General features: G+C 39.8%; 2 protein-coding genes across 10 annotated transcripts; one reads left to right on the forward strand and one right to left on the reverse strand.

Moving 5' to 3' along the window:
• Positions 1-3711: 3711 nt before the first annotated feature.
• On the forward strand, positions 3712-12462 carry tppp3 (tubulin polymerization-promoting protein family member 3). 3 transcript variants are annotated; one of them, XM_088938669.1, is made up of 4 exons: positions 3712-3975; positions 8107-8306; positions 8678-8831; positions 11805-12462. In XM_088938669.1, exons 2-4 carry the CDS (start codon positions 8119-8121, stop codon positions 11994-11996), a joined length of 534 nt encoding a protein of 177 aa, XP_088794795.1. In that variant the 5' UTR covers positions 3712-3975; positions 8107-8118; the 3' UTR covers positions 11997-12462. The 3 variants fall into 3 exon arrangements, with proteins under 3 accessions (XP_088794795.1, XP_088794796.1, XP_088794797.1); XM_088938670.1 differs by having other exon boundaries at positions 3921-4125; XM_088938671.1 differs by lacking the exon at positions 3712-3975 and adding an exon at positions 7187-7924.
• A 27049-nt stretch (positions 12463-39511) lies between these two features.
• plekhg4 (pleckstrin homology and RhoGEF domain containing G4) lies at positions 39512-108724 on the reverse strand. Of its 7 annotated transcripts, none has more exons than XM_088938994.1 (24): positions 108468-108724; positions 83961-84158; positions 78614-80978; positions 75193-75411; positions 74478-74601; positions 74229-74322; positions 70739-70825; positions 69129-69245; positions 68676-68774; positions 66749-66894; positions 62042-62180; positions 61479-61601; positions 60964-61155; positions 50241-51214; positions 46349-46598; positions 44897-44986; positions 44169-44393; positions 43724-43894; positions 43410-43590; positions 43005-43121; positions 42425-42673; positions 41348-41547; positions 40651-40712; positions 39512-40510 (listed from the first exon to the last, which is right to left on the reverse strand). In XM_088938994.1, the coding sequence occupies exons 3-23, from the start codon at positions 80739-80741 to the stop codon at positions 40674-40676; spliced, it is 5964 nt and encodes a 1987-aa protein (XP_088795120.1). In that variant the 5' UTR covers positions 80742-80978; positions 83961-84158; positions 108468-108724; the 3' UTR covers positions 39512-40510; positions 40651-40673. The 7 variants fall into 7 exon arrangements, with proteins under 7 accessions (XP_088795120.1, XP_088795119.1, XP_088795121.1 ...); XM_088938993.1 differs by having other exon boundaries at positions 66749-66897; XM_088938995.1 differs by lacking the exon at positions 108468-108724 and adding an exon at positions 92713-92814 and having other exon boundaries at positions 66749-66897; positions 80036-80978.
• Positions 108725-110152: the final 1428 nt, after the last annotated feature.

The raw sequence follows: 110152 nt of genomic DNA on the forward strand, positions 1-110152 counted from the left end.
GTTTTGTTTCTTTGTTTTCCTGTCAGGAAACCAAACATTTTTTTTTTACACTGAGAGAATTCAGGGACTGCTCATTCACAAGCAGTCACTTGCTGCCTCAGATGTGCGGCACTTGCCCTCTGAGGTGGACAAAGCTTAGGGCTGAGCTCCCCAAACACTGTCCTCAGGGTCCCTACCTTTGAAACTGTGAGCCCATACCAAGAAAGTGCCGAATGCCTCCTGTGGTTTGCAGAATGTTCTGATGGCTCTTGGCTGGCCAGAGCTCTGTCTGACTGTGGGGCTGGTTTTGAATCTGAGCTGGGGTGTACAGTGGGCTGGGTATGCGGGGGTTCTCAGAGGGACAAGCTCCTATCTCCCCAACACATCTCTGTAATCGCTCCTTAAACCAGCTGGTCTGAAATGCCCATTTGCGTATTCCTAGTAGTCAGTCCAGGTTTTAAGAACAGTTCGTAAAAGCTAAGAAGACAGTATCAAATGGCAGTTTCAATATTATTGCTGTAAAACACACGTTGAATGTGTCAATTTTAAGTGCTCTTTGCCTTTCAAGTGTCTATGTGTTTTGCTTGCTGGAGATCCCAGACTGGTTTGTCACCTATGTGCTCTCACTAGTAATACGATATGAAGAGATGTTTTGCCTTGCAGTGTTCGCTCTTCAGAAACGGCCATCCAGGGTTGACATGTTGATATGGCAAAAGGGCTCATGTTTCGAGCCTAGTGAGTATTTTAAGTGGCAACAGGATGTTCACAGTTAAGAATAAACATAACTTTTGCAGGGACAGAAAGCTCATGCCTGCACTGCAGTGCAGACCATTGCCTGTGTCTCCAAACCTATGAAACCTATGAAACACTATGGTGGGTTTATTTTCCAGGTGCTTTGAATAATGTGCAGTTGTATCATTACACAGCCTCACCTTCTCTGAAAGCATGCTCAGGCATGGCAGTGGGTAAGAGAGGCCACTCAGTCTCTTCGGATGTTATCAGTTTCTGTTCACAGAGCAGTTGTAACTCCATGGTGATCACAGTGGCCTTGCCTTAAAGAATTCAAGGTTTTATCACCCAGCCTGTCAAACACCTCAGGGGTAAAATCAACAGCTCTGAACTGCCTCTGTGCTAGGTTATTTTGACCTATTTTGTTTTACTCCAAGCAAACTGGCTGCCAAGGGCAGTGTGGACGAACCCTGGGACAACACACTGCGCGGGACACAAGAGAGGAGGGGATCCTTTATAAGATCAGATTTATAAAATGAGATGTTCCTTCTGAACGTCAGCAACCAATCAGCTGCACCTACCACTGACTCACACTGATGGTGTTTTTTCTCACACTGCTTGTCTGACTTTTTTTTGAAGTTGTATGTTATTTTACTTGTGGTTGTTGCTGCTGCTGTTCTGTGTTTGATTTTGGTGATTCCTTTAATGTCTTTGTATTGGAGCGCACATGCAAATAAGTATTTCATTGTACTTGTGCATATGACAATAAACTGAACTGAACTTTCTACAGTTGTACATGCCATGGCTCTTCCAGGTGAGCTCTCTGCACTATGGCAGCATATGAAGATTGATAATCAACTTTTCTAGTAAACGTCAAAAGAAATGCCCTTATTATTTTTGTATTGGCTGCCTGGCAGTTTTCAGAGACAGAATTAAAATTTAATTTCCTCCCCTCTTCTCCCTAAATAACATCACCAACAAAAGAGAAAAGCCTCTGAAACATAAAACTGAGCGCGGCTGGCAGCGATGTGAGCTCTGTTTGTTTTTGCTGTTGCCAGAGTTGTGCCGTCTTGAAAATCCTGAGCACAGATTGGGCATCTGACAGAGAAAAAGGTCGCTGCTGGGCTGCTCTGGTCATCAAAGAAAAATCTGCTCTAAATCCAAACTCACTTCAGAGGTGAGAAAATTCAATTACATATTTCCTACAGCATATTACTTTACAGCTGCTGTCTAGATGTGGCAGTATAAGGCACTGTATTTATGTATGACTTTATGGGCTGTTAAGTTGGAGAGAGATTTCCATCCTTTTCTAATTGGATCCAGGGCTAATTAAAATATATATCTATATTACATCAGACATAGTAGGTCAGAGTTGGCTGGTGATTGCTGCTTGTGTGTGCCATACATACAGGGAGAATAGGCCATAGTGAAGATACCCCTAGACCCGGGGGAGAGAAGAGAACCCAGGCTGGCCAGCTGCCCAGGCTGATCAGAGCACTGAGGTCCTGGGCACATCGCAGTGCTGTCTGGAGGCTGAGGAAGAAACCCCTAGAGATGGGACAGCTCAGGCAGCCCAGAAACATCAATAAGTGATCTCTGCATCTCCAACAGCCAGTCGCAGAGGGAGGAGGGGGTACAGTCCAGCTCCTCATAGTTTCCCTCAGCACTTAGGGATATAGTTTACAATGAAGGAAACACGAGACTGAAGAGATTATTGGATGGCAATAGGAGGTGTTGTCACACTGTCTTTTGTCTGTTGTCTTGCACCATCCTGATGTAAAAGCTGAACTGCTGATTTATACAGGCCAGACAGGTGGGTGGAGAGCTGCTCATATGGAATTAGGATCTCTTGTCTCTTTCAACATTATTTCAGACAGGAAATCCCTAACAATCCTTTTATGTTTTTTTTCAGACCGGCATCTCAAGTCCTGTTGTTCCTGTTTGTCTTCAGCTGTTTCCCTGTTGACAGATATGATTCTCTGTATATTGATGGAGCTTTAATGATGAAGTATTAGCCTGTTGTGTGTTGCAGCAAGGAAATACTAAGGGCCAAAATTTTACACCTTCACTGTACAGAGCTTACATAAAGCCCATGTACAGACAATTTGAAGACAGTAGTATAATTGCCTTTTCATTAATATTGACTCAATGTTGTTTATACCTTGATTGATTATACTATAGACATTTATTTTTATTCTATTCTCCCACAATAAAACATGATTGCTGTTTTGTTAATGGTCATTCCATACAAAATGCCAACTGTAGTCAATGTTATTTGGTCCCCACCACCTGAGACAGTGAGCTGGGTTGAACTTGGAATTGCAGAGACTCTTAGCAATTTGGAAAAAAAAATGATCTTGCATTATAATTATATTTCTATATAATAAGTTAAGAGGCATTAGAAAATACAAGACACGAGTACTGAAACCAAAAGCATTTATTGCAGATAACGCCTCTCATCATATAACCTATCCCATTGCAGCAGGTGTTTTTTTATGGATTAGATCTGAGATTCACTTCGGCCCCAGTGTGCTAGTGTCCCATGGTGAAATTTCTGTATTTTTGCAGCTCTGCAATTGTTTTGCCAGGATCACACAATGTTCTTATTTTGCTTTGCGTGGTTTGTTATGGCCTTTTTCTTGGTTTACCTCTTAAGGTTTTACCATCCCTGTACTTTGGTTTACTACACTCCACAGTGCTTTTTTTGTGGGATACAACAGCAGACGTCTACATGACACCTGCCCTGTGCAATTGACATGCACTTAAAGGGCTGTTGACCTGAGTGCCAGCTAGCAACATGAGACAGAGCTGGTTGTTCTCCAGCTGCTGCAGAAATGTTCTCGGCACATGTGTGCTGGGTTACGCTGTTCTGTTAAGATTCCCAGTTGAGGCTACAGGCATGCTGACTCAGGCAGGGTTTTAATGTGACAATTAGGGTGCAGGAGTTCCCCCTTGTCCTTCCTTCACATAGGCAGTGCCTCCAATGTCTTTGTTAGCACCCTTTAATCATGCATAATGCACTGAGTTACTTCGGTAAAGAGGCTGCCACTGCTGCTCTGATAAATGACCTTGGTCACTCAGTTGTAGTGAAAGATTTTCTCTTTTTTTATTGCACTCCCTTGATGTTAAACAGGATGTCTCTATGGATACAGGAATAAACAGAAGATAACAAGCCTTCAGCCTTTAAAGCACATTTCAGTATAGAGGACGCAGGCAGGCGCAGAGCAGAGAGAGTTTGTGCAGCCCAGCTGTAGGAGCTTTGCAGAGGTAAGAGAAGCTGCCTGCTTGGCTGCAGCAGTCCCTTTTTCTCTAGTTTGGCTTTGACCGGACACTTTGACATGCATGTGCTCAATGCGGCTCACTGCATGATCGTTCTGCAAAGTGCAATTCTTTTTTCTTCTTTTTTAATCAAAAAAGGTGAGCAATTTGTGTTCCGGATTTGCAGGATAACTTGATGAGCTGTGCATCTATAAATATGAAACATGGGAACTATCGTTTCTTTTCACAGATTGTAAGGCAGCAGCTTTAAATACTGTTGTTTACAGTCTCATGGTTTTGCCAAAAGAAGTGTGATTGAGAAGACAAAATCGGGCAATTATTGTTTGTTACTTTTTGGGAGTCTGGGGTATAGATTTTAAAGGCAATAAATTACTCTTGTGTCTTTATTTTTTTGGTATGATTTTGGGAATTGTCAGAATTTGTTGAAATTTTTTAAATAATATTTAAAAATATTATTCATTTTTATTTGAAAAATATTAAAAACAGGACTTACTGGTTTTTAGGTATTACTCTATGATTTTTGTATAAATGCTAGGAATGTTTATGCAACTAAACTTAATTTCATAAAATGTTCTAGATCTGATAAAATTTCTTTAATTTCTTTAATTTCATTAATCCTAATTTCCCAGTCCTGATATATTTCTGAGCCAAGAAAATTGCTATATGAAGATTTTGATAAGCTCAAACAATATCAGCAGCAACAGAACTGTGTGTTTTGGTAAACTATATGAAAATAATAATTCATCATAGTTTAAATTACAGTCCCTTTTGATCTTCAAATGTTTTTCATGTCTTTGTTTTGCTTACATGATGTGTTATCATTGATGATTACCAACTGGACTCAAACAACAACAAAAGATTTTTTGCTTAATGTTCTAAATCTTTCTCGTGGTTCAACTGGGAGGCTCCCTCTGCTCCACAGAGATGATTAAACAGATATTGGCTATTACATATTGAAGATATACCGAAGCTCTGCATTATAAAAAAGACTGAATTTTAAATAGTTTGACTAGCCATAAAAAGTGTACTGTATGTGTTACAATGATTATTTTTATTTTTTTATGTTTTCGACTCCAATTCACAAAGTGGTGAGGGTAAACATCTGTATGGACGTTTTTCATCTGAAAGTTTGTGCTCAATTTTGGAATTTTGCAGTTAAATTAGAATTGTGTTTTGTATAAGAAGGCTGGCAGGGTGAACTATGAGAAGACACATGCTGCAGAATATATGTGCAGTGCAGGTGCTGGTGGCAACTACCACTCCACTACTACTCCACTTGAGATCATCCAACATTACTACTCCACTACCACTCCACTTCTACTCCACTACTAGCCCACTGCCACTCCACTACCAGTCTATTACTACTCCACTGACACTCCACAACTACTCCACTACCAGCCCACTAGTAGTCCACTACTACTCCACTACCACTCCACTGACACTCTGCTGCCACCGCACTGCCACTCCACCACTACTCCACTGCCACTCCACTACTACTCCACTGCCACTCCGCTAAATGTCTACTACTACTCCACTGACACTCCACAACTACTCCACTACTACTCCACTGACACTCCCCTGCCACTCCACTGACACTCCATAACCAATCCACTACTACTCCACTACCACTGCACTACTACTCCACTACCAGTCTACTACTACTCCATTACCAGTCCTCCTAACCCTGTAACTTGCAGTGGGAATGTCAGTTTCTCACTGATACATTCTGGGCAGAATGGAGCTAATTCATAAAAAATGACATTCACAAAAGAACATTATGAGAAGAAGATAGATAGATAAGACTTTATTGATCCCGAAGGGAAATTGATGTACTGTACAAGGATTCTTACTCCTCACAACAATCTGCTGTATTCCTGGAGGAAATCTAAATTTAATCTTCCACGTAGATCGCCATGATGCCATGAAAAATTAAATGAATGAGAATTGTGTAATGGGCCACACTGTGAACTTGAACCTGCAGACAGAACTTTGCACCACGTTACACATTACAGAACTTGAAAGAAGCCCAGACCCCCCCCTTTCCAACACAAATTTACTGAAGAGAATGATGAATGCACAAATCCCATTAAAGATCCATAATAAAGTATTCAACTATAATTTGAATACTGAATAGAAGATTTTACACAGGCCCCAGAATGTGTACATGAGGGTTCCTGGAAAGTCCATAACAAACATTAAATTGATGTGCAAGCTAATACAGTGCCTTACAAAAAAATTCCCCTTCCAATGATGTTCCATTTTGTTCCATGCATACACAGTTTTTTAAAGTGAATATTTTAGTTAAAACTTGAATGCTCATACAGAACTCTTTAATGGGTGAAAGCAAAAAAAAACTACAAAAATAAATAAAAAACTAAAATATGTTACTTGCATAAGTATTCACCCTCTTTGCTGTGGCAACCCTACATTAGTTCAGGTGTGTAGAATCATTGTGACCAGTCACACAACTAGCTGGAATGACGTCTGTCTGTGTCCAATAATAATATACCGTACAACTGTTCCAAATAATTTAATTCTGTATAAATGTAATAAGACTGATGAGCAGGTTCTTCATTCTGCACCAAAATATTTAAAATGTTTACATGTTCTTTCCTTACTAATTTGTATGTTTTCCTTGAAAGGACAATTTCTATAGTAATGCTGTTCAAAATAATTTTCTATTGAGCTTGTTCAGCATGTCTGTTTGAATAGCAAGCAATTTGCGGCTTCACAGCAGAGTGCTGAAACAAACCACATTATTGCTCTATTTCTACTTTTTTGGATAGAAGTGAAAAAGTCCCTAATGTTCTAAGGCAAAATTACATCGATAATGGTGATCTTCCCTTTTCTTTCTTTTATGTGCTTTAAGTTAAAAAAAAACGGAGTTCCCTGGTGACCTGGGATAGGTGTGGAACCTATTTGGAGTAGATTTCCTCATGGTTAAGCAGAAAAGACCATCAGCGCTGCCTTCATATAACACTACATGCAAATAAGTTGCCTTTTCCTATGCAGAATTTACTTCTAACATTTTACCTGTTGTAAGCTTTCCTTTGGTTCACTGATGCATGTTTGAAATAAAGAGTAGGATTAAATATAATTCATATGTCGGCCCACCAGGAAGATACATCTGTTCTGATCAAACTATCCCAAACTATCCTATTCTCCTCCCCACATGTCCGGATGGTGCCCGGACTAGGTACCATCTGAGTTGGATGCTGCATCACTGCCATGGATCCAAGAGGGACATTGAGGATATACAGTAGCTATCGTTTATGAGGAATTTACTGGTCTACAGAGATCTGCACACAGAAGACATGATGGCTGGATGGATTAATATCCTCATCGTTTCCTTTTCTGAATTATATAATGTTAGCATGCCCAAAGGGGTTGGGCAACCAGTTGACCTTGGACCCCTAGAGGTTTTTTCTCTCCTTACTAAGGACTTTTTGGTTCCTCCGTTATATTCTGGTCTTCTGTTCTGTATTGACAAAATGTATCGTCAATTGTATTGTTAAGCGCCTTGGGGCAACCTTGTTGTGAAAGGCGCTATATAGAAATTAATTAAATTGAATTGAATTGAATTACATTTAGAAGATGGAAATAGTAATTCTTCTCAGAGATAATTTGCTGTTGATAATCAGTCTTCTCTGACATCTCAAGGTGTAAGTCCTTATGAAAACGTCTTAGCAACGTCCTCATTGTCTAGAGGGATTCTTTGGATTCTACTGGAGCTCTCAACATGAGAGATTAAAAGAGATTCCAGAGAAAAGGCAAACCCTTAACCTTATCTGATTATACACAAATACAGGTATCCTGCTCCCCGGTCCCAAGATTCCTCACTGCACATCCCTCAATCCACCCCAACATCACTTTTTGCAGCTTCTCCTTGGATCCATTGGCCTTATCCTCATGGCCAAAATGATGTTCCCTCATCCATGTGAGCCAACACCATTTCCATGATTGCCTCTCACTATGTCACTGTATGTTGCATACAGTTTCTCTCAAGATGCTGGGTCTTTTCTTCATTTTTCCTTTTTGTGATGTGGAACAGAGACCCTTGTCATGTGCAGTATTCCAGATGTGGTAGTAATTATTCTAAATGTCTGCCTTGTGTTTCAGAGTCAACTCAGGATGGCTGAAAGCACGGACATGGCCCTGCTGCAGGAGGCCTTCAGGAAATTCGCCATTCATGGGGATACCAAGGCCACAGGCAAGGAGATGAATGGCAAGAACTGGGCCAAGCTGTGCAAGGACTGCAAAATCATCGATGGCAAACACGTCACCAGCACAGATGTCGATATCGTCTTCACCAAAGTGAAGTAAGTCTGGTGCTGGGATACGGACAGCAGTGAGCATCAGGATCAAGCAGTTTTCACAATGTTTCAAAGAAGCCCGGTATACATTACTTCCAAAGGGATAATCACGCTGTGACACTTACAGTAGGTATAGATTATAACCTCAAAATAAAACCATCCATACGATTATATCGTGAAGAAGTCTCTTTTGTAATAATTTACTGAAATTGTTTGAATTGTTGCAGATTAATATAAGAGTTGTACCTTACACCTTGGTCTTATTTCCACCGTGTGCTTTAATCCATTATTGTTGAAGGAATTTTTTTCACTTTTTGCTGCTGTGTTAAGTGGGATCAAGGCATGAGGAGTTGTTGCGTCCTCTTTTGAACTGGTAGGGCAAAGACAGCCCGGGTCATCACCTATGACGAGTTCCACAAAGCCCTGGAAGAGTTGGCCCCCAAGAAGTTCAAAGGTCAGAGCAACGAGGAGGCACTGAAGTCCATCTATAAACTGATCGAGGGCAAGGAGCCAGCCAATGTGGGGGTGACGGTGAGTTGGCAGGTTTCTCAGGGAAGGGTGGAGATCATTGCATTAGTAGCAAGTGTTATCCACTTGTGTTTCTTGGTGCCCTCTCTCTTCTGCTGTAATCATTGATATTTGTTCCCCAATGTCTCCTCACTATACCAGTTGAGAACTTGTTGTACTTGACATACCGTGAGTGAGCTGCCTGACTGCTCTCTCTACACCCACTGAGAGTTCTTGGCTTGGAACTGCCACATGCTTAATCGAAACAACAGCTTGGCACAGGTTTCAATGCATTTTACTCCTAAAATGAGTTTCTGTTGTAGGAAAGAGATAATTACAGTATATCTAAAAAAAGCAACACTGAAATATAATTATTGTAATAATGTGACTTGTTTTCTGTATTTAATGAATCAATGAATCACAATCAAGATTATTTGAACTGTGTGTTAGTGTGGTACAAGCTCTTCCATTAATATTGAAGTGTTCTGGAGTGATTATTCTGCAAACACAGTACGATCAGTTTCTAATGAAATGTGCACATGGAAGAATCAGTTTCAGTTCCTCAGGGCCCCTCTTTCATACTTCCTTACTTGCCTTGAATATGAAAACAGACTTCACTGGGTAGGTGCTAAAATCCAGACTTTTAGACAGTTATTTTTCTTAGTGCTCTACTGACTAAATGAGATCATTATTTGGAAATAAGTGGTGCTTAGGTCTCTGCAAACTGAAAACAGTGTGGAAATGAACAAGTACAAACTTACATTAACCTAATTGTGGTCGTGAAATTAGGTGCTACACACAGCAGTAATCTTCACCAGCAAAGCCATCTGTACCTCAGCAGGAGGGTCAGTTTATTAGATTGCTGAAGGAGCCAGAGGATCTGTGCTCCCACCACAGGCAGTGCTGGCTCTTCCCGGCTAACTGTTGGCACAGTGTGTGACACCAATACTAACGAAGGGCTTCTTCACTACGACCATGTGAATTGTTGCACCTCTTTCAAAGTTTCACTATTTAAACATGCTCTACAAACTTTCCTAATAGTTGTTTCACATTTTATTGTGTAACAGCTAACTAGGAGAGTACAGCTGAGGATTGGGATGAGCTCAGAACTGCACTCTTAGTGTTTAGAATATTTTGGTATTCTGACAGGTGTAAGGAACACCTTAAGCAAAACCTTTTCTTTATTTCATCTAAATCCAGTGCTTCAGTTTTTAAGTGGAACAAGTGTTCAGTAACAAAGACTTTCATGTCATTTGAAAGGTCATAAAAGGCGCTATGCTCTTAATCCAGTCACAATGCAATGAAATACTGTAGACAATGTGACATTAAAGATGAGTGGAAATGAAATATAGACTGACAAGTGCGACTGATGTTAACAGGAGGGTGGCACTCCTGATACTCTTGAGTGGGACATTTCAGTTTGTACACATCAGTATATATTCTCAATACAGAACATTGTCAAGAATAAACTATAGAATTGTAAGTCCATTTCCAATCACATTTCAACACAACATACTTTATGTGACAAGATGACGGTGCATTTACTTCTGCTGAATGAGTCCTTGAATTTGTTTGCCTCTGCAGTTTGTTTTCTCTCCGGATGCAGTGGAACATGCCAAGACGCTTGTTGATTTAACTTCATACCGCTTTCTGCCTGCCATTGTAAAATGATGATTATTAAAACAAAGCATGATTAAATAATGTACATTTGCCATTATAAAGAAGGAACAGGAGACAAAGGCTTAAACAAAAGTTTTTTTTAAAGAGGTTTCAAGGACATGTGTTTATTGCTGGGGGTTAAGCTCTTCAGTATTTTGCAGCTGTTGTTAAGTATTTTCTGAAATGAGATTCCAGCAGATCAGAAACAGCTGTTGTAATAAACACCTCTCATATACAGAGCTTCATTGAGTCTTCTGTAGGGCTTGGATATACCAGCAAACACAGAATCTGCGAAGGCCCGGAAACACAGGCTCTCACTCTAAAGTACAGGACCAGACAGAGCTCTATGTCCTGAAGTGTTTGGTATGAAGCTTTCTGCCTCTGTTTTTCCTTTCAGTTCATTGGTATAAAATAAACCAAAAAATTGACAAAACTAATCATTTAAAGAAGGAACATTTGGCACAGGCTGGGATTTGCTTCGAGCTCAGCATAAGTTCCGTAATTGCAGGGAGGAAATTCTGGATGGTTTTATGTCAAGCAGTTAGAGGTGTCTGCCTTCTGTCTTCCTCTTTGTGCCTGTCTCTCTGTCAGTATGGTTTAGGATTGTTAGCTGATGCTCTTCCTTGCTGTAGCCATATGGTGATGTCGCTCCTCTAGGGTTCTCGCTGTGTAGGGTGGGCTCAACCCCACCACCTCCATCAGAGCCTTGGAGTTTCACCTCAGATTAGAACAATGTCAGCAGCACAGCTGTGCAAGGTGGTTTCCTTGTTTCCCAGTGTGTTAAGGCTTGGCAGCAGACCTCCATTGTTTTTCCTAACTCCCCTTGGACATGTTTCTCATGATGGCTCTCACACCCTGGTTTGGTGTGTCTTCAATTCAAGAGGAGGTTTTTCTATAGCTCTTTGAATATACTACAAACATTGCAGTTTGTGCTATTGTTTGCAAGTTTGCAAATAATTGCTGCAGATCTACAATATGGCAGGAGGTAAGTGAAACTTAGCTAAATAAGTAAGGGTAGTAAATGTTTTTTTTTAGCCATTTTTTATAAGCACACCTCTTTCAAGTCTATTGCACCCTCATAACCCACAGGTCAGTTATTGTTTGGGTGTACTGTTCAATGAACTAATTAGCTAATCTCTGTACCTGTGAATGTAGGTGAGCAAGCAGGCGATCACACTTCTGTCCCCAGGACAGGTGCCTGGTGTGGCGGCTGGTTCTCTTGTAATAAGAGCCAGGAGAACAGAGAGCAGGCAGCCCTCTGGGAAAGCCTGAGATAAAAGGTGCTCTTTTAAAATAAACAGAGAGTCACGACAGCCCTCCTCTCCGATGTTCCTCCAGAAAACGACAAAGACAGGCGCCGTGGACAGGCTGACAGACACTTCGAAGTACACGGGCTCCCACAAGGAGCGCTTCGACGAGAGTGGGAAGGGAAAGGGCAAGAGCGGCCGTGAGGACCTGGTGGAGAACACGGGCTACGTGGGTGCGTACAAGAACGCAGGCACCTTCGACGAGAAGACCAAGGCCAAGTAGACCGAGCAGAGCCCAGTAACACCTCCTTGCAGGGGCAAAGCATTACTCTTTGTGTTGTCATGACAGCTCTCTTATGGACGTTTACTGTGGTGAATCTGGCATGTCTCAGTTTTCCCCGTGGTGCATTTGCTGTGCTCCATCGTGATTTCTCCCCGCAAGGTCACTCTTCACCATCCCTGCTGCAATTCACTCGACTCCCGCTTCTCTGAGCTGCATCTCAGTAAACTCTGATAAGAGGGCAGAGTATTGTCTGGATATGTCTTAAGAGATTTTTATTGTACTGGGATGCACATTGTTTTTTAACAAAATATTCTTAATGCCTTCATAAAGCTTTCTTACATTGGTGTATTCTAACGCCTTTTTTCTTTCAAGCTTTACATTATATTTTTGTAACATGGGTGGTAAAAGAGTACTGGAACTGGAACAAATAAAATATCAATAAAATGAACCTGTTATTAAAGATAAAGACTTTTGTAGAAATAGCAATAATTTCATCTGATTTACCGTTTATATGTACAGTAGAAGTCTTTAAATTAAATTTGTGGAGGCAGTCAAAGAATTAGATGATACAGAAATTAAAATGCTGAATCAAACACAATCCCAGAACCTGGGATAGAGAAGGCTGAAACTACATTGCTGAAGAGCTCTAGTCAGAGGACCAGATGTTACTTAAAAAAAATACATGCAATCTGAAGCAGTAAAAACAAGAAATGAGTGCAATTAGGCAGCAGATCAAGCCCACTAATGACAAGATAATTAGTTAATCATGCAGGTCTGACTTTGTCCACAAGCTTTTTTCTGTTTTAATTTAAAGAAGGAACTTTCCACAGACACCAAGAGTCACGGCTCTTGTCTGAACGTTTTTTGACATTTGAATTGCAATAAAACAGCCTCCGTATTGTAGTTGTACAGACCTGGCAGCTACCCAGTAGGATTGCTGTGTGTCTCCCAGCCTCAGCACACTCACACACTGAGGGAGGAGAAGCTGAATGGGTTAGTGCAGCTCTAAGGCTTAGGAAACACCACAATCTGCTTCACCTACAAAAAGATTATCTCTTATATAAACTTGGTTTGTAGCTTCAGTTTTTCTCCATCGTTGCAGAATTTGTTATTTTGTTTTTTTATCATTTTGTATATTTTTTGCATGTACATTTGTGCAGCTTTTTGTTATTGGGCATCTCTAATTGACTGTAGAAACGAGGACAGATCTGCTGACATCCTTGAGCAGAAGGAATACAAAGGTCCGTCTTCCTCACAGGCCTATCAGAAGCGCTGTAAATGGAGTGCCTGCAATGGGTGTTGCGACTAGCAGCCCCATCACCTCACACACTCTGGCAAGAAACAGGAAGGCAGTGTGGGTCTCTGTTGCCATGGCACCAAACGATTCACAAAAACACTCCAGCACCTGGCTCCAGCAGGCTCTCTGTTTGTAACCAAACACACAACCTCATGGCAACGCTTGTTTGGCCCATCTCCCTGGAAGCCCTAATCAAAAACAGATCTATGCTAAGGCAGCTCTTTCAAGTTCTTTCTTCCAGCATTTTCTGAAGTGCTGTCACAACTTGATGAATGATATTATAGAAGATCTACTGTGCTCTTGTGGATTCTATTCCTAGTTTTTCACCAGCCCTTCAGATTTGTCTACTAGGTGGTAGTGGTGGTAAATTGTTTGATAAATTACATGTTAGATGTACGGGGCCAGACAGGCTTCCCTAAGTGCACAGAAATAACCAGCTCCACATGTCCACCACAAGACACAGAGAACAGACATCAGAATGTAACACTAGCCATTTAGGTCACTTAGACTAGGCTGCCAGTGACCTTCTCTGTTTGCAGTGGAATAATTAAATCTAGTCACTTTTGGAAAACACAGAGGCACTGGATTGGCAAACCAGGAAGATGTTTGGTGGTGGAGAATGTGTTTGAGTGAGTGTGCATCAACTTCGTAAGGTTTTGAGTGAGTGTTTCAATTATTTTTTCTTTGTATTTCCACCTTGCACCACTTTTGAATTACTGATTCCTAATCAATCGGAATCACCAAACCCTTGACCAGCAGCAGTAAAGGGCAGCTTGCTCTTGTTGTTTGCAACATGTCTCAGAACTCAGGGTTTTCTTCTTCATCAGACTGTGTCCAGACGGCACTAGCAGAAGAGCTGGAGTGTTGGTGTGCGTGTGGATACTGCTGTGATCAACATCGCAGGCTTGGCAACTCTGCTGCAAGGTAGAGTGAAAGCAGTGTGGCTGACGAACCCAAAGTTATACACATGCTGCCTGGGAATCTGGTGGGGGGCAGTGGCAAATCTTGATTGTCTGGCTCAAGCTGCACTTCAGACAGACTACCAGACGTTAAACTGCACCACAGCAGGACTCGGCACAAATCCCTATAGTGGCAGCAGTGTTGATGCAGTGCACAACCACCTACCTCCCACATACCACTGTCTCAAAGTTGATTTACATTTACATTTATTATGGTATGGAATGTCATGCTGTAATGACTGCAAAACCTCTGTGCATAACAACTTTCTTCTTGTGCAAATTTCGTCTGAGTCTTCTATCGGTGGTTTTCCTGCTGCCTGGGCATGATTTCTTTCCTTCTGGAATAAATGCTGCTAGCTCAGTAGATAGTAACTACCAAATACAAGACATTCTCATCTGTGTCCTTTCTTCAACTATAAAAGAGAATTCAAACACACAGAAAAACACAGAGTACGATAAATGGTTTTCTACATCTTAAATTATTGTTCTAGGTTGAATTTAAATAATATGAATATTATCACACATTAAAATAGTCTGATCCTCACATTGTGATTTTTTCCCTCTCTATTTAGAGAAGAAAGTTTAACATTAATTACAGTTAAAAATAAACTTAAGGTAAAAATAAGAAACAGTATTTTCCTAGTTTTATATCATAATTAAGATAAAGCAACATCTTATTGCTTTCTAACTAGTTAATGGAACAGTCCAAGAATGTGTCAAATGACTTAATTGGTTTTTACAGCCTTTTCTCATTTATTCTGGATAAATTTATGATTAGAACATCAAACTGCAGTGATTTAAATTGTGCCTCATAATCGATCGTCTCAGAATGAAATCAGCTCATGGCCCAGAGCCTAATGGGCTATAACATTATAAGGATTTTTTTAAAAGAAAGGATTTTTTAAAAAGTTTTTAATGTGTAATTTGTTTACATTATCCATATTTAATTTTTACTTAAACAAATCTTTGGCAACTAAGGAGTTACAGTACCTTAGGTGTTTTCCCCCACTAACCTGCTGAAAGTGTTTTGGGGGCACAGCTACATTTCTGTAGTGCAAGAGTTGAAAATGAATGGTTCACAAGACCATTTGAAATTTACTTTTTATGTCATATCTGACAACTCCTGCAAAAATCAAAAGTTGTTAACGAGAAATAATTTGGTATGTCTGATATCACACCAAGAGGCCAAGTAAGTTAAGAAGAAAGGTTCCCTTTCCATGCTTAGTGCAGAAAGTGGAAGATAGTTTAGTTTAGTGCTTGACGCTTCATGTCTGTTAGCCCTGCAAGAGCAGAACCCCTCACCCGCTGTGGTGATGAGCCAGACCGTTGAGTGCTTCTCTTTCAGAAACTGTAGAGCAGTGGAGTTACTGAAAGCCCACACTAGCTCACACATGCTGTGGCTCTTCACTGCAGGGCTAGTCAGAAGGAAAAAAACATTAATAAACAGCAAATAAAGTCATTTGGAAGGCTTAATGAAATGAGTCTTTGTAAGGTGGTCTGCGATTCAAATTCATCTCTGTTTTCTTAGAATTTGAGTTCGAAGGATGATAATCCTGCCAAATTTATCCTAAAGGGTGGAGGCTGCATGAAATCTATGAAAGAATTAATTTTACTGGCAACACAGCCTGCATCTGAGATTAATAATAAATATTCCCAGGATAACTACTCAGAGCCACATCTGTAGCCACATCGGTCTGGAAGGGTGGGAGATAATATTTCCTTCAAAAGACCACCCATGCACACACTACATAGACCATAGTATTGAGGTATCTATGATTTCAAAACCAATATGAAGAAATTCTTGTTTGCTGTGAGTTTGGCTCTATAGCACTGTGGTAGCACATTAATACACCAGGAGCTGTCCTGCAGCCGTTGTTACTGTGTACACAAACTATGGCAAAAGCAGATTAACAAAGAGTAACATGGTTCATCCCAAATCTCCCGAAAGCTCCTTCCTGACTCCCGAAAGTGATCCATAAACTCCCGGAAATCGCCCCCAGTTCCCAAATTTTTCTCAAATCTGCTAAACAAGCCGTATCTCTGTACAATGAAAGCAAAGTGAGATTATTCAACTGGACTGGTGAGTTATAGTATCTATAGTGTATTGCATATGTATTATAGTGTCTATCAGCGAATTATTTAATTATATAGCTGTGACTTTTTTACAAGGGGAACCCCTCCGGTCCGCAAGTTTTCTTTCACGGGAGGGACGACCCCCCCAAAATCAATTTTTCAAAGTTGGGATGTCTAAAATACTGGCCCCAAATTGAAATTTACAAACATACTTGAAAATACCTTTTACACTTTCTCAATCCACCAGAGCGAGGTCACACGCCTTGTTTAGAATCCCAGGTACCGCATCCCACATCCCACATCCCAAGGTTGGTGTGGGTTTCCCAATTTTCCTACTTATTTACTTTCTCTGGTGTAGGGCCTTCACAAATTTTTAAGACAGGATAGCGACAGGGACATGATAATGAGATTATCGTCATTGTAGGATGACGGTAAACACATTCATCCCATGTTAAGTGGGAAAGAAAGGCTATGAAGTTTGAGTTTAGGAACTTTTATTCCGTTGCTCTTGTTTCCAGCGTTGCTAGGGTACTGTTTATAGTGAAACACCGGGCTTGTTTGAAATGATGGCGGCTGAGCTCCTGTGTATCAGTGAGGAGTGGGTGATTGATAAAGCGCATCTTCCCGAGGGAACAAGTTTAAGTACAGTAACACTGCTTTCTTGCGCTACATATGCAATCATACTCATATTAATTTTATAAAGCGCTATACAATAAAAAACACGGATACAACGTAAAATAATTTCATTAATCTTGTAATACTCTCGGGTTCACGTGGGTATGCGCCCTCACCGCTGGGGACTCGAACGCGGGACGCCGGCATCATTTAACAGGGACCCAGCCACTTGAGCCAAAGGGAAATCTCCCCTTAGCGCGGCGGCTGCAGTCCCTGCTATTCACAGGGAAGGGCGGTGACTTCACCGCGCTGGTAAGCCGGCTCGAACAACCTGCAGTGTCCGCCGTATGCGTTACAATATATAGTATAAACAATTTAATTTTAAATATTTTAGAGAACGCCATTTGGAATTTAAAAGCTTCATATTAATTGGGCCTTATTAATTATTTATATTAATCATAGTACAATAACATATATTGCTAGCAGCCATATCACTCTGCAACTCACAACTGGTAACCTACTGAAGCCTAGCAGGTGTGAGCCTGGTCAGTACCTGGATGGGAGACCTCCTGGGAAAAACTAAGGTTGCTGCTGGAAGAGGTGTTAGTGGAGCCAGCAGGGGGCGCTCACCCTGTAGTCCATGTGGGTCCTAATGCTCCAGTATAGTGACGGGGAAACTGTACTGTAAACAGGTGCCGTCCTTCGCGTGAGACGTAAAACCCAGGTCCTGACTCTCTGTGGTCATTAAAAATCCCAGGGTGTTTCTCGAAAAGAGTAGGGGTGTAACCCTGGTGTCCTGGCCAAAATTCCCAATGTCCCTTACTGATCATGACCTCCTAATAATCCCAATCTATTAATTTGGCTTCATTACTCTGCTCTCCTCCCCACTGAGAGCTGGTGTGTGGTGAGTGTTCTGGTGCACTATGGCTTCCGTTACATCATCCAGGTGGGGCTGCACATTGGTGGTGGTGGAGGGGATCCCCATTACCTGTAAAGTGCTTTGATTGGATATATATAAATATATATATAAATGTAAGCAATTATTATTATTATATTTGTTTACATCCACCGTTGTACTAAAGCTCTGAATCACACTGTGTACATTTTTTATATTTCTTGCAAAAAATGAAACTGTATAATAATGAATACACAGTGGCAATGGATGTCTGGACAAATTTCAAAAGTCGTATCTCATGCATTAGTTTTGAGGTTCTGCACCAGCAGAGCTGTTTTGTCGTGTGTGAAGTGCTGATTCCTCTTGCAGGTGCAGTGCAGTCTCTGTCTTTGCAGAGTTCCTGTCGTGAGAAGATTCTGGAGATTAGAGAGGCTTTCATCAATTGCAGGAACCTTCGCTGGCTGGACCTGTCCCGCAATTCCATAGTAAGCCTGGAGGTAAATTAGCAGGAAATGTCCTTCCAGACTGCAGGCTCCAGGTGCAGACAATAGTCACATCTGTTCTCCTTCACTGCTGAGAGCCAGCTCTAAGCAGGACAGTTTTTCTTGAGCTGCATTGGATCTGTCTGTTTACTCTTAATTTATAGCTGTGCAAGTAGCTGCAGTAGAACTGCAGTAGGAAAAAAAACTGGCACACAAGATTTACTGTATTACTGTTGCTGTTGGAAATCCTTGACCATGACTGTCAGTTTCCTCTGGCAGGGTGTGGAGCACTTGATTTCCCTAGAGAAGCTGAACCTGTACTTCAACAATGTGACCACTCTGGAGGAGGTGTCTCGCCTGCAGCAGCTGAGGGGTTTGAGAGAGCTGGATCTCCGACTGAATCCCCTGACCAGGCCAGGAGAAGAGTACCAGTGCAGGGTGCTGGCAGTGGTGCAGCAGGTGAAGAAGCTTGTTATGGCTCTAGATAAAGCTGAACAGTCTTTATTCTTTATGAGTCTTGTTTCTCAGTCAGCCACCAGTGTTTTGTATAGTGTGTCTTCACACTGATCTACAGGTGTGTCACTGAATTAGGCCTCAGTAAACATGGGTAAGGTACACAAACAGCCTAATGAAAGTTTGTAACAACAGTTTTTGGTCAAAGTGGTATAAAAAGTAATAAAGCAGGAACAGACAATTGTAAAGCTTTGAAAGGCATTTTCATTACACTAACAATTGCAGTGATGCACTAACCCTTGGAAACTATGGCAAAACAGTGTAAGTGTATAACATACGCATTGTTAAAACAATGGGAAAACCGCAGACATACACTTTAGGTATTGTAAGGGTGTCACAAGGGTAAAGTATAAAAAGAACCCAAGGCCCAAATAATTTAACTCAGTATACAGTATAAATGCCATTAGCCTGTTAGGCTATATACAGTAAATAGCCATTAGCTGTTCTTTCTGTAGCCATCAGCTAGCAGGAGATCCACTGGCATGATTGAAGCAAACCTTCCTATTGTGCTCCTGATATGCCTTAGTGGCCTCAGTGAAGTGAATGGGAGTTAGTTAAAGCACTTTAAAATGTGTAACATCACAAGTCACAAGCATGATTATTACCTATAGGTGATGTAAATGAAATCTTTTAATTTCTTTATTTAAAAAAAACCTAATCCCCTTTGTAAATGTTTTATTTTCACCCATATTTGACTTGTATACTCTAAAGTGAGCACCAGGATTGGTCCAGATTTACTGATCTCTAGTTTACCTGCCTTTGTACTTGGCTGGCTAAAGCTGTATCCCGTAGCTACAAGGAATGTTATCAGAACTGAAGGGAAACTCAACTGAGCTTTTACTTCTTGGGGTGGATTTGGAAAGACTGATTCTTTCCAAATTCTTCTGATTCTTGCAGTCTTAAGCTGCTATCTCACATAGTTCTCATTCATTTCTTTGTTTGTAGACACATGCTGTGTTGTTTTTCAGATGCAAGGCCAGTGAGGAGCGCTGAGAGAAAGGCAGTAATGTCACTCAGGCAGAATGAGGAAAACATTCAGTCCATTGTGAAGGAGACGGGGAGGTAAGAGAAGTTGCAGGAAGATGGAAAACTGGAGGGTGGATATCTATTATTTACTGTGACAAGTTTATCTTAGTTTTTAGGATTGTAGAAAAAATATTTAGATTATACAGCTGCTGATCCTACAGTGATGTGTTACATGCAAAGATAGACCTTATCCTTTTTGCAAAACAATTAAAATGACAAAAAAGTGAAAATATTAGTGCTGCTTAAACATGTATGTCAGAGTGAGTAATTTAAAGATTTTAAAGACAAAATGTTTAAAATGATTTGAGCAAGATTTTACAATAAAGCAGTTTTAAATTAATCTTTGTGTGCTGGTTTTAAAGTCCCATAGAAAACTCATTGGATGTGACACTGCTGTCTGTTTCCAGCACCCAGACAGACACCAACTATCCAGCTGAAGCAGCAAGCTGGAGTCCTGAGTTAAAGAACAGAGTCAGATGGAGTTCTGGGCTGACGTTTCATTGTGGTGAGGAATGAGTGTGCAAGTGTGTTCATTTGGATGACAGTAGTAATTAATAACTTCAAATGAGTTTACCTTTAATGGACAGTTTTATTTAAGTTATGTCCAGATTTACACACAATGGCTCTCTACACACAAGAGAAAATGTGCATGTGGCTGCAAAGTTCTCTCTTAATTAGGAGATATCAATTAGAAGATAAACATTCTTAACCCATTTTTGTTAGTGGAAGTTTTATATCATTCTAGTTATCATAAGATACAAAAAAGATGTCCTTCACACAATGTGCAAAACAAAAGTGGGGGGAATGCTTCTGGACTATGGTTATATAAGAATGCACCAGTTACAGTGTACTGTATACTGCTTCATTCATATTTTTTTATTTTTTTAAAATCTCACAAAGTACTAAAAAATACCCTTCTTCTGTATACTCTGTCTTCAGTAGTGATGCCAACTTGCTGCATGTCATTTCTTTTGATCAGTGTTCAAGGAGAAACCCAGCAGCTCTGGTCAGCCAGATGGGACCCTGACCTCCTCACCACATTCCCTTGCACAGAGCACTGTAGAGCACAGCCTGAGAGATGTGACACATCACAGGGTACAGTTCTCCCATATTGTCTTCAAGATGGAAAATAAGACTTATCCGTCATTAAATGTAAAAAAATCTGTCTTAATTAAAATGTAATGTTTCTGTTTAATTTCCATAGGTACAGGACTTGCAATTTTCTACTGAATTTAAGTGCAGTGATTTTGAAGAGGGTGAGTTTTTAACATTGAATTTAATTCAGTTTATTTTTATATATTTTTATATTGGTGGTGGTGGAGGGGATCCCCACTACCTGTAAAGCGCTTTGAGTGGAGCGTCCAGAAAAGCGCTATATAAGTGTAAGCAATTATTATTAAGATAGATAGATACTTTATTGATCCTGTGAGGGAATTTGCAGTGCAACAGCAGTTTAACACAGACAACACAGCCACAGTGTAACGAATGATACAATAATAATAATAATAATAATAATAATAATAATAATACAATACATACAATACAATCAGTACAGTGAGTAGTACACTAAAAGAGTTACTCATAGTCCAGAACACACAAAAACAAACTAGAACAGAACAGTACCCAGAAAAATCGTATTGCACATATGAATATAAATATAGATGTAAATATAAATATAAATGTATTGCACGGGTCCCTGGCATATATTGCACAAAAAACGGTTGTAAACGGGAAAAGAAAAAAGAACAGATGTGTCAGTTTACTGTTCAGTACAGAAACAGGTCACTGTCAATGTTGCCTCTGCCCAGACGCAAGGTGGATGCGTTGTAAAGTCTTATGGCAGAAGGCAAGAATGACCTCCTGTAGCGCTCCCTGTCGCACCGTGGATGAATCATTCTATTGCTGAACTTGCTCTTCATTTCTACAAGTCTGTCATAGAGGGGATGGGAGACATTGTCCATGATTGCCTCTAGTTTGGACACCATTCTCCTCTCAGCCACTACCTCCAAGCGGTCCAGGTCAGACCCAATGACAGAGCTTGCTCTCCTGATGAGTTTGTTCAGCCTTTTAGAATCCACTGCTCTAATCCCAGGGCCCCAGCATACCACTGCGTAGAAAATGGCGCTCACTACCACCGACTGATAGAACATATGTAGCATCTTACTACACACATTGAAGGACCTGAGCCTCAATGTCATGTCATAATTATTATAATTATAATTATAATTATATAGCGCTCTTTACAACAAGGTTACAGTATGCCAGTACTGTGTGCCAGTACTCATCAACATAGGTAATCTTTTTTTGGATTATTGTCATGTTTTGGATAATTGGCATGAACTGTGGTGTAAAGAATGTGAAGGTGGAGTGAAGAAAACCCTAAAAATGTACTCAACTGGATCTCGAATTACATGCCGTCATATGATTCATTGCTGACGAGGCAAAGCTTGTGGATAAAGAAGGATGGACAATTAGCAACAATCAAAACAGACACACATTTTGCACATTCCCATCTGATTTAAATATTGCAATTGTCATGTTTTCTTGCCTGTATTATTCTGATCAGGAGTGAGTGGGAGTCTTTTGTGCCGTTGGTGTTACAGACCTCTTGCTTCAGGTTAAAATCTAAACAAATTAAGTGGGAAGAGCATTGTGTGTAAATGCACACTGTGTCAAAGAATTAGTTAGGAGAGAACGGTGAAGTAATTAAAGTGCTTGTCAGTCTGCTGCATTATCGGGTTTTCACTGTAGTTGAACAACACAGTTGTTACAACAGAGGAGCCACTGTGTTTCCAGTCACCAAAGTGCCTGCAGCGGGATGGGTTGGGGTCTCCCCTGTTTGGGCGGGTATGGTGTCCCAGAGCCTTGTGGCTGGCTGGTAACTGACATATTAATGCTGTGTTGCAGAGTACCGGCCTCTGCCCTCACCCACCCGCTCCTCTCTGCGGTCTCCAGGTAAGTCGTCCTGCAGACCAAAGGAGGGCATGCGGGTGACCTTTGCTGACAGCCACATAGAGAAGGAGGTGGCTTCTTCCAGGTGTTCCCCCCAGACCAACAGGAGGACAGCGGGCCTCCGGTCACCCACTGCAAATGGACAGGAGATCACGGGGGCTGAGGGCACTCAGACAGGAAGAGCTGCCCCTGCTGGCAGAGGATCCAGGGCTTCTGACAGCTGTGCTGGACCGCACTCTGCCTGCAACTCCCTGACGCACCACACTGTTACTGTGGTAGAGCCAGGTGCCAGTGGAGTGAACAAACCACTCTCAGGTTAGCAAGATATCCCTGAATGTGTTCAGCTAAAATCACAGTGTAATAGAAAGATCATACTGTGTGAAAATTGCTTGATTATATTTAGAAAAAGATCTACAGTATCTTCAGGAATAATCATGTTAAAAGAAGGCCCAAAGTCAGAGTGCACTGAATGCTCAAGTATAAAACGTAGTTGTCATATTTACTTTTGGCCACAAGAGGGAGCGATATTCCAGATTCTTCTACAAAAACAGTTCGATTTTTTTTTTCGGATTGTATTTTTTAGGATTAGTATGTTATGCATTCAATATAGAAAATATACATTGATACATTGATATCACACTGTTTTTCCTTTTAATTGGTGACAAACAATTAAATCCCAGATTCATATCTGAGATTATTTGAAAATATATGGGAATGGTGGGGGGGGGCATTGGTGTCCTTTCAGAACTAATTGAAAATATTTACATTTACAGCACCTGGTCACTAAAAACATAAACAACTCATACTCAATAGAGGTAGCTCAGAATTTGCTAACCAAACCCAAGGCTCACTGACTACAGTTCTTTTCAGCTTTCAAGCCTTCTCAGCTCTTATCCAGATCACCTTCACACAGGTCGTAGCTAGTCAGATTTTAATTATATTATGGAAGAAGGTAGCTCTTTTGAAGAATAAACTTCCTCATACAATGTAGAAGACTAATGAGATAAGCTCTTGATAGTTCATCTCTCATCTCTGCTGTCTTGAGCTCAGCTCCTGCTCCACAGAGCAACTCTACCCAGCTACAGAATCTCGTGTCAAAATGGCAAGAAGGAGCCCTTCACATTCATTTCCTCTCTGGATTTTGAGCCAGAATATTGATGATGATGTATTCAGATTGAAAAAAGGGGGATCTTTACTTTATTTCTCTTTTTACAGACCTGTATGTTTCCATGCACCTGGAGGATGAGGCTTCTTCCAGGTGTTTTTCTGAAGGGTTGTCCCCGAGACGAGGCTCCTCTGTGGACAGATTGAATGAATTGTCACCCCTCAGGCCTCTTGGTGCCCCTCAGTGCAGCTCTCGTCTTGGCACACTGCATGGCCGATCAGCACTCTACACCAGTATGCCATGCTCTGTCACCCTCCCAGCAGAAATCAGACTGTCCAATAGTCTCAGTAGTCGGCAGTCTGAATTTAACAATAAAGAGGTAATAAACTCTTTATTATCTTCTTTGCGATTGCCTTTTAAAGTATGTTTTCTACTTCTTTTAGACAATACCCTTTGCAGGCTGCACAGTTTTTAAGTAGTCAACAGCGCATGTACCAACCACTTTCTTACCAGAATGTTTCTGTTCTTTGCAGAGACAAACAAACATGGGTGGTCAATGGTATTAATAAGCGGTTTTTGTTGTAGGATTCTGTGGTGGCAGGGTGTAATTCCCTGGCCCTACGGAGCGCCCAGACTGCCCCTGACCGTTCCTACATCCTCTGGCAGCTGCTGGACCTGGTGGACCGCCACTGGAACGGAACCCGGTCGCTGCACCTAAATTCAAAAACAATTTCTTCCCCCAAGCAGTCCACATCTTAAACAGCTCAAAATAGCACCTGCACTTTGAGGTGCTGCACTGTTTGCACTATGTCCTGTCTTGGTTGTATTATAATGTCTGTTGTCTATATTTTTTGTCCATGTCTGTTTGTCATTTGTGCCTATTTTTTTCTCTAATGTTACTGGGTATAGCTGAATGAGTAAGCATTCCAATACACTTGTATTGGAAGTACAAATATAGCAAAGAAATCTTTAATCTTGCCCTTCAGGATCAAAACCTACCTGAATACTTTAACCTAAACTTTAAAATATTAAGTTAGTCCAATTAAATTGTTATTTTCTTCCATTGGGTGGTTCACATCTCCTATAGATTGGACACCCTGAGGAAGCTGCAGCTTCAATGGTGTGTCCTGTCACTGTGCCTGTGAGAACATTCTGCTGTGTCTTGCAGCCTCTGCTCATGACCTGCTGCGCAGTCTTTTTTCACCACTGTGTGCAGAGTGCCAGCGAGGCAGGAGCCGGACCAAGAAAGCTGTGTGGGGAGAGGAGCAGGACAGGACAGCTGGACCAGCGGTCTGGACCACACTGAGCTACAGCAGCTCAGATACAAGTTGACCATCACTCAGCAGCAGCTGGTCAGTGATTCTCCAACTGCTGCATTTTTAACAGCAGACTGCACACATTTACAGAAATACATCAGTGGGATGAGCAGTATGGTAGTTATTGCTACTGGAACACCAAGAGAACAATCTCTTGGGAGGTTTTTAGTATTTCTGAATTTCCAATGTGAGATCTTAAAGGTATTAAAAATAAAGCATGATAAATCAAAATATGAATTTATAGTAGATGCAAAAATTTTCAACAATGAAGTCTGTTTTTTAGGAGTTGCTGAAGAAGAGGCTGTCCAGTGTGCTGAAAGAGAATAACAGCTTGCGAACTCAGATCAGCATGCCCCAAGTTTCTGCCTTGTCTTCAACTGGAGAGAGTAGGTTATTTTTTTAGTTTTATTCCTGATATTATTAGTATACTGCTTTAGAATGCCTTTTCTTTATAAAACCTCAATATTGTTATATAAAGATTTCCTTATTGTTATCGCTTTCTGCCACCTGTGTGTTTGTAGACAAGCTTCAGGAAGCATACAGAGGGCTTAGAGAGCGTGTGGGAACCGTGAGCGAAAAGATAACTCAATCCCACAAGCTGGGGGAGGCACTGCGCCTGCTGCAAGACAGCCACAGGTGGGCACTGCTCCATTAGAGGGTGCTGGAGCTGAAGCCATACTCATCTACCTCTGCTGCCCTTCTGTTGCAGATCTCTGGTGTCCACAAATGACTACCTGTTAAAGCAGCTGGAAAGAGGGAGCTCCGGGCAGGATTTAGACCATGTTCGGTCCTGTTTGACCTCTGACCTCAGCAGAGCATATAATGGACTGCACTCCTCCTCTGCACAGCACACATTACCCTCACCGTGTCAATGAAGCTGGCTTCGTGCCCCTCTCCGACAACCCTCTGCAGCAGCTCTTCCCATAATCCCCCTGCAGTGGCTCTTCCCAGAACCCCCTCTGTTGTGCTTGTGCTCTGGAGGTGCAATGAAAACATTTCAAAACGGCAGTCTTTGCAGTTCAGTCTAGAAGTTTAAGAAATGGAACATTCATTTTGGAAGATTTTTATTTATGGAATTTATTTGATAATGCTTAATCTATGTAAATGGAATTCAACAGTTGTGAGCTATTAACTATTTTTGTACCACTATAGTCCTGAGAAATGGAAAGGACTTATTTGGATTTTGTCAGTAAATGCCCAAGAAATATGATTGGAGTGGGAACAGTGGGACTGATTAATTCATATTCATTGTTTAGTATATTAAACATACAATGAAGTAATGCAATTAGTTTGTATTTTTCAGGAAAGTTTATATTTTATTTATAACAGATGTAATTTCACGTTTAACATAATAAAATTACATTTTATATTAGTTTTGTGTCTAATACTTAATGCACGGTAGACCCTGCTCCTCTTGCTCCCAGGTTGATACATCACCAAAGCAAACACGATTCACATCAAATGGGCATCTGGAGAAACAACTGAGCTAGATGTAAGTGCCACCACCTACAGAATAGTTTAAGAAGTTTTTTGTTTGTGCATCCGCAGGGTTATAGCCCTGGAGACTGTAGCACTGAAGTAAAGAAAGTAGTGATTATTTCACTCTTCAAATAGCAATCAAGATTATGTTTCTAGTGAGGTATTTTTAGTTTTCTTGCAATTAAATATATAAGGAATCACAGTCACTTGTAAAACTGAAGTTCTGTGAAATGTCAATCACACATCGGTGGGCATTCAATATGGAGTGGTTTATATCATCTGGGAATTGTTGTTTTTGCTAGAAATTATTGTGAATCCAGAAACATTTTTCTGAGAGGCAAAGCAAGCATTACAGCAATTTCTACAGCAGGACTTCCAGATCCTGCAGTGGTAACACTATGTTCTGCATGGATTTGATTTAGCTGGGCTGCTATTTAAATACCCCTGTATAACACTAGTAGTACTGTATGTGTAATGAGAACTGTTTTATTGGGTGTATGAGTGATTTTAATGTTCCTGCAGAAGTCATTTTTAAAAGGGATTGCCTAAAACATGGATTTATTTAATTCTAATTTTAAAATTATATCTTAAAAGGTGCTGTATAAGGAGGTTCAAAACATCGTAGTTAAAGGGGTTCATGCTTCACAAGTCCTGTGACATTAATTCATCTTGGTATAGGTACTGCTTGACTAATTAATTCAGCCAAAGAAAGGAAGAGTCCCCATAACATCACATCATAATGTAGCGTTTTCGAGTTCACGCGGGACAAAGGACAAGTAGAGACGAGATAGCAAAACAAGCAACTGCTTTATTCTCCCATCAAAACCAACACAGGATTTACACACAGACACATAATGGGACCGACGGAACGCATACACAGCGTTAGGGTGGTAACTAGTTAACAGACTTACAAAGCTACACAGGACACTTAAACTAATATAACACTATTTACATAAACAGGGTCAGCTGCTGGTCATCGTGCTGACCCTCAGACTCCCCCCGGCTACAACTCCCAGCCTGCTTCGCAGGTACCCTAAGTGCCTAGGCGCGCTTCCTCCTCACCACCGGGTGAGGGCGCTACAATAACATCAATTTATGAGCCCTATACAATTTATTGCATTAGGAATTCGTCTTTTCGCATGCTAGATGCTAGATGTCAAGAGTTTGCTCATGCATCCCAAAACAAGACGCCATCGGCTTAATCTGTCGCGCGCGGAGCGGAGGGTCTGGCTGACCGCGCGGGTAGCCACTCTTCTGCCCGCGCGTTCCAAGGCCAAACAGCCGGAAATAATAACGGAATCAGTTCTACATCCATAAGTTATACATCGCCTTTTAATCTCTCTAAAGCTTTTTCATTTCTCTTTCAAGTGTGATCCTGAACTGTTGTGGCTTTCACTTTAAAACGATATTTGAAAGCAGTGGGAGGCCGTGCTTTGGAGGCTCTGCCCGGCGGCGGCTGTGCGCCCCCAGAATGGCAGGAGAGCGCAGGCCGGAGCGGTGCTCGCTCGTCAATGTCGGCGGCTGTTTCTTCTCCATCCCCGTGAGCAGGCTGGCCTTATTTCAGGAGTCGCCGCTCTGGAGAACGACCCTGGTCCTTAATGAGGACTGCAGGGTGTTCGTGGACAGAGATGGCTGCACTTTCAGACACGTCCACTATTATATTCATACTGCTAAACTGGCATCGTCGTGCATCTCGGACATAAATCTGTTGTCTGAACAAGCAGCATTTCTACAGCTGACGCCCTTGCAACAGGTAAAACACTTCGTAAATAACGAACTTGATTCGTTATTGAAATCTCATAATTGTCGGCGTATGATTTTCCAATAACCAGTGAGAAAGCGACCACCACAAAGAACCATTAAAAACGTTCACTTCGGAATGAGAGTTGAACAGTTTTCTATTCTCATAATTTACATACCGTTGAAATAGTAATCTCGATCAAATGATAATAATAATTGCTTACACTTATATAGTGCTTTTTCTGGACACTCCACTCAAAGCGCTTTACAGGTAATGGGGACTCCCCTCCACCACCACCAATGTGCAGCATCCACCTGGATGATGCGACGGCAGCCATAGTGCACCAGAACGCTCACCCCACATCAGCTCTCAGTGGGGAGGAGAGCAGAGTAATGAAGCCAATTCATAGTTGGGGGTTATTAGGAGGCCATGACTGGTAAGGGCAATGGGAAATTTGGCCAGGATGCCAGGGTTACACCCCTACTCTTTTCAAGAAACACCCTGGGATTTTTAATGACTACAGAGAGTCAGGACCTCAGTTTTACGTCTCATCCAAAGGACAGCGCCTGTTTACAGTATAGTGTCCCGGTCACTATACTGGGGCATTAGGACCCACATGGACCGCAGGGTGAGCACCCCCTGCTGGCCCCACTAACACCTCTTCCAGCAGCAACCTTAGTTTTTCCCAGGAGGTCTCCCATCCAGGTACTGACCAGGCTCACACCTGCTTAGCTTCAGTGGATTGCCAGTTGTGAGTTGCAGGGTGATATGGCTGCTGGCTATTTTGCTGAATAACAGTTTTACAGCAAAAGATCGGTAGATGAATTTCACTGTTACATAAAATAATATCTCTTTAAAAAGGCTTTAGATAACCCGCAGTCTGGAAAGCACTTATTGCCTGCCCGTCCGGTGGAGATCCAGATCACAGAGAGAGCAGCTCCGAATTACTGGAAAACCCGCATCTGCAACACCAGGCAAGTGGAGCCCATGCGGAGCCCAGCCTCCACAAGTGAGCCTGCAGGTTTGGGTCGCCGCTATGCGGCGCTGTAGGTACTCCACACCCTGGTTTCCAGGGGGGCCAGTGCGAGAGCAAGAGATCTGTGCTGAGCCGTGCCTGTGTATCTAACCTTTTCAAAATTTCCTTTACATTTCTCTTAAGAACGTTTTTCAATATCAGAACATGATATGAATATTTAAGAGGAGAGAAGGAGGCCTTTCGCCATAACTTTGCTACTTTGGTTACTGGCTTTTTATTGATGTAATGATCTCATCCTGCACCCTGGCGTATTGGCTTATTGCAGCAATATCTCTGGACAGCTTTTGTTAGACAAAGTACAGAGTACAAAGGTGCGTTGAGTATCAAAGCAGTGCAGTTATCTGTTAAGGATGCACACTGCTGTAGAGTAGAAGTTTAGTTTAGTGGTCCATGCCTTAACAGTGCGGTACCGCTTGCCAGAGCACAGAAGGGAGAACAATTTGTGGCTGGGATGGTGGGGATTGGGCTTTATTGCGACAGCAGATGCTATGGATCTTACTGATTGATGATAAATCACATCCTATAATCCTCTGTGCCATTGCCACAACCCTTTGTAGTGCATCTCTGTCATGCATGGTAGCACTGCTGTACCATACAAGTGATACCATTAGTGAGGACAATTTCTATGGTGCTGTGGTAAAAGTTCATGAGTGGCTGCTTCCCCATACTGCATTTCTTTAGGCACTGCAGAAAGTGGAGGTGCTGTTGTGCATTTTTCAGACTGGCTATAGTGTTGTGAGACAAAACCTAGTCAGTGGGGATCTGCAGACTGAGGAATCTGAAGCAGCTGACAGTTTCCACTGTTGAGCCCTTGATGTTGATTGGGATCCGACTTCCTGTGGATCTCCTGAAGTCCACAATGAGTTCTTTAGTCTTGTTCACATTCAGGGTCAGGTTGTTGTCAAGGCACCACAATCACTCCTATATATGGACTCATCTTTGTTATTGATCAGCCCGATAACTGTGGTGTCATCAGCAAATTTGATGATGTACAGTAGTTGCTGCTGTAAGTGGCTGTACAGTCATAGGTGAACAAAGAGTACAGCCTAGGGCAGCCTTGGGGAGCTCCAATTGGTGGCGAGTTAGTTTGGGGTAGTTTGGGGTAATGTATGTCTTGTAAGAGCACTCAAGAGTGAAACATTCTTGTTTGTTTTATTCCTTTGGATAGTAAATGATGCTGTTCCCCTGGGGCTGGTGGGCACTCCGCTGCTGGACAGCGACGAGGAGGTCCACTTCTGTTTCCTGCTCCTGGACCTGGTGAGACAGCACCCAGGCCTGGTGACCCAGGGCAGCCTGCTGTGGCTGAGCAAGGACATTGCCCTCATCGAGTGTGGCAGCCAGCAATTCAGATTCATAGGTTAGTCCTGTCTGCGGCCTGCTCCCCAGAGACCGCTAGACAAGCAGGGATGCAGAATGGCTTCCTTCTGTTTGCTCACTGTGCTGTGGTTTCAGGGTTCAAAGTTAAGATGCCATACAATGAAGATTTAATTTGAAAGGTTCTATACCCGTTATAAGGTATAAGGTATTTCATGTCTATACAATCTGTCTAGAGTTTGTGATTAAGGTATCTCAGCCACATTATTCTGAAAATAAGCATTTTTTATTAAACTGTGGAATTCTGGAATTCTGGAAGCAAGATTTTCTATTGATACTTATTTATATACTATTAAAACTGGGATTTCAGTGAGATACTCAATATATAGCTGCTAATGTTCCTGCCAAATAAGATCATCGCAATGTGAAAAAAAACAAATGTTGTAATGACAATACCAGTGAATTTGAGACTTGCTTTTTTGCCAGCAGTCGAATAGGAAAATTCAACTGCTAGTTGAATAGTAGGTTTCGAACAATTTTAATATACAATAATCATTCCAAAAAATGAGACTTTCTTTTTAGTCTGTGTGAAAATGCAATTTGGTTCTCTAACACTCTAGTTTAAAGGTTGCACAGATATCTTATACATGCATTATAAACAAAACAATAACATTAACCATTATAAAGAATTTATACAAAAGAACAATTAACTTTTTTGTAATAAGATACCAGGAGTAAAAGTTCAGTAAACCTAGAGGAATACACCAAGAGAAATTGAATTTTTTATAAAACACGCACACTGTATTAATACGCTGAACAGCCTTGTGAATGTCCCTTGAGTTTGACTCTCCTGAGTTGTCTGTTAACTAGAGCTATGCTTGTGTTTAACAGACAACTTTCTGCACACTGGGAAGATTTTAATGCCTGAAACATTCAACGATCATGAGGCCTTAAATAAAGAAGCGGACCTTATGGGTATTCCAGAGTTTAAAAACTCATCCGTGAGTGGCCACTGCTAGCTTAAAGACAGAAATAAATGAATTTTCAAGAAATGTATGTGCAGTATATCTGAAAATAAGGGAATCAGTTTTGTTGCATCAATGCAACAAACCTGATTCCCTTATTTTCAGATTTTACATCTCTCAGTATATAGACCATAAAATAAACAATGGTATTGTTTTCCTTACCTGCAAGCTGAATGTACTGTATATGTTATTAGGTGTTAAAGAAGCTTACTGTATGTAGCAAAGTGGTCCAATACCTAATGAGCAGATTCAGTGCCTCACAATTATGATGCACTGCAAGAAGCTTGGACAATGGTGGGTGCTGTGTGAGCTGTGAGGGGAGCCCTATTTCCCAGCCAGACCTGGCTGCCCAGCCTCTATATGCCTTGACTTTTGACCTGCTAGTGAAGTACCCAGACTCAGCCCTAGGGCAGATCCATGTAGACAGCAATCTGGAAGGGAGTAAGCTGTACATCACTGGCACAGGAGTTGTATTTCAACATGTTCAGTAAGTCTGCATGGCAGTTGAGAACAGAGAAGATCTCTTTTTGATCTTTGCCTCTGAAGGCATGTGAACACCAGAGCAATAAATAATTAAACATACCTGTTGAAAGAGTGCATACATAATTTCTCTAAATCTAAATGTTTTTTTTTTAAATTAAGCAGGCATAAATGACAGTAAGATAAAACATAAATGTTACTGTATATTAAAACCTAATTCCCTTCTAAGTGCAGGGGGTTTACATTTACTGAATCAGTGTAACTGATTGAAATATACAGTATCTTACCAGAGTCGTGCGCTGTTGCTAATATTACAAAAATATTTTTTACTGAATTACTGTTATAAAGAATAACATGCTCTTCAGTCACAGTTTAGTCATGTTCAAAAGTTAAGTATAACTAGAAAGCATAAAATGTCACCTGCAAACTGCATGTTTTTGAAAGAGCTGTTGGAGTGCGCCTCAGTCGTGCGCTCTTGTGAATGTTTAGGAACTGGCTAGGAACGTGCCGTCTCCCATTGATGGAAAACGTATCCCAGCTGTATGGGCTATGCCAGTACCTGGACAGGCAGGGGGTTGTGTACCAGGCCCTGAGGGAGGCAGTGTGGGAGTAACTGACCCGCAGGTCCAGGGGTGCTGTAGCGCAGAAGCGTGAGTCCCTGCGAACACACCTTGCGTACACACTACATAGGACACTGAGCACCATCCCCTGACAGTCACAAAGCCTTTGTAATCTGAAGCATTTTTTCTGTCATACATACCAAAGCCATCCCTTGAGTTAGGCTCACATTTTTGTAGATAAAAAGAAAGCAACTAATGCTTACCATTCTGTGTCATGAAGTTAACATGTATACAGTGGAAACAGTTTTAAAAAGGAAATACCTGAGCAAATGCTCACTTCACTTACAATTGGCTGTATTTCAAAGTAATTCAACCTTATTTTATTTTAGTTATTCACTTATTCCCTGATATTAAAAAAAAGTTAGTTTATACAAATTATTTTCTTCTCTTTCTGTTTTATAGAATATTTGCCTACAGAAGGAGACTTGTCTACTTGCGTTTCCCATTTTACAGTTTATACAGTTATTAAAGTTTATGCTGGTACTCACTGGTATGCAACCTGCCTGAAAACACTTTTGAAGGTACACAGCGCAGAACTCTCTAAAATATATCTTTGTCAGACATCATTACTGTTCACATATTCATTGACGTAGGTGTGAGCATTTGCTTGCAAAAACAAAGGGATTTCAGTTTCATCTTTCTTCTGATAAGAATGGGCTGACAAAGTCCAGTGTCATGGTAAACATACTGTAGCATGGATTTACTGATTAAGCAGTGTATAGATATGGGTGGTTTTCTTTATGTGTTAAGTATATAAGGAGAACTAAATATTATTTTTTTCTCCTAAAGTATCCAGAGCTGTTGTCAAACTCAAGAAAAGCGTTCTGGATTGTGTATGGCCAGAGCCTGTACATTAAGGCGGATGGACAGATATTCAGACACATTCTCAACTTCCTCAGGACAAGCCAATTGCTGCTGCCAGCTGAGTTCATGTACAGTACAGTGTTCAAGAGATAATGTTAAGCTTCTTCATTACCAAGAGAAGGCACCAATATCCTTTAGATCAATGTAATGTGAAGTTTATCTATAGACATCTGAGAGAAGGTATCAAAGATTAAGTTGCATCAACCATAAAATATAACTGAGTATTAATTTAAGTGAGTACTAGAGTAATTCAAGCTTTGAACAGGCATTGGAAGTTCATTAAGAAATGGATTTAAGGTAGCAATCTGCAGAAATATCTATAATATATCTATATATAATATTATAGAAATATCTATAATAAATAATATAATTAATATTATTATTTAAATAGAAAATAAACTTTAGATTTCAGTATGCAGAGTCATCTCCTATGTGTCTGATCTTGCTCTGAAGGGATTGGCCTTTGCTTTGCAATGAAGTAGAAGAGTTCAAGATCCCTGCCCTCTCAGAAGTTCTGGATCGGTGCTTTGCCTACAGGTAAGAACAGAATCTCTCACTGCATCACACTCAATAAGCTGGGGAAGTTTGCTGGGAAGTCTGATTCAGGCTTATCACAGGCCCATAGGCAACTTGGAAAAAAATGTTTCTGTGTAGTACAGTATTTAAATGCCGATGCTTCCTCAATTCAGGGTGTAACTGTTGAGCATTGCATTCTTCCAGAGCCTGGAGTAAAGGAAGGGAGTCAGGGAGTGAACAGCTTTTCTCCTCTGCTGAATCACTTGTGTTTGATGAAGAAGAGCATAAGACGCCAGTGTTTACTTGTGAGGTACTTGGTAAAGAGGCTCTGTTTTCTATGGCATAGCCTGATTCTGTTTGTGTGAACCTCTTTAGTAGTTCTTGCTACATTAACTTCAAAGTTTTATTTTCTCTATGGATATATTTTTTATTTATGCTGCAATTATCATATAGCCGAAAGTCTGCAAAGAGTCGTTGATGGAGGTCTGATCTTTTTCTCCTTTGTGGGACTTTGTTCTGTGGGCCATAAGAATAATGAAATACAAGATGGTTCTGAGTGACTATCTGCCCTCATGCTATTTCATGATTCTTTTCAGGGAGATTTAAATGACTACAGCAAAACAGAGGAGTGTAATACTTGTGATACTCATGTTATAGTAGATAAAGATGGAAGAGCCAATCCTTCTATCTGTACAGGCAGCCTGGTCACTGAAAAGCAGCTGTGGATTGGAGAGCCAAGTGTGGAGCCTGTGGACAATAAGCAGCACAGTCCCAAAGATAATACTTCATGTAAGAGGGGAGGAGAGTGCCTGCAGGAGAAGAATCATGATGATCTCCCAGCCCCTCCCAGTAAACTTAAAAAAATAGTTGAAAAAAGGGATCTTAGCCAATGTGCTCCCCCAATGTTTTCTATAATCAGAAGTACCCTGGGTGGACCCTCATACAGAACATTAAACAAACCTGACAGGTGTTTCCCACCTGATCTGGGAGGCACTGCAATGCTTGGGAATTCAATTCTAATTCCAAAACAGACATTAGAGCAGTGTCCAGGCCAGGGTATTGAAAGCGCTGAAGGCACTTATCTTCCAGTGCAAGCAGAGCAGTTCAGAAGGAATCAGAGCTCTGTGGTTGATCTAAAGATATTGCTGGAACCGCATGAATTTATGCCGAGAGTCTGCAAAGAATAAAATAATGCATCCACAATTAAAGGTGAGCTTGAAGGTGGTTAAAACTACCCTCATAACTGAAAGATGTTGATAATAGTCTTTAATAGGAAACACTGACAGTTATACTAGTGGAACTACTGTTATTACAGAGTGAGCAAAAATCCAGTTCTTAAGTGCCCTCTACTGGTATTGTAGCGTCTTCATCTGTGCAGAAACGTCTGAAAGACATTTAAGATATTTCACAAACCAGTTTGCCAGAACTGTATCTTAACTGTGTGCACACTTGGTTGTTTTCAGCCTCTATTTGTTTCTTTTCTCAGGAGATGTTGACAGGCCAGCTATGAAGGTGCCTGTGACAAAAGGCTCTGTCCTGCAAGTGGAACACCTGCCTGTCCTGTGCTGGGGGGCGGCTCGGGGCTGCTTCACTGAGAGTGTGATCTACACTGACACACCCACATGCTCAGGTATCTCCACACAGTTCTTCAAACTCCTCCACCGAGGTGAAGGTGACAGGACATTACTCATTACTGTAAGACACTGATGTGCATGTTTTTTAATGAATACATTTTTATAATTGAATTCACCACCGATGTGTTAGTAGCCTCTTTAGCTAATCCAGATTATTGCTTTCTTACATTGTTACATTCCAACAAAATGGCAGAGCTGTGAAGAAAGACACTGAAGGTAAGTAATGTCTTTTGGTTGGATGTAATTTGAGCAGTTTTTCTGAAGAGGTTTGTGTAGGTAATTTCGTGGGTCTTTCTGTGCTGTCACGCTTGTTCACTCCATTGTACTTCTCAATTAACCAAACTTTAATCATTAACATATAAGACTTATCACAAATAATGATGAAACCGAGTAAAAGAAATAGGTTAAGGACATGGTGTTAAGGTGCCAGGACAACAACCTCTCCCTCAACGTTAGCAAAACTAAGGAGCTGGCTGTTGACTTCAGGAAGCAGGGAGGAGGACACACCTCTCAGGTGAAAGAGCATGTCTATTGTCTATATATCATTGGGGCTGCTGTGGAGATGGACAGCAGATTCAATCAGCATCAATCTGACTAATTCCATAAGAGACTCAGGAGATTTGGTATGTTTTCAGACTCAAAAATCTCACAGTTTGGCATGGCCATTGCTCAGCTCATGAATGTAAAAAAACTACAGAAGGTAGTGAAGACAAATGAGGTCATTACTGGTACAGAACACGCTTCCATCCAGACCATCTTCAACACACACTGCCTCAGAATGGCAAACAATTTAAGCAAGGCTCAAAACCTCACTGGGTATGCACTTTTCTCTCTTCTTCCTTCTGGTAGAAGTATAAAAGCCAGGACCTATAGGTTCAAAGAAACTTCCTTCCTACAACCATAAGACTAAAACCCATCTCTTAAGTCCTCCCACCTCCACTTACACCCCCACTGCCTTTTGCACATAACTCAAAATGCTGCCACTAATTGAATTTGCTATCTGAATTCAGTTTAAACTTCTAGCTGCTACCATGTTCCTTTATCCTTTATTTGAGTTAAAGGACAGTTGCTGGTTTGTATCCCACGTCTGGCAGAGGAATCCTACTCTGCTGGACCACTGAGTAAGGCCCTTAACCCCAGCTGCTCCAGGGACACCGTATAAATGGCTGACCCTGCACTCGGATTCCAAGCTTCTCTCCTTCTGTCTGTGTGTCTCATGGAGAGCAGGTTGGATACGCAAAAAGACAAATTCCTAATACAAGAAATTGTATATGGCCAAATAAAGTCTTATCTAACACTTTGTGATGTCACCTATCATGTGAAGAAAAAAACCCAAGTAAGCGTTTCATTGTACTCAGGTACAGTAAATACAGTACAGCAGTAAACTTCAATGTAGAGCTCAGTGGGGATACTGAAGATGTCATTTTGTGTTAGAGGAGGTCTAATGGCATTTTGTGCATAATTAATGAATAATTGTTGAGCATTTTTCTGTTGTTGTAATGACTCTTCTGCAGTTTATCTGCATCTTTATCTCAATGAACCCATCATTGAAAAGTCAATATTGTCAATAATGAAAATGGTGGTTAACCCACAAGCATGTGAACCTGTATCCGATGGCTTTAAAGAAACGCAGCAGAGGTCACATGACCTCTAGTATAAATTGCAACAGGTTTCACAACTTCTGGAACACGGTGGAGGGGGGGTCACATGATCTTCATTGCTCAACACAGCAGAGGTCACATAACCTTTAAAAATTTTAGGATATAAAAATATCAAATTAGAAATTTAATGTATCTACTAAATACAGTTTATACTCTAATAATTAAGCATTTATGTAGAGGTCATTTGAACACATCTATTTTGTGCAGAAAGTATAAGCAGCTCTGTGCAGTTAACACATATGCCTTTAGGGGGCACTGTTAACCCATTTTCTCTCTTATTTTCACCCCTTTATGATAAATTGGGAGCCCCAGCTCTCTTAGATGTCATAAAATCTCTACTGCAGCCACAGAGGCCATGAGATCTATACAGTGTCCCAGACTGCTACGATGGGTAGTAGATGTTGCATGACCTCAACTGAGGTCACATCTTTAGTTTGTGCTTATCTTACCTTACAGATATTGCCTTCATGTGTTTTAATTTGACTTATGAAGAAATGCTGTGTGCCTGGAAATGGCATGCCTTTCTGACTGGAATCATCTTGGATTCAAAAAGGCTGAAGGACTCCAAGCATTCCACTATAAAAATGTTTAATCTTGTACATTTCTTACGGGTAAGATCAAATATCAAGAGATCTCCAAAACGCTTTAATAAAATTAATTATAAAATTATATAAATAAATTTAATAATTAGATCTAAATTCTATGAAATGTGAATAAAATTAAGGCTTTTTTTTCATTTCACCAGACATGTCAGATTGACCCAGAGGAGTTTGTAGCTCGGCTGATGAAAATGTCGTTTTAAGCAGCAGAGACACAACAGAGGCAGAGTGTTAAAGTGGGTGAAGGTGATATGCTCCTGTGTTCTCCTTTAGTCAGATAACTGTACAGAGGCTCAGTACAAAGTCCTGAGACTTCAGTTTTACACAATTCAGTTTGAACAATTGCTCCAGCTGCTTAAAATGATATAAAACAGAGATGAGACTAGAATTTTATGAGTTTTTCACACATCTCGAATGCTAATCACCCTGCAGTAGTAGTGCCAGGGTGATCAGCAACACCCTTGACATACTCCATGTGCACTTACAGTATACCTGTGCACAGGTTTGTTCATTGGAGCAGTAACTGCAAAACAAATCTTACTGTGGAGTTTTCTGTTTTGCATAGATGTTACCAGAAACAGAAGTCAACTGCTGTCTCTCGTGTGTTTCTGCGTTGTCCCTTGCATGCTTTCAGTACACAATTCCGTTTGTGATGAAGTACAATGCTTGCATGGAGCTGGTGTGGAAGGATCACTGTCGTCCAGTAATGCTGTTTCCTGAGGAGGATCCCTCACATACACACGCTACAAGATTGTGGATAGCACCCACCTGCACTTAATGAAGCATCCTGACTGCACAAGATATTCCTCCAAACCAGGGGTGTAAAACCCAGGTTCTCAAAGCTCTTATGTCTAATGGTTTTTTTTCAGTCTGAGAAGTCAATTAAGTGCTTAACCTCTTTTTTTTTAAATCGGAGATATACTGTATATTGGATTTTTCATAAGGTCTTTTTATAGTTGCTTACACAAGACATTATCTTTTATAAAGACAGTTACATATAATTCACCTCAGAACTTGGATAGAAATATAAAAAGTATGCTGAAGTACAAGTAGGTAGCTGCGTCAGCATGCGTAGGTTGCAAAGGAACAGATAAAGGTTTATTCCATGCTGAAAGGAAAAGGAAAGAGACGTTCAGATGTATAAACCTTTACCTGTCCCTTAAAAATCTGCAGCTTATTAAACAATGAGGCCAACTATGTAACAGAGAATGTGTGTGGAACAGAAATCATAAAACACCAGGCACACTTGAGCTTGACCCCCTGCTGCAACCCAACTTTGGGCACAATGAAAATATCCTATTTTTGAACTTTGGTACAAAGCAGTTCCTCTTTATTTAACGTCTGAACATTTCATGAGATTAACAAAACTGGCACTTGCGTAAATATTCACGCTCAACTATAAATGGAAATTACATTTATTTTATGATAAAAAATAGCACTTCAGTGATTCCCTGCTTTGCTGGTTAATTACATGTAAAAACTGCAGCCCTTTTCTCCCACTCACTAACCCACGAAGCACCACTGGTGCAAATTATCTTATTTCTATTTACAAATAATACATTTCTGAATTTTTTAATGTTGCATTTTTCTGAAAATCAACAATAAATGATAATTAAAGATTAGCCCTTTGTCATTTCACACAACAGTTTTCTCACTAGAACAGTGCGTCACTCTGCTGGAGCTGGTGCTGCAGTTGGACAGCTGTGCTCTGCCTTCCTGCCTAACTGGACCTACAGGAGCAGTGTTTCCAGTCTGAGCTGTAAGGGTTAAATATTTGAAAGGTGACAAACTGTTTCTACTGTGTCACCACAGTATGAACATATTTACAGTAAAACAAAAGTTTGACCATAGGTCATAAGAAAGCAATCATCATATTAAAAGACCTAAAAAACAGTAATGAAAAGGCTTCTTATTAGACAAACTGCCATACCTTCCATAGTCATTGAAGCACTTAAACCCATTTTAATTGGAGTGCATTTCCACCTTTTAAAACGGCAGCCTGCAGCACAAGTGGTCAACATCAGGCAAGCAGTTCATAACTGCATTGTAAACAGTTACTATTATTTACAGATTTCAAAACTGTAAAGAATGCTCATTTGAACCAGTTACAGTAAGATAAATTAAAGAATATTTTAAATCAGTTTCTGAACCATACAATAGCTATGAAGCAACTCAAAAGTGGCTTTTTAACAGTGCTATTTTCCAGCTATTTCTGTGTCCATCTGAGATGAGATGTGCAGCCACGATGGAGAAAGAACATTTTTTTTCTCCATAAGGCAGGTCTTCAAATTGAAAGCAGCTGGCGATTAAACCTAAAAAATAGAAAAATTAAATTGATATTTGAAATCCAGCACAAAAATAATTACAAAAACATTGGTATGAAGAATGTTTCAATTAATACATCTTGTGATGATATAGCCTCATAATAGACAAAAGGTATGTCCTCACTTACATAATAAAATAGGACAACAGCTCTCACACTATTGTGGATGGGCTTATGATTTGGCCTGTTTTCTGCAGATGGAAGGAGAGAAGCATTAGTTATTAATATGTTATTTGAAGGTTAAATGTATTTAGGATGATTTGTAGCAAACTTGGTCTGTACTGGATTTACGCATGAATATCAGTAAAGATCATTATCAGAAACATAACCTTACTTTCCTTAAGGTTAATCCTTGTAAGTATATTACGAGCCCAGTCATTTAATGTTGATTCAACCCTGACAGTTATTCCTCAGATGTATAATTAAGTGTTATAGTTGTCTATAATCAAAAATAATTTATTTGGCAGGAAGTGCCTTTGGTTAGAAGATACTGTAAGTGAAGAACAGAATTGAACAGAGACCAGCAGCATTAATTGTTCAGAGCCTTGGGTTTTCAGTGATATGAAATGGTAGACAATACAGCCTCTCTAAAATGTCCTGCTTACATCCTAAGTGCAAAAATTACCATTATTCTCCCTTCATGCACTGTGAACAAATGTCATTTACTCTATATACGCAAAACCAACCACATCACGTATTCCACGTTTCAGTTAGCTAACAATATAATGTTGTTACAGTATTAACAGTTATACAGATAACCCAACAGTCAAAAATGCTAGAGTGACATGTGCCTAAGGTATCAGGACGTCCCTGGTAGTGGACTCACAGCTGAAATATACTGGCTGTTGGTGAAGTGGGGTTTGTCATCCGCAGGGGACGCCACACTAGAGTAGCAGGAGGGGTCACAGGGAGAGCCTGGCTCCTCGGACAGGGTCTCAGGAAGGATGTTGGACACGCAGCCACTGTCTGAGCCACTGGAGCCGCTGCCCGACATGCAGTGGGAGGACGACCCAGAGCTCTCTGTGGCTGGAAAAAGATGGAACAGTCACTGAACCACAGCACCACAGTCACAGAACCATCACAAACAGAACAGGTCCTATGTCCAAACACACTACTTGGCCTTCCTCAATTACTCCCAGCTTTGGAAACAGCAGGTAATACTAGCCATTTTCAAAACAGAGACATTAGACTAGAACTCAGTTGTTTGTTATGCTGCTCAAGACAATGCATTTATAATTGTACATGTTCCTGAATGTGAAATAGATACATTTCTGTTATGTCAAGATAAAGCATTTGTACTTGTGTTCATTTGTACCAGTTTGTTTCCACATTACAGTGATACGTTTTCCATATAGAGTCAATGAAGGCCCACGGACTCTTCTAACTACTATACCATTAGGTAGTTGATGAAAATCTGACTTTGGACACCCCTTAAAGAAGAATATTTTTTCAATGCATCCATTAATATTTAACCTAGCTCTTCTTGAAATTTCAAATTTTGCAAAAAGCATTCCTTCTACCCCGTCATCATCTTTGAAGAAAATTACTAATCATGAATAAAAATTTTATATCTGATTTTGTTTTGTTTGGCTAGTGCACAGCATGCATCAGCTCCATTTAGATCTTCAGATGTCTCCCCGGGCAACTGCGCAAGAGTTTCTCCCTTCTCCTCTTGAGACAACAGTGCGCGTACTCCTGCCCCGACTCCCGAGACGGCGGTGTGCGTACTCCTGCCCCCACTCCCGAGACAGTGGTGTGCGTACTCCTGTCCCCACTCCCGAGATGACGGTGTGCGCACTCCTGCCCCCACTCCTGAGACGGCGGTGTGTGTACTCCTCCCCCTACTCTCGAGACGGCGGTGTGCGTACTCCTGCCCCCACTCCCGAGACGGCGGTGTGCATACTCATGGAGGGCTGGCTGCTGGTCTCGTGCTCCAGCTCATCCTCCTCAATGCATGTGCCGATGAAGGGTCGGTCCCCGGGCAGCAGGGTCTGACTGCTGTACATATGCAGGTTAAGGGGCCCAAGGAGGGAGGAAGACGAGGACCCACAGACGGATGGGGGGCTGCTTACAGAGGAGGGCAGAGGAGTCCTCTTGAAAGGGTTGGAGTGATCAAACAAAGATACTGCTATTGATGCCCGTGTTCTGGCTCCTAAAAAACAACACATGCAATATAGAGACATTGGTATGATCACTATAACACAGATGTTGGTGTTCAACTGCTGTGTGCAACACCCTTAAATTCAACAAGAACTGAAGAAGAAAATGAAGAGGAAATGTAGTTCAGTGTTTTGTGTTTTTGAAATTAAATGCAGACGGCAATGCAATATTAAAGTTTAAATGTTAAAATTCAATATTTACATGTAATATTTTACAGAGTACATTTTCTAAGTAAATGCAAAAAAAAGCTGATGAGAAAATGAAGCAAAGTGGATCGTTGTGAGCTCGTTTATCAGTCAGGCAACTGCTTATTCTGCACCAACCTCTTCCTTTCATAATGTAATCAATGGCTCTGTCACTAATGGCAGCTTCACTGGGTTTAATATCCAGATAAGGCTTGTTTCCCACTCCCATGGACACCATCTCCTGCATTCTGATTTCTAAAACACATGACAGGAACAGCCTTAGACTCCATAAACTACAGACACTAATACAGCAGAAATTTATAAAAACTAAAGTACAGTAATATTATTGATTTCAATTCTCATCATTTACTAATCATTATAGTCAAAAGCTAAACTGCAGAATTTAGCCAACATGAATACTGATTGTTCAGATCACTCATTAACAAAGCTTCTCAAATTCAACTGGATTGAAGTTTGAAGCTCATATGAACGGTTAGTAGAATGACAACATAAATATAGTATAAATTGATTATTGTTCATTACCCTTATTTCTGGTGGCTTGCTGCCAGAGGATTTTGGCAATATCAGAGGTCCATACATGTTTGATCTGTGCTGTAGCAGCCTGTAAGATGTAGGCTTGATTTTTAGAAGTTCTTCTTCTGAACCATATTTCAAACCGCAAGCCGCTGTCTCCAGAGTTCTCCGTCAAACCCACATCTGCAGTCTGCCAGGGATGACATCACAGTCTCACTCAGTAAAATTACAGTTTTGGCACAATTAAAAACGACAAAAAGGTGTATATGGGGAAAAAAACTGTGTGAAGTGCTTTAAGGTCCTGGAAGCGTTAGATTTCTTACTTTAAAAGAATGTTTGTAGATGAAGACATCCAGGCCACCCTCAATTCTTTTGGGCTTGCTGAAGAGAATCAGGTCTTCAAACAAGAACACATGTCTCTGACACTTCTTCCGCCCGTACCAGATAGTAAACTCATCCTGCCGCACAAGCTGGCCTTGCTCCTTCAGATTTACCTGAGAACATATCGTCAAGAGGAACTTTGACGATTCCACCCGATCCTTCCCATTTTAAACAATATATTTTGAGCATGCTTTGCATGCTTTTCTTACAGACAGCTTCATTTAGTAACTGCAGCTCCTTCCTTTGAGCACATTGAATTGTGAAGAAGCTCAGTTTAAGAAGAAGACAGCACTGTCAGTCATGAAGAGGAAGTCAGTATAACCTTGAAAGACCTGCAGACCTCTGGCCCTGTGGCTTCTCCCTCACTGCTCAAGGGGGGTTACTCACATCGCAGTCTCGGATGGCATCCATGGCCAGCAGATCATTGCCATGGCGCAGCTGGAACTTGACCATCTCGGCGGCAGCCCTCAGGTACACCAGCTCCTGGTCCTGTGCCTCGCTGCACTCCTTGATCAGGTCTTTCAGCAGCAGCGCGTATTTACTCATGCGCTGGATGGGCTTTAGCAGGTACGACGCCAGGTCCATCTTGTCCTCTAGCTGCAGCTGCTTATTCTGCACAAAACACATTCGGTGAGTCTAAGCATCAGAAAGCGCATCCTAGTGAGGCTGCAAAACACACCCTTCCATACAGAACATTTCCACTCATTTCTACTGTGAATGCTTATTACAGAAAACAGCAGTTACTTTCAGCTATCACTCATAACTTGGTACAACTTAATAATGCCACACCTGAAGAAGGCTCCACAGCTGAAACATTGTGTTTTCTTTCTTCTCTTTTCAGCATGGAATAAACCTGTTACTTGTTCCTTTGCAGCCTACACATGCTGACACAGCTACCCATCTGACTAATAATATAATAATAATTATATAATAATAATAATAATAATAATAATAATAATGCATACTCTTTTGTCATAGTAACTCAAATAAAGAAATAAAAAACAACAAAAAATATTATATTACTGATGTGCAGAAAATCAACCTGAAAGTTGTCGCAGTGTTTTGCATGTTCTCATCAGCGCGCCGGCTGATGACCAGGTGCTCTCTGCACTCACCCTGAAGAACGTGTTGCCGTGACTAGCCAGCAAAGCGTCCGATTTTGGTTTGTTCTTGCTGTACAAGGCATACATCCCAAACTGGTCTTGCTGGAATCAGCAGAAGATGACAAAATATTTTAATGATGTATACAATATCTGTTGGATGCTTTTTATGAAATAAAAATAATCAAGACAACAATATGAAATTTGTTTATATATTCTCATTATTCACTAATCTACATTACAACTACCCTGCAATTTGAGTCATAATGAACTAAAACACTCTAAGCAATTTCACAGAACAGCACACCACTCCCATATTTCTGAAAAATAGGCCCTGCAGCGAAGTTTGTGGATTATTTCTGTAGTGTTGCACATTAAAATGTTTTAAAATTGTATCCGTGGTTTGAAAGCACCACAAAATAATGAAACACAAGACATCAAACAGAAGCAAAGCAACTCTAATTTACTTTAACTGCAAACTTTCATGTGGTTCCTTGAATTATATGTCGTTATATGACCCATTAACTCAACTTCTGGCCTAAACAGACAACATAAAGATGGAAATTTTACATGAATCAGAGGATTTGTAGTTTGCCTGGGGCTATACCACCTAGAAGGTCTGGTCTGGACGTAGACGGCACAGTGCTTTGCAAGGAAACACCAGAAATGTGTCACAAGAGGGATTTTACAATTTGGCAAAGTGAAGCAGGAGTATGGAATGTTAAGATTACCTGTTTAAACTTTCAATTAAAATTTACCAGTATGCAAATATCATGTCTTAAAGGACAAAAGCAATATTTTCTTCATAAATGGTGCTTTTTACAATTGTTTCTTAGAAAACAAAAGCCAGCAAGGCTGGCTGGGCTATCGTCTGATGCAGTGAGGCAGTGATTAACCCCTTCCTCAATGCAGATGGGAAGAGACACTCCAGACTTACTGCACTCTCTCCATTCTGGTTTGCTATGCTAGTTCTGCTAACAGAGCTGGAGCTGACAGAGTGAGGTAGAGATCAGTCCTAGGAAAATGTGCAAGAGGCCCCTTGCAACCTCATGCTTCTTAGTGCTATCTCTCCCCATGTCAGGTTTTCTCTGCCATAATTACTCTGTGCTCAAATAGCAATTTTGGTGAACACAATTCAAAAGTACACAGGCCCAATCTGCCACAGGCTTGTCCTTATACTTGTAATTGGATCCTGACTGGAATAATAGGAACAAAATTGGTTTGGTTTAGAATTTCACACAAGACTGAAGGATCATTTAATGGCTTAAAGGTTGTTTTTTTTTCCTTGCATCAAAAATTACTATCACCTCTTTCAGGTGATTTTCAACTAATGCCATTTTGAATGGTTTCAGGGAAGATTATTTAATTTCCCATGTACAAACAAAGCCTGTTCTTTTCATCTCTAGAAGTACTGCCTTAGGAACTTTCTATGTGCCTATGGGTTTCCATGCAAGTGCAGGGCCTTACGTGTCTGAGGAAGCAGTGGCTGACGCGGAGAGGGTGGTTGCAGCAGCTCTCCAGCTCCTTCAGGAAGTACTGGCTGTGGAAGTCCACCAGCTTCTCCAGGTTCCCAAAGATCACGCTCCGCTTCCCACGCAGGTCCTGGGGCAGGTCCTGGCGCTCCATCTCTGGGAAGTAGTGATCGATGACGTAGCGCAGCGAGCGCACGTACTCACGCTCGGTGGTGACCATCTCATCCACAATGTGCCTCAGCTTGCTGGAAGACATGAGCAGTGCAGGGAGAAAACTGAGCCTCTGTGTTCAAATGATGCAGAGCTCTGCAGGAAACTCCAGGGCAGCAGCTCCACAGACAGCACAAAGGCCTGCATCAATCATTGCCTTAAATACTTGGGTTTATTGAACAGTGAGTGCTTTTTCCCCCGTAAAATGCTAAAAAAATCTTCCAGTTGCCATATTCTTAGCAGTGAAACACAAACCAGAGCACAAAAAAGAAACCTATGGGAAAGTTAATTTACTTACAAAAAAAGGGATCTCATTTTGAGGAGTGTAGAACAAGCTAAGCAGCAATGTTATTAATACTCTGGCCTCTTTCAAACAGATCCTTGCATCACTTAGGCTGAATGGTCTCCTCTTATTTTTAACTCCTCCTATTCTTTCACTGTCCATACACAGCTCATAACCTTCAGTTTACAGTAAAACATATTTATTGACATACTACACAGGATGAGGGAATCAAGCATTGATCAAACCCCGAGTTGTATTAATCACATTAATTTGTTGCTCACAACCCCTGCTCACCAGCTGTGATCACTGACAGGAGTAAAAAACCAACTGTATTTAACATCACTTATACCTCCATGGTGAAAAAGGCCAATCAGGGGTACTGACTGCATGTACAATGAAACAGATAAATAAATTAGTAGGTAACATCTGCATTCAGGCTTCTTTCAGAATTAAGAGTTGTAATGCCAGCACAGCATTATTCTGGTGCATTGCATAAGTATGTGTTTATATGATATCTAAAGCATTTAATAAAGCTGTATAAGTAACTAACAATATTTGTGAATTAACAGCTATAAATGTAAGAATATAAAGTCTTTCCTTCAAAAAAATGTTTACTGTCAACTGTCAACTGTCAAAGCAGATATACACAATTCACTTTTTAACTGAAACAAAAACCAATAATAAAACAATCCTCTCCATCAAGCCAAGGGGGATTAATAGTGTGTTGCCCAGCTGCATCAATTAATCCAGACAAGACTGTAACTGACATTAATCCTGCCCTGTTCTGCTGGATGGCCAGGTACCCTCCACAAGAAAACACCAGTCACTAAAGACAAACCCACACACCCTGGCCAGTATCCACAGGCTGAGTAAGAGGAAGTAGTGGGAATGTTTGTGTTTCACATCTTAGCAAAAATACTGTAGTTTAAGAATCATCTCCAGTCTCCAGATTTATTCCGTGTGATCCCTTTGTCACTCTTCTAGTAGATCAGATCATCAGTCTGTCAGTCAGGGGAACCAAAAGCCCTGCTGTCTGCTTGGCCTGCTCTCAGTCGACTAGAGCGCCTCTCAGTACACACAACCGTCCTATTGTGTCCTTCTGCTGCACTCTGGCCAGAGCAGGGTCCTTTCACACTTTCCACTTCACTGCCACTGTCTTGGTCTGCTCAGGGGGCTTAGGGCAAGATCTTCACATTTCTACCCTGTTAGTGAAAAGCTTCCTTCTGTAGAATTGTAACAGATAATACACAAACACAAACAATCCCATATACAGTTTACACATTACTCTGCAAAGTTCACAGGCACATCCAGGACTTACAATATATGTATGTTCTGAAGATTAACAATTTACTGAACAGCTTCATTTAATATAACAACTTGGTTATTAATACAGCTTAACTTGGGCTGTAAACAATCTTTAGAATGTTTATTATTGACATAATTTATTCCTCTCTTCATTCATAAAGCTAACAGACTTTTGTCATCAAAATACTACCAAACAACAAAATCTGTAAATTTCAGGAGAAAATCAACACAGAAAGGTGTTTCTGTTTAAGGAAAGAAAAACTGAGTGAAAAGTGCAGAACTATGCAAAGTGTCTTATAAACCAGTAGGTCTTTAATAATACAGATATCACTATTACTTCAGAAATCAATCACCAGCTGTGACATGAAATCACAGATAAGATAATCCTTACTTTGCAGCATTGAAGACTAATTTCTCAGTCTGATCACTTAAAATATTTCTTGTGCATATCGTGTTCACACACATGATCCAAGACCTTTCAATGGAAATGCTGAATAGCAGATACTTTAAAGGAAAGAAAAACCATGAAACTGTGTGTGGCTTTTTAAACTAGAAACAAGCTGTGAAAACAAAGCCAGTCCAGTCCAATAAGTGTCGAGATGTCTGCAGCTACAAGATTTAGACACTGAAGTGTTACCATTCCCAAAAGACCTTGAAAATATCATTTCCGAGTCACAGACTGATAAGCACTGATAACAAGGGGGCTGTCCTGTCAAATCAGCACGAAGTTCTGTTAGTCTCCTATACATGTGTGTATACAGTGACTTCAGAGAAAAATAAATGAGGAATCCCTATCAAATAACTGGTAAATGCCCTGGTTGCCCATTCCAGACTCTGGAGGATGTGTTCTAAGACAGTGGGGCCTCCAGATCCTCCAAACTGGTTACATTAAGAGTATGTTGAGACAAGTTGTTAGTATCTCCTCTCGTCCTTCAGCATGAAGAATACCAACTGATGTCTTCAAACATTTTATAATCACTCAATGCAGATGTAACAAAAGGAGGAATTTATTTCTCCTACACTCAATCAAAATATTTAGTCAAGAAATTGGTTCACAGTAAAGGAGTATTGGTTTATGGCATCTGTGCAGTTATAGGGGCTTATTGTGATTGTGGGACAGTAAACTTACAGGTTCTTGTAAACTGTGTGGAGTCCTGAAGTAGTGGTGTGTAATGACTTTGTATGGGTTGATGTCTTTTATGTAATGAAGTTCAAGTGGGTAGCTGCATCAGCATGTGTAGGCTGCAAAGGAACAAGTAAAGGTTTATTCCATGCTGAAAAGAAGAAAAGAAACACGTTTCAGCTGTGGAGCCTTCTTCAGGTGCTTCAGTGTACTGTATATTGAGCCAAAACTGTTTCTTTTTTCTCTTTTCAGCATGTAATAAATCTTTACTTGGTCTTTTATGCAATGTTATATTTGTTGAGACTGTTTTGTTAAACATTTGTTAATTGTTGATATGTACCATTTGTATGTTGTTTTAAGTCTCTGTGCGTGTAAAACATAGCTGTTTAGACACAAAACAAATTTCTGAGAAATCTGACAATAATGTATTATTGTATCGTATTCCTGCTACCTGAAAACTGCTCTACAGTGAAGTCAGATTCTAAACTCACGCTTGGTCACGGCTGTCAGAGACGCACATGCCAGGGACCCGTAACAAACTCATTGTAACGGTGCAAAGAAGGGTGGTGAAAAGAGTTAACACAATTCACGTTTTTCAGAATATTCCTTTCATCTTCTGCAGATTCTGCACTCTAAAGCACGTGGAGTTGTTTTTCATGGCATAATGCTTCAATTAAAATAGCTGGAGTGGAAAGACTGTGTTTTCTGGCAACACCATTAACTCTGAGCACAGTGGTTCCACTGGGAGCTTCATCCCCCACATATCTTAGCAATGACACTTCATTGGAACCTGCCTTTATAGACAAGGTTCTGTAACCACATTAAATGGAGAAGGAAAATTCCTAGTAGGACACATATTTAATTATTTTTTTATCTAAAATTCCTACCACTTTACACAACCAGAAGTAATCTTTTGTGGTGTAAACATCTCAGTCCTGCCTCCCCACGTTCTTCCCTGGGACTCACCTGCCCTTGGCCCGCACTTCAGGGAGGGGGGTGCTGCTCCTCTGGCCCTGCCCCTGCCCCTGGGGGGCTGCGGTCCAGCTGTGGCCCGGAGAGCGCGGCCCGCAGGAGCGGTCCGTGATCTCCGTGCTGCTCACCTCCAGCCCCTTGATGAAGACGCCGGTGTTGCCGCGCCGCGCGGGCTCACTCAGCGTCCTCTGGCAGGTGCCGTAGCGGGTCCCCTCGCTGCAGGGGATGTCAAAGCTCTGGGTTTTCCTGAGCACGCGCCTGCCCTTTTCCAGCAGGGGCTGCCCGGGGCTGGTGGAGCAGGAGGCGGCCCGGGGATGCAGCTCCGGCTGCAGCTCCTGAGAGGACTCCTCGGAAGAAGCGCTGCGGTTCAACCTGTTGGTGTGTGAAGGGGTGCTGGAAACCCAGCTGGCACCCCTCAGCTCAGAGCCAAACAGGTTCAGGGCGGGGGTCTTGGTGACACCATAGTCTGCCGGTCCGGCCTCCGGAGCAGCCCTCGCTGGTCCACAGGGACTCCCTGTAGAGGGGATGGCGGGTCTGTCTCTTGGCCAGCCGCCAGAGAAGACCCTCCTGCTGCAGAAGGAGATGCTGTTGCTGCGCTCATGCTGCAGCTTCTGATCAGAGCTCTCTGAGTACCGCCTGCTTCCGGTCTCGCCACAACTCTTCACGTTGCCCTGCTCAGAGGGCAGAGACCGCCGGGTCCTCAAGGCTGCTTCCAACTTCTTCTCAAACATCTGTGTAGTTTCCTGGCACTTTGACCAAGCAAATTTCCACTGTTTCAGCCCTTTGTCATTCTTTAATTCTCCAGCCAGGTCCTTCATCTCCTGAAATTTGGCCTCAGGAATCTCAGGGTGATGCAGGGTATAGCTCTCTAGACACTTGATGACCGTGCTGCACTTCTCCGGCATGCTGCAGTCTTCCATGGTGATGCACGCGAGGTGGCGCATGCCCTCCAGTGCCCACTCGTACGCCTGCCACGGAGAGGGAAGAAAATCAGATCAAGTCATCTCTAGCAGAAAAGAAAGGAAACATTCAAACTCACTGCCTTAAAGCCCATGAAAACAACACTGTATGACACAACTGCTTGCAGCCAAGAAAGCGCTTCTGTGTTACAAAAGGACTCTTTAACGCAAATAAGAGGACAAACAAGGGGCTCTTTATTGGTTCAGAATCATACAGACTAAAAGCCGATTCTTTTTTATTGTGTGGGTAAGAACTGGCAGTTTGGTCCCTTGGTCTTTGGGAGAAGGGCTGCTCTTATCTAAAAATGATGTGTGCTTTGTTTAAGGGTAATCAGCAGAGATGTACAAGGGTCCTCTACTAATGGTGTCCTGAAACAGTTTTAATACAAATAAATAAGGAATGTGTGAAGGTGCTATTCTCAGCATTGAGTGCTTTACATAAAAATCAAGAGGAGGAATACTTAATTTTACCCTGCTATTTTTCAGTGACTCAGAAAGACCTAACAGAAAGACACTTTTTTTGTTCCTAGTGGAGTTTAATGTCTTTTAAGGCTAGCTTCATTGGGACATTAGTGGGTATGCAAAGAGTAATTCAAATAATTTAATTAAATTAAAATTTAAAACAAATAAAAAAAATGGTTTTTCCAAAGCATGTTCAGCCAATATTTCATATCACCAAAGATTCTTTTATGGCACATATACAGTATTTAGAAACTGTATTCCAGCCATACTGCAAAGCTATTTCCAAGACTTCAGGATTTCAAAGATTCTATTATCTTACAAAACATCATCTGACTGTTTCAAGCTCAAAACACAGAATGGACCTACATGCACCAAAACTTATTCTAACAGCCTCTGAGAGTTATTTCTTTCCTTGACATCTAAGGCATTCCTGTGATTGTCTTGACTAGAGAAAATGCCTTGAGTCACCAAAATGCTCTCTGCTGACAGATTTGTTCTTTAAGTTTATAGGTGACACTTCTCTTCTCTTTTAGAGCTTTCAATCCCCACATACCACACATGACCTTCCTAGGAGGGTGTTGTGACACCAGTGCCACATACCAGCATTTCAGAAGACCTGTGCTAAGTTACTGAAGTTACCAGCAGTCTTTAGGTCACATACCACCAACAATAGGAGACACAAACATGTGACAGCACTGAAACCACAACAAAAGACAAGGGGGAAAAAGACCACAAGATATAATTAATGACTCTAGGCTGTCTATGACACGTTTAGAAACTTCACAAACAAACCTTGAACGAACAGTTGCACTTCACCCACTGTAACGCTAGAGCACTGAGGTAGATTTTATGCAGTAAAGTTTTTCTGTGTGCAGTTTTCCAGATGTATTTCTCATTTTCACAGTGCCTGCTGCCTCCTTACAGTGTATACTGAGCCCCAGAGATGTGAGGTGCACTTTGCTACTACATCCTGAGCTGCAGCACAAAGTGAGCATGAAATTAATTACTGTTGCTACAGTAGCCTCAAAAAGCCAAGTTTATAGTTGATTTAACACCAAATCTAAAGTGAAAAACTATTAGACCACTACAATTGGCTGGCTCACCATAGATTTGAAGAATTTTATTTTTAAAAGAATAAAAAGCTCCCATGTTTATTCAGTGAACCTTTGAAAGTGAATTACAAAGCTTTGTGAAAACGTGGAAGAAAGCAATTTAATTATCTTTTTCAGAAAAATAAGTTCATATCCATAGGGTTTTCAGGAACACTTATTGGAACAGACAATAATTCTTTCTTTAGCATCCTTGTGAGCCTTCAATAGTGACTTATTACTAATAGTGGAACACAGCACAAACGTTTTTGTAAAAAATGAATAAAAAGACTTAGAACACTGGTAAAGGCAGCACAGATGAGAAGCTTAGCAAACCAGCTCCTTAAAATATGAGGCATCTTGCCCTTACATTTTACTGTCATTAGTGTGAGAAAGAAGATCAGGAGGAGGACCTGGACACAACACAATAGGGGGCTGAAAGTGGACGGCTCTGCCCTTCAGTAACACATGGACCACACATGGAGAGACACACCTTTATCACCACTCTGGACACACCAGCTCACCCAGATTCATGTTCTCTACTTAAATGTTATTCTGAAATGCACAGAGAGGCAGAGCAGTCCTCCTGAGTACTGCATCCTCATTCACCTCATTGAGTTTCTTTCAATTTTAATGAAAATTAAATTGACTTTGATAAAGAATTATCCTGTCCTTTGCGATGTGCAGCACCTGTTTCCATGTATGGTCACTTAAGCATTGCAGCAGTTTCCAGGTGCCTACTTGCTGGGCCACTCTGTAAGGTTGGCCTCCTGGGTGCCCGTTCTCCTCTCGGCCTACAAAGATGTACCCTGACTCTGTGAGCTCTGCGATACTCCACCCGTGTGTGGCACTGCGGGTGAAGAGGAAGCATCGACAGATGTGGGGTCCGGGTTAAGGGGGTGTACTGTGCACTTTGTTGGTGAAACGTCTGATTAAATTAAGTGTGCTTTAATAATCTCATTAGATATGCAGGACATCAGGAGTGAGGATGACAGGTCCAGCAGCTGCTGTGAAAAAAAAACAGGCCAAGAAGCGTCTGGTGAGCCACGCTTAAAGTGTGCCTGGTTCTTCTTTCATTCAGTCCCCCGTTTCACAAAAGACAAAGTAAAATGCAGACTTGACTTCCTCCTTGGACTGCATTCTAAAAAAGGCTTGTTTCCTTTCTTCCAGCCAGTAGCCAGACATGAAGCAATACAGAATAGACCAATTAAATTTTCTAAAACAAACACTTTTAGAGTCTTTTTCTATTTTTCCAACTTTTCCTGCTTCTTGAGTGTGAAGATTAGGAACAGATGTTTCTCTTTTAAAAGCCAATTAAAATTTTTATTTAATTTCAAGCATTGATGATAAGTGAGATACAGGATGATAGGGCATGGCCTCAAGTCCACATTATGGTGTAAAGGGTTAGTTAAAAGTGAATAATTCTCCAAATTCAAAGGCTGATTTGAGGTACTGCCTGAAAATCTTTTTTTTTGCTTATCATTCCATTAGTTCTATTTACATTAAAACACCTTATTTGTAAAAGGTGTCAAAAACAACAACAACAACAACAACAATAATAATTTAATTTCTAAAATGTCAGAGATATATCCCTACCCTTTTCTCCCAAAGAGAAAGGACAAATTATGCTAGAAAACGTGTTGAATGACAAATCTTTAACAGTGCTAGTCTCTAACATAGGCTGAAATTACAGGCAAATATTTAAGAGAAATGTTATGTCCTTTTAAAAGTTTGCTTACATGACAAATTCAACAAGGAAGTGCATTAATATGTTACTTTGTCAGGGCACTAAAGCTGCAGCACTGCTGGCCTCCCCCAGCTCTGAATATGACCTCCACTGCATCATTACAGACTCTCATAAACCTTTGGGTCCGCACATCATTTACAGATCTGTACGTATCTCTCACATTGGCCTGGGAAGCTCAGGCAATTTAGAAATTCTCTAAGCCTATTTTTGCATGACCCCTCTGTAGTGCTTGCCTTCATGTTATGCGTATTGGAAAGACAAGCTGTGCATAAATCATTTTCTGCTACAATTTGAAGAGTCACTGGGGAAAAGGGAAATGAGTCAAACACAGTTAACCCATCACTGTCAATTAAACTGCTGATCTACAAAGGGAATATTCAGATGTTCAGAAGGGATTAGAACTAAAATCCCTCCTTAACTGAAGTACTGTACACAGACCAGAGCACTTTAGAATACTACCCTTAATGTTTACTGTTTAGTTCACAGCAGTGACCAGGGCATGGTGGTGCTGGAGGTCCCTGTTTTTTTACTCTGTTGCCTGCAAATCTGTAAGTTTGAAATCAGGAAAATCAACAACAGTACAAATCCACTAAAGGCCTCCAAAGCTAAGCATATAATGTTTAAATATTATTTAAGAATATACACCTAAATAGGCATCAGATAAAAATTATTCTAGATTACAAGACCAAATCACAAAATTAGTTAAATGTGGAGCTGCTTTTCAAGCAGACATTTCAAGAACCAGTCAAAAGATGAAAGACCTGGCAGATGTATTGCTGTTTCACTTTAGTAAGTACAGCACAGAGGCCTGGAGAGGTCAGCACAAGTCCAGACTGTGATGAAGACTGTCTGAGGGCTGTATAGTGGCCAGTGACCCTGCACAGCTCCCTGCCTGCAGCCCAGTCAACCAGCATCATCAGAGGCATGTTAATTCTTCTACAGGAATTAGGGTTTCCAAAGATGAAAAGGACTGGGAGGGGATTAATTCATTTCTCTTTGAAATTCCATCTGTAGCCTGTCCACACCTATTACCATAATCAAAATGGCTTAATGACATCAGGACTTTGTTTCTGAACAAAGCATTGAAGCCCTCAAGATTCCTCTACAAGCACTTTGAACTATATTCCAAGTGTAACTTCAACATACATAAACTACACATGGTGTTCTTAATCACTTTGATTTCAGGGTTTTGCTGAGATCTCTAGTCATATGAGAGTTCGTGCACCTGGCACCACTCTTCTATATTCTTCCCACTGCATAATAAGCTAAAGCTTATGAACGGAACAGCTGCCCTGCCTTCTAGTTCAAGAGAAACTCATACAAACAGCTCTCTTACACAGCAACAGGAGAAGAAATATTATCCCCATGCAAGGGAATGAAAACTTTATTTTTCACCAATATACAATGTACTACTGCAATCGTTACTCAAAAAATCAAACTGCTTCATATTTGCAGGTTTTGTCCAGCTATGTGTAAGTAAATCCAACACTGTCTAGCTCGGCCTTGAACAGTCGTCTCTTCTGGCTCAGTGTGGACGTGGTGACGAGTGGCGGGCAGGCAGGCAGGCCTCCATTGAGAAGGGACAATGCAGTTAACATCACCAAAAGCCCACAGACCAGTGGCCCGGACAGCTGCCTCCCTGCCTGCCTGTAGACCACAGCATCCCTACCTGCAAAGGTCATTTGGCCTACAGCAGACACACAACACAACAGCCTTAATGCTAATATTAAGACACACTAATTTGAACTAAATGCATCCTGACTGAGGTGCAGAAATTAAATTTAACATTTTAAATGGCATAAAGTCTTCATCAGAACTGTAGGTTATCTGGGAACAAGTAGCTATGGTGTGTTAAGACTATGTTGTAGAGACATATGATTTCCTCCTATTATTTTAAAACCTAAGAACCTATAAAAGGACTATGCAACAGTAACAGTGCAAAGGCAAAAATAAAATACAATACTTAAAAAATGAAACATTCTAGCTTTATAAATCTTCCAATGTACAAACATTGCCACAATCACAAAGGTGTGGTATCCTGCCTGCCACCTGCCCTACCTTGCTGGTGTTGTGGTCAGAATCCTGTTCCAGGGGGGCTGTAATTCCTCGAGCAGCACACTGTGCTGTTGCAGTTATCCTTCTCTGAAACACACTGAGCCTCTGGCGCCCACAGCCCACTCCCCACTACCTCACACTATTCACAGGCAAATACTAGGCTAAATACCAGATGGGATACCCCCGGTAACAGGGGGGATGGGGGAGGAGGGGGGTGTCTGTCGCCGGCACTACAAAGCCGCTGGAGTGTAGAAAGAGGGGGAACACAAAACTTGGCACTGGAGTGCTACCTGGATTCAATTAATCCACTGACACAAAACAAAATACCAGGCTTGATTAATGGTAATAATTGATGCTTTGTGGTTCTTACCTTCATTTCTGTGTATTTTTCATATTTTTTTCCCCACAACGCTCTTATACAACAAGCATTTTAGGTTGAAGATTACAATCGTTAACAAGAAAGAAAAAGAGGCTCATCTGAACAAATCCTCTCACACTGTCACAGGTTATTAACTAAATGGAATCTAGCTGTACTTAAATTTTCATGATTGCATTAAAAACAATTAAAAAGGTTGCTTTACTTAGTAACTGCAGTGTTTTACTGCATCTGACATTACCCCGTTAAATCACCGCTATTCAAAACCACAGCAGGCAATAATGTATTCAGTGTCGAATTTCCTTCAATATTCATTTTAAAAACCAGTGGCCTGGAAGCTCCTGTGAGAGCAGGACAGAGGTCCAGATGCCTCAGCTCTTCACAGCCCTACAGTATTGACGTCTGGATCAATTCACAACAGGCAGACACTTGAATGAGTTAACTGGAGCTCAAAATATTGATATGCCTTTCCGCCAGATTGATACCTACCTGTGCAATTCAACCACCATCAAAATTACAACCTTGTAAAAACAAAGTCATAACATTTGTAGATTGTGAGCTAATTTTCTAAAAGGATATAAATGTTTTTAGATGGGAATTAGGACAATATGTTCAATCTGTTTTAGGATTGTTTCGATGCTAAACTAACTTATTTAGACACAACTGCTATTTTCCTTCTGTTGTCCATCTCATGCCCAGGTCCTTTAAGACCTCTGAAACGCTCTTTTTAGTTGTCATCTTCCTTTGTGGACATGCTGAAATCTTCCATGATCCACAAGAATTTCCATAGACTCCATCTGCTGCCCGAAAGAGGTTAGTTTGAACACGTGCCGGGAAACAATAACACCTCCCCTCAGGACATACCACAGGAAAATCAATATACTGCACTGAGTTCAACATGCTGGGACTCTTTTTCATAGGGCCACATTTTGCTTTTCTGTTTTAAGTATTGATTTTTGAGACAACGGACACAGGCTTTCCAATCTAGAAATATCAATATGAGGGCTTTGCGGGACTTTTCTATATGTGCCAATGTACTGCAGCTGTTCTAATACAGAGCATCTGGGAAGAAGAAATATCTGAATAAACACAATGCAACCACTGGGCATTAAAATTACTCTCTGAAATTTGTGCTGACTGTGACAACAAAGACACTCAAGCTCGGCAAAGACACGTATAGTACAACATACTCTGTTTCTAAGCATAAATTAGTTTCCAGACAGATGAAGAGAGACAGATTAAATGAAAAAAATAAATCTTCCTTCTTTAGATCCAGCCAAGTTTCCCACAAAGTGGAAAGAAAAAAACATAAGAAAAAAATTTCTTAAGCAAAAACTTCCCAAAATTTAAAACCCATTATTAGCTTCTTTGGGCTGCTTTAGACACGCTGCTCACAGTTTCCTTCTTGGATGGCTGCTGCCCCCTCCCTGAGCAAGCTCTCTTCTAACTGCTCACTGCTCCATCAAAGCGCTGACCTATCGTTACATCTCAGGTCAGGACAGGAGAGGCTGCAAAGACACCTCACTGATGGAGAGATAAACCACAGCACCTGCCAAGCTATTTTTAAAAAGCAGGTTGTTGCTGTGCTGGCAGCTGTCAAAAGAGCCCAGCCCTGCACAGGAGTCAGATACAGTTCGTGCAAGCCTCACCAGAACAACACCACTCCACACTGCTAGGAGGAAGTGAGCAGGCACATGTACCTCAATATTGAAGATCAAAGTCACTCTAACCTATTCTACTTTAATACACTCTAATCATCTTATTATACATGTAAAACACAAACTCTTAATAATCCAAACAGATATAGAGAGTAATTCTTCTAACCATTAGTAAAAAAGCATCATAAGAAAATGGCTTATTAAAGAATTTCCACCATCTAGACAGTGGATTGATATTGTGAATGAGATTTATACATTGGAAAGGATAACTTTGTCTCAATTACAGTCAGAAGGGTTTAGCAAATATGGTTAATACAGGTTAAATGAATGTCCCTACCTGATTTCACTTTCTGAAGAAACTATCTGTGTAGACTGCTGTTTTTTGTTTTCTATAATGACCAAATAGATCTGACTAAATATATTTCTGTATTTTAGCCCCCATTGTTGCTGTCACAATGTACAGGTAAATAGTTGTAATAAGTGCAATTGTAACCTAAAAGAAAATATGAAAGAAAAAGCTAAACATTTTATGTATATTATACTAGCAAACCTTTTCATCAAGAAATAAAAAGTAAAAAAACAAAACAAAGATAGTCCTTATGAAAAATACAGTTATACAGAATGCCTCAGTTTTTTAATGCAGTAAGGAATCTATGTTTTCATTACTTTGTTAATTTTTTAAGTACTGGACAAAAAAAAGTTTGAAGAAAATCAAGAGCAAAACCCCAATAAATAAGGCAGAGAAAATGTACAGTTAAAACATTTCTGTATTATTTCTTCTACAGTTTATATGCTTGTAACTGTAATAAGATAGACACTTCTGTATAGAGACCTGTAAGCTGAAAGAAGATGTTAAATGCTAACAGATGGTTTGTGTCCCCATTTAAACAGACTGCAGCCGGACCATAGTCAAGGTTAGTAGGGTAAATTGCCTAATGGGAAAGAGTTGTAATTATGCTAATTTCAGATCTGATCCTGGTTAACCTCTCTGACAGCTGTCAATATGCAAGACATGCTTTCTGCTGTAATTAGTGTATTTTCACAGCTGTAGTTCAAAAACACTCTGAACCTACAGCAATGAAGTAAATGCACACAGTGGTGAAAAAGTGGAAATTAGATTCCCCACACAACACAACCTTGCAGACTATATAACCTTATTATTTATGCTATTGTTATGACAGCCTGTGACCTCAGTCAATCTTTCAGACTAAGATCACTGAACACAGGCAGCTTGGATTCAGAAGCAAGTCTGTAAATCAGAGTATCTGAATAGGCCCAGGATGGTTTTTGTGAAAGGGCAGTCAACAACACACTTATTTCTGCCAAAAACCCTCTGTGAATCGCAGCCATATGGAGCCGATTACCAAACAGTAGTGGGGTGATCTCACTAACACAAGACAGCCACTTCTTTATTGAAATTTTCTTGTATCCTCCACTCCTTGTGCATAAATTATAAAGTAGACATCTAGAGTACAAGTCCTATTCTTCCGTTCACTTAAGTAAACGAGCACAAAGAGACAAGATCTTTTTCTGTTACAGTATTTCAGATTACAGTACAGTATTTCAGATTTTATATTCAGTCATGCTTCAACATGCCACAACAGCATTATGTTAAAGCATTTTATTGAACATGTATAGTATAATATTCAACATCTGGGAACTGGAGTTGTTCAGATTAATATTTCACTTAATTCCTTTTATACAGTAATACTACATCTAGTTATTTTAAAATGGATATCAGTTTAGCAATTAGTGCAAAAAACATTGTAACTGTAACAATTATAAATGTTTAATGGTAATAATTTATCCTGTTTGGCAACAATCATTTCTTGCCTGTTTTATGATGTCAGAATAGCTTATTCTCTGTCCTTGGTGTTTTGATTTTTTAAACACCTATAGTGAATTTTTAAAATTATACATAAATAATATTTTCTCAGTACTGCAAGGTTTCACCAAAACCTAGAAACAGACAATAGTACCACACAGTCTCCTGCACAGGCCCACATTAGAGCATTCATTGTTACTATTCAACAGTGAAATCATGCTACAACAACAAAGCAACATGACATGCTCTATAAGCCTGTCAAAAAACTTTAACTTCTGTTAATTTATCTTATACTGTACATAAGGCAGCAAATCTTTCACAGCTGAGCAACACATCTTATCTAATAGCTCTATTTCTTTGCTTGTACTATATATTTAAACAAATTAAACCAGTTATCAATTTAATCTCAAAGACAGCAAAAAGTACCTGCACTTGGATGAAGATACTGTAATGTATGCTGGTTTTAATTCAAATTCGAATGCTCTTTTATCATTCTCTTGCGGTACCACAATTCCCAGAATAACATGGTACTGGCTCCGTGCCTCACCTTGTCAAAGAACTCATACAGCTTCACAGTCTTGTCGATCTTCTCCTTCGTGTCTTCCACTCTCACGGAGAAGTCCTTCAGCCGCTCCCAGAAAGAATGGACCTTGTCACCGTAGATCTGCAGCTCTGCAGAGGACATGTCCTCCCAGCGCTCCAGCCTCTTCAGCAGGGCCTCTCCGCTCTTACAGTGCTCCTGGAACCACACAGCCAGGGCCTGAGACACAGCCTAATCTTTAGCAGCACCTCAACAACTGCAACTTAACTATTACAACTTATTATTAACTATAACTTTCCAGTTCTAATGCTCCAAACAGCACTTGCTGTGATTCTGTTTGTAACAAACAAACAGTGACAGGCTGCCAATAAATCCAAATTATATTTGTTAAATCATGTTTGAACTCTACCAAAGGAAGAAAGATATAAAAAGGCAAGAGCAGATGATGTTATGGACAATAGTAACACATTTTGAATAGCTTCAATAAACAGAAGACTTTGTTCAAGAAAGCTCTATCATACATATGCAACTGTGTAGAAGTCCCTGAAGAGGGTCTGTTTTTTGCGTAGCTGTTCCAGAGAGTCTTCCAGTTCACTTAGCATGTTCAAGCGGCTCTCTCCCACCTCCTCAATCCAGCCTCTCACCTGTGAGGCAAACACACAGCGTGGGAAAAAGGTTCTTTCAAAAAGTAAAGGAATCATTTTTTTAGTAACTAAGTTGAAGTGAATGGTTTTTATGAAGTACTGTATTACTTTACATGGTAAAGCTACATAGATCACTATAGATGACTGTACCTGATTGTTTTTCAAAATTATTTCCCCCAATAATAATTTAATTTAATTTATAATAATTTAATAAGTTAATTTAGAAAAGTAATCCCTGACAAAGAACTTGAAACTGTAATGGATAACTTTTAGAAAGTCACTTTCTCAACCCTGATTACTGATCACCTATACTTTATTCTTTTCAACAGATACAACCATTGATTAAAAATAAAAAAAAAATATTTGGAAACATTATGTATAAAACTAAAATGAATTTTACGACAATTTGACTTGGGCTGACTGAAAGAGAAGCCCCACACCTCATCGAAGCCCTTCTCCAGCATCCGGAACTCCATGATGAACTCCAGCTCCTGAGTGCGTTTGTTGGAAAGCATGACCAGCTGATGCACGAGCTCATCCACTTTGTTATAGAGACCAATCACAGTCTCGATGGCATTTCTGTAACACACAGGGCACCCTCTGTAAGTAACTCCAGGCAAGTCGCACTAAATATTCATAAAATATTTACGAGAACTTGGATAATGATAACCAAAGTCTAGTTATTTATTAGCTGAAGACTAATTAACAAATTAATAAAGTCTGAAAGAACAGGTAACAGTAAGCAAGGCAGCTAATGTTATGCTGTACAGTACTTACCACATTCCTGATATGACATAGGATGTACCTTTGTCTGATAGGAGGTGAACACCAACACGCAGTGTGCAGTGTGACAGGGAGAATGTGATTATAAATGTGCAAAGGGCTACAGTCTGCAGAGAGAGGCAGTGCCCTCTCCCTGCCTGGCTGTCCCAGACTCACACGGGCATGCGCCAGTGCCGGCACACAGTCAACTTGCAGTGTCCCATGCAGAACTGCAGTGGGGCTGCAAGGCGACTGGGTGCAGGAGAGAATGTGTCGTTTTGTGAAAAGTCACTACTGAATACAAACTCCTAGAAAGGGGATTTTTCTTAGAAGCTCTTTAATGGCTCCGGCAGAGGAAGTACTGAGATCTAGCTAACATGCACCACAAAATGCAATACAAGTGAAGCTCTCTCCGTTTTTCTTGAAAGGCTGGTATGGCTGCAGTACCAGCAAGAAATTATCAAAATAAATACAATACTGCACTATAAAATAAAACAATTATAAAATGGTACACTGTAAAAGGATCTGCTAGCGCCGTTTAATTAGAGTGATTAATACTTTGAAATTATTTCATAGCTGACCTCCAAAAGATGCATCGTATATCATTATGAACTCTTCAAAAACCGTAGCATGGCAAAATCCATAAACCAACACCACAGTACTTGCGTTCCACACTGGAAGTCTATAAACCAACACCATGGTGCCTGTGTGAGCATGAGAGGTCCAGAAACAGTAAATGTGTTCTTGATTTCCAGTGTACAGGCTACTCACAGGCTGTCAGCTCATACTGGACACCATGTGCCCCCTGCTGTCCACAGACACACCAGAAACTGACTGGATTTGTGGCTATAGGATAAGTTAAACACTGTGCTTTTCAGATTGTCAGTAGGTATTCATTGTTCTGTGCTTTTACCATCTCACAGAAACATATTTCTCTTTGTGGCTCATAAACAAAGGAACATATTCATTTTTATTTCATTAAATTTAAATAACTTCAGTTTTTTAAGTTTTCCATTGTAAATCTGCACAGCATTGTGGCAGTATTCCAGTTTTTTTTGCTGCATGCTTTTCTATTTTTACACAACCGGCTTTTTCATAGGTAGTAAAATCCTTTTCCATGCAGCTTTAAATTCTACCATAATCTCAAAGTGCTTTACACATTATTTTACTTTAAAATTATATCCCAAAGCCAACTTTTAGAAAAGTCTGTAATGATTTCTAACATTTCTTAAATTTCTGTGCAAGAAAATGTGACTCTGTTTTGCCGTCATAGACATTTACCAATGAAAGTATGTTCAGCAGTTAAGCTGTTCTTGTTATCAGAAGCTACTGGAAGCTTCAGAGTTATGCATAATGCAGAACTCAATGAATGTATCCATAATAATAAACACTCATTCTTCAAAAGAAGAAAATAAAAATTCTTTTGTACATATAAATTATTACAATTTCATAAGTACTGTTTTAGTCAAGTTGTACCCTGGCAACAGCTTATGGGTCCAGAAAACAACAGTCTATTGATGCTAAGCACATTCTACTCAATTATTATGCAAATTAGTGCACAGTAGCAGGACATTTTTTTTAAAAAATAGGAGCTTTGTCCACAGTTTGTGCTATTAAGAATTTCTAATATTTTTTATCTTTAACCATGCTTATATCAAAACTGTTTTCTCTCCTTTTCCTCTGTTCAGTCCATTTAATGGACAAATAAATTCATGAGTTTAAAGACAAAAACATAACCAGACTGTTTCAGGACTGTGTTTTGTCATAACCGCTGTTCACATCTACTCTAATCACTCACGAGGAGAGTGTCAGACTCAATCTATTTGTCAGGGAGACGGGCCCACTGGTCTGAAGACCATGCCCAGAGCACATGGAGGAAAGTGGCCTGTGCCCGTCTGCAGCAAAATACTCAGACTCATTTTCTGAGTGATTTTAAAGTCTTCAAATCATATGCTTAAGGAAGAACATTTAAAATGTAAAAATAAGTTCATGGAAAACCTAGGAATCTAAAGTTTTGAAGCAGTAAAGATTATCAATATTCAAATGAAGGGACCTGAGACCTATAACCCGTAAACTACTAAATAACAGAACAATAAGAATGCATCTTATGCACCAGAAAAACGATGTACTAAAATATTGTGTAAAAGAAACAGTAATGTTACACCTGGGAGGTTTGGAGGCAATGACTGCAGTGACTTCATGTTGTGATTTTTCTCCAGTTCCAGGTTTCTCTGTGTATTCAGTTGGTATTATGATGAAGTGATAAAAACTGAATAGCCTTATTGTGCACTGAAACAATGTGTTTCCCTGGCAGCCTACACCCTTTCATGATTAACCAATTAGTCATGGTTCACACCCCAAAAACACACTGGGCTACATGTGCAGACTCACGTTTCATAGGCATTCCAGTACTAGGCAAACAGGAGATACACACTTGAAGCTGAACTTGTTAAAAATGCTACTGAGGAAATATTTACATTGAAAAAAGAAACACTCATAGACTAACTTTGTGACCATTCAGAAAACAACTGTTGTTGTTCAATAGTTGTGCTGTAAAGGCAAGGCAGAAAATCTCAATATTTTATCATAAAGTGATGACTGCAAGATGCAGTCAGACATTTCTGTACTGGAAAATGACTCACATTTTTTAGACTATGACTCATTCTTATTTAATCTCTTTCTTTGTAACAGGGCTAATCCTCACCTCATTCTATTTGCAAAAACAAATACAACTCTAATAATTAGTGTAGGAAACAGCTCAATAAAAAGTATCTTGGTATGAAGCAGAAATACAAATCCTTTCACACTGATCTTGTGCCATATTCCTCCACCTTCTGCTAGTTAGTGCAACTAGAAAACAAGAAGGACAGTGAGTGAATGAACTGAAAAATAAAATGTATATGATTCCTACTGGATTATTATCCTGATCAAACTGCTTCAAAAATCCTGTAATGTTTAAAAATTGGGCTGCTGCTCTGCCTTTCTGACAGATACTTTCACAGGAATGAATTAACAGGACAGGACAGAAAAGTAATCTTGTCAGGGACAACAATTATACAATTATCGATTTTGGGGTACCCCAAGTAACTCAAGTTGAATCTTCCAGCCAAGCATTAGTCCCTGGCTACAACTTCTCAAAAAAAGAGCTGGTCTTGCATGACAAGAGTCTAACATTTCAGAAGAGCTCCCCTGTGCCACCCCAAACACAGGGGAGAGCCAAAAAAAGTTTTGACAAAAACAGAGTTCTGTCATCACTTAAGAATGGAACTGCTCGTCCTTGTGCAAAAGAAAAAAACATGTTGACAGACTTCAGCCAGACTCCAGAAAGATAAAGCATTTTACTAGTAACATACAGTACAAAGCCTTGCAGGGATGCCAGTTTAAACACAAAGAAGGTGAGAGGTGGGGCTCCTCAGGAAGTCTGCTGCACAAAAGGGGAATGTAAATCATCTATATAAAAAAGAAAACCCTGATATAACTACAGCACTCACAGAAAATACATTTCTAAACATTTCTATAGTTCCTTAAGACACAGGCACACCCATGCCTGCAATCCTGTAAGACTCCTACTAGGAATATGTACTACCAGCTACTATGTCAAATTCATCATTGTACATTTCTTTACTTCAGTGAATCTGAACTCACAGGGAGTGAATTATTCGTAATTACACAGTTGGGACATTGAATGATACATATACTGTCACAGTTCCCATTTGCCTTTTAAAAGTACTTGGAACTATACTGTGCCAAAAAGTTTATCAGAGCATGGACTATGAAAGGATGAATAATATGACTGTGTAAGAGTTTATATAAGTTTATATCACTGGGAATTTTAATTAGAGGACTATTTCCTTACAAATCTGAGGTGTGTAAGAAAACCTAGTGGCTAGTGATCTAACACACAACTGCAACCTGAGTATGTCTACAAAACAGCTCAATATCTGTAATATAAATGTAGTGCCCCTTGGGCCGGTGCAGTGGCTCTGTGGCTAAGGATCTGCTTCTGTCACTGGAATGTTGCCGGTTCAAATCCCGCAGCCGGCAGAGGAATCCTACTTTGTTGGGCCCCTGAGCAAGGCCCTTAACCCCAACTGCTCCAGGGGCGCTGTACCCTGCACTCTGACCCCAAGCTTCTCTCCCTTTCTGTGTGTCTGTGTCTCATGGAGAGCACAAGCTGGGGTATGCGAAAAGATGAATTCCTAATGCAAGAAAATGTATAGGGCTAATAAAGTGATGTTATGTTACCAGAGCTGCATGTCACCAAGGACTGTTTTCTCCACACAGCTACTGTGAAACACTACTGTGAAAAGTAAAGATTAGGCACATTCTGAGAGCAGCTAAGTGGAGAATGAATTCAGGAGCTCTCCTGAAGGACCTCGACATACCTGTAATCTTCGGTCAGACTGACGCTGGACTCCTCCTTCCTCAGCCGCGACAGTGTCGCCCCGCCCTCCAGCTGTAGCCGCACCAGCCGGCAGTCCTCCAGCACCGACCTCATCAGGCTGCGGTACCTGTCAAGCAGGGCTGGCGCCTCCTGCAGGCCGAGACACAGCAGCCTACTGAAACCACCGCGGCACAGATACTTTCAGAGTTAAGAAATAAATTTAGACTAATTAAAAGAAACATAATATCAATTTAATTTCAGTCATATGAGCTCTAAAAAGACTTTCTTAAAATGTGTTAATCAATGGAAGATATAAATTCAAGTTGTTTAATATACGGGTAGTTACATTTCCTTTACTGCTTGATACATCCCAAACATCATTAAGCTGAAGTCTAGACAAGAGTGGTCTAAATGTTTTTGACAGTTCAGAAGCAAAAAAAGTTACACAAACACACTTGTCAGACCTTGCTTACATCTTGCTTACTATCTTCAGTCCTGAGCAGAGAAGATCAAAATTGGATTTTATATAAATTTTCAAAATTCTGTAAGGTACTGTCAAAGTCAACCCACAGGGATATTTAATCATCATCACTGACACAAGAACACAATGGAATAACTTAAAGCTTAAAATAATGTAAATTTACTGTAGGACTGAGAGCTTTAGTCATTTATTTTACATAAAGGATGGTTGTTGTCTTAGACAAGGAGCAAAATCCTGTTATTGAAGCCGGTTCCCTAGAAACGTTGAGGAAACATCTAGATAAACCATTTGGATCAATGAGCTACTTGCAGACAAACGAACAATGGGTTGAAATTGTAACCTTCTGATTTTCCTCTGAGTTTGCCATTGACGCCACCAGGCTGTGGTTACAATCAGGGCCTTCTGATCCCTAACTGATAGCACTAGGCTGTGATCAAGGGCAGGAAATGCTGGGGAGGGAGATAAATCCCAGGGAAAAAAAAATTGCTTTGTGTCAATGATGTGTCCACCTGTACTGAACATTCTCCAATTTGGAAAAGGGCTTGGCTAGCACTTATCCTTGCAGTTAAAGCAATAAGAGAAATCAATACCCCATCAACAATCATTTCCCATGACACCAACATCACATGCTGTTTGTCTACCCCCATTATTACAAAGATTGGCAGAGGAAGATACGTATACCCTCAGGGATTCTGACAAGGCTCCCCTGTTAATGCTCGGTTTACCAGGGATTACACCAGGTCTTCATGTTTCTCAGTGACCCACACTGAGTCAAGTCCCACTTATCAGAAAACCCACTGGCATTTAAAGGTCATCTTAAGCATTTTGTTGCATGTGCAATACAGAGCAATAGATTAAACAATTCAGAATTTTGTTAAACTGCATCAATTGGTCATCACTATGTGGATGTCCATTTAAAACATAATTATTTATGCAAAAGGTTATAGTACTATACAATAAGCTACTCTTACCGTGTTGTAATGCCAATAACATGGCTTCCTTCAATAAACAGATGTGATATATTCACTGGATTAATAAGGTACTAAGTACCAAAGTGGCTAGACTGGCCAAATGGCCTCCTCTCACTTGTAACCATACCGATGTTCTTAAGCGCTTTTAATTTACTTAGCAGATGTCCTTATCAAGGGAGTCTTATAAAAACAACTTCATAAAATTGCTAAATGTGGTGCTCATGCCGATAATCAGATTTGTTTACTGAAAGTGTCTTTAGGGTTAATTTCCAAGGTGGTAGAAGCAGTCACTGAACAGGAAGCAGAACAGCAGTGGCTGGAAAGTCACTGAAATGATACACAGGAAACGATAGGAACAAGGCAGCATGCTGGTATGGAAAAGAAGGACAGTGACCCAAAGGCCCAGGTGAACTAGAACCTTGGGCTAAAGTGGAGGGAAGTATAGCCTTTGACAACACATTGAAAGGCATTCCCACCTCTGCCACGGTGGGCAGTGAGCTGGACTGCAGGCTGGCAATGGTCCCTTGCAGGAAGCAAGCTGCATCCCTGCAGTTCTGAGCCAATTGCTCCACTCTCTGCAAAAGGTAAGGTAAGCCATGTCAGAGGAAAGTCACAGAAAGAAAGCATAGCCTCAGTCTGTCACACTGTCTGTTGTGCCATTCTCTCATTCATATGCCATTCAGTCACTCCACTTAAAAAATCAATCTTGCAAACTGCTTGTCCCTGTGACAACCTGTATTCTTTCTCATGAAACGCTTAAAAACTCACATGATTCGTCAGCTATATTAGCGGCTTCAGAAATAACTATGGTTCTCCTCCTCACATGCTTAGCATCCCCTAGTCAATTCTTTTTGGAGCCAGCACTAGAGCTACTCGTAATAATACTAATAACAAAAAAGCTATACAGTATATACACAGAGTTTGCTTACTTTTCGGAAGCTGACCCAGTTGCTATGGCAGAAAGGAAAGCTGCCGTCAAACTCCTGTGGCAGCTGTGTGCTGTCGATATGCTTGTGAAGAGACTTGAGTGAAGTGAGGAGTTCAAACTGCAAGGCAGAAAAAGGATTGGGTTAACAGTGCTTACACATGTTCCAGGTAACATCATCTTGGCCACACCAACATGGAGCCCTGCCTGCACAGATCCCAGCACAAGGGGTCAGTTCACACCTGCCCCCACAGCACTGTGCAAACCTGCAAAGAACACTTCCCTATAATGGTATCTTCCTTAAAACAGATCACTTCTATGTTCTTTCCAAAGCTTATTTTTCTATGAAAATGAAAGAATACAGTGACTGAAAGAGAGAGGTGCCCCTATAGGCAACGCATGATGTCTTAGCTGTAAGTTATCACTTAATATGTATTATACCTTTAACCTAAAGGGCAACATTTTCATTCAGATGATGATCACACTTATGACTTTCATAAGTTTATACCGCTGCGAATTTTACAGAAGCCATCTGAAGTACACTGCTCAAGGGTATAACAGCAGTTTTATCACCTGGGATTTAAGCCCGTAACCTTCCAGTTACAATTCCAGAGCCTTAACCACTGCTCCACACAGCTGCCGAAAACAATATACTAAATATCAGTACTATTATCCCCAATGATAGCAACGACAAAACAAGTAAGCAACAAAAAAATAAAAATTAGTTACACCAAAATTTTGTGAATTCTATCAACAACTAGTTGTTTTATAATGCTACCAAATGCAAACTACATGTACTATATCTGGAAATATCTTGAGTAGCAGGTGGAGGGTTTAAGTGGGTTTTAAAGTTGACAGAATAACTGTCAGAGCTGAAAACAATGTTGCTCACAATCTGTTTCCAGTTTGTCTACATCTTTAGACATTCTTCTAAAGCTTCTTACTTTTTCACTGCATTTATAGTTAAATAAAGTTTAAGACTAATAAACAATTATAAAAGCAACAAACAGAAAAAGCAGTACAAAAGCTTTTGTTCTTCTCTAGGAAGGCAGGTGTTTAATACTGAAGATTGCTTCCCAGTTCAGAGCTGAATCAGGAGACCCGATTGCTTGTGCTGCACGTTAGCAAGGAGGTGCTGGACAGCTGCTGGATACAGGAGGTCCCTTCACAATATTTTCAACTCCGGGGAGTGAATAACCCTTTATTTCTGATACCTTTTAAAGATTAAAGTATGTGTTCATAGGTTATTGTTTCAGCTCAGCTATTAATTACATAAATATATTAGTTGCTTAATGGTAAAATGTTAACTATGTCACCCAGCTCATAAGGGTCTGGTACTTCATCAGAGACCTGCAAACCTGCAGACACAGCAGGTCTCCAGGACCAGGACAGCCCATCCCTGTTCTATACAAAAGTCATGATGATTGTGTTAACTCCCTAATGTACTGTAATGATACTGCTATTGAATGCTGCCTTTCTGATGCTTTGGACATTTCTAATTTACACAATTTAAAAGAACCTTCTTAAATGGTCTATTAAAAGTTTATAAAAATGTACAACTACAAAGGAGCCTGCTTGAGGCAAAGATATAAGTTCTTTAAAGAACTGAATTACCTGCATAGCAGAGGGTTTCTCCATACGAAAGGTGAGGTCTCTATCAGCCAGCAGCAGTACAGTGTGAATACAGTTGGGAACAGCTTCCTATCAAAGAGTAGGAAGAAAAAGTTAAGAAAATGCATTCTTCTATTTTTCACACAAAATACATAAGCTTGCTTTTCAGGGGTTCATTATCATTTGAACCTTTAGTCATCTGTGCTATGTGGAAATACTGAAAAGTGGCCTACCTCAGGTTCACACCTCCATTCCCAAAAAACAAGATTTAAACTTGCTCACAGCTTCACACTGAGATATACTGTAATATCAATTTCCAAGTTGGCTTAAACACAACTGTATTACGTCTGCTCACCAAACTACAGTATACTGTTGTTTTGCTATCATAGGGTTTCAATGTCACTCAAAAGGCTGCTAGCATGAACTGTGCTCTAAGGAGCACGGTCTAACTCTTTGATGCATGTAAGACCAATGCTGAACTGCATTTACTACAGAGGCCTATTATTTCGCTAGGATGCCTTAGTCGTCTAAGAAGTTCATGGCAAACGATGTCATGGTGCAGAGATAAAGCTCTGTATCCAGAACCCCTTGCATGCTGCACGTCTTTGTTCAAGCACCATGAGAAATGACAACTGAAACAGCAGCCTTCTTGGGACTGACAGACAAAAGAATGTGCAATCTGACCTGTTTCCTCTGGGGGGAACAATCCCATTAGCCCTGTCAGGTGTCCTGCCATTCTATCCTGAGAGACACTGCCTGTGAGCAGGGATTAGACTTCCTGCGCCAACCTCACAGAGAAGGGGTGAGGAGAGCTAATTTATAGCAAACAATTTACATCTATTAAGAAATTAAAGCACATACTACATATTACTGATACATTAAATTATGAACATACTGTATCTCCTGCTCAGTTCTCAGTTATTATATATAACTCTATATAATTAAAATGTTTGAATTTCTCGAAGGCAATATGTCTTCAATTTAAATTAAAACAACACATTTTCTTTAGGTGGTTGAATTCTATTGTTTTTTTATTTTATTCCTAACTGAATACATATGTATAGCACATAAAATTATATTTGAGAAATTACCATATAACAGTCTTAAATTCATCATAATTTTCATAAAAGCATATTTTTCACCTTTTAGTGTAGTCCTATTCAAACAAAAAATATATAAAAACGTAGCCCCATGAAACAGTTTGTCTTGTGGTGAGGTAAATAAGGTAGCCCACTGCACACAGACTAATCAAGTAAGGAAAAAAGAGTCTGTCTAGGTACAGAAGTAAAGGCTACATCAGGTTTAATTCTGAAAGAATGCAGTTCAGCAATGCTCAAGTGTAAACATCTCTGTGTCATTCATGAAACATTTGTCAGTGCAAACAATTAAGGACAACGTTTACTTCACAGTCATAACACTGATAACACTGGGACACCCAGCCTTGATGAAGAAAGCCTTATTAATAATTATTTTTATTTGCCTTATTAACACCATAATAACAGAGTGTAGCTTGTGTTTTTCAAGAACACAGGTTTCGTCATAATAAAACTTACTTAAAACATGGAGATCTTAAAATTAACAGCTACATTGTGAAGACAACAAAAGTAAGGCTTCTGTAAGGTACTGTAAAAACAACAGACAACTGCAAGGGCCATCGCAGCCCACTGTGAAAACCCTTGCAGTTTTGCCTGTAGCATATTCTGCTGCAGGCTGGACTGTTTTTATTTTCTTCCCAAACAGTCAAACCTACACTTTAAACAGTATCTGCAGGCCCCCAGATTACTTGGCTAGATGCAGGCAAGGAGACGCCTTGGGTGTTACACAATTTTGTTTTAGCCAAAGTATATTAAACTGCATGAAGCTCTATAAAGGTAGTTATCAAGACAGCGTTCCTATTCTTGAAATGTTGAAGTTAGTGACTTGATATTTTACAGAAAAACAAGAATTAAGTTTATCTATACAACAGGACTGATTTCCAAGGAAACCTGGACACAAAACATTCTGATTACCCAGTCAACATGTTTGCACATAACATCTGAATATCAAGTCCACATTTTTAGGAGGAAGTGTATTGTTGGATCTCAGCCCCACCATGGTAAAATAAGGCATCACATACTGCATAAATTATTCTCATGATGTAATAATAAATTATGTTGTTAAATTTGAGTGTTTCATGCCACCACAAAGACAATAGCATGTGCAGGACCCACTGTACAAAAGCCACTGCTCAAGTGTTAGGTATTTGTCCTCGTGAGGATAGATGGAAACACACTGCAAAGAACCACAGAGCTGGATCACGGGCATGGTGAGAAGATGCAAACTTCCCCAATTCTGCCTTCTCTCAAGACAGTGAGTAGTTGCTCTCATTCTGATTCATTACATTATTTATTCACAGTGACTCCACTACTATTGTCACAACTGATCCTAGTGCTGTAAGGGTCACTGCACCATCTGTACACCTATGAGTTTTGGTAATGAAAATAAGTGACATGAACCAAGCTATATCTAGTTTGCAAACACAGCTCAGATTAGATATAATTTCTCAAGTCTCATATTGAGTACAATCTAAAACCCTATTGACCCAAATAGAAAGTTATCAACAGCTGATATAGACCTGTATGTCAACAATGAAATGCAGGCTAGGCTTTATCTCACTAAACCCTGTAGTACTGTACTTATTCCTATGTACACATCTGATAGTCTTGTCTGAACTAAATGCAATTACATATTGAAGATATCAGAAACGTATTTTGATTGTGCTTCCCCCCCCAAAGAAAATCTCACACGATTGCAAATACAGAAATGAATTTCAATATCATCACCTGAAAGAAAACAGAAAAGTACAATATGATTTTCTATTTCCCCATCACTGTTGTGAATTTGAAAAGTTTTGTTAGCCATATAATATAAGGCTGTTCATCCCTGCAGTAGAACACATTCATGTAATAAAAACTTAATGTCTCCTTCCATTAGTGATGTGCCACAAGCTACTTTTGAATTTGACTTTCTCGCATTTACAGAGGGCCTTTTTTAATTATCTCTGCATTTAATTTGTCAAATACAGCTGGCACGCAAGGCTCTGTGGTCCGAGCCAGGGCTTTAAATCAATCTCCAAGCTAAACTGGCAGCAGAATAAACAGACAGGAATAATAAACTAGGTCTTTCAGAGCAGGGGGTGGAGCCCATTCATCACACCCAGCACCAAGCCCTAAGCATGCAGCCTAGACAGAGCAGCAGCCTTGTGTCCCTGCTGTTAACTTTCACTGAATTGTAAACATTTCATATTCACCGCGAAACACAAATACTTAACACACAACCAGGCCCCAGCTAGGAAACCTCATACTCCATAAGCTGGGGTATGCAGATACTCATAAACAAAAATACAAAACATTAACTGAAAAATCACTTCAGTTTTGGAGTGAAATGTAGGTGGGTGCAAAGGTGGCTTTTAAGATGGGATGCTCTGTCTCTCCACACAGAAAAAAAATTGTACCTGTAGGACGTTAAAGGCCTTGAAGAGTGCAGGTACAGGTGAGCATCTACGAGCATCCACCAGCACGGTCAGGCCAAGGGAACGCACCTCTTTTCTGTTAAAACATCAACACAGTGACAACAGTATCACCCACACAGGCACACAGAACATCTCTGACACATCTAACCATTCATGCCCTTTCCTTCAAGAGGTCTGGTGCTAAGTATATTACACTAACATACTATATTATTAGAGTCTGTATTGGAGTACCTGAGAATGGAGTAGAAATATGCCAGAATCCGAACAAGTTCAGTGCTGTTGCAGTTTGGGTTTAACCAAATTGTATGTCTTGTTGTCACAGTCACTACTGCACGTCCACTTTTATCTCTGGTACCTATAATATGAAAACATAAGGAAAGACATGAAAGTGGAGAGAAGGAAGGGAACCTAGCTCAATGAACACCACACACCTTTAAAAAAGCTTTTTTTTAAAATAATTCCATAGGAATTGTTCTTTTCTATTCCTCTATTAAAAAGCAAGTATGAGGCTATAGCAGGAAAATTGGCATCTTTTGACAAATTGACATTTATTATAACAATAAAATGCTGCAAGGAAAAGCTTTTTTGTAGAAATGCAGAATATTTACTTACAATGTCATGGGATATCATTTCCTAAATTAATAATATTGATACATTTACACAGGTACAAATTAAGGTTTTTGAAATGACCTACAATTTAGAAGTTTACTTGGTTCTTCACTGTTACAGAAAGATAAAGAATGATATTTTAAAACCCAAACTAGCAAAAAGAAATTAAATTCTGCTTTTAAGTGGTTTTGGCAGACTGAAAGAATTACACACAACTAGCTGAGAGACATATGCATTCTCTTTATCATCACTCAAAAGATCATATTCCAATGACAGAGGGAGAAGCTGCACTCTCACACCCCATTCCTCCATCTTGTGAGAGATGCATTCTACACACCAGGTAAGCACAGCACTCCAGAGCATAGCACATCTGCATTGATGTCATGGGCCCGAGAAGGAACATGCTTGAGTTTGGAGGAGGCTGCTGAGAAAGACAGAGGTTCCTGCTGCTTCACTGCTGCCCCTTCATCCTTGCCTGACACTGGACAGTCCAGGTTTCGTAAAAACAAAGACCCCTCTCTGCCTGGCACTGTCCTCTCCCTTTCCAGACAGTCTCCTGTGGGCAGAGACACAAATAGATTAACACACACAACCAGGGAGCTGTAGAGCAGAAGCCACTACAATGGTTTAGTAAATCACTTAATATAATTCTCCAATACTTCATATTTTCAAATCTTTAGACTTTCAAAAAAGGGCACATAAAACACAAACCACTTTCACAAGTTTGTAAATAACTGCCGTCCTTGCCAGCACCATGGCAATGCGGCCAGCAAAGCAAGGCTGTGAGTGCAAAGAGATTTCTGCTGCGCATCTCTCCTACAGGGAGCATGTCTTCATACTGTACCCAAGACTGCTGCCTACTCAAACCACGAAAGAAGTTCACGGTCTTGAAAAAAGGTATGGATTTGGAACAGAACTTCTTAAATACTATTTGATGGCACAACACTCTCCATTAGAAATTAATCCAAGCTGCTATTAAATATGTTGACAGAAAGTTGTAAAACAAGTTATTTCAGGACAAATACATCTTATAACTGATGGTCATATGAAATCCAATATGACTAAACAAGACTGGTGACAGAAAACAAGGAAAAATGAATGTGAATATTAATTAAAAGGGGAATTTTCTTGGTGCATGGCCCTTTCTGCTTAGCCAGAAGAGGTAAACACACACAACAGCGCAACAAAGCCTTTTATCTGTAGCTGCATTTAATTCCTGCTCAACTCCTTGCTTTACTACTGCATCTCAATCTGTCAAGTGAACACAGAGTGTACTATTTAAAGCACAGTTTGAGAAAATAAATCCTCCCATTACTGACTCTCCATGCCTCCAAATCCTTGTTTTATAGAGTGTTCCACTGCTGCTGAGCTCCAAACTGTGCCTTTAGCCCCACAAAATGTGCAATGCCGTACAGAAAGTTATTTCAGTCATGTCTATTAAATCTCTGAACCCAGCTGATACACTTCCTGCTAGTCAACAGCTGGAAAGCCAGATCAGCAAAGACAGCCCTCCACCTTGTTCAGGAAGAACACTATCAAGTCTCCTGGCCATCTCAGGTCAGTTACGCTGTGCTGCTATTAGGAACAACTGTGGACTGCAGAGAATCAATATAAATTAATCTGATTACCAGATGCAGGCTTTCCAAATTCAGTGGTGTGTTCTGGCTGTGTGTGACTGATGATATATATATATTGTACATTTCTAGCAATATTATTTAACTGTTTGGTGCATAAGACTGAGAACTACTTCACTTTCATGCTTTGACTAATCCAGTAAAGTCAAGGGCATTTTCTTCTTGTCCAACAAGTCAGCACTCACTTCTTTTATTACTTACAACTGCTTTTAACACTCATGGAGCAAATCAATTTCACCTTAGAGTATATTCTGTCAAAATGTTCAAACAATGAAAAGCAGAAAATGTGCTGAACCACAATATGCAGTAAGCATATACAGTAAGAAAGGTGACAATCAGGAGGAGCCCAGATAGCAGATAACAAATGAGGATCTCATACTGCCATTTCCAGTTATCAGTTTTGTCAACATGACTGGATGTCTTATTCTAGACTCCTAGAAACCTTTACGTAATAAATAATGACTCAATAATGTTCTCAGTCACAAATGGAAAAAAATGTTAAAAACATGTTTAGCATGTAGCAATGTTTCCCAATTTTTAATTTCAAAGAAATAATTCTGAACCTGAAGCTGAAAACCTATGTAACGTGATTATTTTAATTACTAAAAGTTTCCCAGAAATTACAATATATTTTTGCTTATGTGATTCTAAAAAATGCAATGATCATAGAAGACTTTGCCTGCAAAACTAAACATTAGTTAAGACACAGGACACATCTTACCTACAGTATTTCAACCATCTTTGTAAATGCCTGCCTTTTGAAATTTGTTTTTGTTCTACATACAGGTAGCCAACCACCCACTTGGATGGAGAGTCAGTTATCTCTTAGGCATTTGAAAAGCAGCCCACCCTGGTATTGGCCTCAGTGAAGCCTCACGCAGTTCTGGTCCACTGATACACACTGCAAGTCACCTTTACACACCTCTGCTATTAAATTACACCATTCCTATACAGTCTCATCAATCTACACCTTTTGAAGACACCTCTAAAGGGGAAGAAAACAGCACAATGCTTCTGTCTTCAGCCCATTTTCTTCTTTTTTGCATCAATTCACTGTTTACTCAGAGCTGTTACAGGATCTTCCTCTGTGAAATTCTTTATGTAGAACACCTTGTCAAGATGAATAATGTAGGCCTACATCTGTCAAGAACTTAACCACTGGCCTGTTTCCCGAGCACAGCAGCCTCAGTGGAATAATTTAATAATATCTTATTCAAGAAATTTTGCCTTTCCAAATGTGTTCTTGATGCCCCACACTAATCTTACTGAATAAGGCACTGGAAAAACTGTTAAGAGCACTGCAACACTGAGAGGAAGTAAAAAATACCAAGCAACCCCCAAAATTTAGAACAATTAAAAAATTTGAAGTGATACCATAAACTAAAGGAGTTGGCAATGTAACCATAAATTATGAGATCACGAAACCAACTATTTTAATGCAGGAAATGATGAATATCAACAGAGTGGAAAGGTCTTTAAGGGATCTTAAGTTGATTTTCAAAGGTCCGAGGCTGACAAACAAATAAAAGGATTCTATTTTGCATTAATTACAGGTATGAGCTGGAATAACAAGTATTATTATTAAGGTACTAGACATTGCTGCTGGCTACTGTAACACCCAGATACATTTGAATACTCCGAACAAAAACAAATTATTTGAAGACACCAAAGTTTCAATTTAAACATCTTTCAGTGCAGCAAATATATTTACATAAACTCATCTGAAGCATTCTTTACAGACATAAATCTAGTCAAAGCCATTTAGGTAATTTTTATATGGCAGTGCGAAGTTACAGAAACAAAACAAACTCACGGAGGACAATGGAGGACAGGAGGAGGTGGGTGAAGACAGAAGGAGAGCATTTAATTGGAAATCAATCAAAACTTCACAAGATCTTTTCTAAAAACAGGATGCTTAAGGAATTTGAAAAGAATGATTTGTGTTACTGCCAAGAAATAGCTTCTGTCTGACTTGGCAGTAGGATTTGTCATTAAGAAAGATAAAAAAAATAATTAGAAAGTGTATCACTGAAGAATGGATGTGGGAGATGAAAAAGTGGAAAAACTGAAGACTTAAAGGAATGAAGCAATAACTGTTAATTTTTTGTAAATTGAAAGAGCTACCTTTTTCAGGGGATTCCATTGACGTTTCTTGATCTCCATCTACAGAACTTGTAATTACGTTCAAAGTCATTTCAGGCCCGTTCCTTTGTTTTTCTATCTGCTGGGCACGCCTCTCCGAGGACCCTGTCTCACCCATGCTTGTTTCCTCCTCCCGCCTCTGCTCCTTTACTCTGGCAGGTAGTGAATGGCCATCCTCCCAAACTGCCTTATTAGACACATCAGCGCTGGAGCCCTCATCCTGACGCTCTGTGTTCAATCCAGCAGAACAGTCCTGGCTCGTCAGGAGCGCAGTGCTTTGTGATCCTCCTGACTCGGTACCAAGAGCACTGTTATTAAAGAGGATTTGTCGGCTTTCTGCTTTGCATTCCACATTCCCGTCATCACTTTCCTCCCTGCTGCCTTTCGGCTCTGTTTCTAATTTATCCAAATCCTCCTTGCTACTCACACCCTGGAACAAGCTCCCTCTCTCCCCATTGCAGTTTGCATGTGGTGCGTCACCTGTGCTGGCAGGTGAGATGCACTTTTCCAGGGATGTTCCGGAATGCTGGAACGTGGTTTCCAATGATTCTCTGTGCATAGTCTTTCTAAGCCCTGTCTCCTCAGCATCCACCAACAACTCTTCAGTCACTTTCTCTTCCTTACCTTCATATTCTACACACTGTAAGCTAGTGCAAGCTATGTCCATACTTACTGCCTGTTGCTTGATCTCCTGGTTGAATGAAACCTGACCCTGCTCTACAGCTGCACTTCCTTCTAGCTCTTCGGCAGATCTAAGTTCTACCTGCTGCACAGAATTACTTTTCAACTTGGTGGCACCCAATTCCGATTCATTTGTTCTGCTTTGCAATTGATCGCCCACAGCCCTCTCAGAAGACAGGGCAGTGTCAGCAATGAATGGGGGATTAGCGTTTTCACACAATGCTGTCATGTTCTGAAGCTCTGCGTTAGAAGTGTGTGAGGGGGCAGGATTATCAGACACTACCTCCTCACACAGACCCCCACTGTCCTGCCTTTGCGTGCTTGACTGCCGTTTGGAACCTTTAGTGACAGATGCAAGTTCTGAATCTGTCACCTCCCCATCATGCCCACTGCTGACCCTGTCAGTAGTGTCACCAGAATTGAGTGTCCTACCTACTGAGCTTAATGGATTACTACTGGTGCCCTCAATAACAACCTCCTCTTCTCCTTCTTGAACCTCTCTGCACTTTTGTAAGACATCAGTGTCGCTGTCATAACTGAACTCTGGCTCCCTGAAATCTGTAGGAATTGCAAGGCCCTCCGAATGAATGCCACAGGCACCAGTGACACCAAGGAGTTCTTTATCTAAACCTGAGCTACAGCTCACTACATCAGAACCTGAAGCTGTGGTGGGATCTAATCTACCACATTCAGGCTCATCAGCGATAATATCCAGGGTTGTACCTTCCACATTTTTTGAAGTACTGTCCTTTGATGCCAGTGAATTACTCACAACCTCTGCCGGAGGGGATGTTAAGATTACAGGATAGTCTTTTGAAGAGGAACTAGGTTTGGCAGCCATGCTTAGGTTCTCCTCTATGAGGCTGATACAAACCATGGTCTGAGAGCAAGTGCTGCTTTTAACGTGTGGCTCAGACATTTTGGCTTCCAAATGCCTGTTAGACCTCATTTTATTTTGGTTTTTATAATTCAAGCTTATGGACTCAGTCAGTGATCCTTTTTGTGGAAAAAACCTAGGGAGAGGAATGTCTGCTAGCTCCACGTATTCCCCCTCCAGATCCTGATCTGATTCCTCTGACACACTGTCAGTAACCTTCTGCCAGCTGACTTCTTCCCTGTGTGATGGCAAAGACTGGGTTTGGAGCTTGGCCTCCTGTTCTTTACTCTCCTCTCCTCTGTGCATCTTGTTAGTGCTGACTGAGGGGTTTGGGCCTTTCCCAGAGGACTGGCTCTCCTGTGAAGCCTTCCATTCAGTCCCCTCGCTCACTAGCCTGGCCAGACCATCGTCAATCATTTTTGGTTTGCTGATGAACTCCGGATGGACCACGTCCTCCCAGGGAACCCGGAATATGTTGTTATCTGTAGACAAGAGACAATGTTCCAAGTTTGTTCCCATCCGCTCCCTGTTAATGGAATCTAGCCAGTCCATAGTGAAGATGGAAGTGTAGGTTATCTCTGGCACCTCCAGCTCCTCCACATTATGCCTGTCTCTGGCCAAGCACTTCAGCACAATGCGTGGAGTCTGCTTAAGGTATGGCACCACCTGCAGGTAGAAGTCTCCTGGCCTCAGGGCACGCCAGTCTAGTGAGGCCAGCTGAATTATAATCCTTTCATGGATGCACAAAGGCCAGCCTTCATGACGGAAGAGAAATCCACAATACTGAAACTACAAAGGAAAAGGAAAAATTACAGGTTATTATTGAACAGACCATCAGTACGATAGCTCTCAATGCTTTCACACACTCACAAAATGTTAAGCATTTAGTATATAAGCTTCCTAGATTTGTCAATCTTTTTCTCCAGTTAAAGACTAATTTGAAAATAATTTAATACACAGAAGTGTAAAACAAACAATGAAAACCTAAAGAATTGGCTCTTCTTCTCCATGAAACAAGGAAGGTGAGAGATCTAAAAATACAATATAAATACTTAAATGTTATCTTAGTGCTGGACAGGCTATGGTTGATTTTCCACAGATATCATTTACATTCATCTTGCAAAACACTCCATGCTGTAATGAGAAAAGGATTAGGAGGTTTAATTAAGGGCTAACACAGAGCCACACAGAGAAAAGATTCTGGGACAGTCTCCAGTTTAGGGTTAAGAGATTAGAAGAGTGCAGTGCTTTAGGAAAGCCTGATTTGCACACATGGGAACTTGCAGCGGCAGGCAACTTTATTCACCTGAGATGAAAAACTGGCTTATTAACTAGAAAATAGACGTGTTTTGAATAAATAGTTTGCTTGGCATTATCTATAACAACAAACAGCATTCTTTTTAGCTGTTACTTCCGATATGCCCATAATGTGAAAAGACTAAGTTTCAGACTCAGAACGAGTCCTGCGATTCCTCCAGCAGGAGCAAGGCCTCCTTTGTGCCTCTGACACTGAGCCCTCTCTGGATTCAGCCTCCTTGGCCAGACTCACAATGCACAGGGAGAGCTTAACAGTGCCCTGTAAAGACCAGGGCTAACATCAGAAGAATTAGCTTAAGGAAGGGTTGACTAATTTTGGTTAACTTAATGTGCAATAATAATAACAACAACAATATTATTGTTATTATTATTATTATTAAACAGAGAAAAAAGTCTGAGGACTTGAGGGTATGTGGATGGATGAAAGACATTTTCTTCCAATATTCTTGGCTACTGTTTTCAAATGCACCCTGATTAAAGGAAAACCTGTGATTAAACCCAGAGCCAGAGTGGGAATCCCACGTTAGAGATGGGTTGTTTTTCTAAAACAAACCAACTCTGAAACTCAAACCCTTTACAGGCTCAGTGCACAAAGCAACAGAGAAGAACTGTGAGCAAGTATCAAATTGTTTCCGGGAAGGTTACACATCAACTAAACCAAAACACTGACTATTTCCAGAACCTGCGAGACTCGGAGGGAACAGTAATTCACACTGCTCCCACTACTGTAACAGACCTGTTTTCAGTTTCTGTTCCTTTTTATTTTAACTCAAAGGGTTGAGAGCTGGAAATGCTCTTCCTGCATGTCAGTATGACCTGGGTCACTTGTCTCCTCTATCAATCACCCTCTCACAACTCCTAGGATATTAGCTTTTCACTAAGACTCGATACATTTCATATTCAAGAGACGTACTTAGGTTTATCAATTCATAACCAACACAAAGGATTAGTAGGAAACTAATTTCTTTGCATTTCAGACAGCCCTGGATGGTCTCTTGCATGCTACACAATAGCACCCTTGTCAGATTACCTGCAGAGAAAAAGTCAAGACAGGCAGATGCCACTGAAAGGTCCAAAAGGGTCTGACCATTTCCTTTCACTTAGAAAGTCACAGTCCAGGACTAATTATAATTCATTATGCTTCAGCTATCACCGACTGTTGCAAAAATGCATAATAATGCACAACACATATCAAACCTATTTAATATTGTATTCAAAATATTTTAAGAGGTTTATCAGCAAACTATTTGAAATAATTCCAGAGGGAAACATATTATTATTCAAAAGTAATCCCTGAATAGATAAGTCACAGAACAGAAAAAATATAAATTTTAATACACATTTAAAAGGCCTTTTCTGACTGTTAAAATGGTGCTCTTGCACACTTGAAAGGATGGGTTTATGAGCAATGGGTTTATTGTACAGCTGGCTGAAGCTTGAACACTGGCATCTGATCATGTTTCAGCCTTTTAATTACATAATCCTATCAATTTACTTTAGGCCTTCATGCCTGAAAAGTACATATTGGAAAAAACCTACATCAGTGCCGTAAGCAAACGATAGGCAGATACTGTAAGATGTAAAAGCTGCTATTGTCCTCAAGCTGAATGAAAAGACAGCTGAGGACAGCAGCAGTGGGGATATTAAAGTCCTGGCAAATCCTTTGCCTGAAATCCTAAGGATACAGTCCATCACCATGGCAAATAGTAGGCCTTGGCTTTGGATGAACGCAATCAGAAATATACCAAGGGTTCGGTAATATACAGTAACAGACTAGATTCGAGCAAACCTAACAACTGCCATGTTATTCTGCCACAGTGTCAAGACTGCAACACCCTGAATGGAGCAGGAACACTATGACACTGTAGTGGAACCAAGAGCCACAGCAACTAAAGATGTCATTATCAAGACATCTAGTCAACACCAATGCAGAGCCTTGCTCCTAAATAACAATAACAAAACTGCTGACACAGTTAAAACATACCATACTACAATGAAAAGGGAGTACAATGAAATTAAAAGCATGGCAAAGGATTCATAGAATAAAACACAATACAAACTTGAGACAAGTAAAGAAAAACGCACGGTACAAATAAAGTAGGGCAGCACGGCGACGCAGTGGTTAGCATTGCTGTCTCGTAGCAAACATCCTATTTGCACAGAGTTTCTATGTTCTCCCTGTGTTCAAGTGGGTTTTCTCCCACACCCCAAACTCACACTGGTCGGTTAATTGGATACTAGGAAAATTGCCACCGTGTGTGAGTATATGTGTCTGTACCCTGTGATGGACTGGTGTCCCATCTAGGGTGTAGCCTGCCTTGCGAGGAACTATAAGAAATGTACTACACTAAACTTTGGAGTCAGCGCTGATAATAATGTTAGACATCTCAGCACACTTGGTGTCTTATACAGTTTTCTGCAGGCTTTAGTTTAGTTAGGAGCGTGAGTACTCACACAGGAATCCTGCTGGATGCACTGAAGAATGTGCTTGGCTGGCACCAGGAAGTCAATGAGGTAGCGTAGGCCGTCACCACGGTATGTCTTCTCCACCACATCAAAGACCTGGCACAGCACCGTGGCCGCAGTGGCCTCAAATGGCGGGTACAGAGCAGCGAGGGTATTCTGGATACAGCTGTCCAAGGACTCAGAATCCTGCACAGACCAGGAGAAACACAAACACAGAAATCACACTCTGTACTGTCTGGGAATGCAAGAGAAATGTCGGGCTTGACTGCTCACTACAGGTGTCCTTTCCAGTGGGAAAGCTTTAAAAAAAACACTTGATAGATAAACTCCTTTTATTTAACTGATCTTAATAAGGTGTAACATTTGAGCGCACTGTTAAAATCAGGCCCCGTCTCGAAACGTGATTCTTGCAGGATCAGAGGAAACCTGAGGCCAGAGTCTGTTAAAGATATTAGCTGTGGTCTGACTCATAAAGGAAGGCAGGAACTGGCTGCCGGCTCGCCTCACACACTCTATACACTAGACTGACTAGACTGTGTGTCGTGGGGCTACTCTCTGTGCTGAATATCAGTTCCCACGGGATACTCTAGTAACTGAATGACAGGTTCAGCTGCACAGATTGCTCTAACTCTTGTGTCACTGTTTTATAATGCACAGCACTAAAGGAAGAGAGGCACAGAACAGCATGTCAGCTAAAATAATACTGGAATGAACAAAAATGTATTCCACATTATTTTTCAGCACACTCTTCTACCACAAGACTTTCTCCATTGTGAAACAAATATGTATTTGAATTGAAAACTTGAATGCCTTGTATTCTGATAAACTACATTTAAACTGAAACCATAATATAATAACCACCTTTCATCCATGAGAAATATCTGTTAAAGCCTGCTGATTGATGATTACTGGTGCTGCATTTCAGGAAGAAGAAATAAAACTGGAAATAACTATTCTATATGCTTTACAATGTACACTGAAGGGCTCAGAAAGGCCTGTAAAAGCATGCTTATTAAACAAATTTCTTCAGAGACTCCTCAATCACTCTTTATCTTTTTAAGTTGAAAACCCTTCCCCCAGCCTCTACTGCTTTAAACCTAATTGTAATTTTAGACATTTAATAGGAAAAAAATCAATATTTGGTCCAGGTCCCAAAAAAAGCAAAGCAAAATAATCCAACAGCTTTATTTTTTAACACAGCTGGGGTTTTAAGCTTGGATGACCTGTTCCAACACACGCAAATGGTTGGAAGCATCAGTGGTAATACCCTGCCTGAGCTCTGCTTGCAACCATCTGTACTCTACTCCCTCTGGCAACTCTGCCCTTGCCTGTGTGCAGACAAGTACAGGGACCCTAATGCATGGTTTATACCTGAGCTGTGCACCTGTTTACACCCAGGTGTAGGGAAAGAAAAACAATCATTTACTTTATCTGATTTGATTTTTAAACCAATGTACATGTTTAAGACAAAATCAAAACATTTGGTGCAGTGACTGAAAAAAAACATCACTGCAGTGACTGAAAAAACAACAGCGATTTTCTAGGAGCTGTCCACTAACCCCAGGGGACTTATTCACATTTTGAAGTGCTCTTTGACAGGAGCTTGAATTGGAGAAACATGTCGCCAACGTTCTTATTACGTCTAATATCAGCTCTGTAACAATTCCGAGTAGCGCCAATAAAAAAGCTGCACCAGGCTTATTTACCGGATAACACTGCTCTTTAACTGACCTGAAACAAACTTTCATACACTAGCTACCGAAGGTTCTCCCAAAAACAGTTTGGTTTTCCAGGAACAGCCCATGTGTAAAACACAAGAAAAACACTTAATTAAACTTAATTTATCAGAGCAGCTTTAAACCACAGTAATGCTATTACATTAGCGGACTAATCCTGCTTTCCAGCTTCCACTTAAAAGAACAAAGAATCAATACAGGCTTCCCCGGGGAATGGCACCCAAAACATTATTGACATACTGTAACATTAATACAAGAAAAAAATCCCTATACAGAATTTACACCAAGAAAAGAACACTTAAATAGAGGAGGAAAAGATACCCTAATCAAGATGCAATCTGAGAGATCACAGCATACTCCTCTCAGAATGCCAGTCAGAGCTCAGGCTGATCTTTCAGTGCTGTCTGCACTTCAAAACTGCAGTGCCAAAACCAAGCCATGGCTTTACTGTACCAGAAAACACCTGTTCAAATTGTCTTTACAATCCATGCGAGGACTGTGCAAGCTATTCCAATTGAATCCTACAGGGACCAAGCATAAAAGAATGTGCTTGGTAAAGAAAATGAAAACCTGAATCTGGACACTCAAGGGCTATGGCAGCAGAGTCTAGACATGGAGAAGGACTGAACAAAAACTACCACTTTCCAGCCACTTCTAATACTATCCAGAAGACAACTGTCCACGCACACTGTGCTGCAGCTGCAGGGAAAGTGGCTGACAAGCCACACCTAGCACAAGAGTGGAACATCTCAGACAGAAGTATCCTAGGGAATATCCTACACTGGCAGTCTAAAGGATCTGACTCTTTTGATTAAAGACTATGTGGGGATCTCATTATGAAATGCAAAATTCTCAGAATTCTCAGAGACATTAAAGTTAAAGGCTTCATAATTAACAGTGAAACATGAACCAGACAACAAACATGAAAACAAAGGAGAAATAGCATCCATGATTTTGAAGGTGATCCTGGCTTCTTTCAAGAAACAAGTAAATAATACCCATTGATTAGCCATTAATTGATCAATCCAAGTGAGTCAGATGGGTTAGAATTGCCTTCTTTCATATGTAACATTCCTAAAGTCTCTTTAAATTAAAATATGTACTATAACGTACTGAGGAAGGCTTATACTGTACTTGAAGTATAACTCTCGTAAACAGGCAGCTATAAAACCTCCTTGAATTCAACCACTGTTTTCCATTTCCTTTCAAAAGGGAAAAAGTCTTTTGTGGTTGTTCAGTAAGCTCAAAAACCCATTATTTACTGTTCTGGATAGGTCTAGACTTTGCAGTCAGGGAACTGGTGCAGAAGGTCTGTACTGTGTGCACACTCCATTGGGACAGACAAGGGGGATGGGGGCGGAGAGAGGTCAGTGACAGCAGCCCACTGCTGTCTGCCTGCACAGCTTCACGACTGATCTGGCCGAGTATCTGTGCCAGGGAAGCCCCACACTCGCACAACCTGCCACTCTTGTTTAGCTGGGTGATAAACACACTGTGTCTTACTAAACCAGTAGCCAACAGTTTCTGCAGTTCACCATCAAGAAAGGCTGCAGCCATTCACAGCATCCACTCATCTGCTGCTGCCCTCCAAAATTAATCCCATGGAATGGTAAACGAAGTGAAAAGGAAATCAGCTGGCAAAACAGCAAGTGTGCAAAAGAGACAGATATGCAATTATCTTTGTTCTGCAAACAGTAAGATGCCCCTGCGCAAGTGTCATAGTGTAGGGGCAGGGGGTAAATGGAATGGAAAAATCCATCTCCACCCTTTTTGGGTGAGAAGGGGGTGAGGGAAGCTAGCTTCAAACAAACCAGTCATCAGTGAGTCATCAGTAAAGTTAGCACAGTTAGGAGCTTGTGCAAATGCAGTTGATAAAAATGAGCTCTGAAGTGCTCTCCTCAGAAGCCTTTCCTGCACAGCTATACAGATTTACTGCTTTCAGCAATTCAGCTTCTAATCAACTGCACCACCAGGTTTCCGTTGTTACAATCATCCCAGTCTGCAACCGATAATAAATAGTGATTTTGGAAGACCACACCATAACATGTAGCTTTCTCTTGCCAGAATAAGCAGTCTGACTTATAAATGTACCCTGTTATGTGGCAAATCCATTTCAGAAGAATAAAAAAACAACACCGGCCAACAACTCTGCAGAGACTAACTATTGTACCAAATATTACATCCAAGATTCTGGAACTGAAATAACTCTGCACAATGGAAAGCTTAAATTATTTTCACACAGACCAAAGAAATCTCTGTAATGAAAAAAAATAATAATAATATTAATAAAGTTTATTATTCACCAAAAAAAGAAATATATTAGAACATCTACTTTTTGAAATTTGTTTGCTCCATAGTGAATGGATATAAAAACACACTCTCATTACATGGGATATCAAAACAAAAGGTTAATTACATAATATATTCTTAGTCATGAATAAAACATTCATTGCTCATACAATGTCATAGTTGTATATATTGTCTAAGGTTTCCTTTTAATACACAGAAATTATGCAAAAATGTTGACAGCCTTTTATGTTGTACACTTCCAGAAAGAATCAGCTCCTGGCACTTGTGTGCATTCCTCAGGGGTTTGACACTGAAGACAGGGAGGTGGGTGATATTGGCCAGAAATCCTTCTCTTCTTTTCCTTCCAGGCCTCTTTTGTCTTATATTTTTGCAGGATGCCACACTTACAGCAGCAGCTTTGTACAGTCATCTGCAAGTGGAGAGGTGTCAGAGAGGTGCCACCCTGAGACAATGGGACCACCATGTCTGCAGCAGTCCTGGAATGCTATCATTACACACTCTCAGAAGAGATTAACAAAAGGAAAGTCAAGGACATTCTTCCTTCTAAAACTAAGACTAATGGAGCATCATTCCTGCAGAAACCAATGTTATTTTTTCTTAAAAACACTCAGACCTTTTATATTAACAGCATAAAGGCCCTGAGAACGTTAGACAAATCAAAACATCAGGAAAGAGCAGAAGCAGCAGTTATGAGAACTCATATAACACCAGATGCAATTCTAGTATCCTATGCAATACATACGATCTTTCTGTTCTGCAGAGACATTTAGAAAAGCTTACGTTTCCATACTCCGCACACATAAGAAGGTAAACCTATAAACAATCAACATAATCCTCCATTTCTAGACACTGAAAGATATTAGAAAAAAATGCATTGTACAGCATTTATGATAATGTAGAAGAAGGAGGGACAGAAACAGTGCTTTTTATTGCTACGTTTTTAAATAAAAGTGAGTTCAAAATAATACACAACAAAAGAGAAAATTAATCACTATAACAGCATTCACAAAGAATGAACACATGCCTATATAAACTGAACTGATTTCAATCAAACTATTGTACCTTTCACCTTTCACAGCATTCACCTTCACATCTGATGTACAACATAAAATCAAACACAAAAGGAAATATGTAAAATGCAACAGAGCTAAAGGAGCTATCAACAGAAGACGGACTTTGGTATAACAAGCAGGTGTTAGTCCACTTTAAATTTTAAATGTAGAAGTAAAAAATGTAACACCAATGCTCAGTAGATCCATTGTCTTAAATTTCTGGGCTGTCTTTTTTAACGACACACCCATAATTTTATGAATTAATTGGTCTTAATGGAAGAAAGGCTCCAAAAGGTCTCACTCCTCCCTAACATTTATGGACTTGTAAAATGCACTTCAAGAGGAGGAAAATACACAATTGTGTACTAGTGCTTCAGAATTAACAAAATAACTCATGTGGACTATTTCTTTTCAGAAAGCAGCCATTTCTCCCTGCAGCTCACAACTGGCAACTGACTGCAACTAAGCAGGTGTGAGCCTGGTCAGTACCTCGATGGGAGAGCCCTTCGGGAGGAAATCTAAGGTTGCTGCTGGAAGAGGTGTTAGTGAGGCCAGCAGGGGGTGCTCACCCTGCGGTCTGTGCGGGTCCTAATGCCCCAGTATAATAACGGGACACTATGCTGCTGCAACGCTCCGTGGAAAGCGAATGGCAAAACAAGGCACAGAAAGGCGTCGTGGCCATCCACTGCAACCGAGGAAGTCTGCAGTCGTGACGACTACTCGTACCGCTGGACCCAGGCTTCTGAGGTCGAGAGAGTGGGACTGCCCCAGTGCAACAGCTTTCCTACTTCTAAAAGCTCTCCTACACAGGTTTCTTCATGCAGCTCATCTCCCAAACAGATGAGCTGCACAAAGTACAACAGTCATCTTCAGACATGACGGACAACCATAATTTATTTTCAGAGACTGGAACCTCACATACTACAGTATATAAATCAGGCACACTTAGGGGCTCTGTGTCTGGAAAAAATCCCTAAAAAGCATTTTAATATCATTCTAGGTAGTTTAATGCAAGCCTTTTCAATAGTAGTAAAGGCAATAGTGTTAAGCTATAAAAAAAACAATGTAATGTTTATGTTGCATTAGAAGCCATTTACCTTAAAGTGTTAGAATTTACTCACCAAAAATGTTTAGTTACAGCATATCTTTATCTGTATAGGAATGTATAAGAATACATTTTAACATTTCAGCACATTTTTGTCTGTCATAACAGAGCCAGCATTACAAGGTAATTGCAATCATACATGCAACAACATTACACTTGGTGCTTGGCCATTAGTAGAAGTCAACATGATATCAAGTCTGCTGAACTTTTTCTGATTTCACACTACTGTACAACTTGAAGGAGATCATGAAGTTGGCAACATAATATGAATGGTAAACAATCCTAAAAACACATACTACAGTATGAATTGATAGCAACAGTATTTTGTGCTCATTATGTTTGAACTGACTCATTTTTCAGCAATCCTTTGTACCTGCAGCTTATAAATGAATGAACAGAGCAGACCCACACTCTGTGACTCTCCCATGTGCATCAGTGCATTTCCCCTACTGTAGCTGCTGCAGTCTGCTACAAGGTCCTCCACTGGCACCTTCTCACTGCAGGGCTGAGAGGCATAGTGACTCCACGTTTCATGAAAACATGAGATCTTTTTCCTTCAATCGAAAATGAGTCTAGTAATTCTCTAGTAGCACTTCAGCTGGCAGACAGCATTAAACCTAGACTGAAATTAGTATAGTGTTCCCAGTGGGGCAAAGGATTCTTCACACTTCCTACAGCTTCAAATGAGGTTTGAATCGAGTACTTCAGCTCTACTGAACAGACTTGCTGACACAGCAGCAACAGTTATAGGAGAATAGAAAACAGGTCATACTTGGTACATGCCCAACTCTGCAGCGTGATTTTTAAAATTATCTGAAGAATTCAAACACAAATGATAACCCACACTTTTGAAAAACTGAAGTCACTAAAGCCTTGGCAGTTTAGGAATTAAAGAACAAAGCTGGTGTTGCGTAAAGCCTGCATTTTTCCTTGACTTTCTATGATAGAAATCTGTGCATTCCATTTGTCAAAAAGGATAAATATCAATGGCAAGGATGAAGACCATTCCAATAACAGCTTTGATGAGCTAAGAGCAGTTTTTAAATCATTGATCAGCTCAATATATATAGAATTAATTTGACAAGGTGTTTGCCTTCTCTCTTAAGGGTCTGTATCCACTCAGCATGTGCTGGATGTTGCATACAAGTCACCTGTGACCTCTCACACAACCTGAAAGCACATCATCCTGAGGTCGAGGCCCACAGCTTTCACTGTATGAGAGAAAGAAAGACAGTAATAGCCTTAAGGCAGCCAGAACTGAACTTGTGTTTCTGCCTTGAAAAACAGCACAAGACTGAAAGATAAATCATGCGGCAGAGCAAGTTCTGTTTTTTCCACCAGTGAAAACAAAATGCACAATTCAAACAAGATTAAAACAAAAATGCCTAAGAGGTAGTTCTGTAATCACACATTTATTAACTGAGCCAAACAGGAATGGAAAAAAACTGAACCCAGTGAACAAAAGGAACCTATTTAAAAACACTTACATCATAAGCTTCAAGTCTCCATTTGAAACTGAGTCCCAAAACATTTGCTTTTAGTTTTCTCACATCAGCTTCAGTTTATAAGAAGATGTAGACACAGCTGTTCCAGAAGACACCAATTTGAGGAACTGAACTTCACACGGCCTATGTTTATTGTGAGAATGCTAATTGTAATGAACAGCATGTGCTCCACTATCCTATCAGTTGCTATTTAGTACTTACATAGTTTCAAAGACGTGTAAACAATCAGAAAACATATATAATTTCAGACTTTTATCCATCGATATCTGAAAGGCCAAAAGATGGTTAAATTACTGTGATTTTTTTCTAGACTCCCACAGTTCCGAGACTCAATAAGACCCATTCAGAAAAGAAAAAAGCCACAGTGTGTCTGAATATTCTGGCATGCTTGCTTTGTTAGGGTTCCTGAACCTCATAAAATTAGGAAATTACAATTCCTGATGCTCATGGTGGGAGACATCTAAAACCCAACTGCCTCAGCCATGCTGGAGTAATTACCAGAGGAGCAGTAAAATATATTCTTAGTGCTTCTAAATTCTTTGCCTCAATAAAGCATTATCAGTAACGCTCTTCACCAACAGTTATTACAAAGCACAGAGAATATCATCTTGATTTCAGAACCATGTCAACAAGGCCTATGAAACACAGCATGTAATCAAAACCCAGAACTCAGAACACACATACTATGGAACTTTCTAAACACAGTACCTGCTGAGCTCATTAACACAGCTCAGCAATGTGCAATTGCTGGAATACCCAGACAAACACCCCACTACTCCCTTCATGGGTCACAGCTGTTTTCTAAATCTTTTCATTCAATGACAAGACAAAACTTTTTTCTTTGAGCAAAAACAAACGTCTGCCTAGAAGACTGCGATTAACTTGTCATCCTAAGACTAGTACAGCAGAAATTCAGATCAGAAACAACACCCCCCTAACACCTCCATCACCCCCCTCCACCGTAGAAGGAAAACTTTTAACCCTGTAACCAACCCAAGCAAAAACGTAAGTCATCAGTCTCGTGCATCTTACCATTTTCTGCAGAACTTGTCCTTATTCTTTTGTGAAATTCCTCCAGGTTGATCATCATCTCCTTTCCTGCAATATACTGGGCTGTACGTCCCCCTTTGCTCTGCTGATCTGCTTCAGTGATAGCTTATTCCAGAGCACACTGCAGCAACATTCACAGGTCTGAGCCCAACCCCCTGCCCGCCCCCTATTACTGCCCCAGCTACTCTGCCTCCCTACACACTGCTACAGCTAGGGCTCTGACAGGGGGGGTGCTGACTTACAACACATATTTACAAACAGCCTTCTGGTTCTACAAGTCACTCCAAGAATATTTTTTCTACATACGTTTTGATTTTTCTATTACAACAGCTTCAGCCTTCAGTAAATAGAGGGAGCTGCTTATCTCACTCATTGTGCTAAATTAACCACAATTTGCAGAGTTATTTTCTGTTTTATTACTGTAAAATGACTCCAAGAAGTGTTTAGACAACTACAATCGCTTATTTTTTGTGATATATGTCATGCACAGTCCTGGATGTAGCAGATGCAGTATGATTTTTTTAAACTTACATTAATCACAATAATATTTTTCTTAAGTACAGTTGTGATGAAATTGTTCCATTAATCCCTTTTTAAAAACTAAATTTATAACATTTTGTTTCTTACACTAATGATTTGGCCATCCTGGCCAAATTTCCCATTGGCCCTCACCAATCATGGCCTCCTAATAATCCCCATCTATGAACTGGCTTCATCACTCTGCTCTCCTCCCCACTGACAGCTAATGTGTGGTGAGGGTACTGGCGCACTATGGCTGGCTTCACATCATCCAGGTGGGGCTGCACATTGGTGGTGGTGGAGGGAATCCCCATTACCTGTAAAGTGCTTTGAGTGGAGTGTCCAGAAAAGTGCCATATAAGTGTAAGCAATAATAATAATGATAATAATAATAAAAGGTTTGAGGTCACAGTCTCAAAGTATGACATGTTATCCAGCAGTTATGGAACAATCAATTTTTTAAACTCAAATCCATAATTTAAACATGCAGCTCATTTACCTGTTTCCTCTGCAGGAATGGAATAAAATTTTTAACACACGTTGCAGGTGTTGCAGGCTCAGTCTCAACAATAATCTGAAATAATAATTATCTTTTCATACAGAATGCATGCTACAACACTATTTCTTTTAACTCTGCACAAAGCAATTAAATATATGGCTGAAACAGTCCAATAGTTTTTCTGAAGCCTGATGCTTTGATCTCCAGAGCATTAAATGTGGTTGCTGCACACTGGTTTCCCACTCCCAAGCACTCAGACAGAAGGGTACAGTGGGCACGGGGTCTCCTGCTGTGTGATCTCTAGCAATAGGACCTGAGGGTCACCACAGCATGCCCGACACCCACAAACACATAGAGCAGGAACAGCTATACTCTTTATTTTTGTGAATTCTAAAATCAGCTACGCTTATAGCTACACAAAGACCTATATGGAAAACAATTTATTTCAGCGTCAAAAGGTTAATAAAGTTTCCTTGCTTGTTCTTATGGAAATGAGCAACACCCAATAATTTGAGATGGTAGGGGACATTATTACAAGCCCTAAATTAAGAGAATCTTTTACACAAGACAGACTCTAAGGTTCACTCCTCTTGAGGAGATTTAAAGCCCTGTTTCTGGCCTGGCTTTCCCATGCCTGCTGGCAGCACAGCTGCAGAATCACTCTGGAGGCTGGACATCCCTGTGTTTTATTGCAAACTGACAACAAAGCCATGCTTGTTACTCCCTCCACAGCCTGTTTCGGATCTCTTTCCTTGCCAATCTAAAAAACCTGTGATTAAGTGGAAACTTTACTGGTCTGTTTACAATCCACAGCTTTAAGTGATCTTAAAAGGCCTTAAAATATTTTACATACCAAAATCAATAACATATGTACAATACTTTCCCAAATTCTAGGAAAAAGGGAGTAAAAATAGAATTAATTCCCTCTCACAAAGGCACAGTTTAATGACCAAACAACGTCTGAATGAGGCCAAGAAGGAAAAATCCCTTTTTACCTTGAACTATCACTTTTTTAAAATGAAACCGAATAACCACAATTGTATTCTCTCAAATTGTAAATCTTGATTAGGTAACACTCAGGACCATGTTTTTTAATTTTAGTTGAATAAAAATTCCTTCTTTTGTTTTTTTTATTTTCTCCAGTTTCGATGTTCCAATATTTCTGTTAAAGGCTCCTTACCATTATAAATAGTTAGGGTCACAGAGTTCACTGCAGAAGTTACCAATTATTTCTTCTGAATTTCTCTGTTCTAGCAAAAGAGAAATCAGGATGACAGCATAGAAGACTTAACATCACAGGTTTTCTCTCAGTGGTCCCATTTTCTTCAACCTTCCAAAGATATTAACTAGGACGACTACTGTCTAAATTGTCCTTTTGTGTGTGTGCCCCGTGATGGACTGTCATCCTAGGTTTAGTCCCACTTTGTATGCTTCTGGGATAAATAGGCTATGCATTGACAAAACAAAATAAGCAGCTTTTCTGAGAGTGAATGATACTACAATTCTGTCCATCTTATCGAGGTCTACTAAATATTCCCTCCTATTCAGCCCAATCTGATCCAACAGAGCAAGACAATAGGTACGCTTACACTTGCATTTCGGAATGCTTTCGATAAGAGTCTAGGAACATTCTGTTACAGAACAGCAAGATTATACTTGCAAGGAACAACAGGTGGTACTCTCCAGACTTCTGTACTTATTGTATAACAGTCAAGTATGACTACATTTGAAATTATTTAGAAAAGATGAAACAATTATAAATAAAAATAAATGCATATAATTAAAAGTACATTTAATGTTAATATCTATTGTAAATTATAGGGAAAGGGCATGATTTTATTTGAAAGGGAATAAGACTTCATGATTCCATCATCTCTGCTTTATTCAAAGTACTTTACCAAATTCTGATAATGAAAAGTTACCAAATTGCATGATTCCATCTTTTTCTGATTAAATGTGGCCATTTTTTATTTATTTAATTTCCTGCTGAGTGAAACCTTTCACAACATAAATCTCAAGAGCTGAACACAGCACTGCTCTATTCCATCCCACTTCCTCACTCAAACGTTCATTTCAGAACTAACTTTACAGTCTGCAGTTACCACAGAAATGAAAACTGCAAGTGATCTGCATGGATGGTCATTCCCTTCCTATTCCTTATACAGACTGTGTCAATGAGCAAACTACTGTAGTTCTTTCAATATTCACTTACAGCCGCTTTCACTGACTGTTGTTTCTCTTTATTCTATTCAATTCTATTCCATCAAACGAAATTTGACTGTTTTTTCTAGTCAAAGGGGGTATTAGGGTAAATGGTTGGAAGAAGTGTGTAATTTGAACAGACCACACTCTGGTCACCTGCCCCCTGCCGCAGTGCGAATCCTATATCAGCCAGCCGTGCCCTGCTGGGAATGCACTAGAAATACCAGAGCCTGCAGCACTTGCCAGAGCTTCTCAAACACTTTTGATAAAAACATATTTGAACTTCTGTTCAAAAGGGATTTCTTGAGCAATTCCAATTTACGTTCCAGTGTTGGCAGACACATATACACATAACTGTACCTAACTAAAACAAACAAGGAAACACTAACACAGTGTTCTTTCACATAGAAAGAAAATAAAATGGTGAAACTCAAACGGCAATCAACACATAAACCAGCAATGAGTAACATTTACCCAAAGAATGCAATGCCAAAGAGCATATTCTGACCATGTTGATTTGATGCAGAATAGCAATTGGAGATGGTAACCAAAGTAATGTATTGTATTAGTTTTGGGTTACTGAGCACTATATCATTAAACTTTACAAAATAACCACTCTATTACTTTTTCATGAAAAAGAATATGTTTGCTGTATCACATTCTCAGGGTCAGATTTTAATGGTGAAATAATGGAGTGTCCTACTCCAGAAGAGGATGGATTAAAGCTCCCCACAACAGGCTCTGATCTCCTGGCGATGTCACTCTCCAGAATGCTGCAAATCACAGAACATGTCCAAAACACTTCTCTCGTGCTACAGCCTATACAGTGACATGAGGAATAAGAATCTACCTCTCAAGCCAACAACTAATAACACTGTTAATATATACTTCAGATATTACTATAGTTATAAATCATTAAACTATGGGCTCCTAAACAGGTAAAATCAACAAATGCCACTTCTTAGTGCCAATAAAAATAATATCTAGCGTTGATATTATTTGTCTCCCTAAACAAAACAAAATATACACAAAATGTATTACACATTGTGTTGTATTATTTTGATATTTTTTGTTAAATATCTTTTTGTCATAGTTGAACAGCAAAATAGTATTTGCATTCACTTGATGCCAGTTAAATGAAATCTCATTCACCTCCAAGGACAGCAGATTTAGTTTATGACACATTAACTCAGTTATGGCGAAATGGACGTTGTGTGTATTTTATGATGTGGCACATAAAGAATGTGCAACTCCTGTTTCTGATTACACATGCAAACTGATACAGGGTGTGATGTTGGCACTGTTTAGATTCTGTATAACAGGCGGTATACCACCAGCTACTGATGCTTAAATCAATGGTGCATAATTTTCTAAAATACAGAAAAAAGCAATATTACAATGTAGCTAACCAGGAAACCAGTAGTGTGAAATCCTATTTTATAACCTAAATACCAATGTGTTACAATGTACCATGCATGTTCAACAGCAATGTGATTTGCTACCATTATTATTTACATAAGGACAGTCTGTCCTTTGGGAAGTAAAGTGATGGTAGTTTAATTTTAAAAAGCCAATGATTTCTAGGCATAAGACTGAAACCATAAACAACAGAACTGAGCTGTTAATTGTGCGCATCACAAACATAAGGAAAAATGTAATTCCCCCTGCTTAGCATTCCTGCAGTAATGCTTTTATTAACCTAAAATAAGAATTCATTATAAGGTGCAAATGTGAGAGCACAAGTTCTGACCCATGACTGCAATATACTACATAATTAACCAAATCTTTTCATGCTGTAAATATACCAATTTATTTCCTCCACACAATCCCACTTGTACAATTACTTATAAGCACAGGGCTGTATCACAAACAAAGAAAAACCTTTGTTCTTGTTAAAACTTATTTTTAACAAGAGGGCATCAAACATGTAAAACCAAAGGAAAGTTCTTGTGTGCTATACGCAGACTCATCCCTGGGTAGCTGCATTACACAAGCTAAAGGCAGAAGCCCTCACACCACTGTGACACACTGATGCCCAGGCAGCAAGTGACATCATTCTGCTAACCAAGTTAAAAACAGGCTCGCCAGAGACATCCTGTCTCCACCACAGCCCTCAGCTGCTGTCCTCACAGTGACCATTCACCCGACACAGCTCTCAAAAGTATCCTTTGTGATGGTCACCCACAGGGATTAGACACCACCTGATCGGTTGATTCGTTGATTTGATGACCAATACTGTAGTATGAGCCAACAGCAGAATGAACTGAACTCTGCATACAGTCTTCATATGATCGAAGAATAATAATAATAATTGCTTACAGTTATATAGTGATTTTCTGGACTCTCCCCTCAAAGCGCTTTACAGGTAATGGGGACTCCTCTCCACCACCACCAATGTGCAGCCCCACCTGGATGATGCGACGGCAGCCATAGTGCACCAGAACGCTCACCACACATCAGCTATCAGTGGGGAGGAGAGCAGAGTAATGAAGCCAATTCATAGTTGGGGGTTATTAGGAGGCCATGATTGGTAAGGGCCAATGGGAAATTTGGCCAGGACGCCGGGGTTACACCCCTACTCCCTACTACACCCTGGGATTATTAATGACCACAGAGAGTCAGGACCTCGGTTTTACATCTCATCCGAAGGACGGCGCTCTTTTTTTTTTTACAATCTAGTGTCCCACATGGCATTAGGACCCAGATGGATTGCAGGGTGAGTGCCCCCTGCTGTCCCCACTAACACCTCTTCCAGCAACAACCTTAGTTTTTGCCAGGAGGTCTCTCCTCCGGGTACTGACCAGGCTCACACCTGCTTAGCTTCAGTGGGTTGCCAGTTGCGAGTTGCAGAGTGATATGGCTGCTGGCATATGAGGCTGCTGGCAAAGAATGAGGATTTTTCAATGTAAGCTTAATTATACTTGTGCTCACAATGAAGACATCAATGATCCCTGTACTGAAAACTACACATTTTGGCAAAATGACAACTTCAAACCTGGACCTTAAATCTCTGGTTTGCTTACAATTGTGCAGAAGGAGAATTTCTCACATTTAATAATAACAAAATTTATTACTAAGGATATATTTATATTATCAGACACACAGTAACAAAACAATATTGAAACCTTAATAGGAGCTGAAATAGGTAATTTACGATCAATGTTTCAGGCATCATCAGATTCCTGTACCACGGACAGAGGGAGAACAAAAGATTCAAACAATTCATCAGGCTCCCCAAAGAGAGTTGACTATACCATAGTGCAACTAATTGTCAAACCCTGCAAGCATTCAGCTAACAACTGCAAGCCCAATCTGGTATCGATGTTATGGACAAAAAGATTTTATACTCCTTTACCATCACTATGAGAGTTCTAAAATGTACCTGTATAGTGCCATATGAACTACAGGGCAATGTACAAAATTCAGGATTGTACAAGTGGGACCATGTGAGGGATTTAATCAAATAATTAAAATATCATAAACATAACAATCACAGAAATAACAAAAATACAGATTGATATTCAGTATGAAATGCGATAAGCTGTCAGAATGAATAAATTACAACTTCAGAACTTCTGAAGCATTAGCACATTCCTGGCAGGGCTGATGCACAGACCTGATCAGCCTCTGCACAGAAAGCTGTGAGACGTTCCTCCACTCATCTCACCTCATGTAGGTGCAACCTCGCTAACGAACATCGGCCAAATGATACCAATGAGAAAAAGCTAGCTACAGGAAGACTGCTACATTGTTTTCTTTTCTTTCTTCGTAGAGTCATAGTCATGGGAATGTACTTTTGAAATTCAACAACTACCAATTGGCACAGTGAAACAGAAAACCTTTTGGCTCAAGAACCGTGTCAATGTATTGCTAATCAGTAAGGCTGCCCTCAATATATAACATAGCTATTGGGTTTCCTTTCCCTACTTCACCTGTTTAGTCAAGCAAACAAATAGCCAGCACAATGTTCATAATAACATCTCCAGAAACATCATCTTCTACCAGGTTTGCCTTCTAGCTCAGCATTTCCTATTTCAGGAAACTCAGGCTCAGCCAAATCTTACCAATGGTACCTCCCTATACACATAATGTCTACTGTACTTCAGAAATTGGAAACAAGTACAACCAAAGTCCACATAGAACCACCTTTGCTGAATAAAAAAATCTCTGTAACGCCACCTAGGTTGTTCTGTCCCACAGAAGGGACAAAGACAGGGATTTTAGTTCTTGGCTGTCAATGTTACTCCTGACTGGACTCAGTGAGCTAGGATTAGATCTTCCTAAAATTTTATACGCTTTAGCTACTACAGTCTAAAACCAACTACATAAGAGGATCAGACGACTATGATCAGACGACGACCTGGACTGGATAAGGCCCTTCAGAGCTGGTTCCTGGTTTCTCTATATCAGTCTGATGATTAGTGAAACACAACATCTCATTCACTGAGGCTGTCTTCAATTATGCAGCTCGACAACAGATGATTTTCATTACTTAGACTGGGCATAGTTGTATCATTCACAGTTCTTACACTGATTAAAAACAAGTCTTGTACAATGGGTATTATAAAGATTAACTTTAATTAACTCATTTTGGCAATTTTAACTCAAATACCAACCAGTAAGCACCTGGCATTTTTATTAAATCACATAACCTGAGCTCAGCATTGACCCAGTTACAGCATTTTTACCAAATTTTAACAAATCAACCAAATTACAGGCTCCTCCTCTGTGTAAATATTGTTGGTTAAGTCAATGTGCTAATTTTGGAAAACATGCTGTAGCTGGGTATACAAGACAGCATATAGTCTTTCTGGTAAGCATGGAAAAAGTCACTGCCTTTCATTATAATAGCATGCATGAACCACAGTGTACAGAGGTAAATGCTCACTAACCCACAGAAGAAACTGGTTCACTGTATAAATGCATTAATGTAATATTGCTCATACACAAAGTAAATAATGTTACAATAATCTCCTTAGATTACATAAAGCATAAAGGGATCTATAAATCTTAAATCCATACCACGTTCACAGAGACAGGCTGAAACCAAATATTCATTTTTAAGGCACATGGAACAAAAAATAAAATTCAACATAAGTTTTAATAATGAAGCATTGATATAATGCAAAAAATGTTGTAAAAAAACAATCCTGAAAGTTTTTTGTAACAGATTCAGCATATTTTCTGAAAATCTACAAGGTCTAAACAGATGACTAGATGCCATTTTGACATTCATGATCTGTCAGAGCTGATGGCTTGCACTGGGCAAAGCAGACTATGCATGCTGTGAAATCTAATTTGATTACATTATCAGACAAAAAACTGCACCTGAGCTCAAAGCAAAGCAACAAGACCCATGTGAAACAGCAAGCACACGTTATACTAATACATTCAGAGGGGGCTAAATTAACAAAAACCCTGCAGACCTTAACGGGATGGACTATCACATAAAATGATTATACAAACAAGTGCCATGTGCTCTCTCTGATTGCAACAGTTTGTTTCTGTGCCCAGCAGCTGTTAAAAGTATTGTCTGTTTCAGGAGCTTTTATTCTAGACTGGATGAAATTGACATCTTATTTTTCATAATCATTCAGGCAAATATCTGTAAAAGATGATGAAATCTAGGATAATTAATGCACCTGATTCAAATGTTCAAAGTTGATTCTTCTGTGTAAGACGGTGCTTGCAAAGGCCATATTTTGAGATATTAATTTAAATATGAGAAAGAGATGCACATAAAAAATTATGCATTTATGTGTAGTGAAAACTGCAGCTAGAATTTAAAGGATGTAACACAATTCACAATCACCCTCTAAGATACTCTATTATAGAAAAGTATTTTAAAAAGCAATGTAATCTAAGAAGATCAACACTGTGAAGTGAAGACAAAGTAGTTTTTTTACTAAATCGAGCCCTCTGAGCTTCCCTACAATTCACGTGTATTTCTTATGAGATTATACAAGACACAAGATTATTAAGTCTCAGACAGACAATGTGCTTCAACAGCTGCTGCTCAATGTGTTTTTGCCTGATTATTTTTAGGTAAAAATTCCAGCCATTTAAATAAAAAACACACATAGCCTGCGCATCCCTGTTTACAACAAAGAAAATGTACACAAGCACAGACAAATTAGCACAGATTCATTTATCACAAAGGATCTGCAATCTCATAAATAAGTTGCAGTCTTCCAACACATTTCTTACTCACACACACCGAAGTTAGATAAATGTTAAAATGTAGAACAGTGGTGAGAATTCTATTTTGCTGTCAGATACAGTTACAGTATAACACCTTTATATCACATCTTTGGACATAAATATACCTCCAAACTCACAGTTGTTGCTTACAACTAAATGACAAAGGAAAAAAGAACATGTGAAAGGTCACAACTGAAACAAGGCAATTTGGACCATCAACTGTAGTTCATCGCATTAAAAAAATGGGTGATAAAGAAATTTTGCTGTGCTGTGCAATGTGTGAACACACACAGCTTCTCATTTCAAGCCAAACTGATTAAGATGAGCGATGAAGTATTACAATGACTCTTATCACCTGACTCTGGCACTGCCACTTCGTGCCATCATGTTTAGAACTATGCTCTTCCTCACTGTCTCTTTTCATTTTTTTTAATCTTTTAACAAACTTTAAGGACACTCGGCTTAGACCTGCAATGTAGTTCAGATGCTTGACTGTTTATAGTCATTAGCTAAAGACAGCATTTAATGTTTCAAGTTACATTAAATTTAGTATCTCATGATTTTAATGTATTTAACAGCTGCAATTTTGTCTCTAAACTATCCTTTAAAGAGATTTAGAGTTAAAATAAGGAAACATGTAATTCACATTAAAGCAAAAAAAACACATTTATAATTTCCATCCATTTTACGAGGTTTTACTAGGATTTATCCAGAAATCTGTTCTCTTCTTTATTCATAGAACTTTTAATGCTTTTCTTCTGCAAAACGTTTGAGATAAATTAGACTAGAACTAGAAAAATAATATTTATAAATCAAATAACAGAATTTCTACCAAAAATTTAAATGAATTGATCTATATAAATGCAAAACAGAATACAAAAACACTGTTCTAGGTACATTCGTTAAACAAAAAAATAATATTTTTTGTTCCTGGCAATCTTCACTCAGAACATATAGTGTCAAGAAAATGTTTTTGAACTTTGCAGTTGTCAGGTTGAGTTCCTGTCAGTGTAGGACAATCTCTTAAACCCAGGACTGTACCTGGAAGCAATACCTTTTATAACATGGTGACCAAAATACTCTCAATGAGGCCTTACTAATGCATTATACATTTTAACATCCCTTGATTTACATTCTATGCTTTTATTCCCCTTGTTTGTCTTATTGCTTCCCCCAAATTGTTCAGAAGATATAAATGATGTCAGAAAACACCTTAATCTTTTTCACCGTCAGCCTCTTCTAGCTCAGCATTTCCTATTTTAGGGAACTCAGGCTCAGCCAAATCTTACCAATGGTATCTCCCTATACACATAATGTCTATGGTACTTCAGAAATTGGAAAATAGAAATTGGAAACAAGTACAACCAAAGTCCACACAGAATCACCTTGCTATATGTGACATATATGAGGTGCCTATATGCCTATATGAGGCACAGTATTTGAATTATTGATTCAAATACTGTGCCTCTGACACTAAAAACCATGAAAGCAATGACAAACAGTTCTTAAAGACAAAACTGTTAAAATGTAGACATACTCAACTTTCCTTTTTGGATATACAAAAAATAATACTGAGTCAAATCTACTCTGTGTGAAATGTGTCTGCAAGTAATGCACAGTTCAAAATCACTTTTGTCTCAATCTGGGTTTTTTCTTCAGAGGTGGTGCACTCAAGCTCAAGGTTAGTGTGTTTTTCTTCAGATGTCAGCCATCACATCCTTGTGGGAAAATGAGCTCTGCTCCTCTGCTGTGAACAACTAACACAGATAAAATATTTGGTCTTCTCATGGCTGGGGTATTATACTTTGAACTATAATAAGATGGGCCTTCCTTCTGAAGGTTTGATATAGAAATTAATCAAGCTAATTGGCCTCCATAAGAAACCAAATAATTTTTTTAAAAAGAAAATAATAAACTCAGACAATTATACACTGTCTTGCAAACTAATGGGAGAAAAACATATTTCTGCTACTCAATTTACTTTTCTGTTTTTACAGTAAACCTAGGCTTTATGAATATGAAATAATCCTAATCACACAAACCATGAAGAGAATGGTTATGACACATTAGTTCTCTCAGCTCTTTAATGTCAGAGCTACAGGTTTGGCATATAGAGATTTTTAGTTTCATAGACAGAGTTAGCTCACATTTTCACACAACATTCACAGGAGAAAAAAGAAAAAGACCACACAGATACCAATAAAAAAAATCATAAAGAGACTGAATTTGGCTGAGGAAGGAATAATAGTATATTAATGTAGGAGCTTTTCAATTCAAATTTAGGAGGGAAATATTAACTGCTATAAAATTTTGTGGAAGGCAAGACAGTCTGTTCCATATGTCTGTCCTTAACCTGAAGAATTTACAACTCAAAGAAAAACACAAGTATGTGGAAATTAACATTAAAATGACAAAATAACACATTAAAATGAAGATTTTTTTCTTTTTCATAGCATTCATGTGCACAAAATTGCAGAATCTGGATCAGATTTCACTGAGTGAAGCACAGCACTGTGTCCCTGTACCAGCAGAGCAGTGTACACAGCTTAAAAACATAAAAAACAGAATGAAAGTTCCAGTTTGGGACAGACTCCAGAAATATCAGTTGAAGGGTTGAGAATGTACCGCTATTAAGTAAAAATACTTACTGTATTTTACTGTACAGTAAAAATACTGTACAATTTTCTTTTGAATTACAATGTACTGTATTTAAAATAAACTGTAGGGTATTTGTACATCTTCAGTTGAAGGGCATTTCTGAAAGATTAGTGATTAGCCATCACTGAATTTTCAAAAGAAGCCATTAACCTGTGCCCTGCTCTTAAACAAAAAGATGAAAAATATAGAGACAAATGGTTCCACCATCACAAGAACAGAACATTTTCATCAATATTTAATGAACATACAGTACTGTATTCTATTATTAAACCACATTATTAGCTCCATGACAAATGGACATAGCTATCACATATTCCAGAATTCACAAAAAGAAACAGCTGCCCATGATAGATTTAAAGGTGAATCATTCTGCCGGAGCTGCACCATCTGAAACTCCACACTAGTCAAGGTCAGCTGTGTGAACAAACCCCCTCTCTCTTGCTCAAGGACAGGATCGTTCATAATTTTATCTTGTTAGCTATTTACATCTGGCAGACTACTACGCAATTTAACAGACAATGCCTATGCCAGTTTCATTCAGACGACTTCAGAGAAACAGAAGAATGTCGAGCATGGTGTGATACACAGCACAATCACATAAATCACATAAATACAACAGCATCACAGGAACAAATAAAGATGAATAATTAAGTTTATTTTCTGTTTAAACTTGAACCAACTTAAAATCAAAATGGAAAAAAAGTATTTTTCAGTCACCGTATAACCGTTATTTATTTATACAAGCTTACTTTGAGTTCTAAAAATGATTGTTGCTTCTAATTCATATGGATTTCCATGCAGAAATACTGGAAACATGTAAAAGATGTTTAATGAGTTATTTAATTTAATTTTTAAAATTCTGTGATTAAAACTATTAAGAATTTAGTTAAGGTTTTAAAATGATGTAAATGTATGTTAACAAAACTTTGAATAAAACTATGATTTTTTTTAAAATGTATTCCTTTAGTGAACAATTACACTTTCATGGATTAAATATACTCCTCTTTCTCTTTGACTTGAAAACAGTAGTGCAGTCAACGCATATTATCAAAAAGCACAGCCAACCATTCAAGATAACTGAAGTCCATCCAGATATAACACATTCCATAATGAAATACAAATTATTCTTTCTCCTTTATTTAAGTGGGGCTGTGGTTCTACTGGGTGTGACCTGAAGTACTGTACTTAAGAAAATCACTGCCTTGGATTTCTCTATCACAAGCAGGTGTGTGGGCAGTACACATTACAGGAGTGAGGAAATCAATATAATGCAGGCAACCAGAGAGAGAAAAAAAACCAACTGAAAGCAATTCATTGCCCGATAGACTTTACACGTCTGACATCATAACATAGCAAAACCAAAGTAATATTTTACTGGCTTCTGAAATATATAACCAAGTTCTAAGGAAAAAATTGTGACCAAATCAATACAACGCCAGCTACCCCAAATCACAGGGGACTCCATGGAAATAACAGACTTACAGCCGCATGGCTTGAGCCACTGTTCTAAAGGAATTAGAAGATAATTGCTTCCATATTCAACTTGTTTCCAAAAAGGAATTCATTATAAAAGTCAACCAGATAACAAACTATTCTGTTCAATACTATAATTTCTTGCACAGAGTAAGAATCACGCTGAAAAGAAAAATAAATCAGCATTTTGGTTCTATTGCATCTAATTGAAAAAAATAACAAAATCTGCAACTGTGACTCTAAATGTAATTATGCAAGTGTTATTATTTTGAATTATGTTCAAGCATCAGAACAGGCAAGACAGTAGCACCACTGATGTCAAGGAGTGACGGATAATCTCCATCCATCTCACAGAGTGGACAGACTGCAGTTGATGTCTAAACTGTTGACCTCAATGAAAGGCATTACAGACAAAGACGGCTAATGTTGAGCAAACCTAAAAAGTGCTCCAGAGTGCACAACAATGTGTTGTTTTTCCATCTTTCTACTTTTTTGAGCTTGGTTCTCTGCTTCTTAGGAGGTTAACCGAAGATATAAATTTCTCCACATTTAAAAGAAATTTAAAAGAACTGGAGTGCAGTGAATTAGTTGTAGTTCGTGGGCCAGGTGGCAGTGCTGCAGTAGAGGAAACGAGAAATGCCATAGCAGTGCACAAACGTCTAGTGTATTGTTCTGTCTAAAATATACTGAAGGTGGTGTAATATCCTGTCACTGTACTACAAGGCATTATTTTTTTAGATTCAGCACGCAACATTAAACCTAGTACAGTACAAGATATAAAATGACATTGTAACTCTTCTCAACATTAACAAATAACTTGATTTTTGTCTTTATGACCTTCAAGATGCAGATCATCTGAAAAATCTACCTGAACCACTATAGGGAAAAGTATTTCCCTTTGCAGCAAATAAACAGAAATAACTGCACAACAACTTGCAGTGTCATTTCAAAACCCCTTTTATCCCACCTGCCTTGCATCATTTTGATATTCTGAGGATTAGTGCTTTATTGGTTTAATTTACTTATTTTATTTTTTTCTTTAATTCTAAAACCATGACAATTCATGAACATATACATCTGAAGTTGCAAAATTTATATTTAAAAAAAAATAAAATGCCATCACTTCCCTGACCTGCATGAATATGTTGAAAGCTTTACTCAAATGATCTATAAAATACTTTTCATGTAGCAAAACACAATACAAACCAGAGAACTGCAGGCAGGAGCCACATGAGAAACAACTTCCAAGAATAAAGTCTGTCCCTTCAAACCATGCCATTTCTGTTTTCTTCAGGACTTATAACCTTCCCTTCAGAACCAAAAGAACCTCCAAAGAAACCCTGTGCACAACTTCAACACCCCACTCTCACACCTGCAGCAAAAATCAAGTGTTTAATCACCCTGTTAACATTTGCAAAAGTCCTACTATGCTTTCTATAGAGTCCTGCTGAGCACCTATTTGCAGGGATCTGAAGTCCTGCATTCCCAGCTGGGATGAGGCCATGCTCAATCCATTAGTCCTTCCTGCATTATTCTATCCTTAGGCTGTGACTTTTGGGTAAAACAGAGCAGTCAAAGAGAGACTAACAACAGGCATACAAGATAGAGATTTAGGTTTAACAGACACAGATCTCAGGAACATTCTCTCATATTGAGTAATAATTAACATTACATCAGAGTGATCTAGCTGCGTACATAGTGTAATTCACTCTTAATCACACAACACACATTTAGCTTTTAACAGTGCGATTTCACTTCAGCACTTATCCACATAAACAAAATGTTACTCTTGAGTTTCTGCATCATCACAAAAAAAAGAACAATTTTAGGCTTTACAGCATTGTTTCATTTGCAAAGTAAGTCAACCTACAATCTTACATTAACTATTGGCTCACAAGAAAGGAACCTGAGATAGCTTTGCCTCACATACAGTACTGTACATCCCTGCAACTGTCTGAAAGGAAGATTAAGCTACACCTGTGCATAACTTAGTTTTAACTTAAATTTAACTTAAATTTCATTGTCCAAGAACAAGCTTACAAAAAGAATGGTGTAGTGTACTGTGCTTTAAATCTACAATATAATTTGCTTAAAAGACAGGCTGATGCCACGATTGGAAGATATTTGACACCATGAGAGCAGGTCGACAAACTGAGTTCCAGAGACAGGTGAGGAAAGCACTTACCAATGAGAAATCTCTGCAGCTCAGCTACTACCCTCAGGGTCCACAAACAGGAAACTTTAGAAATCCAGTCTTCGGAAAAACTTCAAAAATAAAAGAAAATGGGACATGTAGTTCAGCTTCCAAAGTCCAGGTAAGGCTGTCTTACTGCTGCTCAATATGACCCAGAGAGGAGGTGTGAGAGAAAGGGGGAGGGAATGTGCACACAGGCTCTTCAGATGGTATTCACTCCCTGAATTTCAGCCTTGCTTCTCATCTGCTGCGCTCCTCCCCCTCCCTCTGGCTTGCTCGCTCTCCTCTCTCCTGTCATTTGCCAAAGTTACAGCACGTGAGGCTTCCTATCTCATTCTCTGTGAAAGCAGCAGACAGCTGGTTGGAGAGACCCCCTCCCCCTCCGGTGACGGAAAAGCACTTTTTAGGGACTATATTTTCAAACCCTTACTGAGGGTAGAGCAGAGAGCTGCTCGAGTCCAGTTATTGTGCAGCCACTTTTAAATTTAGATTTCAAAGTACCTACACTTTGCTTAGTTATTTTTCTAATTTTTAATTTAATCCTTAGCAATCATGTAATCAAAATGCATTTATTTCATATACTGTACGTCCTGCACGAGAACCTCTAAAACATTGAGAGATGTTATATATTGGTTGAGGTTTATCATATGTAACCCAGTCGTTTTGACAATGTATGGCGAGGAGTCTACTGTATCTGACTTTAGAAAATGTAGTCATCCTTGAGAATCCTAAACTTGACCTGCAGTAAAACGGGTTGTGCCACATTCTGTGTGCATTATAATCTCAGTCTGGCAAAGACTTCTCGAAGGTGGAGTTCAGGCAGCACCTTCCTACAACAAATTCCACCAAACACATTTTGCTGAGGTGTATCTGTATAGCGGGGAGTGAGAAAGAGATGGGAGAGGGCTTCCCATTCACAGTTCTCTGTTGTAATACTCCAGATCTGGCGATTTACCATGCTTAGTGCTCATGGCCAGACTATTCAATGTGCTCTACCATTCCTGTTCAAAAGTCAACACATAGCCAAGGTTCCAACTCAAAAAAGAAAACAGTGAATCATTACAAAACCACCCTCTTATCTCTTTTTGGCATTATTCACTTTATAATTTAATAGCTGAACACTGCTTTAAATTACAATCTATACAACATATAACTATAAAGCTTTCTGAAAAAGAAAAAATGCCACATTATCAAGAGCTGTTTATACTTGAACATGAACCGAGCTAAGTAATGGTTTATGGATTGACTGTAATAGCTGTTTGTGTGTACAGTCTGCAGTTCATAGTGATGTAACCTTATTAAATATGCTTTTTGTACAGGGTATAATTTAAATATGCCTTTGCTAAGCCAGCTAACACAAGTCTTCACACTATAAAATGCATAAATGATCAAGCAGTGTCAGCTTTCCTGTTTCATTAAAATCAATCGGTAATAAACAGATGCCAATTAGCCATAAAAATATTTGCACATTTGTACATCTGAATGTCCTGTTTTTCACAGCAGTATCAACTTATTATGTCCCAGTGCTGTCAGTGACAATCTGAGGCTCCTTATGGGACTTAACCAAAAAGAAAGAAATATTAATTTAAATCTATAAATATTAATGGATATTATCAGGGGAATAGTTAAATATTCACAGTTAAAGAATTCCTTTATAATTAATGAGCTAGTGTCAA

Source organism: Atractosteus spatula, chromosome 21 (genome assembly GCF_055471065.1).
Source record: "Atractosteus spatula isolate fAtrSpa1 chromosome 21, fAtrSpa1.hap1, whole genome shotgun sequence".
Taxonomy (NCBI): Eukaryota; Metazoa; Chordata; class Actinopteri; order Semionotiformes; family Lepisosteidae; genus Atractosteus; species Atractosteus spatula.

Excerpts from the sequence above, each read along its gene's own strand:
- tppp3 (XM_088938669.1), top strand. The coding sequence starts at position 8,119 with ATGGCTGAAAGCACGGACATGGCCCTGCTGCAGGAGGCCTTCAGGAAA. Across the intron at positions 8,307-8,677 it reads ATCGTCTTCACCAAAGTGAA|GGCAAAGACAGCCCGGGTCA; the intron begins GTAAGTCTGGTG and ends TTGAACTGGTAG. Across the intron at positions 8,832-11,804 it reads CAGCCAATGTGGGGGTGACG|AAAACGACAAAGACAGGCGC; the intron begins GTGAGTTGGCAG and ends ATGTTCCTCCAG.
- plekhg4 (XM_088938988.1), bottom strand. Across the intron at positions 66,898-68,675 it reads CACTGCCCACCGTGGCAGAG|GAGGCGCCAGCCCTGCTTGA; the intron begins GTGGGAATGCCT and ends CTCGGCCTGCAG. Across the intron at positions 61,602-62,041 it reads TGGAGAAGGGCTTCGATGAG|GTGAGAGGCTGGATTGAGGA; the intron begins GTGTGGGGCTTC and ends TTTGCCTCACAG.